Raw genomic sequence first — 144,179 nt, forward strand, 5'->3', positions numbered from 1 at the left:
TATTCCCTGTTGAATCATTGACTCGATCACAGGTTTTATTCCTGCAATCGTTTCCTGGGACAATTTGTATTGAGGCGTTCTTGGAAACTCAGCATTTGGCTTTACCATTATTTTTACTGGTTCTACCCCTTTAATCAATCCTATTTCTTCTCCTGTGAAATCCCATACCTCTGACGCTACTGCATCTCGTAAGTCTTGGGGAAGATCTTCTACTGTCAGAGTAGGATATAGTTCTACGCAGGATTTTGAATTGGCTACCTTGAAAGTAGCATCATCGTCTGTAGTCTGTACCTCCACTCCTTGCGGGGTGCAGTATATGGTGCAGTTCAATTTGCACAGCAAATCCCTTCCTAACAGACATACAGGACTCGAATCACAAACCACAAACTGATGTTCGTTCATATGGTTTCCTATCTTCACAGACACTGGTTCCGTCAAGGGACTAGTCAGCCTTTTGTTTGCGACTCCTACCACCTGAATAGTTTCCCCTGACATCGGCAAGTCTGGAACCACCGCTGACCTCAGAGTTGATCGAGTAGCTCCAGTATCCACCAAGAACGTTGTAGGACACCCTGCCACTTCTGCCTCAACAAACGCCCCTCTCTGATCCACCTCTAGGACTGCCCCGAGGGTACAGTCCTCTTCACTACTCACACGTTGTCCTGTCAATGGATCAATATAATAACACTTTTCTTCCTCGATAAAGAGAGGCATTTGTTTGAAGACCTTTCCCCCTGTCGATATTTTCGGTGGCTGTGGGAACTGGGCTCGTGGAGCCGAAGTCCCCCCTTTGGCCACCTTGCTTCCTGTGACTGTCACCTTTGGAGCTGGAACTTCTTGAACCTGCTCTTCTACTTCTAGCTCTCCATTTTCAGGGTTAAAGGGACACTCGCGTCGCCAATGTCCCACCTGGTGACACAAATGGCACTTTGTCGTTTTCTTTAAAGTGGCAAAGTCTACCCTAGGTCTCTGCCCTTCTTCATTATCTCTGTTCTGACCGTTTGGCTTTCGTCCCATCCCCTGTTTCTGCTGTCCACCCTTCCCTGCTGACTGCATCTGCACTACCATCAACTTCTCCTTTAGATTCTTTGCTTTAGAATCTATTTCGTCACTGCAGTATCTCGCATATCGCAAGATCTCATCTAGTGGTTTGTTCTGCCAACAGATTAAATGTTATTGAATCATCAAACAAATATCTGGTCTCAGACCCAAAACGAACTTTGACACAAACTGTCCTATGTCTTTGGGATCCATGACATCGAGTCCACTATACTGTTTAAATATTTTCAGTAATCTCTCATAAAACTCGTGAACTGTCTCTTTGGGTTCCTGCCTTGTTCGGTCTATTTTTACCCAATCTATATCTTGTGGAGGCACTTTATCCTTTAACCAGGCTATTACTCTTTCGTACTTCTCCATGACACTGTCTGATGGTCCATTAGTTCTAGCATTCCTCTCAGGCTCTTCATTTGGCCACTGGACACTAATCTTGCACGTTACCCACAAATCCCCTGGAACAACAATGTCGAACAAGGTGTTCAAATCAATCCACAACACTTTGGAGATCTTTACAAACCTTTCTACCTGTTTATACCACTCTACTGGATTTTCCCTCAACTTCGGAAATGAGTTGGTAAATGCAGCTAAGTCTCCTCTACTCCAGGGCACATGTACATAATTTCCGTTTGATATTTCTCGCAAAGGGAATGCCTCCATCTGCATTACCCTTCCCTCGGGGGTCATCACATTTGTACTTCGTCTAACTGTGCCCTTTTTCGACCACCTTTCCTCCCATTTGTCCAGTTCTCTCCACACTCTTATTCTGATACCAACTCTCTTATGTGTGTTTTTATTCCAGTAGTTCTCTTCTCATCTAGGTCTTGGTCTGAGTACTGTAATCTGTGGTTACTCTGCAATGCCCTTGTCCTAGATAAATCTACAGCATACCTGTCTGCCAAATTAGTCAGTTTCTCATGAATCGCTCTAGCTTTCCTAGTAGTATCCTTCGCTATGAACAGCAGCTCATCTTGTTCGTACAAATCGATCCTTTCTAAAGGCACTGTCCCTTCTATAATCTCGTCTAGATCGGATTTTAGACTGGAGACATCAAGCCTTTTAACCTTTATCGCAGCCTTTAATACTTCGGCTCCAGATGCTCCTTCCACATCCCTCCCGTCCCAGCTCCTAGTCCTGCGCCTAGGCACTGGTGAGTTATAGGGAGTCCTCCCCTGCTCCCATCTCTCTAGGTCCCATGCCTTTCCATCTTCTCGAGGTGGATGGTGAAACACTCCTTCGCGCCTCATAGCCCCGCGTTCCCCATCCTGTCTAGTTTCACGGGATGCATGGTAAGATATTCCGTTACTCCCTCTTTCTTCCTCATGCATCTGTGACCTCCGATCACTCGATGTATGACGTGACCTTTCACTGTTCCCTCTTTGCCAGTGCTGTACACTTTCCCCAGGTGCGTGATGAGTGCACCTAAACCTCTCCCTGTATTCTTGTGTTCTTTGGGCTCCCTCGGTTTGCATGAGGCGAGACATCTCCTCACACTCCATACTCCTACCATTCTGCTCTTGCTGTTCCCTCCCATTCATCGAACATGTAATTCCTCTGTTCTCCTGACTTTGACCTTCTCGGCCCTGACTGCTTTCGCTGGCCCCACAATGAGATACAGTCCCGTTACCTCTGCTTTCCCATTCTGGTTCTGTTCTTGACCTGTTACTCGGGGTTACTGCGGACCCATCCCATTCCCTCAAATCAGCTCTTAATTCTGTATAGGACTTTGGCCGCGGTCCCCTTAGGTCCATCGGTCCTCTCTGACCTCCCTGTCCTGTGTTGGGACCTACAGTTGTATCTAGTGGGGTGTTCCACGTTACCGAACCTGGCAATTGCTTCCATGCATTTGTCACGTTATTCCTCCTTTCCATCTCGATCCTTTCTCTATCCAATTGCCTCTGTTCTTCCTCTCTATCTCTCTCAGGGTTATAGATCGATACTATAGGTCCTATGGTAACAGGCACTTGAAGAGCGTCTGGCAATCCAAAGGACTCAACCCTTTCGGTGGTTGGTGTTTTCTGCACCACAAACCTTCCCACTACACTCTGTATTGTACTAGGTTGAGGTGTCTCCCCACCTTTGATAGGTGTCCATTCCGATATAGGGAGTGGTGTATACCCCTCTATGGCATTCCCATCTTCCCTTGCGAGCCCTCTATCTTCAATTTCCTCAACTCTCGGAGGTGGTCTGTCTATCAATAATCTATTTATCACATTGTCCTCCGACTCGCTCTCCTCATCCTCTTCCATGAGGTTCCTCCCACCTACCACCTCCCTCATTGGATACAACTTCTCTACCTCAATAGCCTGTACCCTCCATCTCTTTGCCTCTTCGTCCCATTTGGAATCTCGCACTGCTCTTACCGATCGCGTCAATCTTTGTTGACGCCTGTTCAAATTCCTATCGTGTGCCGCCCTAATCCATGCATTAAGGGCCTCAAACTGTGTTGGTCTAGGTGAGGGTTTCAATGAGGACATGGTTGCTTTTAGCCGATGTAACACCTCTAGCTTAAACGTTCCGTACTTTGGGAACTGCATTTCCTCGTTTCCTTCCATAAGCTTATTCCAAGCCCCAATCCATAATATCGTATGCAGCCCCACATTCGTTGCCATATAATGAGCTGGTGTACCCTCCGGCGGTGCCTCTTCCCCGTAATAATGTTCACTTCTTTTTCTTTTAAAAATCCCTTTCAAACACTTAAAACACTTCATGATTTCTTTTTTTTTTTCTCCGCGTTTGTTAACTTCCTAATGACAATCTACCAATCGCCGTGCTGTTCTCGCTAACTGGCCTATCTGAGCGCGGCTTTCCTCCTACGTCACTCTAGCCGCCCAACCAGAGCGCGGCTCTAACTAACGTCACACCAACCGCTCAATCACAGCGCGGCTCTATCCGACGTCACCCGTCCCCCTTCGCAGCAGTTCCCCTCCTTTTTCAGCTCGTCTCCTCGGTCACGCATGCATCTCATTCATACTCTGAAAAATGATTACTTCCGTCCAAGCGATCACCTTTCTTGACTGTACGTCCACAGTCTTTTCTGTAGTTGTCACCTTAACTTGACGAAATGTCTTTCCGTTTCCAGACAATCGCCTTCTCTGATAGGTTACTCACACACAGTAACTTTCGACCAGCGTCCGTTACTCATACGCTCACTCTTACACTCCCCCTATCTCGGTCCTACGTCGGTCAATGGTACCTCATGACTTCAGTACTATGGTCGACAACTACTCTGGATGTTCGATACACCCAAAACCACTTAAGCTCTGGCCTGAACTTAAGATTTGCCAGTTCACCCGTTTACCAGGTAACCGGTTCACCAGGTTGCGCGCGCTCACAACCTTCTCTCATTCACACTACTGGCATTCAACTCCACAAGACATTACAATACAAATACAACACAAAACACCGCAATCTGTTCACGCATGACCCTTGTTATACTCACTCTCCTCCGATACTGCTGCTTTTCTCGCACCGTCTGCACCTTCGGCGCACGATTCTTCCGCTGCTCGTCTCTCGATGTCTAGGGGCCTTGGGGTAAACTAACCTCTCTAGATTACCTTCCTCAAGAAGATAACCATCCTAACTGCTACCAACTGTTAACGCGGGATTACTGGTTACTAGTTACCTTACCAGATCCCAAACCAAGTCGACTGGATCGTTGGTACCTGTCATTGAGTAAAAGGCAATCTAACAATAAGTCAATCAATTAAGAACTTACACCACTCTGAATGACCACTGACCAGGATTAAGTTTTGAAAGTTTAATATAAAACCAAAGATAACTGAAGATACAAACTTCTTAAGATGAGATTCAAAAGGTAAACTGGTATCACTATGAACATAAATTCTTTGAATAATCTGAGTCTACAAAACAGAATAATGAGTACAAGTTCGAAAATCATGAGAGTTGCCAAAATGGATACAAGTTGCAACTTAAGTGTCATTACAGAAAAGAAAATTCAGGTTAGTCTGTCCCTACACTAAACCAAGTGACATCCCTACTTAACAAGATCTTTACCCCCAAAAAGGTGTCAGCCGTGGTGACTTCCTAAGAAGATCACGCACTTCTCTTTGTCTCTTCTCTGATAATGGGTCTTTCCTGATCAGCCTATCTGCCTACCCATCCGCTTCCTTAGGCTCCCAAAATCATCTGCTCTGCTCTCCTCCCGGGTCGCTTTCCCTAATACCAAATCACATTTCCGATAGGAACGCCCCTTGGGACGCCCCTCACGTGGTACATCTTTGCGCGGTAAACTCCATGATGGTACTCTTCAAGACCCTCGTTAAAGTTGACCTTGGTTCCCAGGCTTCTTCTCCAGTGCGCCGATACCCCCTGAAATTCCTGAAGACTCCTACAGGCCTGCGCCAAGCGCCACTGAACAAAGCTCCATTCATTTCGACTGATTAGGACCCCTCGCACCTGCATACAGGCCGTCCTACAGTGGGCCTCAAATTCCAGGCTCCACCATATCTATAGGTCGTAAAGCATATGGAAAGCTCTGTACTTGGCACCTCTCGACTTCTCCTCCAACGAGCACATTTCAGATCAAAGAAGCATCACTATCAGTTCGGGCCTACTTGATTTACATGAAGCGGGTCCCTGCACTCTGAAAACATTTGACTTGATTTAAACAGCATACTTAACTAACATACGTTTCTTAAAGTACACATCTATAAAGCATATATTTCAAACTAAATTCGATAATACATTTTGGAAGAACCACGTTAACCCCACCTCACACCATTTTAGCAGCACGTTTAGATTTTCTGTGAATTGCCATGAGGCCTACACAATATAACTGGTTTGCAAGGTTCCACTTAACTCTTACATGATTCCTTTAACATGAGAACGTGAGGTTTTCATATTCATTCCAACATTTCTACATTAGTCTCATACTGTTATGATTATTGTTACCCTACTTGAACACTCTATACATTTCACTACTAAATATAAGACACTCTGGTGCAAAGTATATTTAAACTAACTACGTGCTTGTAAATATGGTGCACTTATACATTTTTTCTCAGACTAGTGCTCTCTCAAGTGCATGATTATGTAATAATGTACTGCTTTTGTTAAGCGACTTCTTCGGAGGCCACAGATGTTTGGGGGGCTCCAATGTTGAAATGTGTGTCACCCCAAGGTTTGGGGTCTGACGGCCGCAGCTCATGATTGGGGGGCTCCAATATTGAAATGTGAGTCACTCGCATGTTTGGGGTCTGAAGAACCTCTGGGTAATGTTTTGGGGGCACCAGCTGGCCTCCAGTCTTTAGCATTAGTCTGTCCTGGGCTTGGAGGATACCGGGCTCCTAGAGATGGAAGGGTAAGTGGCCTCTGTTAACGCTGTGCATGGCCACTGGGAAATGCACGCAGAGTTGGTTTTTGGTTTGTCTGATGGAGGACGCTGGTTTGACTGGATGCTGCATTTCTTTCTCTGAGGTGAGATTGGGTCATCATGCAGGGCTTGAAATGGCCGATGGCATTGTGAGACAGCACTGGTATGTTGAATGTGTGAATGTCCCTCTCAGGGACGCCAATGTTGTGCTGAGAGTCCCCAGTGGACATTTTTGCACACCGGTGGCTTCGGATGGTGGGGACAGGTGTCGTCGAAGTCCCCACCAGTGAATCGGGAGTTCAGATGGGGATGGGTGTTTTTGGCCTGAGCTTATAATAATGGGTGTGTTTCACCCAATTGTTGTAGAATTCTTGTGCCGTGGTATGTTTGGTTATGCTGGGTGAGCGTCCAATAGCTGCGCCGCTATTGTGTCTCTCCTGGGATCCAGATATGCTGGTGGGTTGGCCTTGAGGCATGCCTACACGGATTTTCTAATATTAGCTGACCCGATGGAGGCTGTTTAAGCAGCAAGGTATCTAGAGTGTTGGGGAAGGACTGATGGGTGGTGCAATTGAGGTGATAATTGCAAAAAACACAGGTGATGGACAGAATGTAGAACAAGGTCATACATTCACCCCAGTACAAGGATCTGGGCCTAAATCCATCGGTTTTTTGCACTCCACTACACTCGTGTTGTGTAGTGTTCATGCAAATGTTGAACTATATTGTTGTCAGCTCTGATAAATGTTGTACTTCACAATTTAGTGTGTTGGGTTTTGGACGTTGCAATTCAACTGCTTCATTCTTGTCTGTAGAATTTGGTAGCCGAGTAAAAGGGAAGTCGTACTTTTACGCTTAATCTGAAGACTGCTTGGTTATGAATGCTGGTCTCAGAAAAACGATGTTAAGCATATTTCATTAAAGATGATTGAATATTCTAGTCTTTAAAACCTGATACATATAAGCCCATTTTACTCCAGTAAGCTCACAGTCACCACCGCTGCTCGGATTCATTTAACACATCTGTGCATTGTATGTTGCAATATATAAGGCTGCTTGCGCCAGGTGTACAGTGCTGCACACGGCGTCCTTCAGGCTGACACACTGCCCTTCTGTGACTTTTTAGCTTGACCCGTAATTTTCTGTGTTAGGGAGGGTCTCTGAATACAGAGGACGGGTGAGAGGACTGTGGGGAAGTGTTAGGCTGAGGTCGAATGCAGTGATTCTGAAATATACTTTACCGCCAACCGCATCTGAGCAATTAAACACATTGTACAGATACGGTTGAGGTGGGTGCTTTTTTTTTGTTTTTTAGCTAGAACTGTCAGCGAGGTGAAGTCTGCTAGAAGGGTGGTGTGTGTTTATTGGATGGATGAAAAGATCATAAAATTCATCTATGAAGACAGCCCAGTGTGCCTCCCAAAGTAACATAGATTATGTGAAACAATCATCTATATACACGTTTCTTGTAATAAAGGATGTACCGTACATATTTACAGCATGCTATTTACAATCTAAAGTATGTTCAGTTTTCCGTTTCCTATCTGTTCCCAGTACAGAGCCTAAGGAAGCACGTGAGTACACTAAAAAACAGACCTGCAGAGCAGCATTTTATGTTTGTCTCACTATTTTTGATTTGATTGTAATGTTTTCTTCACACTTGTGCTTCCAAATGCTATATTTGGATCCCCCTTTTTACAACAATTGCAGTAAATATGTGGTGTGAAACCCACCATTTGAATCCATTTTTTTCAAAAGTTTCTTGCGGGGAGAAAGCCCCCGCAACCTCCTTTTGCAGTTTGGCCGAGCTCGCTCGCCTATTACATTAGGGTACAACATTTTTTGCCACACCACTTTCAAACTTCACCAGCCACAACTGCTCCTAACAGGGTGGCCATCTTAGTGCCACAGGAAGGCACATGAGTCAGCATACCAGGCTCCCTGGTCTAGGGACCAGGGGGACAGTCGGCCGCGTCACTTCCGGCCGTGGGGGGAGGACAAGGGTACAAATACCTTCCCCCGCCCACTGTGCAGCCTCTTGCCTGCTGCCCGTCTCGCTATTTACCCCCTACCGCTTACCCTGCGGACGGCCAAAGTGTGTTAGGGGGAGGGGAAGAATCTAAATTATTGTTTTGTGTTGCAGAAGGAGTTACAGGGTGATCCAGAATCTGCAAGGTACAGAAGGGTACTACATGCAGCAGCACAACAAGGGTACTAAGCCAAGTATACCCAGGGATGTCTTAGCATTGTCCCATGGAAGAGCGACGGGCCCGTTAGTCCTATGGGCGGTTCTGGGTCTGAGCAACAAGAGGCTGCCTGGAACACTCCGCCCCACTTTTGTGGGGCATGAGTAAGTGCATGGATTGGCAATCCACTGATGGGAGGAGTGGCCCCTCCCAATATTGGTAACCACTGATTGGCGACGGCCACAGTGTAATTTTGCTCATCAGGCGGTCAGGGAGAATAGGGGCTGGCCTGCCCTTGGATCGCCCGTAAGATAACCCACCATGTTGGCATATTTGTTTTGCAAATAAACCTGCAGCAATTTTTTTCCCCTAACAAGGTGTCGTGTGGTTTATTTGTGTATTTTGCTGTACCAAAACTGAGAAGCTGTCTTGTGGTTTATTTAAGTGTGTTGCTGTATGAGAACTGAGAAGTGTTGCCGATATTGGCACTATCGCCAGTACTTGAAAGAGGGGAGAGAGAGCCCCCCAGAGGCATGTGCAGTGAGTGACTGCACACAGGTGCAGGGGGATTTCTGGGGGGCCCATGGTAGCCCTTTTTTTCCACAATCTCAGGGGTCACCCTCAGGGGGCCCACTGACAACTTTTCATCTTTTTGTAGCACAGTCATGGCCCCTTCTGACAGCCTCTTTCACTCTGCACCTGCATCCATAATTGGGTCCAGAGGCAGAGGCAAAGTGTTTCTTTCCCTCATAAGCATTGAGTCATGCCCCCATGCTAATGAAGGAATGCCCGCTAAAGACAGCACTGGTGCCCTTTGGGCACCAGCACTATTTGTACAACAGAAGAGGGCGCATTTGCTTCTCAACCTTCTCTGTAATACTTGGACAATAAAAGAGAAATCAAAATTCATTTCAATTGAATGGACATGAGACCTCGACTTTATTAAGCTAACTGCCACAGATTGTTGAATTGTGTTATTCGTTAATCGAACAATGCTCTTGACAGAGTAGGGCTCTCTTCATTTTTCTGCAACAAGAAAGCGCAATTACTTTGCCCAAAATTAAAAATGAAATAGAGGTGGAAGAGAACAACATTTGGAGGTTAACTTTAAACTTTCTTAACATGGTACTATTCAAACTTGGAGAAATAAAAACCCAGCAGGTGGCAGTAGGACTTCTCGAATGGTAAAGGTGGTTTTCTGTTTTCTCTTTGGCAGTTTATCCAAAGTGGGAGGCATAGCTTAGCCAGATTTAACACTGATTACATGTGGCAACTGTGAAGCTGTGTGGATAAAGACAAAGATGTGGCAGTTGTTATTGTGGAGAAGTTACACATTTTTGAAGCACTTAAGATCCACTATTTTTCTGTAAATCAAAAAGTTGTTGCCGTCATGAAGTTAGAAAGTTTTTTTTAAAAACACCAAGACACAACTTTACTATAGCTTAATGTAAGCGCTGAAGTATTGCTAGCCAATGACGGTAACACAAAGGGGCATATTCTCAAGGACTTATCGCCGAGTTAGCAGCACTTTATCGCAGCCAAAGTCGCGATACATTCATCGTCCTATTCACAAGCTGGTGCTAACATCCGATTTCACCTGTTTCCCTGCGATAGCAGCCGCAAAAAAACATCGCCACAGATGACACCGCCAACTATTTGCTAATGAGATGCAGAGTAGGCGTTCCCGTGCAAAAAGAAGCGACAACACCACTTCGCAACATTCCCAACAACCAGCAGATCGGCGATAAGTTCACAAAACTGTCGATAAGGCGCGTTAGCAGCAGGAATTTAACACCTGTCTTAACTGGTGTAAAGTCGGACGACAACCTGCACCAGAAAAGGAAGCCCAGGCCAGAGCCACACCTGAAGAACAACATATGCCATGGAGATACTGATCATAAAGCCTGGAGCCCCAAGAGGGCAACAACACCCACTGCCATCACCCCCAGGCCCGCCACCCCCCTAGGACTTCCCTTCCCCACCCCCCAGACTACCACAGAGGCAGCACAGACCAAGACAGCGGATCTTCAGGAAACGCACCATCCTCACAGACTTAACACCAGAGAATGTCATTGCCCACTACAGGCTCAAAAGGACAACTATCCTCCACATCCTGAACATCATTGCCCCTAGCCTGACGGTACCAACACAGCGGACAACCAACATCCCACCTCAGACAAAGCTGCTGGCCGTGCTGCACTTGTGGGCCTCTGGTACCTTCCAACCAACAACCGCCAGAGATAGAGGAGTCTCACAGCCAGCCCTATCAAAGTTCCTCACAACTGTCTTGGATGCCATCATCAGTCTGGTACCCAGGCACCTTCACTTCCCCCACACTGCGCAGAAACAGCTGGAGACCAAGCAAGGCTTCTACACCATAGCTGGCTTCCCGCACGTGTTAGGGGCAATTAACTGCACACATGTCTTACTTGTGCCCTCTGCCGACACAGCACACAATTACCGCAACAGAAAGCACACATATACCATCAATGTGCAGGCAATAGTGGACCACTGGGGACTCTTCACCTTGTGTCGTCGCCAACTATCCAGGCAGTATGCATGATTCCTACATCTTCCAACAGTTCATCATCACCCAGCGCTTCCAGGATGGCACCTATGGGAATGTACTGCTCGTTGGTAAGTACCAAATGAACACACCACACAACTCAACTCCACAATCATGCAACTCACAACTCTGGTAATGCATAAATTACAAACTTGCATACAACATGCCAAACAACATGCCCACCCACCAGACATGACAGCACAACTTACTGTGGTAACCAGGGCTAGCCATGTACATAAGCCATCAACAGCATGGCACCTCTGTCACACAATAGCAGATTGTGGTGAGAGGTGGGAACTAGGCATGTGCGAAGGAGGTAAGTGGCCCATGATTGAGAATGTACACAATGCCAAGTGTGGCTTGGATGTGCTGGCCAGACTGCAGTATGCAGACCACAGACATGTCCATGTCAACATATAACTGTTGGTGCTTGGAGTGCAGTGGACGCAACCATGTTACCTCAGCCAGTGGGGAAGATCGCGGAAAAGTAGCTTGTTACGTCCTCCCCTGTAAGCGTGAGCAGAGTGGGCTGGCCCAGCGTACGTCAGGCTAGTGTAGGGGTGTGTATAAAAAGCATGTAGCTCTGGGCGTGGTTCTCTTCTGGAATGGCCAACGTGTCTGGCAGGGTGGTGCCTCTCACCCCACCACGAGGTCGACACCGTGAGCGGTGTTGCCTGCGATCCTGTCCACCTGCTGCACCCCAGGCCGCTGGTCCCAAGACCCTGCGCACCCAGGTCTCACTGCTCACCTGCTGACAACGGCGTGTGTCAAAGAGGGCCCACCACATGCCGGTGCAAGCTCCAAGCCTGAGGCCGGTGACCTTGGAAGCCTCCTCCGACCATAACAGCCTCTGCGACACAGGCCCGCAGTACTCCTTTCTCGTTGACGTACTCCACCGCTGCCTCTGGCCTACACTGCGGTCTAGTAGGTCACACATTTGGAACTGAGTCTTGATTTCTCAGTGAAAGAGTACATATCATTGTAACAGCCTATTTGCCACCTTTGTAAATCCAACTCGGAATTTTTAAATCACCTTCATATAAAGAATTTTTACCATGAAACCAGCATACTGGAATTTTTCCTGAAACAAAACGAATACGTTGACTTGTCCAGACAGCTCATTCTGGAATTATTGTGTGATTAGGGGGTTAGAGGTTTCCCCCTGTCCAGGGCAAGTACCGAAAAAATAGACCTGCCCAATAATATGGGATTGGGACCCATCACCCCTTTTTCCTCACATTGCTACATATCATTGTACGCAAGGAGAGGAGAAAGAGGAAGACGCGGTTCAGTACAGAGGAAAAAAGGATCATCGTTACAGAGGAGATCAAACACTACCAACAACTGCTTTGGTGCCACTAACTCTGTGTTTCGCAAGCCAACGACGCGTGTCTGTGGTCCCTTGCTGAGCGCTGCCTCCGGCCTACTCTCCGGCAGAGTAGATCACACATTTGGAACTCTGTCTTGATTTATTTATGGTAGAGTTTATATCATTGTATAGGCCTCAACGCAGACTGCATCCCCTGTCAGCCCTGGTGCCACTGACTCTGTGCCCCGGAATTCATGGACACTCTCTGGTTGAACTTCGGTGGCCTCTAAGTCTATGGCCTGGGGGTTGTCTTCATCATCATGTAGCTGATACTGACTTGGTGGTAAAAATGAGGCTGTAGCATTCCTCTCCTCCATTTGCCTGTTTCGGCTTGCTTTTGCCCTCTGCATCATGCCCTGGAAGGACACCTTCCACTGTGCCTCAAAACACTCGGCGACATTCTCCTTGGACATCAACGAGGAGCCGCTCAGCTCGCGTGGCTCTACCTCAGTGCAGTGCAAGTCACCGTCCCGTGGCGTTGTGCCTGTGCCGGCAACAGTGCATCGGGGGCCACTAACTCTGTGCAGTTCAAGTCATGGACCTTTGCTGTTTGAACTTGGAACTTCTGATTGTCTGATCACTGTTGTAGTTGTTGCCAGTGCCAACCACCCCCTGAGTGGTGGCTTACACTACCCAACACCCATCCAGCACAGGCGTCACTGGACATATGACCCTGGCAATAAAAAGGGCCGGGCGCACGTGCCTATAGCCAGTCCCACAAACTATCTAAGTGTGTCTGTGTGGTCATTATGTATGCATGAGGGCCCCGGGCCCTACCACATTACATTGTGCTGTGTACAGCGGACACAACCTTGTCACCTCAGGCAGTGGGGTAGACCTGGGCCATGTAGCTGTGTCGTACCCCCCTGTAAGCGTAAGCGGAGTGGACTGGCGTACAACAGTCCTGTGTAGGGGTGTGGTTCATCAACCCGGGGCTCTGGGTGTGGTTAAGTTTTGGCTTTGTCAAGGAATTAACTAAGGCGTGTGTCTCTGTTTTAGAGTCGGCGCCACCTGTCCCACAATGTACAATGTTGCAATGTAGCATGCCCCCGGAGTGCGGGCTCAGCCAAAGGGGTTAATCAAGGACCACAAGCTCGCTCGGGGTCCAGGATGTCAACTGTTGTGTGTGTCGCTATTACCGCAGCATGAGCCAAAGGTCTACCCTCAACCGCATCGCGAGTTCAGCCAGCCATGAACTCTACATCTGTGTCTGCCCTATCCTTACCATAGGCCTACACACATGTGGCCGCCCACCTTCAACGCACAACATCACAATGCTGTTGTCAGGCTTGTGGACATGTGCAGACAGGCATGACAATGGTGTGTCGTAGGAGTGCAAGTGATGCAACTGCGCTGCGCACACTAGTAAATAGGCTCAGGGGAGGGAGGAGCAGCAGTGAGGCTAAGTAATACACATTGATGCCGCTCATTTGCTACCAGCAGTCCATGTCAAACAGGAATCACTCAGTCACACATATCACACAGCAATGAACCAGTGAGCCTGCCAACACATCATGCAGAGCCAACTATTGACTCATGTCTCTCTGCACTGTCACAGATGATCAAGGATATGTATTCTGTCCTTGGATGATGACACCCCTCCAGCCCCCAAACACACAGGCCCAGTGGCAGTACAATGCGGGCCACAAACGCATCAAGGGCATCGTGGAACGCACATTTGATGTGTTAAAGTCAAGTTTCAGGTGCCTGGACATCACAGGTGGAAGGCTCCTGTACAGCCCAGACATTGTGTGCAAGATGATTGTTGCATTTTGTGTGTTGCACAACATATGTGTATGCACCAATGCCCCATGGCTACAAGTGCCAGATGCACCGGACAATGATGAGGAAGATGAGGCAGGTAGACCACACCCCACTGCAGCCGCAGCAGGAATAGCCCGTAGGAACACCATCACTGATAATTTCTTCACATGAGCATGAAACATTGACACAGTCCTTTGCAATCATGGGGCAGTACAAAATGCCCACAGGCACAGCATGTGCAAATAAATTCATTACGACACACATTCCCTGAGTGCATGTCACTCCTCTGTTCTGATGGGGAAATACTGGCACCCTCAAAGGAGCAAATGAATGAAACTCACCAGACATAGCAGGTTTGCTCAGAAACAGAGTGAAATGTATTTATTGGTACCAAAAGCATGTATCATTGCTAATTAGCAAGGAAGAAGGAAGGTTTCCTGCCTTAGAGGCTCTCAGACCGCTTCTTCCCAGAGTGGCTGGTTTCTGGGTGCTATATAGTTTAGTAATGCCATGTCAGCGTAACTAGAATAAGGCACCAAGCCAAATATGGCTAACATGGATGTGCAATGTCTGCACCATGCAAAGTATAAACTGCCAGATATGGGCAGACCAGAAAGGCTGGCTTGGCACTGTGTAAGCAACTTGCACAACCAGATTAAGAAATATCATGTAGTCAGGACAGGCAAAGTGACCTCTAAGGGGGTACAGAATAGCTTGTTGAAGCTTCTCCAGTCAAGGTCAGATAGGAAGCACTTTGGAGCTCCCGGCCTCGTGTTAACGTGATATATCTAAGCATGATATCTTTTGAAGTGCATACACGTGAATTTAAATGGCTATTCATATAAATTTTGCAACATGTACAAGCACATCACTCTGACAAGTGTAAGTGCAACATGTAGTGCTAACAATCTCATATTTTGAGAATTGATATTGGGTGTGTCACCTCTGTACAGGGAGGTTGTTTAGAGTGTCACGTATTCAAATTGCCATTTCTGTGTGTCACAGGTAGTACGGAATGCTACTCATCAGTTCAGCCAGCTCCTTCTGGCGGTCTAAAACACGGCATTGGGGTGCCATGTGTTCTTCGGTGAGCTGCTGGGAGCCAAACGTGGTGGTGGGTGCTTCCTGCTGTGTGGTCTGTGCAAGGGGTGGGCTCCTCTCGATGGTGATAGGCTGCCCTGCTACTGGAGGTGGGGTGCGGAGGTTGTCCATGAACCGTTGTAGTTCGTCGTAGTCGTTGTCCTGGGTGTCATCTCCATAATCACTGACGTGATGTGGGTTCTGCTCTGCAGGAGGTGTTGATTGTCTCTCTACAATGTACAGGGGATATGCAGGTTCTCAGTGTGTTCCATGTGTGTTGATGCATTGGCGAAGTTTACGTACAGACTGCATGACAATGTACATTGTGACTGTTTGTGTGGAGATGCCTCTTTGATGCGGAACAGTGGACATTTGTAGTACATCACAGATGTGAGGTTGTACTCGTACATTGTCATCTCACAGTTTTTTTTCTCTGCTTTTATGGAGCATTTTCCCGCCTGACGCGTGGGAATTGCAGGCCTGTCGCTGGTTATTGCTGATTTTTGTATCGCGGTTTGGGACATCGCCGCTTATTTTGCATTCGTATTTCGCATTTTTTAGGCATCACGTTAATTTTAACGCTGTAATTTCACGCATTATTTTGTGACTATCGCATGGTACCACCGTGTTGAAAATTCCACGTGAACACATCGTTATTTTCCTGCGGGACTGCCATGTTGAAAGTTGGCTTAAGCTAATTTTGCGATAATTAGCACACATTCTTGAGAATATCCGCCAAAGTAGGCAAATGGCACCGCTAATCAACTTGCAAAAGTTCCTCTGTGCAAAAAGTTGGTGTCATCAAAGTGCAAACATTATGTCCAATTACAATTCAGGTGGAGTAAAATTGTTGCATGGCTTTATGCATACATTTTGCTTATTCAAGTATAATTGTTTCTGCAGGCAGTTTAATCACATGTAGAATTACTGATTAATAAAGTTGCATGCAATGTATTTGCATACAGTAACACACAGTGAAGTACCAAGAGGTAAATTAGCATAAGAAAAGAAAGTACATGTATAAGTTGTCTGGCAAGGATTTCACCTTTAGGAATTAGTACCAATTTCCTCCTACCCAGAGCAGTTGCAAATCATATCCAGATACATAAACAATTGTGAAATCATATTTATAGTACACGTTTAACTAAAAGTGGTGCATATCATGAGTGCACATTGCAAATGTGTATTGTTTTTTTAACACTCTCACAATAGTAAAACCATACACATAGATGAAACAAACTATCCACAGGCTCTACAAAAGGGGCTAACTAGCTACACTGTTCATTATTTGTAGACCGTGGAGTAAGTGCATAATTTACAGAACGTGGCTCTATATGAGATACAGCTCCTCATTGAGCAAGACCTCATCAAAATCCAGGAGGAGCTAAGGACACAGCACCAAAGGAGCAGGGCAAGAAGATGGTGCAGAGAGGCCCTAGAGTACCTTGCATGCCCTGAAACCCTTTAAACTTGAGCTAGTCACATATCTTAAAGGCATGCAGGCTGGGCATCAACCACCTTATCTCTTTCATAGGGGAGGCATTGAAACTAAATAGTGATACCATTACAGCAATACAGCCGTTCATGGCACTGATGGCTGCCATTGTTTATGTGCCAGAAGGAGCCCAGGGTCTAGTCAGCCATCTACATGGGATTTCTCAGCCAACATTTTGTAAGGTTCTCAGGCAGTTGATGGATGCACTGTTCACATCAGATGTCTCCACGGATGTATGGTGCTGGTCAGTGAGGGATATGCGTTGTAATGGCATGCGTTGTAATGGAACCTGTGTTGTATTGACTGCGTTGTAAAAGCATTGGGTTGCAATGCCTGCATTGTAATGGATGTTTCCCGTCTACACAGATTGGTTCGTGTATTGGCTCATTCACCTGAAAAGGTGTGCAACATTTGTATTCTATGTTGCATGCTCCACAAATTGTAAAACACACACTGTTTGCCCATTTTCATGAAGATGGTTATTCAGATGATGGACCAGGAGATGATGATGACGCTCCAAGACCACATGCAGGTGGAGGTAACCAGGGGCACAATGCCAATGCAAAAGGAAACAGAGTACCTTATAAATAATTACTTTTGATTTACTACTTAAACTACTATTTTGTTTTTTTAAGATCACTTCCACACAATGTTTGTGTTCAAGGATTGTTAGTGTTGGAAACTTGCATCCAAATAAAAGGGGCTTGTCCCTTCAAGTCTATGATGTTCAGTAAGCATAAACATTACAGTAACATAACATAATGACACAAAATGGGTGTCACACATTAGAAAAATAATCAAATAACCAAACTTGTGAAATGCTTTAGTGAAAACTATATATATGAATTATTAAAACGTGAGGTCTGCTTGTTTGGCAGGTGAAGCATACATTTCTGATAACTGAGCAGCACAGGCACACCTCTTACAAGCTCACATGGGAAACACTCGATGAGAAGAGGTAGTGGATGAATAATGGGGAAGAGAATGACTGCTTGAACTACCGGCTGGAACATGCATCTGCTGAGGTGGGTGTCTGCCTAAATGGTCCCTGTTATAGGTCACATGTTTGTTACCCCAGTGAGCGCAACATGGACACATGTCCTCTGTAACTAGGCTTTGAAATGATGCACATCATGCATCATGTGCTGTATGGCAAGTTTATTAGCCGTTTGTTCTGCATGATTAAGTAAATGTAGCCCATCTCAGAGGGAAACATCCTTTACAACGCAACTTTTACCACGCAGTGCCTTTACGACGCAACTTTTACAACGCAAACCATTACAACGCATTGCGCTGGGGGGCGCACAAGGATAGGGAATAGATTTAATATACTATCCAACACCTTCCCTACTATCCACGGGGACTGGAGTTGGAATAGTAAATTAAACTATTCACTATCCAGCACCCCAAAGCGCTATGCGTTGTAAAGGCATGCGTTGTAAATACCGCGTTGTAAAGGCATGCGTGGTAAAAGTATGCGTTGTAATGTCATACATCCCATCTCAGAACATCCAACTACTATTTAACTTCAGCCTTCGTCACAGCGTATCCTATTTTAACTCTAGCGTCATCTTGATATTTTTTAAAGGAATTATAACATCATTCATACCAGTTACATTATGCAAATGCAATGTAGGCCTATGTATCATATCAATTAATTGACATCTGTGGTACAAGGCACTCAGATGGTCGGTTCCTCTACACCTGCAACCTCAGCTCCTACTTCAGTGCCCTTAATGCTGGTCACTTTGATGACAGTCGAAACCCATACCTCCCATGGAATTAACATAAATTTTGGTGCCGGCCCTCCTCCAGTAAAAGACACACAGATGATGGACGGAATGCAGAGCAAATCAAATATTCACCCCCAGTCAAGAGATCCATTGGTCTTTTGCTCACAATGCCACCCCAGTTTGGACCCAGCCATATGCAAATCATTCTTGACCCTGTTCCTCATGGGAACCCTCCAGCCCAAACTGCCAAGCCAGGTCCTTCCTGGACCAGAAACAAGCATCCTGGAATGGTCTCATCACTGTAATTGAAAGCATGTGTGACTGGCAGTATTATGCGACAAATGAAATCCTGAAAGAGTTCTGCAGCTGATGACACTGCAAAACGTGGCCTTTTATATCTAAATAAACCAATGTGAGTTAAAAAGGTAGTAATCTACCCGCAATTCTCTTCCAGTTGGAGTTGGTGATGCCCTTTGTTCAAATCAAGGCGGGAAAAGACTAACTACATTCAGCTGCATAAACATAGCAGCAATGTGCATACCTGGATGTTGTTCTCTTTCAATCATCTTGTTCACTTGGCGCCTATCTCCACTATCCTTCTTCGGCACTACCACTATGGGTAATACCCATGGCTTAGGACCAGTGGATCACTCAATGATGTCACACTTTATTAGTGTCTCAAGTTCTTTGTGAACGGCCTCTTGCAAATGAAATGCAATTCGATTATGTCGTTGAGCAACAGGACGGATGCCCTCATTGATGTGAAGTTGCATTTTCATTATATTAAGTCTCCCTAGACCATTAAACAAGGATGGAAACAGATTCACCATTTCATGATAGGCACTGACGTTGTAGTTTACAAAAATCAGCCACATGTTAGCAGCAGTGCTGAAACCTAGAAAAAATGCATTTGATGAAGTGTCTTGCAGGACATCAATTGGTATTGTACTTTTGTATTTTTATCTTTCATAGCCTCTATGAATGAACCTTGACTTTACAGTGGTTTCGAAGCAGCTCACATATCTACCCTCAATTTGCGACAGGGTTAAACGTGGCACTGGAGACATTTCATTGTACTTTTCCGCTGGCATATTGTTTATCGATGTGCCACTGTCTATGATAAAAGGCATGGAGCACCCATTCACTTTCAGAGTGATTTTGGGACAGTGTCCAAATGCATTTTGCACTTTCACTTGTCGATGCAGCTTCGACTGCAATTCTTCCTTGCAAGAAGCTATTCCTACATATACACATCATCCAGTAGTCAACATTGACACCATATACCCATCTTCCTCACTGTTGCTTAACAAACTTTTAGACGAGAAGTTTGATGACAATTGACGTCGTTCAGTTTCTACTTGCCTCAACTGATGTTGCCGCTTGGCCTTGTGGGAGTGGTTGGAACGTTTCTGGAACTTTCTGCCATCCATTTTGTTTTCTCGATGTGACGCACTTGATCTTTCTTCGATTTTTTTTTTCCTTGACGAGACACACTTGATCTTTCCCTCGCTTTGCAAACCATTACAAAATTGTTCTCTTTCCTGCAGCCTTTGCATACCTATACAATGGCGGGACATTTTTTTAAAAAACCTTTATTTTTCAGTTTATACATTATAATCAATAACACACAACTGGCATCCAATTATTGTATGTATGCAAATCGACTACCTCATTAGCGGCACTTAGGACTACAGGCGGCATTAGGGAGGGAACGGACTCATGGGAAGGGGTACAAAAGCACACTGTAATAGTACCGTGAGAAAGGTACCTTAGACAGGCCTTCAAATAATGTTTATTCCTAAACCGGCTGTCTATTTTTCCTTTCTTTGTTATGTTCCCGTACCTCAGGGCCATGAAGCCCAAGGGCGTACGTGCGCTTTATAAATATTATTTAACATAACATGGCGCTGATACAGGTGAAGAATATCAATGGGGTCCCCCCCTGCTCCCCATCAGACCCAAACCCAATGGATGTGTCCAACCCTCTGCTCCCACTTTCAGTTGTGCCATGTGAGGAGAGCTCCTCTGCTGCCATTCCTGATGCACACCTTACGCGCCAGGCCATTAATCATCCTGCAGCTTCTCATCCCTCCGAGTGAGTTGCATGTGAGTTTCCTTGGCCAGGGACCACTCCCATACATCTCTGAGCCAAGTGGACACCTCCGGAGCCCTCTGCCCCATCCAAGTTAACGCCACCCTGCGCCTGGCTAGCACCAACATTAATTGCAGGCATTTATCCAAAATTTTCTTTTTCCTGGGCTTCCGGACCAGTGCAAGCAGACAATGTAGGTGTTCGAGTGCCATCCGAAGGCCTGTGGCTGCGACTATTCGCTCCACCACCCAGAATTGCCGAACTAGAGGGCAGTCCCAGGCTAAGTGCAGGAAGACCGCTTTCTCGGCATTACATCTAGGGCATCCGTCTCCCCTATCCTCCGAGATACGCTTCAGTGATACTGGGGTTAAGTAGGTGCGGTGTAAAAAATGGAAGTGCACCAGTTTAAACCTTGCATTACATGAGACCTTGCACATGAGGGATCCTATGGGCGTCCACTGTCCCTGGTCCAGCGGGGAGCCGAGATCCGCCTCCCAGGGTGCCCGGGACGGTGGCAGCAGGGGGGTGGAGTCCTGTTTAATGATCGTAAAGAAGAGTGAAATCAGCCTACGCCCCTTGCCGCAGGAGAGGAGGATGTCCAAGGTGTGTGTCAGCGGTGGCACGTCTGGGTACAAAGGTCTCCTACCTTTGCCACCTCCCGGAGTCCCCGGAAGTGTAGGTATTGTCCCCGTCCAAGGCCAAAGGCCTCTACTGCCTGCTCATAAGTAAGAAATGTCTGGTTAGGGTAAAAGTCAGCCAGGACCTCGCAGCCGCCCTACCTCCCGGAATGAAAGGACATGTGCTGCCCCATATCAATAAAGGGGGCCAGTATCCAAATCGGGAGCTCCCTGTGAAAGGGTGCCCTCCGTAGGACTCTCTCAACAAACCGCTGCCATGTAGCGGGCGTGTGCCGCACAACACAAGGAAGTGACGTATCCGCCCCCTACCTTGCATCAGGGCAACATCTGGGTATCTACCCTACCCAAGAAGAGGCGTGTCTCCCAATTGTCAGCATCTGTAAACCAACGGGCTGCATGTTGCAACTGGGCCGCATAATAATGGCTGGACATTTACCTTCTTGTGGAAAGGAAAATCCACATCAAAAACACAACTTCTTTTTCTTTGGAGACATTGCTTTATGGCCTTCTACCTTGTATTTCAACTTCCTTTTCACAGTCAGTGCTGGTTCACTTTGGGCTGTTCCAGCCTCCATGTTAGCTGCTTGTCTGTCAGCTCTTTCTTCCACTCTGGCAGCCATGAGTACTCGCTCCAAGCTGAGTGTCTCTTTCAGCATTTGTCATCTGAAGGAATCAGAGAGACAGCTGTCTATTACTCTGAGATGCATGGCCTCTTCATCATTGAACTCGTTGAACTTGCAATGCTTGATGAGCAAATCAAGTCTTTCTACAAACTCATCTATTGTTTCCCCAGCTTTCTGCCTTTCTTGGTGGAAAATGTATCTTTCAAAGTTGATATTTGGCATTGGATTGAACTTGGTGTCCAGCAATTCTTTGATTTAACACTGTGCTTAATTTGTGCTAGTGCTTTCCGGTGCTCAGCACCAGCACTTATTTCCCAGGGCCAGCGCTGTTGAATCAATTTACCCTCTCTGGGCATTGGGCAGCCCTACCAAGTACCACCCATCAGAGATTAGACTACTGCATTTTAGTGCTGGTATCCGCATCACCGCACTACAATGCATTAGTCACGCATTCACATCTACCCAATTGAATGAGAATGAAGCACTGCGGCCTGCACATAATTAAAAAAGAAAAGCGATGCTGCTGAGCTCCCCATACAATTCGTTTACCTGTCTCGGAGCTCACAGGGTGATGGCCTCTGGGGATTTGAACTGTGTCTTTTGACACATTGTTTTCAAAACGGCACTGGATATAAAATAAAAACACAAATCTGTCTCGTTGTGGGCCAACCTCAGCCTCTGGGACAAGTGGATCTGGTGCATTCTTCCCTGGAGGCGGCGACAGAATCTGCTCAGTGACAGTCAGTGACTGCCATTGAAAAGCTCTAGTGGTCGGTGCAGGCTGTGGCAGCAGGACGCTGTCCTGAGTGCCCTCTTGCTTTTGGAGGTTTGCTCACAGCTAGGCCAGTCACAGTGAGATCTGGTGCTGAGTGTCTAAAGACCGAGTCACGGCTCTGAAGACGGCATGCCACGCCATGCGCTCTCACAGTGACCTAAATCTATAGCTGTGTTTTAGATGCAAAGCAGTACAGAATAGGCCCGGACTGGCCCTTGCGGGCACCGGGCAATCCCCCGGTGCGCCGCAAGGGTGGGGTCCGGTTTTGGGCCCCTGGTGGGCGTTTTTGTTACAGGGCCATACGGACATGTAACAAAATCGGCTGGAAATCGGCCCTGGCAAAGAGCGCGGTCGCACCCCCCTGCCCAACCCCCCCCCCCCCGGGGAAGGGCGGCCGAGCACTTTTCCAGGGCCGGTTTTGGTTCCCAGTCTGGACCTGGTACAGAACTAACTGCAGAGAAGACATCCAGCATCATCTCTTTCACTGCGGCAGCCTGCCCTCTATGACCGGTAACTGACTCCTGTCTTCAGTACATCATCATGGCAGTCAGACCAGCTGTCTGCTGTGAGGGACTCCATAGACTACAGCTACATCGACCATCCGAGGCAGCAGGCATTATTTACCCACCACTGTCAGTGACTCCTCTTGGTAAGTCAAATCTAATGTGATGAATACTGTTCCTACTGGAGAGGGATTAGAGTTTTGTGTAGTGCAACTTTTAACTCACAAGTAGTAAAGAGGGTTAACATGCCTGCTGCGAAGTGTGTATTTTCCATGTCACAGAACTGTATTTTATGTGGATAGTTCAGTGGGTTACTGCTGTGTAACAGAGATCCTTTGGTTACTTATAATTCATAAATTACAATCCTATTGCACACAGTGGCCTAAAAACTGGCATTAGTTAGTTTGGGTAAAAGTGCATTCTTATTAGTAAAGACAACCCCAATTACTGTGGTACATTTTAAACCCTGAGTTTGTGCTTTTCCAGACCACTCTTAAAATATAATGCCTACCTAACTGTAGAAGACGTGAACCTACACCTTGTAATCCTCATTGTTTTTTAAATATTTCCTAGGATGATTCATTGTCTCTGTACAATGTGTCTATGGTATAACGTGCTCTGGCACCCTGCACTGGTATGAGCAGCGCTATAAAAACAAATGAAATATTTGTGAGGGAGGAACTGAACTATGGAGCAGTAGGGGGCACTAATGGAGTGTGGTAGTAAGGAAACTGTGGAGAAGGAGGTCATTGGAGAGGGGCACCAAAAAAGTTTGTTGCACTGGGCACCAACGGTGCTAATGCCAGCTCGTAAAGAGTGAGTCAGTGATGTCTGTCACTGTGCTGTTCGACATTGATAATTTTGTCTAATTGGGAAAGTGTTGTGCTTGGTCAGTCAGGGGAGGTAGTAGGTGGAGCCGGGAAGAGTGGGTGTGGCCTCCTAAAAAAAATTTGAGAACCTGCACATAATATTTTACAAACTAAGCACTGATTTGATGGTACTTCACTTCACCACTGGGTGGTATTCTCTTTATCTCTTCTTTTACTCCTTCACCTGCCAGATTCTTCAGATATTTAATAATCTTTTTGTTATTTACTTCTTCCAGCCCGTCAATGAAACCATCAAAGGTTTAAATTCAAGTAGTCCATCGGCCTCTAATATTTAGCTTTTAGGCACTATCGAATAAAGGTGTTGGTTTTAGTAATGCAGCAGCATCTTAATCTGTGGAACTTTCTGCTGTCGGTAGCAGAGCTCACTCCGGCAGCGTCTGCTGCCCACTTGGACAGGCACCTTTAGCAAGCACTAGCTGCGTGCAAATATTTGGGTCTTTGGGCCCCCTCTCTGGTTGTGTGGCTTTGTTTCTTGCACAGGTTGATCACCCTTCTCAACTCTTTGCGTTGTACCTGGTTTCTACTGCCTTTAGCATTTCTTTGCATCAGAATTATTTCTGCTTTTAGTACTTTCTTGCACTCAGCTATTACTTCCTTTAGCACTTGTCTGTGTCTAGTTGTTTCTGCCTTTAGCGTTGTCGTACTGCATGAATGACGGCTCTGTGTTAGGCTGTGGTGCAGTATCTTTTGTCTCGCCTTTACCAGAAAATTTCTAGCCGACGACAAACAACCTTTCTGTAAGGCCTTCACTTTTTTCACAGGCCTTACACTGGCTGCAGTGGCGCTTTGACTCCACATACGCTAACCGTTGATTTTCACTCCAACTGTGGCACATGTGGCACGATCAAGCAGTTTGCTGTACCACAGCAAACTCTCCGGGAGATCACTCTTGGTTCTTCCAGTTGCGGAGTTTACACAATCCCCTATCTCATCGCCTGTTGTAGCATCCTCCCCAGCCCATGTACAAACAATCAATAAATCAATCAAGGAGTTATAAAACACAGCAAATCACCCGTGGGGCTCTCTAGGCACTGGAGTTGCTAACTGTTTCATGGTGATCTTGTTCATTTGAACAGAGGGGTACGTGCAAATGATAACACCACACAGAGCTTGGTGTTACACGTCTTCATTCCTCAATGTGTAACTGTTAAATGAACATTTTTTACCATTAATTCTATCACCTAGGCACTTAAGTCACTGTTCTACAGAGTCCATCATGATCCACAACGGTTCCATCATCTCGAATTCACAGGACAGTACAATAATCATAGGATTAATGTGCAATTTAGCAAAATTGCACATTTTAAATGTCACTGTCTGTCAGGGTTGTAGTGTTGCTGGCAGTGTGGTGTACCACTGCAGCACACGCCCCCTCCCAGTCCTGTGATCTGTTATCCCCTCCAGCGTAGGAGGGTCTTGGTTCAGCCCAGCGTGAGCACTGGAGACGTAGGGGGAGTTAATAAAAAGCCCTGGACACGGGGCGTGGTTCAGTTATGTACTAGCCACCAACTACACAAGTGCGTGGTCTAGTCTACTTCATTATAGGCCCCAAGCCAGGACTCTACACTGGCGACGAGGTGGTCAAGTGTCCACCCTACCGCGTGCCCTGTCGCACAGCCGGTGCATCCCTGGTGCCCGGTGCCCGACGCCGTGCAAGCCTGCCTGTGGCGCATCGCCTGCGACCTGCTGTGGCCCGCCTCGCAAGGACCGAAGACCTGCCTGCACGCCTGCGGCCCGCGCTGCTCACCGGTGCTTCTGCGTGGTTACCGTCTGCCTCCCAAGCCGTCCGACGTCATCCCCGGCAGTGTGGACTGGAGCGCGGCCCACAGGTACCCCAGCGAGCCCTCCTGCTGTCCCCCGCCACCTCCGGCCCCAAGCGGTGTCTCGCTCCCCAGGCCCGGTCCCGTGTGGCTCCGCAGCTATCCCGCGCGTGCGCTGTGAGCGCCCTGCGCCACGCTTCTAGCGTGCAACGCGACCTCTCCGCTCTTCCTCACGCATCCCGCGTGTCATCGGACCCTGCCAAACCTCACGCTTCTCGCGGAGCGGGGCCTACGAGTCCCCCACAGTGCCCAACTCCATCTCGAGTGCCTGCAAGTGCCTACGCTGCCATCTAGAGCCCCACCTGTCACCCCCGCTGCCACGCTTCCGCCATAATGGCCAATGTACCGCCGCTGGAGCCCTTCGCTGTCTCTGGGACACCCCCATCACAGGCTGCCCGGTGGCAGAAGTGGGTGGAGCGTCGTCGCGCTATGCTCTTGCACCTAGGGGGAGAGGCAATCCACGACATCTCCAAGGACATCACGGAAGGAGACCCGCCCCACACGTACAACACTCTACGTGACGCCATCACGAGGTATTTCGAACCATTCGCCAGTGCGGACTACGAACGCTTTCTACTTCGTCAAGCCTGCCAACTCCCCGAGGAGTCCGTAGATATATTCTACGCCCGGCTCAAGAAGCTAGCCAGCACGTGCACCCTCCCGGATGCGGAGGACGAAATCCTCACCCAGTTCATACAGGGGTGTGCCTCCCTGAAGTTGCGGGAGAGGGTGCTAGAGACGGACGCCATGTCGATGCGCGACATCCTAGCCCTGGGGCGGTCCAAAGAACTTTCCAAAGCCCGCGCTGCCCACATGGAGCCGAAACCAGCGGTCGCAGTCAAAACGGAACCCGTGTGCGCCATCAGGTCGCATGCTCCAGACGACCGGTCGAAGCCACCCCGCAAAGGACGGCCGAAGCCGGCCCAAACTGCCCACGACCACGCATGCATGTGGTGTGGAGGCGCTACTCCCCACAAAGGTGCTTGCCCCGCCCAAGGCAAGATCTGCAGCGCTTGCGGCAAGGCCAACCATTTCGCGAGCGTTTGCCTGTCGTCGCAAAGGAAGAGACAGGGTGGCCACCCAGGAGAGTGCAACAGATGGCGCCGCTGCCGAACACATCCACCAGCAGCGAAATGGATGACGATGAGGAGGACGCCGCATCCGTACACGTGGTGCGCATGCTCAACACCTTGGCAGCCACGTCATCTACTGAACCAATGTGCACCATCCAAGTACACGGCCAAACCGTCACAGCCCTCATCGACACGGGCGCAACAATCAACCTCATGGCCGCCAGCGCATATCGGGATCTAGAGAATGCTCCTACACTGCACCCCACCAGAGTGCAAGTTTTCGCTTACGGGACACGTCGCCCGCTGCGTCTGTGCGGCGTATTCCGATCTACTGTGTCCCACGACTCGACGCAGCTGCAGACAAAAATCTACGTATCCCAAGAGGGGTCAGGATTCATTCTTGGTTGCAAAACAGCGCGAGAACTCGGGCTGATACACTTTGCCCTAACAGTACAAGCCCACGGTTTAGATCACCTGGTATCAGAACACTCCTCGCTGTTCGAGGGCATCGGATGTTTGAGAGGGCCCCCTGTCCGATTTCACATCGACCAGTCAGTGGCCCCAGTAGCCCTCCGGCACAGACGTATTGCTTTTCATCTCCGCCCGAAGGTCGAAGCCGAGCTGCAAATGCTCGAACAGGCTGGCATCATTGAACGAGTGACCGGGCCCACGCCATGGGTGTCCCCCATTGTGGTCGCCAAGAAGCCAAAGCAACCTGAGGCGGTAAGAATCTGTGTAGACATGCGCCTACCCAACCTAGCAATCAAAAGGGAACGTCACCTGACGCCGAGCATCGACGACATCATCGGGGAACACTCAGGATCCAAGTGGTTCTCCAAGATGGACTTAAGGTCAGGATATCATCAAGTCCCTCTTCACCCAGACTCACGCCCAATCATGACCTTCTCCACCCACGTTGGCCTCTGGAGATACATCAGGCTCAACTTCGGCATATCAAGCGCAGCTGAAGTCTTTCAGAACATCATCCAAAATGTCCTGCAGGGCCTCGATGGTGTGCTCAACGTGAGCGATGATATTTTGGTCCACGCCCCGACCTTAGAGGACCACATCCGACGCCTCCAAGCGGTGTTCACTCGGCTGCAAGAGAGAGGACTGAACCTCCACAAAGACAAATGCGAATTCTTACGCAAAGATATCAGTTTTTTTGGGTACAAGTTCTCCGATCATGGAGTAGGTTCAGACCCGGAGAAGGTCAAAGACATCCACGACGCGCCAGCCCCCACGTCTGTGACAGCCGTCCGCAGCTTCCTGGGCATGGTGACATACTGCGGGCGCTTCATTAAAGATCTGTCGGACCTGACAGCCCCCCTTCGTGACCTCACAAAATCAACAACCACCTGGACATGGGGCCCGGAACAGCAGGAGTCATTTGTAAAGACCAAAGCGGCTCTGTCAGCGGACACAACCCTGGCCTATTTCAACCCGCGACATGAATCGCAACTGGTGGTTGATGCCAGCCCGACAGGCCTCGGGGCTGTCCTGTCTCAACAGCAAGAGTGTGGAGAGTGGGCCCCAGTTGCATACGCCAGCCGCACCCTAACACCTACCGAACAACGGTATTCGCAGATCGAACGAGAAGCCATCGCCATTTTATGGGGGTGCCGCCATTTCCACATCTACCTCTATGGACATCCTTTCTCAGTAATCACCGATCATAAACCCCTCATTCCACTCTTCCAAGGCTCGTCGTCTCGCACACCCCCGAGAATCGAAAAGTGGGTGCTGGAGTTGCAGGAGTTCCAGTTTACGGTGGAATATCGACCTGGCACCCGGAATCCCGCAGACTACTTATCGAGACACGCCCGCCCAGTCACCGACGCAGAAGCGGCAGAAACAGCAGCCACGGAAGAGTATGTCCGGCTGATCGTTGAACGGTCAAGACCACGGCCGATGTCCCTGGAGGAAGTGGCGAGGGCCACTAAGGACGACGACTGCCTCCAGATTGCAATCCGAGCCGTAGAATCCGGTGATTGGAAGGCGCTCCAAAGCCCAGCGTCATTTCGCACCCCGGAAGCCCAGGCTATTCTAAGAGCTCTACACCAAGTCAGACACGAGTTGTCGATTTCAGCTGAAGGGTGCCTCCTGAGGGGTCCTCGCCTCGTATTGCCCAACAGCCTTGCCCAGCAGGCCGCTTTGTTGGCGCACGGATCACACCAAGGGATCGTGAAATCCAAGAACAGGCTCCGAAGCAAGCTGTGGTTCCCGGGGCTCGACAAGGCTGTCGAAGAGGTAGTCCAGAGATGCCCAGTGTGCCTAGCGACAAGCCTACCCAACCCCCCAGCACCCGTACTCACCGAAGAAGGACCAACCTCCCCGTGGGTGCGAGCCAGCGCGGATTTCGGCAGCCTCCCTAATGGCAAATACATGCTCGTTGTGGTTGATGACTTCTCTCGCTATCCTGAGGTGGAGATAGTAGCGTCCACAGCGGCGTCCGAAGTGATTCCAAAGTTCGAAAAAATCATTGCCACCCATGGACTCCTGGAAGAAGTCCGCACGGATAATGGACCTCCGTTTAACGTCTGTGAGTTCACCGAATACCTGCAGAGCCATGGCATCAAACACAAGCGAATAACACCAAGGTGGCCCCAAGCCAACGGGGAAGTCGAGAGACTGATGAGGACTCTAAACAAAACAATCCAAATCGCTATGGCTGATGGCCAAAATCTAGAACTGGCCCTGTATCAGTTCCTCCGTGAGTATCGTCTGACTCCGCATTGCACTACCGGGGTATCTCCAAGCCGACTCTCTTTCAATCGAGCTATCACAGACACCATCCCGCACCATCCTACGTGGGAGCTGTCCCCAGCTCCTCGGAATCGGTCCATGGAACAGCGCGCCAAGAACAACCAAGAGGCGTCCCAGAGACGGAGAGCAGCGGACAGCCCCATTCAAGTCGGAGACAGAGTCCTTGTCAAGGACCGTCACCCCGGAGGAAAATTCCGGCGACCATTTGAACTTGACCCCTGGAGAGTGACTGAGGTGAAAGGAACAATGGTCACTGCCAGCAGGAATGGTGAAGTAGTAACAAGAAATGTATCCTTCTTCAACAAAGTACCCGAGGGATGTGACGATCCTGAACTAGACGACTGGCATCCGAACCCCCTGCACAGACCGTCAGAACCAACTGGAGCAGAAGCCCTGGCAAGCCAGTCAGACACCGCCACCCCGAGTGTCCGTGAGCCCGAAGGACTAGCAGAGAGCCCCAGCGTCAGCAGCACCGGAGACTCCGCAGAGCCATCCCAGACCTCCGTGGAGGGGCGCAGCCAGGGGAGGTACAGTCTACGTCCGTGTCCCAGGCCATCCCAGAGATACCGGGACTTTGTGGCGCAGTGCTGGCGCTGAGCGGAACCGGAGAGTGACCCCGCCGAGAAGAAAGTAAGACTGTTCTGTTTGTGTATTTTGTACGTTTTGCAGTCACGCTGTGGTTCCAGAGACTCTACCAGCGAGATGTTTAACTGAGACTATCAGAGACATGTTTTGTGTTGTTAGCACCACAGCCAGAGACTATGCAAGTGAAATGTGTGCTATCCTGTTTCCAGATTTTCCTGTTTTTGTTCTATTCCCAGGTAAAGGAGGAATGTAGTGTTGCTGGCAGTGGGGTGTACCACTGCAGCACACGCCCCCTCCCAGTCCTGTGATCTGTTATCCCCTCCAGCGTAGGAGGGTCTTGGTTCAGCCCAGCGTGAGCACTGGAGACGTAGGGGGAGTTAATAAAAAGCCCTGGACACGGGGCGTGGTTCAGTTATGTACTAGCCACCAACTACACAAGTGCGTGGTCTAGTCTACTTCATTATAGGCCCCAAGCCAGGACTATTCAAGGGTATACCTCGACTGCAAGCTTCATGCAAGATTATGAATCCTCGCCTTTGTCCCACAACACTATGCTTAGCATCGCACTGATCCAGCATTTTTTTAATGAGCGCCACCATCGAAATCATCAGTGCGAGAATGTATGTATATTTTGTGCTGCTACTGCGCAATTCTTCCTCATTCCCACAGCGAAGGCCTGTAATGTCTGCCACGCTCCATTGCTTACGAAATATGTAAATCTGGGTAAAAAATTCGGAAAAACTATTTTGGCATATTTCATACACACTAAAATCGGCTGAGTTCCCCTCAGTCAAGCTGACTCTTACCTCCCCCTGTGCCTACCGCCTCATTGTGCATCGCTCATTAAACATTACTGTCCTGTGCAGGGAGGGGTGGCTGAGTGAGAAGGGGGGTGCTGCCTTGGTTACGGTTTCTATTTTCTGAGAAGTTAAGGCCAATAATGGCTGCAGCCTGTGGAAATATGGCTTTAATTTTCCATCTAAAATATGAAGCAAGACAGACATGCCAGACTTCTTCACAGGGCGCTGACCTTGTCTGATTTTGAATTCATTCTCTGCGTGAGCAGGATGCTTCCATTTGCTGGTGGCGTGTGCCTGGCAGCGCCAGGGCTGCTGGGAGAGAGCGTGGCAAGATGTAACGCTATTGGCTACACATGCAACACCATACAAGCAAAGCTCTTGGGGTCGGCCATTTTATCATTACTGTCGTAACACTGCACTGTTTACTCTATTTAGGGTTTCACTGCAACTAATTAATGAGAGACACAGAATTACGACTACCACCAGGACGGAAATTCCGATTTGAAGGTTTGCTGCAGGATAACTAATTATCCTATGAGGAATGGGAAAAATGCGTGAGTCAGGTTTTGTTTTCCAACTGATTCCAGTTATTCCATCAATCCAGCCTGAATTTCCACAAGCACATATGCCAGGTATTTCTTGCTGACATGCGCACAGGAGAAGACATTGTATTTCTGATTCAGGTGGAGCCTCCTGTTTCTGTCAGGTAAGGAATTAAGACCAAACTCGGAATCAGGGTCTTAGCTAGGTTGATCAACTGGCATGGGGGCAAATTCAGGACGGTAAGTCTAACAATTCAGGACAGAAGGTCAAAATTCACGACACATCTTCGGGACAAAAGGTAAGTTTTACAGACAGCCACTTAAGTACAAGTCAAAATAAGTTTTATATTAGGTTGAGACAATCGTGCACTACAGTGTTTCAGTATGTGTGCAGCTTTGAGCAACTGTGGAGGTCTTTTTGTGGTATTTCATATGATAATAATCTACTTAAATGGTTACTGCACTGGGTTGTCCACTCTTATATTTTGTGTACAACTCATGGTCCTGAGCAGGCATGTTTGGTGAGAAAAGAGGTCAGGAAGATCTGCTCGGTTAGACTTTGTTACTAGCATCTCATATCTGAATGCCATTGTGAGATGTAAAGCTTCACGTATAGGTGAATTAAAGGGAGGATTGCTGTGATGAACCCACTATAGGGAACACATTATGGATGTTTCAGCAATTGTAACTTAAAATATGGAATCTCACTTTGGTTATGGGGGCTTCGCAGAGAGTTGCACAAGCAGACGGAAGTCACAAAGGTGCTTTTCCCTGTAACTTTCTAAAAGAATGCATTGTTGATACACTATTACATAGTTTATTTTTGACGCCTTGCCTATTGCTACAAACACAATATACACCCAAAGCACAGTTCATGGCACTATGAGGCTATCCCCAAAACCTTACACCTAAAACAATACATGAAAACATTTACAATTACTAGTGTAACATTTAAGTATCAGTTGGGTGTCACTCAAAATGTCATATGCATGATGTATAGATCCCACACATAAGCACACAGCAAATACAGAATAGTAATACATAGACAAGGGAGTAGCCAGAACATTTAAATACCTCCCATTTTTAACTAAAGCTCTTATGGCACCAAGAAAGCAAAGTAAGTTAGCATAACCCTCCCCAGAAGAGCTCTCTTGTCCAAGGGTCTAGCCATTCATCCTTCCCTCTAAACCCTGATATCAACCATTTCAAAATTACATTCTGTCATCGAGTAATTCTTTCATCCATCATTCAGTCTTTCACCATTCATTCTGTCCTTCCATCTGTGTCCCATCCATATCCAAACCTTTTCAACCATTTGCAAACCTATCCCTCATCTATCTTTCCATCCATCATTTCACTCATCATCCCTTCATCCACCCTTTCACTCATCCATCCATCATCCATCCACCCTTTCACCCAAACCATCCTTTCACTCATACATCTACTCTTCCACCCATCCATCCATTCACTCATCCATCCAACCATTTACCCTTTCACCCATCCAGCCATTCTTTCACTTACTCATTTATCCACCCAGTCACTCATCCGTCCACCCATGCACCCTTTCGCTCATCCATCCATCCTTTCTTCCAGTGCTCTACCTTCCCTTTCACTCATGTATGTATTCTTTCACTCATCCATCTTTACATTCTTCTTTTCACTCATCCATGCACCCATTCATCCATCCATTCTGTCAATCGTTCATCCATGCTTTCACTCACTCATCCATCCATCCTTCCCTTCTCTCTCCACTTCCCTTTCACTTAGCCACCCATTCTTCCATCCGCCCACCCACCCACCCACCCACCCACCCATCCAGTTGCAGACAGAAGAGGCCCATCAAGAACTTCATCCTCAATGTAGTTCCTAAAGCAAGGAATGGGGTGGGGGAGGGTTCAATATGCCGCTGCACATGGGCAATCTGAAAACGTGGACGTCATGCATGATGCACAGGGCCAGGACATGAGGTGACTGTGACATGGTGGTGTTTCCAGGGCTTTAAGTGGGATGAAAAACCTGGGGGTCTCGCCAAGGGGCATGCTTGATGTAATTAAGGGCGTGGCTTAAAACACCTGGCTAAAAATATGTGCTTAGCATAATGCGCCGCCCGACTTGCATTTTGCTCTTTCTACCATAGCATCCACTAACATTAGACCTACAACAAGCTATGACCATTGGCTTTGTCAATGGATGTTAGTTGCATATAATAAATTAAAAAACAGCAACTATGGCTTCTTTTTATGTATTAATAAAAATGCTTCAGCTCTGAAATGATGAGACTGTGTAAGAACTATGACCACTTCTTTTTAACTTTGTACATTTGTTTTGTACATTTCTTCCATCAAACCCTAACAGAATGCCCTGCCCTAGACTGAGGCAGGAGGAGGCCACCATATACGGTAAGAGCCCAAACTAGCCCATTGTCATTCTGTATGTGGCAATCAGCCTGCATACAGAATGACAATGAGTGGGGTGGGGCTGCTCTTCGCTCCGAGGATGAGTGCAAGACGGCATCAGGGAGCTGAGGCCTCTCAAAGGGAAACAGCTCTGCTCTCTGCAAGGCCCAAAATTACAGACAAAAGGCATCCCTAGAAGGGATCTCACGGACAACGGATTCGAGGTCCAAATTACAGACTGTCTGTGAAATTTACAGACGAGTGGTCACCCTAGTCTTAGCGCCCTGTCTTTACTCCAGCATTAGCATTGCACCCATTTTAATGCCTCGGGCACTTATGAATGCTGTTTCAAAATGTTGCCTCTGGCCCTCCTGCTGGGGACCAAGAGGAACACCCACAAGCATTAACTACCCGTTTAATTAAAACCTTTATATGTTCCACCACAGTCTCATTCCTCTCAGAACATATTCTTAGTAGACCTAAACCACAAACTGTTCCATTCCTCTACATCATCAGCATTTGTCATAGTTTAAATGTCTTCATCATATCTCCCACACTGTAGTTATGAAAGTCCTTGCAATGCATTTCATAAGGTTTCTTGTTTTAGATCTTGTACCACATTAGAAGTTCGCATTCGGACTCCAGAATGGACTCAAGTCTGTAAAATTGGCCTGCGGAATATGGCACACATTTTCAGATGAGACATTATCAATCATCACATCACAGTAAGACAAAATACTTCATCTGAGTAGCATCCAGTACTTGCCACACTACTAAAGACGTGGCCTCCTAAACTGACCATTATATTCCGAGTGTGGCCTCTGTAACTGGCCACACTACCCCCACCATGGTCTTCAGAAGCGGCAACAATAATCCAGGTGTGGGCTTCAGAACTGACCACAATTCTTCAATTGCGGGCACCGGAAATGGACACACTACTCAAGATGTGTACAGTAAGTACCAAGATGCTGTTAGCCTATTTTGCATGGACCTTTATTCAACAAAATGCAATCGTTAATGGAAGTAAACCAGACACCATTTGACTCCGACGCGCAGCAGACGCATGCAGCGGGCGCGCCAATGACACGCCAAAGGCTAGCCTGTCTGCGCCCATCCGCTCCCTCCCGGGACCAGGGGCCAAAAAACCCAGGTCCACTAAAGACTCATACTCTTCTGACCAACTTGTAGAGTACCGAGATATGCCCCTGCCTAATTATATTTTATTGGATTTGAATAAGGAATCCACTAAATGTTTACACTGTAAATTTGCTCCTAACATAGCGTCTTTTAAGGATTCTAAGTGTAGAAAAAATCTTAAGCAGAAGGACTCGGAGATGATTACTCATACTGCTCTTCAGCAACAGATTTCACAAAATAATTTGCTTTCATCTCATAAGGATTTTAAATTTCATAATATTAATTGTAGATCTCTTCCTAAACATAAGGCTGATATCTTCGATCTTCTAATCAATGAGCAGCCGGATGCTGTCTTTCTTACAGAGACTTTGCTTCAGGAAAGTTCGGGCCCTGATGTATCCTCAGTATTTCCGTTAGATTGCTCTATTGTTAGGAAGGACAGGGAAGGAACGTTGTGGGGGGGGGGGAGGGCATTGCTATTATTTACAAAAAATCTTTTGATTGTAAATTTGAAGCTATATCCTCTGCTGCTTGTGGGGCCGCTTTGTTCAAAATTACTCTTACTCCCCAGTTTACCTTCTCAGGGATTCTGGTTTATCGTCCACCGGGACCTTCTGGACAATGGGTGGCATCTTTTCCCATTCTGATAACCCCATTTATTTTGAGTGCTGCTAACTTCCCAATTTTGGGTGATTTAAATCTCCACCTTGATGACCCAACATGTGGAAAAAGTACTGCACTTATCTCTGATCTTGAGGCAATGAACATGTTACTCAATTCAGGCCCCACTCACGCAGCTGGTCACTTATTGGACCATATGTTTTCTAATTTGTCAGATATTTGTTGTTCTCCTGCCCTCCCAATATGTTGGTCTGACCACTTTGCTGTCGCCTTTCGTCTTAAGGTTGTCTCAGGCCCCCGGTTGCCGAGGGGTAGTATATCCCAAACTAGAAACTGGGCTAAGCTTGATATATGAGCCTTAAATAACCTTTTAATTAATCGCACTCCGGCCATTGAACAAATGGGAATTGCTGACCTTGGGGCAATTCAAAGCTGGCTTTTACGCTCTATTGGCTCTATTGGCTCATGTCTTCCTTCCGCAATCTCTCAAAAACACTGTTTAACCCCTTAGTCGAAGCGCAAATTTTGCTGGGGTGTGGGGGTGTGAGTGCGGGGCTGCTGTACTTGTGATGGCGTGACGGAACCACGCCATCATGAGTCACAGGCGGCGTGTGCTCATGACGGCGTGGTTCCGTCACGGCCCCGCCCGCTCATTAATTTGCCCGCACAGGCGGGGAATTAATGCCGCGTGGGCGGAGCGGCAGCCGCATGACGGAACCATGCTGTCATGAGCACACGCCACCCGTGGCTCATGAGGGCGTGTTTTCGTCATGCGCACACCAGGAGTTAAGGTGTTCAAGGAACTATCTGGAGCTAAAAGTCATACCACCCCTCTTATTCTTAGTGAAACACAGTGTGAGGATCTGGCTCTGTTAATAAAGTGGAAAATATATATTCTGCTATGACAGGTTCTAACCTGACTAACATTCACATGGGAACACCTTTCGTGAGTAGCTTACTGCCAGGAGGTATGAAAGCTAAGAGTTGTTTACTGCAGTCAATTTGTGAGAACAGCATTAAAAGAATTTAGAGAGATTATAAAGAAATGTGTCAATACCTTGCCGAAAAGAGAAAGCTGCTAAAGCTCTTGTAGGGATTTTTCAATCTTCACTGCTATTATGACCTATTTATGTTTGAGCCTGAATTACTGGCATACTTCGGACATACTTTTGTTGGATGTGGAATGCCTTGAGTGGCATGTGGGTCTAACACTGCACTTCCTTACCCCAAGGATGGCAAGACCTTCATTGAACTAACATAGATGCACAGCAGCTAGGCGCTGCCTGTCTGGGCCTCTTCACGTCTGTTCTCTCAGTATTTTGGTGTATTGGTAATGTAGGGAAGCAGCTGTTCAAATAGAAATGAATTATTGTATTTTCTTTCGGGCTTTTGGGGTCCCTCTTCCCTTTGTCTTGGCCCCTACTTGACAGATCAACTAAAAAATGTCAACGAGAGAGCCAAAATGGATGAACGTTTGTTTTGGAAAGTTTCATACAGATTCCTCAAACTGTGCCAAAGTTCTTAAGAAAACCAAAAATGCCTTTCCTACGAAAAGTTTGATCGTAACAGCATGTTAAATGCTGGGACATGTAGTTGCAGTGTTCAAATTACAATAACGAAGAATACATTGGCAGCCATACATTTATCATTTTCTAGATCTGACACTGTAGTGTCTCAATTAAAAAGATTTAGTCCTTTTTAGCCTAATCTAACAGGATAGGCAGGGTCACGAGGGCGGGCCTGGAGTTCACAGCAGGGCCACCAAAGATAGGACTTTCAATCACTAAGTACGATTGTCCTCCCTGCTGCGTCACCGGGTGCCCCTTCCTCAGGCACAGAAAATGGGTCATGTGTGGTTGAGGCCATGATGGGTAAATGGTCATACTGAGTCTTTGTTCTGCTCTGGGTGATGTTTAGGATGATCATCCTTACATTATCACCTTGCAGGACACTGCACACCTGGTGTCACTTTGCATGTGCAGAGTCATCAGAATTCCCATCCTGTAAATCAGATCATCTATACATATATAACAAGGCCAGTAACTAGTTTCAGCGTTTGACCGAGAACAAGAGAGTGACAAGCAGGAAATGGGAAAAAGGGAGGAAGAGAATCACTTTAAAACAGTGTCAAAGGAAGAAAGCAGGGATGAAAATGAGCCTCTGACAGAGTGATATAGGGACAGGGATAGCATGTAGTGAAATAAAGACTAGGCAGTATTACAAGCTGAGAATCCAGTAGTTGGTTTAACCCTTTTGGTGCTCACGGCGGCCCTGGGCTGTCACTCGTCACGGTGGGTGTATCCTAACGACGGATGGTGGCCGTCCGAACTCCGCCCACTCTCCATTTCGCCCGCACAGTGCGAAAATTCGGCCAGCGCGCAAGGCGTTAAAGTGATTTATTCAGCAGCACAGCAACATGACTGGACAGCAGAATGGCCGAGTGCAACTGACCTCCTGGCTGACCAAACATCCAAGTTCTATGATAGAGTAGGAACACACATTAGAAAATGCCCAGCTGTGTGACATAACCAAGCAGGCTGAATGGTGGTCGCATGCAGGAGCATTCAAGGGTGTAACATACCTCACTTATATAAGAAAATAAGATAGAAAATAGAAAGGGGTACATGGGGAATGAAAACAAAAGGAAAGAACAATCTTATCTAACAAAATCTGACAACCTTCTCGGAAGTTGTCTAATGCAACATGAATCTTTGACTCTAGAAGCAAGGGTACCATTGTTTGCTTCTGAACATGCACTGGTGGCCATCTCATGGTCATAGCTGTGAACAGAAACTGACAACCTTACCAAAAAATATTCTGTGGTTCCATCATCAACATTAAAAGTGCAGGTTCCATTGGGACATCTTGCAACACGTGTAGCATTCCACAACTTGCCATCCTGGGTGATAACACTATTGGTGAACACTTTTGTAATCTTCATGGCCTTACTAAATCTTTCTGAACACTTACTAATCAAACCTGGTTTTCTGATTTTTACTCAGTCCCCCACTTTAAAATAATGAGTTTTAGTTTTCCACATATTGTCATACCAAATCTTGGTCTTAAACTGTTTAGTTCTCACCTTCTCTGCGGCACCATTCACCATACTCTCCATCTCTCTTCCACTTCTACACTTCTCCTTGAACCACCACAGACACAGTTTGGACACAGGATCTCCATATTTTAAAAGTCTGAAAGGACTAACCTCAGTGACAGAGTGTGGTGTGATTCTCTAGTAGATTTTTCTAACTTGATGACATCAGACACATATCTCTTCAACACACGGTTAAAGCGATCAACCTGACCATTCTCATCTGGTTCATACAATGAAGTGGTGACATGTTTAATGTCATAACATTTAAGAAATTTTTCCATCTCCACTGAAGTGAGCTGCACACCATTATCTGTAACCAAAATGGATGGACAACCCTCTCTGGCGAACACTTCTTTGAAGAATTCCAACACAATATTGGTTGTATTGTGTGCCACAAACTTCACCTCCTGACACTTTGAGTGGTAATCCACAAGGACTAATGCATACCGGGATTCATAAGGCAAACACATGAACATACCTGAAATGTCAAATGCCAATTTTTCCATGGTTCATCAGGCCATTCAGCACGTTTTAAAGGGGGGTATTAACATTCAACATCTTCTCACTTGACATGCATACATCACATTCTCTGACCGTGCGATCAAACATGCGGTCCATACCCGGATTGGATTTATGTGCCAACTTCAAGATCAACTCTTGTACCCCAGTGGTGGCACACACATTCTACTTTTGTACATAAGTTCTCCATCTAACTCCAACTCATCTGCAACCTTAAAGATAGGCACAACTTCAGCACTTAAATCCTCCTTCATGGCCATCCATACAGGTTTTATTGTTTATTAGTCTGCCATAACAAGTCTTCCTTATCACACAATCTTCACCTTTCCACTGAAATCTCTTCAAAATCACCAGAAACCACATCTTGGATACTAGTAACAACATCAGACTCATCCAAAAACTCACACTCATTTTGTTGACAAGGATCACGAGACATGAAATCAGCCATCACATTGTTCTTGCCAAGCACAAACTCAGTTTTGAAACAGTACTCTTGTAATTTGGAAGTAAGTCATGCAATATGCACAGTGGATTCCAGCCTCCACCTGGGGATAAAATATTTACTAGGGCTTTGTGGTCTGTTCTAAGAATAAATTTGCTCCCCCACACATAATTGTGATTGTGTTCAATCACCCAGACACAAGCTAACAGCTCTTTTTAAATTAGTGCATGCTTACGTTCAGAATCATTCAAAGGGCGTGAGTCTTCACCTACATTTCATTTCTCATTGCACATCTCTGCGACAACACCCCGCCAATGCCATACAAACTTGCATCCACTGTAATCATACATTCTTTGTTCATGCAGAACGGTTTCAAGGTGGGAGCCTTGACAATATCATCTTTGATGGACTCAAATGCATTCTGCTGCTCCTTATTCCACACAAACAATGCTTAATGTCCGAACAACTTCCTCAGCGGTTCCATTTTGGTTGCGAAATTGCTTATAAATTTACTATAGTATTTGCATATCCCAGCAAATGACAACAGTTGTTCCTTGTTGGTGGGCGCAGGTGCGTTGACAATATCTTCTACATTGGATTTTTTCGGAACCACACTATTACTTGATAACGTGTGCCCTAAATACTCCACAGTATCCTTGAGCATTTTGCATTTATGAGCTTTAAGGGTCAACCCATTTTTTTTAAACTGTCTCATACTTCCATCAAATGCTTCATGTGCTCCTCCTCATTTGGTGAAAAAATTCAAATATCATCCTGGAAACAATTTACAAACATGTCAACGTCTCTGAAAATATTAAACATTACATTTTGGAATACAGAGGCAGCAGAAGGTAACCCAAACAGCATTCTAGTGTACTGATACAGACCCTGCGGAGTAATAAACGTGGTTAACATCTAGGAGTCTTCAGACAACGGAATCTGGTGATAGGCTGATCTTAAATTGAGTCTGGAAAATATTTTGGCTCTTTGCAACATTGACACTACTTCATTTATGTTTGGAAAAGTGTGACAATAAACCACAACACCAGAATTCAACGCTCTAAGGTCCACACACACTCTCAATTTTTGGTCCGGTTTGCGAACCAAAACAATGGGTGAAACCCAATCCGCCAAATCAATTGGTTCTTTGATGCCTTTGCTAACCAACTCATTGAGCATATCTCTAAGTTTCTTTCTGACATTGATGGGTACCCCTCTTAGTTTCTACTTGACTGGTATGGTGTTGCTTTTAAGTTTTATCTTATGTGCGTAATTCTTCAATCTACCTAGTTTCTCTGTAAAAACTTCCTTAAACCTTTCCTGGATGAAATGCTCTTTGTCGCCATATCCAGTAACTGCCATATTTTTGAGCCAGACACCTTCATCTAACAGCTCTTGTTCTTTGAAACGGGGATTAAGAATGATTTCCCAATTTCCATTGGTCTCTCCACCCCAAGACATTCACACTGTAATATAAAGTTTGACTTGTGCAACTCTGCTTTTAAAATGTAGAGAGACCTTGAAGTACCCATCCATATCGATCTTCAAGCCATCAGAACTCTCGGCTACAAAGTCAGGTTGTAAAATCTCATCAAGTTTATATGTTCACTAAGTTCTTCCTTATAATATTGCCTAGAAATTATGGTCCATGGAGATCCTGAATCTGCCATCAGTTTCAACTCCACCGCTGCAACTTCCACTCTGCACATGGATGCTTTCTTGATTGACTTATCTTCTGTGTCACTTAAATTTGATACCTTCTCTATAATGGACACAACACAACCTTTGTTGTTGTCGCCTACAGGACAACATTCACACTTATGTGTATTGTCACATCTTTCCGATGAGCAAGATACTTTGATATGTGTTTGTAGCGTACCTCTCCTTTGATCTTTGTACACACTGGCAAAATGTCCCATTCTCCCACATTTCCTACACTTCTTATTTAATGCTGGACATCCCCCATAAGACGCCATATGTGTTCTAGTACCACATCAATAACATGCTCCACCCTTCTCACCCCTGTCAAATTTTCTCAAACCCCCATTGTTACTTATATGAGATGTATTGGATCCTGAATTTGAAAATTCAGTCTGCTGATCCTCTAAACGTTTAACTGCGCACACTCCTTCCCCTTTCTCTGTCTTATTGTTCATCTTCCTCACAGTGTGCATCAACCTCTTAGACCGTTCCAAGGCCTTTGCAGTAGAATTAGCCTCTGAAAGTTTTGGGTCTCCTATTAGCCATACTTGTTCCTGTTTTTGTTTTTGTTTTTACCGTGAACAATAATCTGGTCTGATCATCTCATCACACATATTTCCAAAATTGCACTGCATGCTTAGGGACCTTAACGCAGTTAAAAAGTCATCAAGTGATTCGTTTTCATTTTGTGCCCTGGTGTAGAATTTGAATCTGTTGAGTGCGATATTTGTGGTAGGTTTGAATCTTTGTTCCATCCTTAACAGAGCCTCCTTGTAAACATTATCATCCACATCACCCTCTGCAGTTGCGACCTGTTGTAAAGCTCTAAAGATAATTTGGCCTTCAGATCCCAAGCAATGCAAAAATACACTCTTTTTCCTTTCTGCCCCCATGCGTTCTCCATCAATAGCTCTCATGTAGTTGAGAAACTCTTCCTTCCACCTTGTCCAGGGAACTGGGGGTTCATCTTAGTTTTGTAAACATTTTGCAGGTGGCTCTAACTGCATCTTGTAAGGTAACTGTGTACCAGGCACTGGTAAGTTATATTGTATTTTCTATATCTTAATAAATGTGTGTACAATGCCTCAAACAGTGACACAAAAACATGTTCCCTGTGGAGTGAAACTTACTTGTGAGCCAAAGTATGAGCTTTAGCAGGCTCAGAAGCAGATTCCTTCTGGTAGCATGAATCCGGTATTTATGCGTGTTGATTCTGTATTGCCATGGAGCTAGCCAACATAATACTCTTTCCGATCCTGTTAGATCGGCGTTGCCATGATGCCAAATGTCATAGTAGCCAAGCCAAGATGGCTGCCACGTCGCGTCTGATGTCACTGCTTTGTGTGACGGACGCGTTAATGCCTTGCAAGCCTTCGTCAGCGCTAGGAATCCTGAAGAGGATGGTGTTCTCGGTTCTGCGAACAGGTATTTACTTTTGAAATCAATGTGCTCACTCTGCGCTCACTCTGCGCTTACCGTTATACAAAGCGCGATGTCCCTCAAAGTATTCAAGTCTTCCCGCAGTGGCAAAAACTGGTATAAGCAAGCACATTTTCACCCAGCTGCTCACCACAACTCCTTGTTTCGGCAGCTCCGCAATACTTCACAATAATTTTCCCTCATCACACGCCAATGTGTGGGAGGTATGTTCGATTTCTTTTATTGAATGAATGAATGCAACGTCCCTGATGAAAATTGATGGCTATAACATTTGTATAAATGTGAAAATTAATAAAAGTATGTTGCAAAAAAAAAAAATAAGCAGTGGGCACTCGTGTTAATAAAGGAATACCCCATTTAGATTGTACAGGCACACAATTTCCGCTGGTGTGCCATCGATGTTACAGAAAGAACGCCCTAGTGTCTTTGGCTCGTTCTGTTATACTAAAGTACACTGGGGACACAGAAAATGGTCACAGACACTTCTTGCATTTGACACAAACTTTGTGTAATATTGTTTGGTGTTGTATCTATGAGCCATCACAATATTGTATTGTGTTGAAATAAAATCTTCTCACAGAAACTCACAACACGACCGGAACATTTACAAAGACCTGTCCACAAGGAGGGTAACAACTAAACCATTTTATTATTATTATTATTTATTTATTGCATGATTAATTAAAAGCTTACAATTCGAGAATCACCAAAACTCAATCATTAAAACATATCTACACAAGAGAGTTCATAAAATACATTAAATACGCAAATTCAATTCATCATTATTATGATTCATTATTACTAATATTCAAATAACAATTCTTTACAGATATAAGTTCTTTACCTTTGTGCAATATCTCATGTATAAATGTAGCTCTAACTGTCAGCAACTTCTAATCCTAATATGCTTGATTCATTAACGTCCAATTTCTTTCTTACAAGGGTCATACATTTAGTAAAGTTTGCAATCATTAGACGATCATGTAGACAGAGCTTGTCTACATGATCGTATCCCTCTTTCATTAACTTGTTCGTGCTCAGGACGGCTTCCGACCGTCATGAGTCACGGTAGTCATGTGCTCATGACAGCCGGGAGCCATCCGAAGCTCCCGTCCTGAGCACCTCGCCCACAACCCCCCTCGCACCGCGGCAAAATTAACACCGCAGCAAAGGGGTTAAAACAGGTTTTTAAATACCTCTTTCTTTCAACCTTCAATGAAGTACAAATGCAAACCAAATGTTTAATGTTTTCTTACCATAGGTTACGTAGTCTACAGGGGGTTGGCTTGGTTGGTCTCAGCCAAGGCTTAGCATGCATTAGTCCCCGCAGACTGCCAAATTTTGCGGTCATAAATAAGTTTATTTGTGTTGTCCATGGTATTTCTAGATATGGTTGCACTTTAAGGATAGTGTATTCAGTCACTATCATCCAGGCATGTGATCTTTTAATAAATAACTCTTTATCCTTTAGAAGTGATAGATGTTTTGTTAATCTATTAATTCATTTTTTAAAGATAATGGTGTTATTGACATCTCCCAAATCTTGTGTGCAGACAGTTCTTTTATTGCTGTATGAAGGTATGTAAAAAAGCGGGAAGTTTTGTTCTGTTGCATTTCTTGCCAGAGTAGACCGCTCATTGGATTAAGAATGTTCGTTTAAATTTGTTTCCATACCTTTACATACTGACCCATCCTTGCAACTTGCTGATTACAAAAGCCAAATTCCAGTCGGATCTTATCTTTTTTTCCAGGCATTTGCATTTCAAAAATACTTTGGGAAAAAGCAAAACATTGGTGGACGGCCGTCAAAACTTATATCGGCCATCCATCAACATTTGGTACCATTATGACAGTTCCTCTGAAGTTACAGAGATCACAGATAGACCAGCAGGTATCTCTAAATACGGTGATCATCTGCCTGTCAGGGTGGCAGATTTTATCTCTTCTTTATAATGAAACTTCCAATCACAAGGGCTGTAAGGTGTCCATCTGGATGCCTGATTATCATGCTGTCAACAAAATATTTTATCCTAACAAGCCCAATTATAACTAAGTACAATTAATCTCTTGCATGTTATGGGAAGGGCTGTGTGGACAATAGTCATTATCTTTCATTGGTTCTAATCAATACATATGTAAATCTGAATTTCGAAAGATAGCCTGAAAAACAAGAACTTTCCTCCTAGAGCCAGCTTTCAACTGTCTCTATACAAATCCTCACATTCGAACATTACATTAAAGAACATACCAATGCAATAACAAGGGTAAATCAAAGTACTATACCAACATACATAAATGTATAAAAACAATACCACACAAATCGTGGTATGACAATAGTTGAGAATTAAACAAAATATAAAGGTCATTCATTGGTTAATAATTATTTAATGTCAAAGTAAAAATAGAACGTTTTAGGGAAAATTAAGAAATACAAATATTATGATTCCAAGTGTATTAAGCCACTATCATAAAAGAGCAGTTTTGGCAAGTAAATCTTGCATCTGAGTCACGTGTAGTGGAAAGTTCATATCTGACGGGGAGGTTCTTGGAATTCAAATCCATATGTTTTTTGGAGCTGTACTGGAACGTTATATCTGTCCCCCTTGATGGGAAGTTATATTTCAATTCAGGGTGGGATCCTTTCCCTCCCAATCAAATATTTTACTAAAAATTGGAATATTGATAGGGATGACGAATGTCCTCACTGTCCATCTAGTGAGGAAACTTTCTCTCATGTTTTGTTTGTGTGGCTAGCTTACCTAAACCCCCAAATGAAATAGCTTTACCATATATGTAGACTTTTGGGAAATAGAAGTCTTATAGTAGCAATGAGAATTTTAATGTCAGACCCTAGTCTTCCAATCGCATTCTTGTAGCCAGGATGTGGGCTATTAGACAGTGAACAAATATTAAGCGAATGTCATACGTTTATATTAATGCTTAAACATTTTAAGAATGCTTTGATTTGGACTCATTTTATGGGTTTTAATGTATGATGTGTTATTCTATTTTTGTATTTGGCCCTTATATTCCGTCCAGATGAATTTAATGCTTATGTCACAGAGTGCCAAACTGCCCAAATCTAATTCAATTGTATTGCATTTTTATGCTAATCTTGCTTATGTTTGGGGCGTGGCTATGCCGTGTACGGGATGGCCGCACGGAGCTGAAGCTCTCCCGGCCGTAGCCCCAATTTGTCCCTTTCCTGGTCATATATGTGGCCAAGAATGCTGGAATGCGGAGGAGAAATCCTTGAGGAAGTCTTGATGCTGGCGGCGGCGGGCTGGATGCCTTAAACAGCAGTGAGCGGATGACCGACAGCTCTACCTTTCTCTGAGGTGGCCTCGCAAAATGGCGGTGAAGCAGACCAGGCGGAGGCCAGAGTGCCGCAACGCAGCACTCCCTGATTGGCTCAGGGGGAGTGCGGTGAGTGCGGGACCTCCTGTGGCGCCCCTGGGGCCCAGCGATTACACCCAGAGCCATCCAGCTATGAAGGGGACCCCCCCAGACCTCCCGCGTGGCACACCCAGCTGCCCCGGGGCCTGTGGGTGCCTGCGACTGCGGAGGGGCCACTTCTGGTCCTTACTCTCGGGAATCGGATGCCGGCCCTGCTACACACCTGCGGCTCCCCCGGGGCAAAGACAATCGGAGCGGGAGCCAGGCACTGGGAGTAGACGGGCAGAACCTCCCCCCTTCCCAACATTACTATGACTGCCTAGGGCGGGAATACTCTTCATAATAGTCGGCCCGCGTTCAGGCCCATTTCCTGGGTGCACAGCCCGCTCCTTTTCTAGCGTGGGGCTCACTGTTGAAGGGGAGGATGCAAGAAAATGAGAGGATCTTCCTCATTCCCCCCGGGTAGCGTCCAGGTGTATGCCCCCTGCACAACCTGCGAGTGAGAGACTTACAACGCTGATGCCATTTGGGGTCCACCCAAGCAAACTCTGTGGCTGGGCGCGAGAAGAGCGTGCGAATAGCGATGGAAGGGCAGGCCCACGGTCTGCAATACCTGCTGTGTTCCCCCTGCGCCATACCAGTGATACCTTAGTCTATTGGACACCAGTTGGACACCGCCAGTGATCCTGCCTGATCAGTTGCGGCATGGGCTGCAAAGATCCGAAGCAACGTGTACTCCCATTCGAAAAGCTTGTAGACTATGTCAGGGACCAGTCAAACAACCTGGTGGACGGTGGGCAACCCCAGTCAACCTTGGCTGAGGACCCGCACCAACTACACCCACTATTGCTGGAAATGAGAGCCAGATTTAAGGCGTTAGAGGTTCGCTTCAACTCCCTGGACAGAAACATAGCAGAGCTGGGCGCCAAGCTCCAAGTGCACGATAGAAGGCTAGATGTTGTGGAGTCCCGCACATCAGACCTGGAGGATGGAACGGTGCAATCTGTGAAAATACTGGACCACATGGAAAGGATCCTGATGGAAGTCGCATCGAAGAACGAAGATTTGGAGGCGCGCAGTCAGTGCAGCAACATTCGCTTGATGGGCGTGCCGGAGTCACAGCTGCGAAACGCATGGACACGTTAGTAGAAACGATCCTCACAGACCTGTTTGGGAAGGAGGCTTTCACACCTGGCTTTGTGGTGGTACAAAAGGGGGTGGTGATGGACGGAGCATCTGAACCAATCAAACACTCACACCCAGTCAACAGATCTGGGTTTAATCCATCACTGTTCTTTAGCCCACTCTGCCACCCCAGTTCAGACATGGCCATATGCAAATCAGTCTGACCCTGTGCCTCATGGGAACAGTCCAGCCCGAACTGCCAAGCCATGCCTTCCCTGGACCGGAAACAAGCTTCCTAGGACCGGTTTCTGGCATTACAGCCGTCTTCAGCCAGGCTTGCTTGAATCCAGTGGCAAAGTGAGCACGGGATGGCCGCACGGAGCTGAAGCTCTCCCGGCCGTAGCCCCAATTTGTCCCTTTCCCGGTCATATATGTGGCCAAGAATGCTGGAATGCGGAGGAGAAATCCTTGAGGAAGTCTTGATGCTGGCGGCGGCGGGCTGGATGCCTTAAACAGCAGTGAGCGGATGACCGACAGCTCTACCTTTCTCTGAGGTGGCCTCGCAAAATGGCGGTGAAGCAGACCAGGCGGAGGCCAGAGTGCCGCAACGCAGCACTCCCTGATTGGCTCAGGGGGAGTGCGGTGAGTGCGGGACCTCCTGTGGCGCCCCTGGGGCCCAGCGATTACACCCAGAGCCATCCAGCTATGAAGGGGACCCCCCCAGACCTCCCGCGTGGCACACCCAGCTGCCCCGGGGCCTGTGGGTGCCTGCGACTGCGGAGGGGCCACTTCTGGTCCTTACTCTCGGGAATCGGATGCCGGCCCTGCTACACACCTGCGGCTCCCCCGGGGCAAAGACAATCGGAGCGGGAGCCAGGCACTGGGAGTAGACGGGCAGAACCTCCCCCCTTCCCAACATTACTATGACTGCCTAGGGCGGGAATACTCTTCATAATAGTCGGCCCGCGTTCAGGCCCATTTCCTGGGTGCACAGCCCGCTCCTTGTCTAGCGTGGGGCTCACTGTTGAAGGGGAGGATGCAAGAAAATGAGAGGATCTTCCTCATTCCCCCCGGGTAGCGCCCAGGTGTATGCCCCCTGCACAACCTGCGAGTGAGAGACTTACAACGCTGATGCCATTTGGGGTCCACCCAAGCAAACTCTGTGGCTGGGCGCGAGAAGAGCGTGCGAATAGCGATGGAAGGGCAGGCCCACGGTCTGCAATACCTGCTGTGTTCCCCCTGCGCCATACCAGTGATACCTTAGTCTATTGGACACCAGTTGGACACCGCCAGTGATCCTGCCTGATCAGTTGCGGCATGGGCTGCAAAGATCCGAAGCAACGTGTACTCCCATTCGAAAAGCTTGTAGACTATGTCAGGGACCAGTCAAACAACCTGGTGGACGGTGGGCAACCCCAGTCAACCTTGGCTGAGGACCCGCACCAACTACACCCACTATTGCTGGAAATGAGAGCCAGATTTAAGGCGTTAGAGGTTCGCTTCAACTCCCTGGACAGAAACATAGCAGAGCTGGGCGCCAAGCTCCAAGTGCACGATAGAAGGCTAGATGTTGTGGAGTCCCGCACATCAGACCTGGAGGATGGAACGGTGCAATCTGTGAAAATACTGGACCACATGGAAAGGATCCTGATGGAAGTCGCATCGAAGAACGAAGATTTGGAGGCGCGCAGTCAGTGCAGCAACATTCGCTTGATGGGCGTGCCGGAGTCACAGCTGCGAAACGCATGGACACGTTAGTAGAAACGATCCTCACAGACCTGTTTGGGAAGGAGGCTTTCACACCTGGCTTTGTGGTGGTACAAAAGGGGGTGGTGATGGACGGAGCATCTGAACCAATCAAACACTCACACCCAGTCAACAGATCTGGGTTTAATCCATCACTGTTCTTTAGCCCACTCTGCCACCCCAGTTCAGACATGGCCATATGCAAATCAGTCTGACCCTGTGCCTCATGGGAACAGTCCAGCCCGAACTGCCAAGCCATGCCTTCCCTGGACCGGAAACAAGCTTCCTAGGACCAGTTTCTGGCATTACAGCCGTCTTCAGCCAGGCTTGCTTGAATCCAGTGGCAAAGTGAGCAAGGGACTCACGTCTGAGCATACCCTGGCAACTTATGGCGAACAAAGACATATTAACTAAAAAAGTTAATTCTAATACAGATGACATGTACACTAAGCCTGTGACATGTGTGATGATGTTTGGTTATGAATCTAATCAGATTAGATCAATCATAAAAAACAACTGGCACTTAATCAAAAAAACAGAACCTATTTTGATGCAACCACGTTTTGCGTTTAAAAGAGGCAAAAACCTGAGAGATTATCTGGTTAAAGCTTACAAAGAACCGCAACCGATCACATTACAATCACAATGGGGTTTAGCTCCTATTATCGGGCATTACCCTTGCGGAAATTGTGTGGCATGTGAAACAACAAAGGAAATGAAGAACTGTAAATTGAACGGGAAGGAAATTAAAATGTTACATCAGTCAAATTGTAATACAAAAAATGTCATCTATTGTATTCAATGCCCTTGTTCGTTATTGTATATAGGTAAGACCACACAAGAAGTTAAGAAACATGTCTTACAACATCAATCACGTATTAGGTGTAATGTTATGACGGCTCCACTTGTAGAACATTACCATGAGAAGTCGCATCTGCCTAATGAAATGTTGTGGTTTGTTATTGACGTCATCAAATGCACAAAACGTTACCATAAGGCAAATCGTCTGCTCACCTTGAGGGATAACAGATGGATTTGGACGTGTAATACTGTGGAGAAGGGGCTTAATTCTGTTATTGAATGGCATACTGTAGCGACATTATAGCCTTCATTGTATGAGTATACAAATGGTTCATTTCATATACACAATTGTTGTAGGTGGAGTTTAGTTTTTGTATGTTATGTACTTCACTAGCTGTATTGTGATGGATCTGTTATGATCGGGAACCCATTCCAAGATGGCCACCACCCGATATACTTTCTTAGTTACATTATTTTAACTTAATATGATCATCGGCTTCTTGCTAGCATCACCAAAAAACATCTTAGAGAACTATCATTATTGAGTATTGGCTTTTGATTAGTCTTTTAAGTACACATAGCAAGTGTGATTGACGTTACACGTCATCACGCGATACAGGCCAAAGGTTAAATATACGGAAGAGCCGCAGCCGGCGTTCCCGAACCATAGAGGCATGAGGAAGTCTAACGCGATAGCTCCCGATTACAAGTAAATGCCAGCCGCACTATATAGACTGTGCGAATTTGAATTTTCCGTGGGCTTTGCATTTGGCTTCTTGATGCAACAAGCAGTAACGAGTCTGTTTTCGTTTTTAGGTGATTAAAATAACATCGTGTGTTTCGGTTGTAAGTATTTTGTCCATTACACGCTGTGGTGTGGTGGGGTTGATATGGTGATATAGTTGGTCGATTTGACTAAGATAGAACTGGTACTGATTGTGTATTTCTACAGGGAATATTAATCTTCCAACTAGTATGCAGGATTGATTTAAGCAATCTGTGAGTATGGTACCCAAATCAGCCGCCTTTAGACAGACTTGATGAATTTAGACGTTTTAGTCTAATAGCATGTTGGTTTTGGTTTTAGATCTTGGGAAGATATTTGCCCATTTAGGCCTTACGACCACCGGCTGGTGTTTATTGGTAAGACCTTTAAGTTGTTTGTATAAAGCACATTGAGCACTTTGGTGGAGGTTTTGGAACATTTTCAGTTACACAATGGTTCTTTTTGGTTTATCCCTTCGGGGGGATTAGACGATACCTGGTATACAAGGAGTGTTTTATATGTATTTATTCTTATTTATAGATATATTTGCGCAACTGGACCTGATGATGGTCCTATGGAATTAATTAACCGAAGAAGGACCGAAACGTCGACGCCCAACACCGCTTTGCTTACAATTATATCATTTTTTTTACAGCAAAGAATGTATTACATTGAGAAGTTCTTGTGTACATGGTATTTTGTTTTATCCAGGTAAAATAGCATAAGGTGTTAGATGCTACTGAAATTAATTAACTGTAGTAGTATTTATGTTGCCATGCCTGAATTTTGATAAAATATTCTAACAAAAAACTGTTGAAAAATAAAAAAAACAGTAATATACTGTATCTACCTTGCTTCTGGTGAATGATTGATCACTTATGGTGACAGTATTAACTAATGAAGAAGGTTTAAACAATTCCTTTGAGGACAATTGTAAATCTGTTAATACTTATACATAAGCGGCTCCATTTTAAATGTCACTCAGTTACTACTGACCCTGATGGAAGGTATGTGATAGTGGTGGGGACACTGCTTAACCAAAAGATAGAGCTAGTTTGCATAAATGGCCCAAACACTGACTCCCCCGTTTTTACTATGCGTTGTTATCCAAACTTCTACTGTTAGGCCCTATCCCACTTCTACTAGGAGGCGATTTCAATATCGCCTTGCACCCACCTACTGACAGTACTTCGACAGCCCCTGATGCTAAACCCCGAGCCGTAAAAATTTGCGATCTATCTGTGAGCATTTTCCGCTCCTAGACGTGGGCCGCTCACGGGACCCGGGTCACACCACTTACACCCACTACACCAGTCCCCATTACACCTGGACCAGGCTTGATTATTGGTTGGTTACTCCGGACATTTCCAAGTGGTTTCATGGACTTCAAACACTGTCCAGAACGTATTCTGATCACTCCCCTGTATTGCTGACCCTGCGGATTCCACGTCCTGAAGGTTTTGAAAGGCAATGGAGGTTCCCCCATCGAGCATTGGAGGCCGAGGTTTTTAGGCAAGAGATCCAGGATGCAATAGAGGAATATTTTGCAATCAACTCAGGTTAGGTGGATACAGAGACTGTTCTGTGGGAGGGCTTTAATGTCTATATTAGAGGAGTGTGCATGGCTAAATGTTCTGGGGTACTCCATGACATTCGCAGCACTCTGACTCGAGTGGAGAGGGAGATCGGGGCCTTGGATTCTGCACAAATGACATCTTTTGACCAGGAATGCGTGGCAGTGAGGGCAGCCTTGCTCCTAGAATACAGAGAGACTGCTGAGCGGGAAATTCTATACATGGGGAAGTACCACAATGCAAGGGTGTACGGGGAGGGACACCGCCCTGGTAGGAATCTGGCACAAATGGTTAGACCCTCCTACACTCAGGCCTACATCACTGAGCGACACTTGCAGGCAGGGCAACACATTACTGACCCTTTGGAAATACAGCAGGAATTTCTCTCTTATTTCTTGACACTATACTCCACTAGGATGGGCAAAGACCATACATCACAAGAAGCCTATTTATCAGAAATTGCACTTGTATACCTTGAAAAATTAATGCAGGATTTCCTAGCGATACCAACCACAGTGGAAAGCATAGACGAAGCAATTACATCCCTGAACTCCTCATCTGCCCCTGGACTGGATGGGTACACTGGGGAATTTTATAAGGCTTACAAGGAACTTTTGATTCCTCGTCTGTTAGATATGTATGCCGAAACTTTGGAAAAGCAGGTCCACCCGCCCACACTCCGCGAAGCAGTTATTATATTACTCCTGAAACCCGGGAAAGACCCCTTACTGTGTGGCTCCTATCGTCTCCTGTCCCTCCTAAACCTTGACTAGAAAATACTTGCTAAGGCGTTGGCATGCCGCCTTTCACTTCTTACGGCGTTTAACCTCCGCACATTATTCAACACCCTGCATAGTAAAGGCCCCGACACCCCAGCAGCGGCTGTCCTGTTGGACACCGAAAAAGCCTTTGACTCCCTGGAATGGCCCTTTTTCCTCTCTATAATTTAACAAATGGGCATGCCGCAGGGCTTCATAGCCACCACAGCCCTCTTATACACTTCGCCCACTGCCAGGCTCCGACTATGTCTTCGTCCTTCTCGCTATCTCGGGGTACTAGGCAGGGATGCCCTCTGTCCCCCCTGTTGTTCATTCTGGCAATGGACCAACTAGTGAGGCATTTCCAGAAAAAACATCTTCACAGGGGCCTGGTGTTCCATACGGGCCCGTTATTGGTCTCGCTGTATGCGAACTATACGATTCTTTATGTCCATGATCCCCAGATTAACTTAGACCCACTCATACGAGAAATTTTACGCTTCGGCACTTACTCCGGACTGGAGATAAACTGGCATAATTCCGTAATCTTCCCACTTACGAAGAGTACAACCCCGTGGGCACTGGAATTTCTGTTGGAGTTGTGTTCCGACTCGGGGAAATACCTGGGGGTGCATATTCACCTCAATCTGGACCAAATTATTCGCCTCAATTACGGAGTAGCAATCTCCAGACTTGAGTCACAAATAGATCATTGGTTGAAACTGCCTCTATCTATGGCAGGGTGCGTGGCGCTCAGCAAAATGATAGTCCTTCCAAAATATCTATATTTATTCCATAATATCCCGATTCCCCTTTCTAAGAAGTTTTTCAGCACACTTCGCACCCAGTTGATTAGAATGGTCTGGTGAGATGGCAGGTCATGACACTCTCATACGCCAAGGAGGGATATGGCATCCCAGATATGCAGCTATACTACCTGGCGGCTCAGTGCAGCTTTGCGCAGGCATGGTATCACCCGGACACCAGAATAACAGAGTCGGACTTTGTCCTACCAGACACTTTGGCCGCAGTCCTGCCCTTCGGTGTCCCACGAGGTCGCACAGATGTTCAACCGGTCTCCACTACCAGCTGGGCGTGGGCCACACTGGGGCATCTCACAAACACGCAAATGGTTTATTCGTCAGCCATACCACTTCCAAATCCCAAACTGCTGCCCATTACCGGGGAAAAGATTGTACAAAATACCTGCACGAAGTTTGACATCGCCAAAATGGGATTTTTTTTCCTGCTGGCCACATATTAGACCCAGAGGATGAGTCCATTGTTCCAGAAGCATTGTTTATGGACAGATTTGTGCTTGCCAGACTCAGGTCTGCACTTCGAGCCCGGCTCCCTGACTTCTCTCTACAACCCCCGTCCTTCTCTGCACTGACAATGATTATAGGCAGTAGCAGAGGGGCACATTTCATTTCACAACTTTATAAGGCAGGTGCGGATTTGATCGCACTAGACAATACCAAAGTGTGGGGTGCATGGTAGGCGGACTTAGGCAATCCGATATCCGATGAGCAATGGGCTGCTTGGTGTCTGGAGACAAAACAAGTGTCCGTTAACAGCAGGCAAAGATTGATCCATTTTAAGTTCTTACGCCGAATGTATGTTACCCCAGTCAGGGCACACAAGATTGACCCCAATAGGCCTCATCAATGTCAACTGTGCCAATCCCCCCAGGCGGACTTTGCTCGCCTATCCTGGACCTGCCAACGAAAAAAAAAAAAAAAATATTATTTAAAAAAAATCTTGCTTGTGAAAATGTTTCAAATTATCCTGTGTGTTTAACATTCTGACTTCGGAAAGTTTATTCCTGAAGGTGACTGATTCTTATGTTTAAATCCTCATAAACATCTCTGGTAGTCATGGACAAGCTTTTGCTTGGAAAGGTACTCAGGTGATGACAATTTAATATCATTAATATCATTAATATCACCTGCAACTATAATAGTAGTATAATAGTAGTATTAAAAGATATTACAAATTCATGGCAGGGCTCAATATTAAAACCACTTTCACGAAAACTGATCATAAGCCATATGCTGGTTAGATGATGATTACCTTACTAGATGCAATTACCAAATATTTTACTAAAATAATTCATTTAAAATTGTCACAGTGGTTGAAGGCAAATTATTTAATACATTATGAACAGGGCACTTTTAGAGAAGAATATTTAACTATAAATCATTGTTTTGCACCAGGGTTTTGGCCTTGAACACTATTTATACCCAAAGTGGCAGTTTAAAAGAATCTGTTAATGCAAGACCAGTGTTTTACCAGATTGATAGGGACATACTCTGGGATAAGTGAAAACATGTAAATGTCCCACGAGTAATATGTCAGCATTACTGAAGCTGTAAACAGACTGTATACTGTGGTCCAGTCAATTGAATAATTAAGGTTGGATGGTCACTCCCAACACAAGACACAAGTTCACCCATGCATGACTGAAGTCACTACCTGTATTAAAGCCAACTGTTATAAGCCAAACACAGACAAGACAGAAGTGGTGATCTTCAGCAGGAACACCTTGCCATGGGACTCCAGCCTAAGTTGTACCCACACCCACATCCAACATCCCTTCTAGGAACCTCGGAATTATCATCAAAAGCAAACTGGACATAATCACACATGTGATTGCTGTCACAGCATCCTGCTTCCACAGACGGAAGATGCAGAGGAGGCTCTTCAAATGGTTCTCAAGCAACATCAGAAAAAACGTCACTCAGGGCCTAGTCACAATCAAGCTGGACAATGGAAAGACCCTTTACTCCAGGATCACCAAGCAACTCACCAGAAGACTACAAACCATCAAGAACTCAGCAGCCAGACTCATCCATATCCTCCCATGCTGAACTCACATCACACCATAGCTCAGGGAGCGCCACTGGCTCCCGATGCACAATTACACTCATTTCAAAGTCCTCACACACACATTGAAGGGACTACACAACTTAGGACAGTCACATTTCCTTCCATCAACCACCCAGACACAGCCGCAGCCCATGCAGGTAAGATCGGTGGGGCCGGGTGGGGGGATTTTGACAGACGATGAAGAGGGAAAATTAAATAAATATGATGATAGTGTGCTTTACAAATACACATATTATAGCATAACCTATGTCTATGAATAAAGGTAAAAAATGGGCTAAAACAAGGTAGTGTTTAGATCCTAAGTGATCATCCCTCAAGGCTGCAGGATATCCATTCACTTTCACCTAAAGTAGGTAAATCCTCATATCTAAAACATGTGGTACACTGATGACGTAGTGATAATAGATCTTACTGCCATAGTAAATTCACTGTTTTTAACCAATATTGCACTACTAATAAAGTGACAATGAACAAAGAGGGCTTGATTCACAAAGGTAAATTTCACTTTTGGGTAAGTGTACACCTTTGAATGTGTTTACTACTTTTGAGGATTCACAAACCACTTTTTTAGTAGCTACCACTTTTCCAATAACTTACACTTTTGAACAAAGTCCAGCAATCCACATGACCAACCATTGGTATGTACTATCCTCCCATAGAAAATAATGGAGGTAGGGGCTTACTACAAAAGTGTAAGTTACTACAAAAGGGCCATGTGTGAATAACACTTTGTAGTACTACTGTAGTACTGAAAAATGTACTTCAAAGTGCAGTTAGTTAATTGGGCCCAGAGAAAACAAAAGAATTGGTATTTGGCACTGAAACGCCAGACAAAAGTGTCTGTTTTTTGGAAGGTGTCAAACTAGAAGGTGTTAACAGCTACACATTTTTAGGCCTTATTTTTACTTCCAGCTTAACCTGAAATGCATATATGGGGATAGTTAAATCAAGAAAATCCACAATAGTAGGCACATTTAGACCTGCCAGCCTTATGGTGGTCTTCCCCAAACTTTCTGCCTTCATCCTTGCTACTTTTGCAGAATTAGTTTTTGCTGGCCTTAGGACCCTGCGCTTTATTGCTGGTGACCAGTGCTATAGGGCTTGTGATATCTCCCCTAAATATGATAGGTTTGGCTTATACCCCATTGGCACATTTAATTTACTTGTAAGTCATCCCTAGTAAAGTGGTACCTCAGGTACCCAGGGCCTGTAAATGTTATACTGCTAGTGGGCCAGCAGCACTGATTGAACCACCCACATAAGCAGTCCTATAAAACATGTCTCAGGACTGCCACTGCAGCCTGTGTTTGCAGTTCTAAACTGCCATTTTGACCTGGCAAAATACTCCTTTTGGCATTCCCAAACCTTCCTTTTTAATACATACAAGTCAACCCTAGGGTAGGCCTGAACAGCCCAGAGGTTAGGGTGAAGTGTATCGAAAAAGTTTGATGTGTTTCTAAGTTTTACATGTCCTGGTAGTAAAAAACGCTTACGTTCATTTTTCACTACTGCCAGGCCTACCTTTCCCATAGGATAACATTGGGTTTCCTTATTATATTTAATAAGTGATAACTTTCAATAGAGAGCAGGTAGACAGCTTGAGTTTGGTGTGTTAAGAATTGCAATTCCAAGCTTTCTTTAATAGTAAAATCAGATTTTTTTGTCAGAAATCTGAAAATGCCTCTTTTAGAAAGTTGGTGTTTCCTTGAGCTGCTCATATGGTGCTGGTATCTTGTCGCTGGGTCACATGACTAGGTGTAGCTTCCAGTTGGTCCTTGGGTATTGCTCAGAGATAGTGAGACAAAGGGAAGATAAGCGTTGGCTGGATGGGCTGCTCTGACTTAACAAGAGGGCAGAACAGGCACCTTCCACACTTGTACATCACAAAGGCCTTGCCTCAACACACTCAAAAAGGGTTTGTGACTAGATTTTTTGTGTCCCCAGACAAGCTGGGGCCAGGGCAGGGAGGAAGGGGGTGCCTGATACTCAGTGAGGAGAAAACCTCCAGAACCGTCTCCTACTGTGGGCACTAGGTATAAATAATGGTCCCTCAGACCCAACTCTTCAGTGTACATCATGGCCTGTAGAATAATGCCGTGCTGCTTTGTTGCAAGAAGAACTGGCACTCGGCTACCTTGCTGTGCTGGCCTGCTGCACTCCTGCCTGAGTAAGAAGGACTAAACCTGTATCTTGGACCCAGGACCACCAGAGTGATTCCAAGAGCTAGTTGGATGACCTCCTGATCAGTGCATCAAGTACAGGACACGTTCCAACAACCTTGAGGCCAGCACCTGGACTCTGCCAACTGTGAGTCTTAACCTCCAAAGTGGTGCCACTCCAGTCCTGGCCCCTTGGAAGTGGAGTAGTCACTGCCATAGCCAAACCTATGGTCTGTCCGCTTAAAATCAGACCATTATGTTGACAGGCGGAAATGTCACCTCCATCAACAATTAAATCAACCTCTCTATGCAAAAACAGCTTCCAAGTAATAACAAGCACACTCTGAAGTACAGAGTGGGATGAGTGTGAAAGCTCTTCCCCACTGTAAACAAACATCAGCTTTCATATTCATGTCAAGGACAGCCCTCTAATACTTCCCACCCCCTATTTTTCATGGTTTCACGTTAATAAGTACTTACCTATTTCCCCAGCATAAACCTCAACTATATTAGGAAATACCCTAATTTGGCAAAGTCTACAATTGTTTATTGCAAGATGTCCATAATTTAATCAGCTTTGTGCTTCATTGTCCAAGGGCAGTATCGATTTGCAATCCGTGTCAAAGGAGTTTGTGTCTGAGTCAGACTTTCTTTTATTGGCTGGTTTATTGCTCCAGTTTAAGGGAGATGTTGTGGTTAAACAACTCTGGTACTGTTCAGGGGTAACTAACACTTAGCATGGTGCTCTTTGTAGTATCTGGCAAAACAATAATATATTTGTCTTAGCTGGTGCTTACGCAGACTTACATCATTTGATTTTGCTATCATAGCAGTAGACACTAGTAGCATTGAATTTGAAATTTGATGAAAATAGAAATAGCAAAACACATTACAGGGAATGTGAGCCACCTATTTGTGGGGCAAATACTTTAATAGTCTTTCACATGCTGGAGAACATTTTAAAGATGTATCCACAGCTTATTGTGATTGAACCGTTCAGTTTAAGGTAACTAAGCTTGCTCTATATGGGTGCTGAGCTTTTGGCATCGGATAATTCGGTAACTGGTAAAGAACACAACCAGTGGTGGCTACAGACTATCATATATGGTGAGGCGCGATGGTGCCAAACTCATAAATGCCGCACTTCTCCTTGTCCCCGGCAAGGCACCTCTCTCCCACACATCCACAAGCAGGAATGGAAGGACTTCCCTCCTGCTCAGTGGAACGCAAATGCAACCAATGCTGGAGCTGCTCTCATCAGCGTGAGAGGAGCTTCATGATTGGTGGGAGCATGCTAACCCAACACTCATTTTGAGGCTGGGGGCCTATGCCGACAATCCTCCGTATGTTTCATAGCCCAGGGATTGCTGGGTGTACAGTGCGCTTGTCAGGCTTGGCATAGTCAGCCAGCCGACTAACCCGACAATCTCAATGAAAGGGGCAGCAGTAATCCTGCAATAGCAGGATTCAGCCACGCCCCCTGCCTCACGCTTACGCTATACTGAGTGCAAGCTGGTGGCAAAATAAAATGGCAATATTATGCCATTTTATTTATGTTTTTTTGCCTGCTGTACTCACAGCAGGCGTAGTGACGCTCCTTCGCTCTTGTGGAGGAGCCGCCGCTGATCAAGACTTTTAGCTTAAAATTCATTTGACATCTTCCCTCCAATGTAATAGTGCAGGTGATACATCTGGAACTTAAATGGATCTCCTGGCACCTATTAGCTCAGTTAAAAGCCTTAGAATTCCAGATTTCCTTTGTTAAGCCTGACAGTTGCAAGGCTCTGTGAACGGGGAATGCACGGGAACTTTGGAATTTATTTGGTTGTTTTGAGACATCTGTGATCAAAGCATGCACACATTCTGACTTCAGGTAGTTGGGGTTGAACTAATCACAAGTATAAATGGGGACTTTGCTCAACACAAGTGTAAGGTCTAGCTCTATCTTTTGTCATGTCCCACATCTTCTGTCGCAATCCCTTCATACAGACAAGTAAAGAATTAGAACTGATATTAGCCCTGTTGGATGGTAACGGCATTGAATTTTGCATTATAGTAATTGATGTACATGCGGAGATAATATTTTCGGCGATGTTACAATTTCTTTTCTTGGTTGTAATTGGTTCAGGAATCAATGTAAAAAATGGTTAAGGCCTAAGGTTACATTTTTTTACTAGCACAATTGATCTAGCGATTACACTGAATAAATTATTGGTAATAATTGATAAATTATTGGTATCAATTAGGAATGTCTACAGTTGTGCATGTTTGTAACTTTATATGTCTAATACTGAATGGATTTATGTTTAAAATGTTATTAAATGATTATCTGAATAAATATATTTATTTAAATTAAAAAATATGCACGGTTATGACATACCATAAACCAGCAACATTACACTTCAGGCTGCCCTCAGGAACGACCAGATGAGTGTAATGTGATAAAACTGTCTGGAACTACACTTGAGTCTGGTGCAGCTTACATAACTATCTTGATAGGAAGAAAAAAGGACTTTTTGGAACACAATAAATCCATCTAAAGCCTGCTCTGGGAGGTTCCTCAGCACAAGGAAATGATCACTGACGAATTTATCGGACACTTGAGCATGCGATCTTAAAGTAAGAGTTGATTCATGAAAGGAGTTGGCTTAAACATTGTGGGTCCAGGTTCTGACTTCCAAGGTAAGTTCTACAAGACAAAAATGGAGAGGAAAGAAAGGTGAAATAATAACCTCTGTGAGAACAGCAGGAACTCAGGGGGCAATGGTCATGAGAGTTGACATTGGACGATATGAAAGAGGAGAAACCTTGCCATGCCACGAGTGAATAAAATGGCCATCCTGTCTCCCAAATGGACAGGCAAGTTAGTTTTATGTGACTGCATACTGCACAAGTCTGCAGCATATCAATATATGTTTTACTTTAGCCTTTTAAAACACATTGCAACATTTTTCTCATATACTCTGACTTTTTTGCCACTTCAAATGGCTTTCCACAGCAACCTCATAGATTTAAACTGACAAACTTTTTTAGTCTGGTATGCTTCCAATAACCCACAATCATTTTGTATCTTTATATAGCAACATCCAGGACTTTTGTTTATGAAACAATATGTGGATCAATCCATTAAAGTATTAGAAACCGGTAATTCTCTTCTACTGACTGGCACATCAAGTAAAATTACTTAATCTATAAACGTGTTTATTTCTCAGATAATCTGTGTACCTTTGGGACTGAAATTGGTGGATATCTCTTTTGACCACCTATTGGTTCCCATACATCATTACATTTACAAGAGCAACCTACATTATTATTTAACATAAAAAGACATTTACTATTTTAAGTGTTTTCAATTGTCCTTAAATTTTGCCTTAGGGAGATTGCCACCCTGAGTGTGAAATTTCCCTATGGTGAAATATAGTGAAAAGTAACAAAGTTTATTAACTAAAAAAATTGTTTATGTTAAATTGTAATGCAATTTAATCTTGGATATTTTTTAAATGTAGGAAAAGAATGCTGCAGCACTGTTAACCTAGTTATGAATTAGATCTTTAATATTAAATAAAATAAAAAGTGTTTTTCTGTGGTTTAAATAAAAAACAAATTCCAACCTAAAAGTAAAAACATGATTTTGTTTATTATCCTTTTATAATTAAAAGTGATTCATAGAACTAATTAATAGTAATGTATTTCCATTTCAACAAAAAGTTGATACATTAATTTATAAATGTCAAAAAGGTTGTTAAAATATTTTATAATTAAATAATAGATATGTTATATTTTTTGATTTTTTAAACATATAATTATATATATTTATAATTTAGAGTACAATATGAACTTTATGCTAGAGTCATCTTTTTTTAGATTACTGTACTAGAGTGATATTGTTTGTTTGTGGGGGATTTTAATTGTGCAACTTGTAAGTTTAGTTCTCAGGGTGTATGTGAGTTAGAAGACATGGAGGGGCAGCTCCTGACTCATTTTACTCATTATCCCCAGGGCGATGCACTAAATTCTATTCTCATGGCCAATGATCTAAGTTTTTTAAATAACCATGGTTGCAAGCCTACTTTGGATCACCCAACTTTCCTTGGTGGTATTAGAGCTAACTCAATTGACTTCATGTTGATGTCAAGGCACTTCACCGCTTGGATTTTAAGGTTGAGCCAAATGATTTGTGGCTAAATAGAGGATGTAGCGATAATCGCCCAATATATTTTCACCCTAACAAAGGATGTAGGCTAAACTGGGGAAAATTTGAGGGAGATACCATCAGGACTAATCTTAATTTAATAGATAGATGTCTACAATTTGATTCTTCCCCAGCAGAAGTGGTTAGGGTGTATGAGATATTTTGTTGCAATGTAGCTCGGAGGTTGACTGGGAGTGTTACCCAAAAGCAACCGCTGGAGGTGCGTTGGTTTAATACAGAATGCTCCAAAGCTCACAAGGAAATAAAAAGCGCTTTACGCAATACCCCCAGTGACAGGGAGCAAATCAAAGCCACAAGGAACACATACAAAAGGGTGATTGAAGATAGGAAAAGAGAATTAAGGAAGATGTCGTGGGAGGACCTTTAAAATGCTGGCTCACTTAAAGATTCAAAAGAAATCTGGGAAATCAATAACCACCCATTGTTTCATCAAGAGGTGAAGCAGATGGACTCATTGATCCTAGGAGAAACATGAGAAACCCATTTTGTAGGTTTTTTTAATCCATTACAAAAGGGGTTATAGGATAAAATAGAGGAAACAGCTATTGATCTAACTTTAGCCACCGAATTATGTCTATCCATTACTGTGGACGAAGTGGAGGTTGCTTTATCACAGGGCATTGGTTTTAAGGCCCCTGGTCCCACTGGGATGCCCCTTGATCTCTTTAAAAATAATCCTAGGCTCTGGGCACCTCTGCTTACGAACATCTTCAAAGCAGCCATTACTGGCCCCTTGTCCGCATTATGGAAGGAAGCAATAGTGGTCCCAGTCTTTCAGAAAAGTGCAAGAAGTGACCCGGTGTGTTTTAGGCCCATTTCATTTATAGATACCGCAGCTAAAGTTTTATGCAGGGTTCCACTCGCACGCTTGGAAGATTGGGCATCAGAAAATAAGATTATTTCCAAAACCCAATATGGTTTTAGGAGAGGGGGCGCAAAACTGAACAATACCTTAATTTATCTCTAATTATCAATAAGCACGTAAGTCCATATCGAGCTCTATCCATCTAGCCTTCATGGACATATCTAGTGCTTTTGACAATGTCAATCGAGATACATTATGGGCTATGTTGGAAGGCATGGGTGTGGAACAAGCATTAGTCACCCTACTATGCAGGCTTCGTTCCGGTACCACAGTCACAATAAGATTTGGAGGTAAAGTGGAAAAAACACACCCCATTATTTTGACGCAAGAAGTTAGGCAAGGATGCATCCTGGCCCTTTTCTTGTTTTTAATGTTTACAAACAGGTTGGAGGCTTTCTTATTAAATAAGGTACTTGATTTCCCTAAAATTGGCAATAAACCTGTCCCGCTTTTATCCTACGCAGATGACACAGTTTTATTAACACAAACAGCCATGAGTCTGCAGAAATCTCTTGATGCTTTTACCAATTTTATGACTTTGCTTGATTTGCAAGTTAATTTTATTAAAATCATATACACTGAAATGAAATGAAACTTCTCATATTTGAGCAATTTTTTTGACAGCCAGTTGAGATGGAAACCGCATCTAACTCTCAGAGCACAGCAGATAAGTAGGGCGATGGATGCATTATTCTGCTTTGCTTGTAAATTGGGTCACAAGCCGGTGAAGGAACTAATTACCCTTTATAGAGCCAAATGCCTCTTTATTGCCATGTATGGAGCTGGGGTATGGGGCTGTGCCAAAAGCCAAAAGCTTGTATTAATTGAAAATAAATTCATGAAAGGATTACTGATGCTTCCAATAAGTGCTTCTACTCTTTTCTACCACATGAAACTTGGTCTAGAATTTATAGAGGACCATATAGACAGTGCTCTTTTGCTCTTATGGGTTACGATATGGACCTCTGAGGATTTAATGTTCTAATGTGAAGTGATTAAAGGCTGTCTAAAATTAGAAAATGTTTTGAAGATTCCATGGTTTCAATATGTAAGGCAGAAGTATAATGAGATTGGCCTGGAACACTTTTTTGAACACCCTCAAGGAATTCCTCTGAATGCCAAAAGTATAATCAAGGTGGTGTGGCAAGGGGGAAATGGCTTACTATGTACAAACAAAAAGATATAGGAGAACCCCTTTTGCTTCCAGCCCCTGATCAATGTTATCTTTCTTTTTCTGTTAAGTCACAGTTTCAGTTTTATCTAACTAAGTTCTGTTTCTGCACTGTGCACTTTTTGCTGGCATTTCCCAGTCACGGTGGGTGGTCAAACATGCTTTCGCCATGTCCATGTGAAAATTCCTCTGTTGAAAGCACTATGCACTTTACACTATTTTGCACACTGTATAAATCGGAGAGTAGATTTCTGCTTCCATTATTAAAGATACTCGCCTCTGTTCATATATTGATGGTTTTTACAGTCTTTAGCTACTGCTAAAATCTGTATAGCAGAAGCTAACTACATAAGCGGCTCTATTGCGATTAGAAAATTATATGAGTAAAATCTGTATAGAGTTTAACCTTTAATGTGAATCCTGTATGTATTGTACTTTAAATTTTTTAACCTGTAAATTTTTGTATCGCTCTTTGAGCCAAAATAAAGTTATTCTTGACTTGATATTGTTTAGAATACAAAATCTACACTAGAGTCAACTTGTTCGGAACTATGAACTCTTAATAGAATCATCTTACTTCGATTTTTTTAGCTTGGTTCTACGATTCATCTTGTTTGGAAACACAAACTCTATATAAAAGTAATCTTTTTTGAGAATTCAAAATCTTTCCAGAGTTACAACCTCAATTGTACAGACATTGTGTATGTCTCTTGGTGTCCAGGTATTACCAGTGGGGGAAAGTGAATACATATTGCCCGAAATAAAAGCAAAATATTTGTTTTCCTTTTGTTTCAGATGGCTAACTAGGTGTTAGGAATTTTTCAAGTCACAAATTTCTTATCTGCTACTGGTTGTTGTATAGACTAGAACACGTACTACAGTTAGATTAACTCAATGCAGTTTTTCTAAAGGCTATCCATATCTTTTGGCCCTGGGAAGCCATGAAGTTATCAGCAACCTCAGAGAGGGGATCATGCAGAGATTACTGTGAGATATTTTATTAGGGTGGGTGTAACTCATGTAATTTCCTTTGGGGTTATTAAGCAAAAGTACTACAAAATTATACAAAATTATACAGAATTACATTAGAAACATAAGTAAACATTTCGCGCTATTTTCTCAGCACAAATGTTCCCTTGAGTCCAAAATGAACCTGAGGATGCATTTTGCACTAACTGCAACAGAACATGAACCGATACAGCCATCAGAAACTCGCTAATTTTGTTGTACCAGTGCTCCTGAGGTAGGATTTTTATGCCAAATGACTCATAAATACAGGCATAATAATATTTTTTTATAACTTATGTCAAAAGAGTAACGAGAAATTGCTCCCAACATTACGATGTAATTAAAATGTTATTCATATGAAATGAAATGAAATGAAATGAAAAATTACATTTGTATAGCGCATAACTGCCCTGAGGCCTCGCAGCGCTTGAAGATTAAATGGCTTAGCGCAGGCCCAGGGCAGATCAGCAGGATTTTGCAAACAAATGCGTTTTCAAGGCCTTTCTAAAAAACAGGAGGTTGCTATTTCCTCGGATGGCGAAGGGAAGGGCGTTCCAGAGTCTGGCCGCCGAGTGGGAAAAAGAGCGGCCACCCCAGCGGGCTCTCTTGATTTTAACAGCGGTAGCCAGCTGCAGGGTGCCAGAACGAAGGGAGCTGGCTGGAACATAGGGCGTAACCAGAGGGTGCAGAATCGCTGGGCCTACACGATGGAAGGATTTGTGCAGAATGCACAGAGCCTTGAACTGCACTCTGGCAGCCATTGGGAGCCAATGAAGGTCTTTCAGAGCCTTCCTCGCCGACTGCCGACGGGGCAGATTAAACAGTAGGCGGGCCGCACTATTTTGTGTGACCTGAAGCTTCTGAAGTACCGAGGCCGGTGCTCCCAGATAGAGAACATTCCCGTAGTCCAGGCGGGAGAGAATCAGGGCCTGGACCATGATCCTCCTCGCCTGGAAAGGGAGCAAAGGGAGCACCCGCCGGAGCATCCTCATTAGTCCAAAGCAAGTGGCGGCGGTCTTGGTAGCCTGGACCGAGAAATCAAGGGCGGTGTCAAGCCAGATCCCGAGGCTCTTTATCTGGGACCTAGGGGCGGGGGGGACGCCTAGACATGGTGGCCAGAGGGATGCAAGAACAGACGGGGAGGAATTACCGAGGAGAATGATGTCTGTCTTCTCCCCGTTAAGTTTCAGACAAGAGGTTTGCATCCATCTGGCAACAGCCTCTAGACAGGGGCCTAAGGTGTTGGATGATCCATCTGCGAGGTCTAAAGAGACCACCAGCTGCGTATCATCCGCGTAGGTGACAATACGCACACCAAAGGGATGGACTATCCTGTCTAGAGGTTCCATGTAGGCGTTAAAAAGGGTCGGGCTCAGGGAGGAGCCCTGGGGGACCCCGCACCTGAGAGGATGTTTGGGAGACACTATCTCGCCCTCGAAGACCTGGAAAAAACGCTCGCTCAGAAAGGAGGCAAGCCAATCTAGAGCCGCGCCCGACACGCCCATGCCAGCCAGTCGATGTAGTAGCGTGGCATGGTTTACCGTGTCGAACGCGGCGCTAAGATCTAACAGGATAATGGCCACCTTTCCTCCCTGATCAAGCACGGCTCTTGCTTCTTCTGTAACCGCTAACATAGCGGTTTCGGTACCATGTTGAGGACGAAAACCTGTCTGGGAGGCACGCAACAGACAGTTGGACTCCAAATAGTCTGTTAAGATGTTATTAACGTGCCTCTCCAGCAGTTTACTCAGCCAGGGAAGCAACGAAATGGGGCGGTAGTTGGACAAGTTGCTCTGATCCAGGGTGGGCTTTTTGAGTAGTGCCCTCACCATGGCACATTTCCAGGCAAGTGGGACCCATTTGGACACTATGGAAGTGTTTAAGGTTTCCAAAATAACAGGACGAATAACGTCCAAGGCCTTGACAAGGATCCGGGGGGGTGCCGGGTCATTGGGTGACCCGGAAGTGACTTTGGAGATTAGTCTGTCCAGACCACAGGCATCAAGAAGCGGAATTGTGTCCAGCTTGCAGAGAACCAGAGAGTCAACTAATTTGTGTGAGACAGAGCAGGCGTTGACCATAGGATTGCTAAAAGAGGAGTATATGGTCAGAATTTTCTTTGAAAAGAAGGCGGCCAGCTCATTGCAGCGGTCTTGTGCACCTTCGGCAGTAGGACGCTCAGCCGGGGGTGAGATAAGGGACTTAGCTATCCTAAAGATTTCCCTGGGTGCATTGGCTGCAGCGTTAATTTTCCCTTCATAGAAGAAGGCTTGCGCCTTTTTGATCTCTAGTTTGTAAAGCTTCATTACAGCCCTATAATCATCTTTCCTAGACAGGGAATGGTCCTTCCTCCATGCTCTCTCAAGTTTACGACAGTCAAGTTTTAATAACCTTAGAGCAGGAGTATACCACGGTGCAACTTTGGGTCTTCTAATAAGTTTACAAGGGCGTTTGGGAAGAACCTGGTTGAGGGTGCTGGAAATCCATTGATCAAATTCGTTAGAGGCGGAGGCAGGAGTCATAGCCTTCCTCGGGGGATCTTGGACGAGAGCAGCTGTCCAGTCAGTGAGGGAGAGTGAGGACCATTTCCTACCCAAATGCTTGGTAGGAACATCACAAGGGGAAGAGGAGTTGGAAAGCCAGGTGAAAGGTATCAACAAGTGATCAGTCCAGGGTAGTGGAACAGGGGACTCTACATTAAGGTTGGTGTTACTGTATATGTGATCAAGAAGATGTCCCTTCTTGTGGGTCGCCTGATGGCCTCTCTGGCAGAGGTCTAACGCTTGCATGTTGACCCGTAGGTTATTGGCTGACGTATCATGGGGGTCATCCAAATGGATGTTAAAATCCCCAAGCAAAGTGAAATTAGATGAGGTCAATACTGCGTTGGCAGTGAGGTCCGTGATTTGCGTAATAAAATTATTAAGGGAACCTGGTGGACGATAGAGTAAGATACCGGAGAAGGTGGTGGTGGGGGAAAAATCAAGCGCAAAGTGTAAACTCTCGCAGGTCGGCGAGGGATTAGGAGTGACACGACACTTAAAACTATCCCTGTATATGATGGCCAGGCCCCCGCCTCTCCCCGACTGGCGGTCGAGGCGCTTAAGGGTGTAGCCTTGAGGTGTGGCCCAAGTTGTAGTCGGGTCATTGTCCATCTGGAGCCAAGTTTCCGTTAAAAATAGAGCATCAGGATTGAGCTCTTCAATCAACAGATACAGCTCAGTAAAGTGTTTAGGTAACGACCGACAATTGAGGAGAGGGAGAGAACAGCTATATGGGCGGGAGGTGCTCCACGTACAGTTCTTGCAATGATGTTCAGGATTAGTAGGGGTAAAAGAATGACGACAGGAGAGACTGATGGGGGGTCGTAAGGAGTGTAACAACAGAGAATTGTAAGAAATACGATTCCCTGCCATAGTGCTAGTCGGATCCCAGGCCAGGGCCAGCGAGAAGCGTCTGAACGCGGACTGGCGCAGACTGGCTTCTCTTTGGCGCCTCTTCGGCGCGTATACGGCGCTACCGCTGCGCGTCACCGCTGCGCGAGATAAGGAGAGGCTATATAGATTAGGCGAGGGGGGAGACTAGCCCGTCAACCTCCCCAAGATGGCTGCCCTGGATAGAGCAACCAGGAAGTGGTGTCGCTTGAACCTCCCTCCACAACAATCAGCACAGAAGCTGTGGTGGACCGGGGAGTAGGCGACCAGAATGCAAGTAAGAGCTCAGCAGTATATTTAAAAACACATATTATCACAATCAATAAGGTTTTTAAAAGTCTTTAAAACGAAAAAAATGCTTGCAGTAATCCTAGTCACAGTCAAGCGCTAGCGCAACGATCTTCAGTAGTTAATGATCGTGCGCGAATGACTCCCGCCCTAAAATAGTGAGGGCGAGGGGGGAGACTAGCCCGTCAACCTCCCCAAGATGGCTGCCCTGGATAGAGCAACCAGGAAGTGGTGTCGCTTGAACCTCCCTCCACAACAATCAGCACAGAAGCTGTGGTGGGCCGGGGAGTAGGCGACCAGAATGCAAGTAAGAGCTCAGCAGTATATTTAAAAACAAAATATTATCACAATCAATAAGGTTTTTAAAAGTCTTTAAAACGAAACAAATGCTTGCAGTAATCCTAGTCACAGTCAAGCGCTAGCGCAACGATCTTCAGTAGTTAATGATCGTGCGCGAATGACTCCCGCCCTAAAATAGTGAGGGCGAGGGGGGAGACTAGCCCGTCAACCTCCCCAAGATGGCTGCCCTGGATAGAGCAACCAGGAAGTGGTGTCGCTTGAACCTCCCTCCACAACAATCAGCACAGAAGCTGTGGTGGACCGGGGAGTAGGCGACCAGAATGCAAGTAAGAGCTCAGCAGTATATTTAAAAACACATATTATCACAATCAATAAGGTTTTTAAAAGTCTTTAAAACGAAAAAAATGCTTGCAGTAATCCTAGTCACAGTCAAGCGCTAGTGCAACGATCTTCAGTAGTTAATGATCGTGCGCGAATGACTCCCGCCCTAAAATAGTGAGGGCGAGGGGGGAGACTAGCCCGTCAACCTCCCCAAGATGGCTGCCCTGGATAGAGCAACCAGGAAGTGGTGTCGCTTGAACCTATGATATATGAACCTATTATATGACATTGTAGAATCAGTGAATTATAACATTGATGACCAAAACCTAAAATCCCAAACCTAAAAGAGTATTCTCTCGATGATTTCTATGTCTGCACAGTGTAGGGTGAGACTGCAGGACCAACAAGCAAGTTGAAGATATCCTGTCTCTCTGCTTTTTTCCCTCTTGTCCCATTACCTTTTCACCAATTGAATGCTGTCCTGCATCAAACCATTTCATGGCCATCAGTGGGTCTAGGGAAGTGAGGGTATCAGTATTGCTCCTTTTGGATCCACATTGCCAGTTTAGTGCAACCTTGGTTTTGTTGTGATTTCCCCCTTCTCCAGTAAATAACAATTATCGATGCAGCATGTTAGTGCTTCCTGGGTTTGGAGACTCTTTTATTATGCCACTATGGGACTCTTCTTGCAATTTGATCTGCATCTGTTTGTGTCACCTTGGGTGTGTGTGTGTGTATTTGTGTGTGTGTGTGTGTGTGTGTGTGCATGTGTGTTGCTCATGACTTTTGCCCGATGCATCCACCAATAAGGCGGGGAAGGCCATCTATCACTGTTGGATTCAAGGGCATTACTATAGATGGGCTTTTGATATTGGCTTATTATATGAATGAGACTCTGCCAGTGCCCCAGTTTCATTATTGGTGTCAGATGCATATAGTAGATGTGGTAGTAAATCCTTTGAAACAGAGACTGAAGCTGGGTGTTTGAGATGACTTTTAGGGGAGAATTCAGGAGGAGTGGTTATACTGGGCCATTGATCTGACTGACCAGAAAGCTCTATATTAATAGTTAATAAAGAGGTAAATAAGGTGGGTGAGATATCTAGAATTGCTACTGGTTCCTTCCCCTGTCGTAAGGTTTTCATTACAGATGGTTTTCAGTACTTATTCCTCCTTCTGCTTGATTACGAAAGCTTGAAACTTTGATGACGTTCCTAAGCACCCCAGGGTTGCTCTTTATATGGGCTGCCACCATTTTACGAAACCCTTCAAATCTTTTCCAAGAGACAGACTACTGTTTTAGTAAGATTTCCTACGATATAGTTCAGGACAATGAGAAAGAGGGGACATAGAAGATCGTTCGCTCTTGGAAGAAAAATCAATGATAGGTATTTAGGTCCTCTCCTACAACAACAAGCAGTGGAGGTGAACACGAATATTTATTCAATAGTGCCCGGATAGCAGGACTCACTGATGGAGGTATATGAAATTATTAGAAAACATAAACAGCAAGTGCCTTGGTACAAAGAGGAACTTAGAATTGTGAACAGTAGATGTAAGAATGCGGAAAGAGATTGGTGTAGGTCCAAACTTCCCCAGGACAAAGAGGCGCATAAAGAGGTTCTACATATCTAACATAAACAGCTAGGTAGCACATAGAAACTATCCAGTTAGCAAGATTCAGTAGTCTGGTAATTCCAAAAAATACATTTGAATGCAGTAAAAGTATTTACTAAATCTAAGGCATGTCAGACTTTAGTTCCAGCCTCGCAATATTTATTTAACTCCTTTTATTTCCAGGACAAAAGGAGGAAGATCTATGAAAGTTTTGAGCAACTACCAAAGCCTAGGGGCAATTAGTTAGTCATGATTGTCCACCCACTAATACGCCTAGCAAATGAAGTAGTTTTAACCCCATTGATGTAACAGAAGTTCAAAAGCTGTTTTTGCAGGTTAAATCAGGGTCACTGGATGACCCCTCTCCAGCTCATATTTTCGATTCTTTGTCTCCTCTTTTGGTGCCAAATTGTACGGCTCTATTGAACGTTTCCTTAGAAACAGTGACATTTTGAAAAGTTTGGAAACGTGTTCATGTTTCACCAGTTCTCAAAAAGCCTTTAGCTAACTCTACCCGTTTTTCCAACTATTGGCTAATTTCTATTTTGTAGTTTCTTATTCCAAAGCTAGAAAAGGCAATTAATAGACAACTTTGTAAATTTCATGAGGATGTTCAGGTATTGAATCATTCATTATCATGCTTTAGGGCAGTGCATAGTACAGAGACAGCTCTTGTAGCAGGCATGGATTCAATGCAGCAGTATTGATACTGCTTGATCTGTCTCCCGCATTTGAAATGGTATCACACGCTTTACTGATTAATTGCCTTTATGACATTTGAGTACATGGCCGGCCCTGGAGTGGTTGAAAGACTTTCTGGGTGTGTGTGCCCTGGTAATCTCCATCCCCCATTTCAAATCAAAGCTGGTTGCTAACATCTGCAGTGCACCTCAGAAATATACCCTGAGTCCAATGCTTTTTAACATCTATATGGCCCTCTTGGTGAAGGTTGTAGGATCATTTGGAATTGAGATTCTGTCATATGTTGACGTACCCAGTTGGTTCTGTTGTTCAGCCAGGAAACAGAGCTCACTAAAGTCAGATTTGGACACTGTAGAGTGCCATGGCTCTGTGGATGAGACAGAGTTTTCTCCAATTGAATGAAGTTAGAGGAATTCGATGCTTTTGCAGAATTGATCCAGGTCAGGTCAGAAGATTGATAGCCCCAGGAATTGGGAGTTTCCCCTGCCCTAAAAAGGCAATGAGATATCTGGGCTTCCAGTACAAAACTTATGCTTGCTCACAGAGACACCCTTGCACTACGGCACAATATTTCATTAAATTTTTCGCTAGCCTGCTCTCTCTTTCTCACGCAGTGCAGCATTTGCGGCTGCTGCACTACTCTGCGTAAGAACTTGGCAAATCTGACCCTTAGTAAGGTTCTCGGCTCCAATGCGCTAACATAAACTTTTCCTTAGGTGCATGATTCAATGTATTAGACATTTAAATAACTTCTAAGTTTGATGCCCATTGGAGAATGACAAAACCGTCAATCTCGCCCTTTTGTTTGCCTGGTCCAGTGCTGTTTCTGAGCACTGCTGGACTTGACCAATAGCGGTGGCATGTTTGTTGCCCACCCCATGGGCTCTCTGGCAATGCATGTGGGACGGGTCATGTGCATCAGTTATTTCTCAAGTACACTTAGGTAGAGCTTAGCCTTTACGCGTCATGTTGAAATGGAACTCATGCCCTCCTGGAGGCAGCTCACCTGGCAGCAAAGTAAGAGAGAGGTGTCTCACTAACGCATTGAATGAGATCAAGGCTTGGCTAACAGCTGCTTCATCAGGGTTAACTGCTCTAGCCAACTCTAGCCATCGATTGTCAGCAGTCACTACAATCTCAAGTGAAAACAACCTGAAAATACTTCATTGGTAAAAAAAACAACCTATCCTAGGCTTCATCTCTAAGACAGTTCTACATTTTCAGGAGGAGATCATGGCTCTGCATTCACCTCTATGATGATTCTATGTTGTATGTAAGTGCATGTATAGTGGAATTTGTAAAGCACAAACGTAAATGGAAATTAAATGCGCACTAACTGGAGAAGACAGCAACTCCAGCTCTCGCTTATAGAAAGATGCCACTCTGTCACGCCTACTCACCGAAGCCTTCACCCGCAGCAGGATACTTCACTCACTGGAGAAGATAACTCCACATTGTGGAAGACAGCCACTGCTCTGGAGACCAGTACTCAAGTCCGCTTGTTAGCGGGTGGTCTACCCACTGTGTGGTCCAAACAATGACACATTAAACATGGCGGGCCTCTCTGCCCTGTAATGTGGGATTGCACGCGGTCTAAGCTAGTGTTTGTTCTTTTCTCAGCAAAACCTTTGAGAAATTCTGTTCCCAGGGCAGTCTAAACAGCCTCGTGCAAAGTAAACACAAGTACATGAAACTAAACAGGCCTGCTTGTCTCCCTCTACACAAGTGGGGCGATTGTGGAGCGGCTCTGCAGTGGCACAGTGTGTGTGTAGGAATAGGTGAGTCTAAAGGCCGCCTGTGATATCACCTTTTAGTTTTAGGGAAGACGGAAGCTGCTCCCCAGCGATTGAGTCACGGAGCGTGGAAACATGCCGCACCTTCAGAAATGACTCAGAGAATTAAAAAAGCAAACGAGGTTTGTGAATATTTTGTAATGCTCCATCCTGCGCGCGCTGCCTCTTCTCATGCACGAATAAATGAATTAGAATTCGGGCAATCGAAGTCCCCTCTAGGCACGTTGGTACCCCACCTGTTGTCAAGCCGCACACATTCAGCATCACAGCAGAGAATTACTACACAGCAGGATTGTGTTTCTTCTAACATTTCACCCGAGAACTAAGGCCCAAAAGGTCCTGCCTGTATCTTCCATTTGTGATTCGGCAATGTAAAAAAAAAACAGATAATAACCACGCTAATCATGGTAAAGATAACAACAATAATAATGATTATCATTGGAACAGGCAAAAGATCTTGTTTTGGGTGTCAGCCTTTTGGCTTTGCCAATTATTATCTTGTCTTTGTTTTTGTGAAGCTTTATTGTTGGAATAGCTGTCAGGGCCTCGTTAATAAAAAAAAAGCATTTGCAATGCAATAGGTGTCGCATTTAAGCGAGTTTAAGTTACTGGCATTGTACATCACAATGCCTTTTATTTATGTTTTACAAAGGAAAACAAAAATAAAGGGCATAGAATTTGCAATGTCAATAGCTCTAACTCGCGTAAATGCGAGACCTATTGCATTGCAAGTGCAACTGGTCTCACGTTGGTGAAAGTTAGAGCTATTAGCATTGGAATTGAGAACGTTTTTGACTTTTGTTGTGTGGTTTCTAGTCATTTAACATTACTGGGCAAGCTAAACAAGAGACACTCCAAAAATTGCACAGAGCAAGAGAAACTGCATCAAATTTGTCACAGACCTGAATGAGACAATATACATTATATATACAGAGATGGACAGATGCCGATGTTAGATGTAGGATAGGCTTCACCAGGGGGAACGAGGAGGAGATGATAAGAGATGCCAACATGTCTCCCAGTGCTAACATCCAACAGGAAACATGTTCAGTTCAGCTACAAGAAAACGTGAATGAGATTACCACCAGGTTACCAAACGCCATCTTGCCAGCGGCCGCTGGATATGTTAAAGCGGATAGAACTCTCACTCTGTGTCATATATACTATGTTTGATATAATGCAAAGTTTGCAGATGATCGAATTAGAGCCTAGAAATACTGGGAGCAAATATGATAATGGACGGAATCAGAACCCAATGAACTCAGAGATACTGATGCCTACATACACCCAAAGGGACACGAGAGGAACGAGCTGCAATAAATAGAGACAGAAAAGGGAGACCGGCTCACCAGAAAAGCCTTAAATATAAATATAACTTCGGGTGGCTGCAAAACCCCACTTTAAAATCAATAATCAGGAGCAAAACCAAAGAACAGGAAATGGCTCACAGTGGAACCTACAATAAACAATCACTGTACAGGTATAAAAAACAACAAGCATTTGCAATCCTCCGAGTGGAAGGTCTATGGCTCTTCGTCGCTCTCCACCTCAATGTCATCATTAATCGATCATGGTCTCATGCGCCCGGGACAGATACGGGTGCAGGGCTGGAGGAGGACAGATGGGGCCTCCGACCGCACAGGAGACCGGAGGCAGAGCAGCAGAGCAAAGCAGCAAGCCACAGACACCGCAAGAGCCGCTAAAAAGAAAGATAAAGGGGCGTGGCCAAGATGGCGGCATGGTAGGATGCAAGTCTGTGTCCCTCCGGCGCCGCTTAATAAAAGCTTTGTAATAGCGCCGATCCTGGGAGCCATCCACCCTTGACGAGTGCAGCGGAGCCCCCCGCGGGTGTACAGTTTGCCTGTGAGAGACTTGGGTCCGGCGCAGGGGCTGTGCCGCTGCCACCATGCCTTGCTGCCTGGGACTGAACCGGACCTGGTGGTGCAGCGGCCTTCCCGAGTCGGAGGGTTGCGGTCGAGAGATTACCCCGCCTGTGAGAGTCAAGTCCGGAGGTGCATGAGCGTCGGCTGGTGAGACGCCGCGGCGGGGAGCAGAGGAGGTGCACGCCGAGAGCCGCTGCCTTCTGCTGAAGGAGGCCGTGTGGTGGATGCTGAAGTGCGCGGCATTCGTTGCTTGCTGCAGAGCGGGGCCTGGACCTCTGGGCGGCTCCTGGGCTCGGCCCTGCTCTTCTTGGGTGGCCGCGTGAGCCGCAGCGGACCCTTCTTGACCATCATTGTCGCCTGGTACCAGCGGGGGCCGCGCGGGTGGGCCTGATACGCCCGGCCCTCTGGGAGGAGTCCTGGTCGGGCCTGGACCTTGGGCTGCTGTCGGGCCAGGCCATGCTCCCGATGAAAGATGGCGCGAGCCTCATGTGAAGCTGTGCAGCTGTAGGTGGGGAGAGAGGCGGCAGAGCTGCGCTGGTGATGGGTCTCCTCGGTCGGCAGACTGGCAACAGTGCACGCAAAGGCTGCCCCCTGGGCGGCTGCTGGAGCTTGGAGACATTCCTGGGGGCGGTGAGGCCTCGGAGCACGCTGCCCTCTGCAAAGCTTACGACGGAGGCTGTTGGGCATAGAGAGAGCCGTCAAGAGCGGGAGAAGCTGTGCCTGGGTTACGACCGGGAGGCCTAGCAGGTGTATGCCCATCCCTTGGAGTGGAGAGTGGTCTGTGACTGGGGTCACGTCGGTCCGCATTTCGGTGGACAGTGGCTGAACAACGTTGCTGAGGAGGAGGCGGTGGCACCGGGATGCAGAACGGCGATTCTTGGACGAGTGGTGGAGCCGCCATTTTAGGAGCAGCTGCCGGCTCACGGTCGGCAGGGACACAACGCAGCCGAGAATCAGATCGTACAAAGATAGGCGTTGACTTTGCTGTTCGTTGTGGTCGAGGACGCCTGCACTAGCTGAAGTAAGAGTGAGGCTCACGAGGGTAGACCTTTGGCCCGTGGAGCATCTTGGAGTAAGTGACACTTAGGGGAGTGGAATCAGGGGACCCTTGTATGAAGCATGGGAGATAACAAGACAGTGTCTGGCCGACTGGGTGTTACACGTTCCAACCTAATACGTAGAGCTTGACTGACGGGCCGGTTGGTGTGCCCGGTGGCGCCTCCTTCCACCCTATTGTCTGGGTGGCTGCACGGGACGGAAGGTACGAAATGGCGACAGCAAAGGCACATAAAGAGAAGTCATTAAAAGAGATGCTCCTCAAACAGTCCCGTCAGTCCTCCACTCAGGGAGAGAAGGGTGCCGGCCAGCTGGAGGGCAATGACTCCCCCGCAACTAAAGCCTTTATGATTGAACTCTTTGCGGCAATAAAGGAGGACATCCAAGAGTTGAAGTCCCAGCTTATTGGGGACCTCGGAGAGGTACGGCGAGATTTGGATGAAATAGGCGAGAGGGTGGCGACCCTGGAGGAGCACAATGTCAGTAGGGATGGAGAACTGCACCTCCTGCAACAGGATGTGCTGCGCCTTCGCAAACAGAACATTGATCTCCAGTCACATGCAGAAGATCTGGAGAACCGCTCCAGATGGAACAACGTGCGGATTAGGGCCGTTCCCTGGAAACATGGAGGGCGATGATCTCCGTGCTTATGTCAACGCTTTATTCCATCAGATTCTCGGGGACGAAGAGGGAACGGATATCCAGATGGACCGGGTTCATTGTGTAGGCCTCTCTCGCAGTAATAAAACGCCTCCCCCAAACATACTCGTATGTGTCCACGGCTTTCAGTTGAAGCAACGCATCATCCGGAGGGCCCGAGAGTCGCTTCCGGTGCATTTTTGCGGCCATCAGCCTGCTATATTTCAAGACCAAGCGGCCTCCACCCTGATAAAACGCCAAGCGTTTAAGCCTGTGACCAGCTATCTCCATGAAAAGAACATCCCTTACTCCTGGGGCCACCCATTTTGAATCATATTTAAATATCAAGGTGAACTCCTACAACTTAGATCCCTAGAGGAGGCGCTGGAGACCCTGGGCATCGAGGGCTCCTGTCGGCTTGGTCCTCGGCGTGCCCGTCGCACCTCTGGCCGGCAGCAAGTGGGGAAGGCGTCGCCGATTCAGAAACCCGACCAGGCCGTGCGAGAGAAAGAGAGAGAAGCGGTCCTTTCCTCCCTATCGCAACCTGAAGTGAGCCATGTTTTCCCGTGACATTGCCAATGGATGGCCTGGTGAGGTGTGCTACGAGGGGCGCCGGAGGGTCCGATGAGTCTACTCAGCTTGGTGAGCAGGCCGTCCCCTGGCATTAACATGGATTCAAGACGACCTTTACGAATTGGTCATTGGTCGCAGCCACGATCCCCTGGACTTTCATGTTTATGACGAACGTTGGTCATGTTTTTCTTGTTGACTTTTTATTTTCAGCTCTGTGTCGTTTGCTATTCTTTTCGGGCTGGGGTTTGTTTGGGATTCATTTTGGGGTCTCCGCATCAGTTCTTAGGTCAGAAATGCACGCAACAAGGTGACGGAGGGTCTCCTGTGCAGTTCTTTGGTAGATCAAATGGTGTCTGCCGATGTGCATAGTGTCCTTCTGTTGGTTCAATGGGTGGAGATTTGAAGATAGTAAGTTTGAATGTTCGGGGGCTGAATAACCCTGTGAAGCGCGCTGCAGTGCTCTCCCTTCTGGAAAATTCTGATAGTGACATCTGCCTCCTCCAGGACACTCATCTGTTGTCCAAAGATACCGCATGCATGCATGATAGGCGCTTCCCGAAGCAATTCTGGTCCCCTGGATCGTCCAAAAAGAATGGAGTGGCTATTTTACTGAGTGCGTGTTGCCCGTGCAAAGTGTTGTCGACTGCGGCAGATATAAAGGGCAGGCTGTTGGCAATTAGGGTGCAATGGGGGTGAATCACACTTTACGTTGGGCTCTCAATACACCACTAACGAGAAGCAAGAAACCTTCCTGCTCTCTGCCTTATCAGAAGTCCTCACTTCCCCAGACGCAGCGGTTCTAGTGGGGGGCGATTTCAATCTTGTTATGAATGCAGAGCATGACAGGTCGGGGCAGCGATCACACGAGGCTGAGGCTCTATCCTTGGGTCCAAAAGGATGGTTGGAAGACAGTGGATTGCATGATGTGTGGCGGACGCAGCAGCCAGGTGAACGAGACGACACACATTTCTCTGCGGCACACAAATCTTATGCGTGCCTTGATCATTTCCTAGCATCTACCACTCTCATGACTACCCTACATTCCTCGGAGATTGTTCCGCACTCTCTCTCTGACCATGCCCTTATTTCTGTCCTTCTCCTCGCGCTTCGATCGTGAAACCTCCCCCATGGTTGGAGATTGCGCGACGGCTTGCTTCACTCTGAGGCAACGATTCAACGGGTGCGCTATACGATAGTGCAGTATTTTCAGGCAAATGATGATGGGTCCACTCCTCTTTCGGCAGTGTGGGAGGCTCTGAAATTGGTGGCAAATGTGGCGAGAGATGGAAAAACACAGACGCATGCTAGAACACCTGGACATAGAAAGAGCAGAGCATGCTCTTCTCCGCTTGCGTCATACATTTTTTTTGAGCAGCGATAATTGCGGGAAGATGTTGGCCCACAGGTTACGAGTCCAGATGCAGGCATCCTTAATCCAGTCATTGAGGGACCAATCTGGCATAGACTTGTGTGTTTTACTGTTCGCCCTATGTGGGAAGGGTATGCTCAAACGTGGATCCCGTGCTCACTACTCCAGTGGAGTCAAGCTATCCTGGCTGATGACGGCTGATAGCCAGAAACCGGTCCTAGGATGCTTGAGTCCGGTCCAGGGAAGACATGGCTTGGCAGTTTGGGCTGGACTGTTCCCATGAGGCACAGGGTCAAGACTGATTTGCATATGGCCATGTCTGAACTGGGGTGGTGTGGTGAGCAAAATAACAATGGATTAAACCCAGATCTGTGACGGGAAGTGAATGTTTTGCCAATGTGCAACATTCCATCCATCATCTTGTGTGTTTTGACGATCGGATTGTTGACACATTTCGTAGCATTTTTCACCGTCTTTACATGGGGCAAGTTCTACCCCTGCATGACCCAAAACTGTATCTGGCCGCTTGCGATATAACCCTTCTCCCTAAATCCATCTCAGAAGACCTAGACTTGGGAATCCGTATAGAAGAGTTGATCCCTGCCATCTCTAGGTTGAAAGTAGCCAAATCGCTGGGCCCGGCGGCTTCTCAGCCATATTTTACAAAACGTTTTGTGTGGAGCTGGCTCCCTTCCTGACCCAATTGTTTAACTCTTTCCTCGACTCGGGAGAGGTGATGCCCTCGATGTCAGAGGTGGCAATTTCTGTTATTTTGAAGCCGGGGAAAGATGCGAGCTCATGTGGTTCTTACCGCCCCATTTCACTTCTTAACGTTGATGCAAAATTGTTTGCAGGATTTTGGCTTCGCGCCTTGGCCCCCTCAAGGCGGATATGGTGGACCTCGATCAGTCGGATTTCATTCCCTCTAGACAAGGGGGAGATAATTCCAAAAGATTGCTGCACCTCAGCGATAGTACACACCGCTCTCAGAAGCTGGCCTTTCTTTTGTCTATAGACGCCGAAAAGGCCTTCGATTGTGTCAACTGGGAGTATCTGTTTGCGGTTCTGCCCGCGTACGGGTTTGGTGCCAACTTCCTATGTTGGATACGGAGCCTATATTCCTCATCCAAGGCCTTTGTTCGAGTTAATGGCTGCAGATCGGCCTCCTTTTCTATTGCCCGGGGAACACAGCAGGGTTGCCCCCTGTCCCCACTTTTATTTGCGCTCTACATGGAGCCTTTGGCTTAGCGGATGCGGGCAAATCTGAGTGTGGTAGGCCTCAAATTCGGGGCGGATGTGCATAAACTAAGCTTGTATGCAGATGATGTGATCCGCTCGCTTACTCAGCCACGGAGGTCCCTGCATGCTTACTTGGACGAACTCACGGCCTTTGGGAACATATCATGTTTTAAGATAAATGTTGCAAAATCGCAGATCCTGAATTTTTCTGTTCCCTCAGAGGAGGTGGAGGCGTTGCAGTGGGACTTTACATTCCAATAGGCGCAAACGGATATAGTATACCTAGAGTTCAAGATTACCCCGACTATTGCCAAGCCGGTGTCACTGAATTATTCCTTGCTGCTGGAACACATGACCAAGGCGCTGGATGCCTGGTCACGTCTCAAGCTGGCATGGTTTGGGAGGGTAGCAGAGGTGAAAATGACGGTGCTTCCTCGCATCTTATACATTTTTCAGATGCTCCTGATGACGCCGCCCCCAGGGGCACTTAAGAAATTGCAATCACTTATTACCAAGTTTGTATGAGAGGGAAGGAAGCCTCGCCTCTCACTAGCGCAAATGACGACCCCGAAAGCACAGGGCGGTCTGGGTCTCCCGCTCGTTTGGGGCTATTATCAAGCGTCCTGTTTGCGCTATTTGGTGGAATGGAATAGACCACTGTCCAGCAACCACTGGAATTTCATAGATCAGTCTGTTGCGGGGTGAATATCTGGCGGGAGCTGTGGTTACCCTGTAAACACAGAGCATGGTGATTATACTCCTCCCCGGTTACCTCGCCTACTCTCAAGGTATGGGATTGTGTAGCCTTAAAGAATGGGTGGACGACGTTTCCCTCACCGATGACCCCCATCATCGACAACCTGGATTTCCCCCCGGTCAAGCGTTGGTCGTATTTCAGAGATGGCGGGAGGAGGGGTGTAAGAGGGTTAGATCCCTTTTCGATAGTGAGGGCCTGATTCCTTTTGCACAGCTGCAAAAAGACTATGATTCATTACCCTCGGATGCATTTCCCTAGTCAGATCTCGCACTGGGTTACTAGGCCCAGCAATTACTCCCTTATGTCCCGTCCCCTCATGGCGTTCGAAAAATGGCTAGTGTGTGCAAAACGGACGACCGCAGACTTATATCGGAACTGTACGCCATGTTCATAGCACGCTCCGCGCGTAATCATACCAAAGCTCTGGTGCGCTGGGAGACTGAACTGGGCAGGCCCCTGACCCCTAAGGAATGAGAGCATGTACTATACAGGGCACAATCTGCTTTTAAGGTGGTTACATATTGGTATTACACGCCTGCTCAGGTCCACTGCTAGGACAAATGCAAATCTGATCTCTGCTGACCGGTATGCGGGGCGACGGGAACTCTGGTTCAACTGCTATGGCACTGACCGAAATCGGTACGCTATTGGACGGCGGTCCTTGATGATATTGTTGAAGTGTTCCAGATTGCGCTGCGTCGCTCTCCCGAATATACGCTGCTAGGTCTTTCTCACCCTAAAACCTTCCCATTGAAATCTATCAGAGGCAGACTGATTGCATTGGCGCTGCTCGCCTCACGACCGGTCATATTGACGCAGCGGGGAACATCAACTGTTCCTGAGATTCTGGATTTGATGCACCGTTTGTGGCAGCCTCTGGCCATGGAGCGTATGTCACTCAGTGTGGAGGGAAGGGTCAAAGAACTTACGAACCTGTGGGCCCGTTACCTGCAAATACTCATGAAAGATTTGAGAGAGGTGACCTGCCTGAAATACCTGCAGATTCTTAGACTTCTACCACTAGAACCCCTTCGCAACATTTAGATTTCTATATGCTGCGCTTGACACATAGACGATTCAGCCTCTGGCAGAAGGTTTTAGAGCGTAAAGTGGAACTGGTGTGGAGAGGGGTGGGGAGGGATGTTTGTTCTGATTTTACTTTAGCTTATGTTGTTGTATTGTAGTTATCCTTAAAAGGGATAGGGTATGGCTGTCAACTACGATTGCCTCTTCCGCGGCCGGCCTCCGGGTTGTTGGCCAGAAAGCTGTGTAACTTTGGGTGCGACCCGCTCTGCTGGCCTTGTGATGTTGGCAGGAAGCTGTGTTCACTTAACCTGAATCCCGCACACTAAAAATGATTGATTCTAAAAAGAAAGATAAGGAGTTGGGCGAGCTGTGCACAAGACGAACGGCCACCATTATTTAATGTTTTAAAGTAAAGAGGTTTTGGACGAGCTGCAGAGACCGTCCCGCTAGTGGTGGATGTGGCCCCATTGTTAAAGTAAAAACGCACATAGTGCGCTGCAAATACAAAACAAGCTGTCGCCATTTTAAACGCAGCCTGCTTGTTTATATTTGCATCACGTGTTCAGATTAACAATAGCTGCTGCCCCACACAGCACTCGCAGGGGGAGGCGGCAGCTATTGTTAAAGTGAAAGAGCTATGCAAACATAAAAGTGCCTACCGACAGTAATTAAAGGAGACAGTGTAATGCCGCAAGCAAACAATCCAGTCCAGAGGGGCCGTCCTAGAAGGAGACAGGGCAGTAACAAGGAGAGACTAAGAAGCCTCATTAACAATGAAAAGCCAGCGTTTAGCATAGATGATGACGCCAGCTAATAGAAAGAAGGGGAGGGGCTTCCACCCCACTTCTAAAACTTTCCCTACTACACATGCTGCAACACAGGTCTGCGAGACCTGAAAATGGCTAGAAGTAAAACAATTTTTTGGGTCTCAAAAGGGACACACTGTCAAAGCAGTCCCTGACACTGAATGGAACTAATTTGTGTGTGGATTTGCTCCTTGTAAATGAGCATAATGCTGCCACTCTCGGTGAAGTTAGCCAGTGGGGGAAGTGGGCAGATCCACTCCCCCATGCAGTTTGTCGTAATGGGAGGAATGACAGGCCAATTAATTAAGAGGGCTGGCTCCCTGGCCCTTGTTCACAGGCTCCTGAAGAAAAACAAGCACTGGCATAATAATGTTTATTTTGGAAGAAAATGGAGCACACTCACCAGAGGGTGTTAATTTGCACCAACAGACTACATGTTCCAGCATGCTAAGAGTGAATGACCTCACTTGGGAGGCCCTAATAGAGGACGGTGAAATCATCAACATGCAGGGAAGTAGTGTTTTGAAATGCTGGTGCTTGTGTTTCTTCAGGAGTCTGTGAACAAGGGCCGTTAGGCCCGAAACGCGTTAGGCTGTGTAACTGTCCACTTGTGAACGCCAGTTTACGTGTTGTGAATAAAGAACTCATGAAGGAGTAAACTGTTGTGGAGTGCATCCTCGTCTGTTGGGCACACAAGGCTTCTAAGCCCGAAACGCGTAGCTGCTCTCTGTTGTGTGAATAAAACATTATACCTGAGCCTGGCGGTCCGTCTCCTTCTTCGCCGGTGTTGCTTCATTGCTTGCTGGAGGATGCGTGGAGTTCTCTTTGTATATATATATATATATATATATATATATATATATGTATATATATATATATATATATATATATTCACTGAAAAAACCATAGGTTATAGACCATATATAGTTAGGAATTAGCATTTACAAAACCTTGAAAATTCACTGAAAAAACCATAGGTTATAGACCATATATAGTTAGGAATTAGCATTTACAAAACCTTATTTTACTCACACAAAACCATTGAAATTTGCATATATAGTTAGTTGCACTAACTATATATCTCGCACCCGCAATCCACTGCTGATCATGTCACATATTACATCATTCATGACATGGTCAGTGACATCACTGATGACATCACTGATGACATCTCAAATAACATCACTGATGACATCACTGATGACATCTCAAATGACATCACTGATGACATCACTGATGACATCTCAAATGACATTACTGATCACATCACTGATGACATCATTCATGTGATAATACGATGAACCTCTTCAGACTCTAATATAACCTTAGATACACTCAGTGTAAACAGACACTCACAGACTGTCACTCATCCATGGAGTTACTCACACACCTAGTCAGTCATGCAAAGAATCAATCACACCTCCATTTCCTCAACTATACAGTTATACACACCTTACTTATTCAAACATATACTAACACATATTTACTCTCTTATACAATCCCTGATACAAGTTCACAATGATCCATACAGCCACTCACACATTCACTGGCTCTTATGCACAGTTATTTATATATGTCAACTCTCACATGTACTGTGTTTTACATATGTACTTACTTTGACATGTAGCACTGAGATATCCATTCACTCACCAATACACTCATGCACACAGTCAACCGCCCATACAGCTGTTTCCACATGCACTTTTGAACCCATACATCTAGTGAATCAACTGCTCACACATCTATGCACAGAGTCATACACCTCCCAGCCACCCACACACACACTCAGTCTCCCATACAAATACTTGGGCAACCAATCAATAACCCATATAGTTACTCATATAGCTACTGATCAACACATGCAGCAGTTTACAGAACAACAGACATAATGATGCACAAATTAAGACAGTTTAGTCACTAACCCATGCACTCAGTGAGACACATTTAATCACTAACTCATACAGTCAGTCATGCACCTACTAAATCCTTCATCCAGACACTTATACATCCACTCATTCTTCAATATGTAAGACATATTTTAACTTTACAGAAACATACAGTCACTGGATGTTGTCATCAGTGATGTCATCAGTGATGTCATTTGAGATGTCATCAGTGATGTCATCAGTGATGTCACTGACCATGTCATGAATGATGTAATATGTGACATGATCAGCAGTGGATTGCGGGTGCGCGATATATAGTTAGTGCAACTAACTATATACGCGAATTTCAATGGTTTTGTGTGAGTAAAATAAGGTTTTGTAAATGCTAATTCCTAACTATATATGGTCTATAACCTATGGTTTTTTCAGTGAATTTTCAAGGTTTTGTAAATGCTAATTCCTAACTATATATGGTCTATAACCTATGGTTTTTTCAGTGAATTTCAATGGTTTTTTAATAGCAAATATCAAAAGCTGTAAAATGTATTCTTCTTTTAAAGGAAAAATATATTTTATATGTATTTAATATAATTTTTTTATGTATATAAATTTTTTGAGGGAACGAATTTATCAACTATCATGCTGAAGAAGAGTGTGGGGAAAAAAACCCAAAGAGGAGGACTAAGAGGAAAGAACAATCAGTTCAAAAATACAATTGCTTTAAAGCATGAAGTGCTTTCCACACATTTACATTTAAATAACCCATATTAGAACATACAAAATATCTACAGAGGAGACGGTGTACATTGAATTTTAGACTCTTCATTGGTACCTACATGTTGGTACTTACATCACCCACACAACACAACAGCTCTATTCAGAGCTACCCTACCTCAAAGCACTCTAAAATATTATTTTACTATTTCCCTTGGTTTTCCCCTTGTTACGCTTTCCGGAACGCTACCCGGTGCGCGGACCGGGCGCTAACCGTGCGAAAATTTGAAAAAAAAAGGTGTTTTTTTTTTACATATATGGGCCTCCTCAGCCACCCTCAGAAAACCTAGGGGGTCAGGATATGTCTCCCGTGCCCCCTTATACCCATTACTAACATTGTTTATCCTCCATCTTGTGACTAAATTCGTCCGAAACACAAGATGGCGGACTCCCGTTACGCTACCGGTGAGCTACCAAGTTCGCGTACCGGGTAGCGCTTCCACCGCGAAAAATCGGAAAAAAATGTATTTTATTTTTTTGCCCCGCGGGGCCCTTTAATAGCCCCCACATTAATCCTAGGGGGTCAGGAGGGGTCTACCTTGCCCCTTTCATTCATTTCCCCCTTCGTTTATTTCCACCTCTTGTCTCTCGATCCTACCGAGAGACAAGATGGCGGCCTGTCCGGACTGTTTAGAATGTTGAGAGTCACCGGAGAGCCAATCCGCTTCTCCTCGCGAAGTTCCGTTACGCGTCTGGTACGCGAACCGGGGCGCTAACCGGGACGCTGTCACAGATATATATTTTTTTTTTAACGTTAATTTCTCAAAATCCACTGAAGCACATATCTTGAGACCTAGCAAAGGCACATTGGGCAAACAGTCTCTACAATTTTGCCAAGTTTCATAGAAATCCATTCAGCCGTTCGAGCTAAAAGTAAGTCCAACCGCCCTATGGAAAACTCAATGTTAAAAACACGTTTTGGGACCCCCCTTTTTTCTCGGCCCCTGCTTGACGAAACCCCCCCCAAACTTTTAGGGGACGCTCAGAAACAAAATGTGCCATTTTCCTGAAAATTTCAGCCAATTCCGTCCATCAACGCCAAAGTTATTCAACATAGAATTTTCAGAAATCCCTATTCAAAAAACATCCTAACTATATATACCTACTGGCGACCGCCAGTAGGTAATATATATATATATATATATATATATATATATATATATATATATATATGTCTCACAAAGTGATCCAGCAGAACTTGAGAGCGCTCAACAGCGTGTGCTACGCTCAGGGGTCGGATCCAGACCCATGTATTAATTTTTACGCAAAAGGAGCGGCACATCCAAGATATTTTTCAAAAGCTTTTTATTAGAGCTTCACCCCACCAACGCGTTTCAGCCTCAACAGGCTTTGCTCACGGTCAGTTAGTCCTTCCACTCTTTCTCTTATTTATACTGGCCCATTTTAGCCATTAGGAGGCATTATGGGATATGTAGTTTTTACACAGTTTTAGAAGTATATCAAAAAATTATATGAAAAGAAAGACTGGTGTATTAACCAATTTGTGTTTTGATAATCAATTGCATCATATTCAGTTCATAAGGGCAAGGGTAATTTACATAATTCATACGGGATTAGTTCCCAAATTATTTCTCAGAGTTCATCGGGTATAGTACCCTATTGCATTGAAGAGACTAAGCCAGTCCTGGTAACAGTCACTCCAAGTGTATGTGAAGGTCTTCCCCAAAGTTCATTCCTCTCGGCATTTTGGTGCGGAAGCGGATGATTAGGCGTGACTCCATTTGTCTCAGTTTACGAACTGTGTCACCACCTCTTTCCGTTCTCATCAACATTTTAAGTCCATAGAATCTCATTGATTTCCACTCCCCATTTCGGCAAGCGTTGATGTGTTTTGCTGTGGCATAGAGCATATTTTTGTTTTTGACCGCTCTAATATGTTCCAAAATTCTTTTTTTCAACATACAGGTTGTGCTCCCTATATATTTGCTACCACATTTGCATTCGATCACGTACACCACATTTTTTGAAGTGCATGAGATCTGTTGGTCGATCTGCATCATCTTGCCATTTGGTTCTTCAATGGATTGTTTGCTCATGCCAATTTTACACGCCTTGCAACTCAAGCAGGGTTTGAATCCTTTTCGTTGGTTTGTCAACCAGTCTGTTTGAGTCTTGACTTGAAAGTAGCTGTTCACCAAGCAATCTTGCAGGGATTTGTTCTTCCTGTAAGTTATTTGTGGTTGTTTACCTACCAGCTGTCCTATGTCCGGGTCCCCGGATATAAGATGCCAGTACTTTTTCATTTTGTTGGCGATCATTCCACTTTCCTTGTTGTATGTGGTTATGAATCTCGGCGGGTCTTTTTCCATTGCTTTTTTTGGTTTTTCAACCAATAATTCTGTTCTTGTTTTTTGGTCAACCTTCTTTTTACAGTTCTTTAGGACTCGATCATGATATCCTCGTGATTTAAATCTCATCTTGCTTTCATTTATTTTAGTTTCTGCATCATCAGGTTTGGAACAGTTCCTTTTTAGTCTGATGTATTCTCCGTATGGGATACTCTTCATCAGTGCTTGTGGGTGGAAACTTGTGCCATGCAGCACACTGTTGGTTGCTGTCTTCTTGCGGAACAGGGTAGACTCCAGTTTGCCGTCTGAGATATAAATTTCAGTATCCAAGAACGCAATTCTTTTGGTACTTGTGGCACATGTAAATTGGAGGCCTACTGTATTTGCATTCAGTTTGGAAAAATAGTCACGAAAATCAGAGTCAGATCCACCTTCAAGTGCAAGCGAGTCAGACGTAAGTGAAGATGGAACAGCACATCAGACACCCCAGACAAAAAACTTGTCTGTTTTAGAAGAAGTCACGCTAGTCAACTTGGAAAAAAGTATCTCACGTGGCGGAGGAAGGGGAAGGGGAAGAAGACCATTCCAAGGGAGAGGCCGGGGGAGACCGGCACAAGCACAACAACCTCCCGCACCAGCACCAGAAAAACCCGCAGATCAAAACAACACAAGAAGACAATATCCCCTCCGCAACCGGAAACAGTAAATCTAATCGTCAATCTGTCCAACTACCAACTATCTGAGGATGAGAAAAGAGTATTAAACAAAGGCTTATCATTCTGCCCTGAATCTCATTTCGACTATACGCAGACCAAAATCGACATCTACAAATTTGTTCGGAAATTAAAGTTGGCTAAAATACATGCAAATAAACCTCCGACTTCAGTTGGCGAAAACTTAAGTAGCATTAATGAGGAAATAGAATCCCCTACTACAATAGAACAACTACCTGATATTAGAGAAACCTTTATAAGGATGTTTGATCAAGAGAACAGAGATATATCGGATATCCAAATGTTAGAGCAAATGGACATAAGAACTAACGAAAGACCAGAAACAGGATTAAAAAGGAAATCCCGATTCTATCCTATATTGTCACCTGGGAATAAAATTGATCTATTTTCGGATGCTGTCAACGAGGAGCTGGACAAATTACAGAAAACAAGAAACAATAGCAGGGAAAACCTAACAACTGGGGAAAGGAAAGCACTTAGTTCACTCATGGACAATGGCAAAATTATAATCAAGCCCGCCGACAAAGGGGGCAATATTGTAATAATGGATACTATGGATTACAAAAAAGAAGCTATGAGACAATTAAACCAACAGCAAAATTACTCTAAAATCTTGAACAATCCAAGTACCAGAATGTTGAAAGAACTGAAGGACCATCTGAATGAATGGCACCACAAAGGATTACTGAATGATGAAGAGAGGAAATTCCTAGACATAGACTTTCCAACAATGCCCTGCATATATTTTCTGCCAAAAATACATAAGACTCTAGTAGACCCCCCAGGCAGACCAATCGTTTCTTCATGCAATTCCATATATGAAAATCTATCGAGATATGTGGACACTTTCTTGGCGCCAATTGCCCAAAGCATGCCATCCTACATCAAGGATACCGGCCAGTTCCTTCGAATAATTCAGGATATAAGATGGAATGAACAATATATTTTAGCGACTATAGATGTCGTTTCCTTGTATACCTCGATAAGACATGATATAGGTATTGAAGCATGCCAGTATTTTTTGAAACAGTGGAGCATTTCAACCTTTGAACACACAAACATGCTCTTAAAAATGAGTAACATCTGCTTAACGAACAATGTGTTCTTATTCAATCAGGAGTTATACAAACAAGAGTGTGGGACTGCCATGGGCATTTCGTTTTCTCCCAACTACGCCAATATCACCATGGGATGGTGGGAGAAAACAATCGCCTGGAACACAAATAACCAAATGGAACTGGATCGGATCATATTGTGGGTCCGATACATAGATGACCTGTTCATAATTTGGCATGGATCTGACTCTGATTTTCGTGACTATTTTTCCAAACTGAATGCAAATACAGTAGGCCTCCAATTTACATGTGCCACAAGTACCAAAAGAATTGCGTTCTTGGATACTGAAATTTATATCTCAGACGGGAAACTGGAGTCTACCCTGTTCCGCAAGAAGACAGCAACCAACAGTGTGCTGCATGGCACAAGTTTCCACCCACAAGCACTGATGAAGAGTATCCCATACGGAGAATACATCAGACTAAAAAGGAACTGTTCCAAACCTGATGATGCAGAAACTAAAATAAATGAAAGCAAGATGAGATTTAAATCACGAGGATATCATGATCGAGTCCTAAAGAACTGTAAAAAGAAGGTTGACCAAAAAACAAGAACAGAATTATTGGTTGAAAAACCAAAAAAAGCAATGGAAAAAGACCCGCCAAGATTCATAACCACATACAACAAGGAAAGTGGAATGATCGCCAACAAAATGAAAAAGTACTGGCATCTTATATCCGGGGACCCGGACATAGGACAGCTGGTAGGTAAACAACCACAAATAACTTACAGGAAGAACAAATCCCTGCAAGATTGCTTGGTGAACAGCTACTTTCAAGTCAAGACTCAAACAGACTGGTTGACAAACCAACGAAAAGGATTCAAACCCTGCTTGAGTTGCAAGGCGTGTAAAATTGGCATGAGCAAACAATCCATTGAAGAACCAAATGGCAAGATGATGCAGATCGACCAACAGATCTCATGCACTTCAAAAAATGTGGTGTACGTGATCGAATGCAAATGTGGTAGCAAATATATAGGGAGCACAACCTGTATGTTGAAAAAAAGAATTTTGGAACATATTAGAGCGGTCAAAAACAAAAATATGCTCTATGCCACAGCAAAACACATCAACGCTTGCCAAAATGGGGAGTGGAAATCAATGAGATTCTATGGACTTAAAATGTTGATGAGAACGGAAAGAGGTGGTGACACAGTTCGTAAACTGAGACAAATGGAGTCACGCCTAATCATCCGCTTCCGCACCAAAATGCCGAGAGGAATGAACTTTGGGGAAGACCTTCACATACACTTGGAGTGACTGTTACCAGGACTGGCTTAGTCTCTTCAATGCAATAGGGTACTATACCCGATGAACTCTGAGAAATAATTTGGGAACTAATCCCGTATGAATTATGTAAATTACCCTTGCCCCTATGAACTGAATATGATGCAATTGATTATCAAAACACAAATTGGTTAATACACCAGTCTTTCTTTTCATATAATTTTTTGATATACTTCTAAAACTGTGTAAAAACTACATATCCCATAATGCCTCCTAATGGCTAAAATGGGCCAGTATAAATAAGAGAAAGAGTGGAAGGACTAACTGACCGTGAGCAAAGCCTGTTGAGGCTGAAACGCGTTGGTGGGGTGAAGCTCTAATAAAAAGCTTTTGAAAAATATCTTGGATGTGCTGCTCCTTTTGCGGAAAAAAAAAAAAAAAAATAAAAAAAATATATATATATATATATATATATAAATCTAAAGGATTCTTCAGTAGGAAGAAAACGTGCAATGACACACCAGGAGTTGCTGTACTGCAAAGGTTTATTCGGCAGCAAAAAAACAACAAACAACGCGTTTCACCTCTCGGCTTGTTCACGTTTGCTGTGGACCCAAAACACTAGTCCTTTTACATTCTCAATGATTACTTGTAAACATAAACAAAGGACTATTCTGTACACACCCTTCAGTGACATAAGTGCAGCGGACATATTGGAAAGGAGATTTTAAGCATATACCATGCAGTCCATTACCAAATCCATATATAATCAAAAAAGTTGGACTGTGGCAACAATTATCTGGAGTATTTACATGCTATATCTGATAAATAGTTTATTAGTAACAAATCATTATTTACATATATTCACATAGATTGTATAGAAAATATATGAGACAACCAAACACATTAAATTAAATTATATTCGGTGCTACCTTATTTCTGTACCTCTATTTGATTCATAGAGCATCTTAAAGCTTGTGCCCCAGTGGGCAGAATATTGGTGAGCAAAAAGAGACTGAATAGTCTAGGAGGTATCAAATTCCAACGGTAGACAGTTTCTATTGGATAATTCAGGCCCAAGTGGGCATATAAACAACAGTGGAATATATATACATAGATTCATAATCATCTACATGTGATCAAGTCTCTGAAATCTCAGTTTAGCCTCATTTCGTCCCAATGTCCATATTGACTGTAGCATAGCCATAATGGTTGGTTGTATTTTAGACTGTAAAGTTCATACCAAATGATAAGTGTCTTCTGTGCCACTTCAAATTAATATTCTAATGGACTTTCTTGTTCTCTTTCTCCAGTGTCCGAAAATTACAAAATCAGTTTCTGTGAATTAAAACATAAATGTACATTTTTAAAAAAGACGACTTTAAGTTATGACAGCTAACAATTTACATACAAATTCTCGATAGTCCCACTCTGAACATTTATTCATTATTTGTTAAGATGAGCTGACAATTCTTCATGGTTATTCAAACCCTGAGGGAACGTACATTCAAAGTCAATGATGAATCTAGATTCTAATTTGCGGAGGCATGATGTTCTATCACCTCCACGTATTCCCATGTCTACTTTGTCTAGCACCACCATTCTATATATATATATAACATTTCTATGGCAAAATGAAACCCCTCATTTTGTTCCTTTGCAAATTAAATGTTTTAAGTGTTAACACTTTATTCCAATCAAGATGACTTCAGGTGTGCCATACTTTTGTCATAAGTAAGACTGTTAGCGCTCTAGTTGTTCTTTAGAACACTCTGGGACATTCTGTCACTGGGCTATAGTTGGGCTACATCTGGCTGATATTTGGGCTACATTTGTTTTTTTTTGTCTCTGGTGGCCATCTTTGGGCTACACTGGGCTACATTGGGCTACATTGGGCTACATTTGGGCTCTAACATATATATAGCCCAATGTAGCCCAATATATATTTTTCAAAGTTAATTTTCGTAAAAATCACTGGAGCATATATCTTGAGACATAGCAAAGGCACATCGGGCTACCTGTCCCTACAATTTTGCCAAGTTTTGTGGAAATCCATTCAGCCGTTCGAGCTAAAAGTGAGTCCAACCGCCCTATGGAAAACTCAATGTTAAAAACACGTTTTGGGACCCCCCTTTTTTCTCAGCCCCCGCTTGACGAAACCCCTCCAAACTTTCAGGGGACGCTCAGAAACAAAATGTGCCATTTTCCTGAAGATTTCAGCCAATTCCGTCCATCAACGCCAAAGTTATTCAACATAGAATTTTCAGAAATCCCTATTCAAAAAAATCCTAACTATATATACCTACTGGCGACTGCCAGTAGGTAATATATATATATATATATATATATATATATATATATATATATATATATATATATATATATATATATATATATATATATATATCCAAGGAACTCACTTCAAAGACAAAGAAACGAGCAGAGGACACAGCGGGGAATCTTTCAGCGGTCATTCATTCACCATAGTAAGTCAGGGCATAATGCATTTCGGCGTGGGCCTTCATCAGATGCCTGGTTACACTGGGATGTACTCGCTCCCTCATTTAAATGTCAAAAAGCACTCCCATTGGCTGGAGTGAAGCAGGCTCCGTTCTTGATTGCTTCCAGCTGAAGTCCAGCTCATCAAGGACTCCAATTCCCAGCTTGCATCATTCAGGTAAGTCTCAATAGCGGAGCTGTATTGTGCTCATGTGAGCGCTGCTGTGCATGACTAAGGGGGGGAGATGGCTAATGGTAGCCGAGTGAATCCCGCATTACAGGTGTTGGTTGCCGCCTCAAGTCCCCAACGCCTCAACCATAAGTCCAGCACCAAACCGGGCCGTGACACGGAGATACCGTGATCCCGCGTCCCCGTCAGAGATGTCATTTGAGATGTCATCAGTGATGTCACTGACCATGTCATGAGTGATGTAATATGTGACATCATCAGCCGTTCAATGCGGGGGCGCGAGTTATAGTTAGCTCTATTAACTATAACAGCCACATTTCTCTGGTTTTGTACAAGTGGAATGTCCAACTAACTATAACGTCGCTGAAACCTGTGTTTTTTTTCCGTGAATTGCAAAGGTTTTTTTAATGCTAATTTCCTAATTATCATGTCCCTGAAACCTATGGTTTTTTCAGTGAATTTCTAAGGTTTTTTAAATGCTAATTTCTAACTATAACTTCCCTGAAACCTTTGGCTTTTTCAGTGAATTTCTAAGGTTTTTTAAATGCTAATTTCTAACTATAACGTCCCTAAAACCTATGGGTTTTTAAGTGAATTTCTAAGGTTTTTAAATGCTCATTTCTAACTATAACGTCCCTATTACGTCCCCTTGAATCCTGAGGGTCCCTGGGGACCAACCAGCCTACCAGGTACCTCCAGTAAGTGCCACAGAGCTGCGTTGCAGAGAGGTGTTCTGAGGCCATGCCCCTTTTTACACCACGTGTGCAAACGTGGCTTGTGGCACACTGCTGCTCAGAGGATGAAGTCTACTTGTGTCCTGAGGTCCTCCGGACACAAGAGGACCTCATCGCCCCACCAGCAATGCACCAGAAGCGGCGTTTGCATAGTAGTGTAAAAAGGGGCATGGCCTTGGACCACCTCTCTGCAACACAGCTCTGTGGCGCTTACTGGAGGTACTTGGTGGGCTAGTTGGCCCCAGGGACCCTCAGGATTGAAGTGGACTTAATCCCCCAATATACAACGCGCAAGGGGGTGGTTTGCACACTTGTTATATCAGACCCTGCCCCATCCCTGCATCACTGTGCAAACGCCCCCCCGGGACGTTGTAACTTGGGGGATTGAGTTGCAGAGAGGTGTTCCGTGGCCACACCTCTTTTTACACCACGCTGCAAACGCGACTTCTGGCGCACTGCTTCTCGGAGGATGAAGTCCATTGTGTCCTGAGGTCCTCAGGACACAAAAGGATCTCATCGCTCCACCCGCAGTGCACCAGAAGTTGCTGCAGCAATTTTTTTTATGATTATGGGCAGGCTCCCAAAAACCCCTATGTGTTTCACAGAAAGGCTGTGAGCATTCCATTTCTGTAGTGTGAGATTCATGGGGGAATCTATCAAAATAACTTCTTTCAGAAAACTGCCACCAACCAGGTTTTGGAGGACAAGTACAATTAAATCCTTGAGAAATTGTGGGCAAGGATATGTGTAGCCGGATCAGCTTTACCTTCTGGACCATAAACTTTCCAGTTAAACAGAAAATGGAGGGGACTGTCAATCCATCAGCAGCCAGTTCCCTGGCCACTTTAAATTAATTCTCAGCACCAGGAGAAATGTCAACTGAGTCATTCATTAAGTGCTGATGTTTGTTTATAGGTGCGACTAGACGCTGATCAAACTCATGGAAAATTGATGCAATAGGAGCCATAACTGAACAGCCACAGGCTTGATAATGCATTGAACAAGATGTGGGCAGATGGAACACTTACTGAGCTTTGGAGATCTGCCTTTGATTTTGTATCCAGTGCTAACAGACATACAGCAGAGTCAATCATCTACTGTGAAAGACCTCTGGGAGGTGGTTTCACTCCTCTATTGGAAATGTATAGGTTCTCAATAAATATCAGTAGGTATATATGGGGCCGAAGTGTGGGGAATCTCAAACTGTGCAGCCATCCATAGAGAGGAAAGCAGATTTCTCTGAAAAATCCTATCTGTTCCTCTCCCTGCCTTTTCTTTTATTTGTCACAAGGTGCTTGGATTTTCTTTCATTGAAGACCAGATTAATGTCCGGCCCGCCTTATAATCGCTCTCAATCTGAAATAAGCATTGGCAGAGCCAATATTGGCATAGCCAATATTGGCATATGCAATATATGCATTGGCATAGTCTCGCTTTTGGGACCTTATAAATGTTTAGCCAGAGCTATTGTCTTTGCGTCAGTCGTCCAGAGAGTGCATTGGCATTTTATCCAGAATTAGCAGTATGTAAATGTATTTGTATTTATATAGCGCACTTCTACCCAGAGGTCTCGTAGCGCTGTATTCATACCGCTGTGGAACCCATCCTGGCTCACCTGTGAAATGTCCACTCCTGGGTACCCCCAAGGTGAAGCCAGGCATCCAAGCGCTGCTGGGGCCGTTGTGGAGATTAAGGAAGCTATTGCCCATAGTCACAGAGTGGGACCCATGATTAGACTAGGCACCGAGGTGAGAATTATCAGGTCTGGGGAAATTGAGTCCAAGAGCCGCCGAGGCGGGAATTGAACCCTGGTCCAGGGCCAGATCACTGCATCAGGGTCTGCCGGTCTAACCATTGAGCCACTTGTAGTATGTAACTACATTGACATTTGACAGGATGTACAAATGCAGCAAACACAATCTGAAGGACAGCTTCACTGCTGCTCACCTGTCCAAAGCAAAAGGCCTAACAGGGAAGAAAAACTACCAGGGCAGATACACTAATGTTGCGCCACATGCTTCTACAGAAAAAGAAATACGCCAAGAAATGTCGTATTACAGACATGATTAACAGCAGAACATATGCCGACTAAAAGCCTTAGTTTTGTCCGTCAACCCACATGAAAATCTGCATCTTTTAAAATGCCATGTTTACAGAGTTCAAACAAAGTTTCGGCATATAGCCATAAGACAAATATGACTTAGGGCATGTATGTATGCCACATGGCATAGGTGTACATGCACAGATGTGCATGTACACAGGAATTCGTTATTTACCATGACATAGTATGTCATGGTAAATAACAAATTCTTAATGGCCTGTGGCACTGTTTTCAGTGCCACCTACAACACAAATTTGTAATTCGGTAAATTTACCGATTCGGTAATTTACAGAATCGGTAAATTTACCGAATCTATAAATATACCGAATCTGTAAATTTAAGGCCCCCTACATCTGAAACTCCAAATACCGGTCGGTAACGTCCGAAATCGGCCGTTACCGACCGGTATTTGGCCTCCTACATCTGGCCCTAGGCCCCTTACTTCAATAACAAAAAGTTTTGTAAACATGCAGAAAGACGCATATTCAAAATAAGTATATATAAAGACAAGGAAAGGATTTCAGTTTGCATTATGGAAAAAAATATTTGTGTTAGTTCAAAACAAGCAATGTCAACTTTATATTACCTCTGCCCCTGATCATGCGATAAAGTTGCATGTAGCCCTCACACTGTCCCTAAGGTCCGAGAGTCTCTGGGGTTGATCTCAGGCAGGTTTAATAAATAATGAGGCAAACGTTCCAGTGTGTTTGGAGCCTTCCAGGGCCACGTGGACCGCTGTTAAAAAATGCCCATGAGGAAGGAGCCGGAATGGCTTCGAGCATGCAGGTTGCCTTCCAAACAAGCTGCACCACAGACACGAGCAGCCTGAAGAATGCTGGGAGGGGCAGGAGGTGTAGTTGAAAGAAATCATGGGCAAATTAAGTGAACTGCAAGTTGTGACGCTGTGTGCCAGTGAGGAGAAGATGGAGAGAAAAAGATAGAACATTTAAAAAGAACATAAGGCCCATAGTTAAAGAATCCACGTAGCGTGGGCAGTCTCCAGGGTGGGAACAAAACATCCACAAGGCGGGACAAATTTACACTATTCAGCAATGAAAACTATGGCTTTGCAAAGGCAGGCCAAGCAACCATTGAATAGCGGTGGGCGTGTTGAAACATTACAGATCTAATACAGCATGCCTCGCAGAGCAAGCATAAGAGCTGTCTCTGAGCTCGACCTTATAAGGATGAGGCTGTATTAACGAAAAATAGAGAAAGCGTGAGAGCTGTATATAGCAAAATTGGAATGGAATTGTTTTTATGGACCCATCAACCTGTAATAAAACTAACAGAAAGAGTGTTGCCAGAGCCTTTTATAATCTTGAGGCAACTTGGCGGCTAAAGCTTTTGGCGGAACAGATAACTATTGTTAAGTACCTAAATCTGTGTGAATCTGAGAGTACTACCAACTATGAATGGCATGTTCAAAGTCGTTGGGAGCGCTATTTATTGTTTCGATTTAGGTCTCATACTGTAAAGTATCTGCTTTGTTTCCCTCTGGGATAGATACATAATCTTGATGCTAAGCCCTGCCCGTGTAACTATTCATCAGGACCGAGCATGCAGAATTTCATGTTCTTTTGTAAATTACATGCATTTTGCATGAAATTTTGTTTAATACCCCTTTAAAAAAAGTACTGCTGCAATATTGGCCAATACAGACCTGCATTCAGATTTTTATAATTTTTATCTGAAATGGACGTTATTTTGTATACAGGGGCCTTTTGTAAATTTTCTGTGCGTGCATGCAAGTCCATGCTGCTATAATCTCCCTGATTAGTACTGTCTGCATGTTTTCGAATTATATTATTATGTACTGTATTCACATTTTCTTATCACATTTTATGAACTGTCATTTTAATTTCACTTGTATTTTGTTTCTACTTTTATGAGAGCTTTTCATGCTTCCAAATAAAGATTTTATTGATTGATTGATTGACTTCTTAAACCAATCAGCAAACATCGTCCAACTTGCTTTGGCACTTAAGCAATAGGGTGTGTATGGTTTTTCACAAAAGAAGCTGCAGCCAGAACAGATTAAAAGAAAGAATGGTAACTGCCAAAACTTTAAGATTGTGCCATAGTCACCGAAGAATGAAAGTACATCAGGGGCCTAATGGCAAACATTTTTATAAAACAATTCAGCAACATGAAAGTAAGTCTATGGAAATAAACATAATCAGAATTATTCTGTAACATGAACTCTAATTCATTGAGAAATGTATAGCTAGAATATTTGTTCCTCTTTTTTCCTTCATTACTGTTAATTATTTAATTATTTTCTATTATAGGGGTTAAAGTCCAATGTTCTGAATTATGATTGGCAACATCAAACACAGAAACTTAAAGGACAGTATTTTTTTGTAACACAGTATAAGTAAATTATAAATATTTTCACTGAAATAAATAAAGGTTAAAATGACGTTAGAGTTAGGCCTCATGATAATACAAACACTATGGTTTTAAAACAAAAATAACACACTGAAATTCACCAGTTATAGTTTACTGGGCCAAATATAACTTGAGTCCCTGTCATGGCCTGCTTATGTTTGTAAGAAAAGGGAGCGACCCCACTACCCAAGAGACAGGCCTGCTTATGGCCTGACATATTACTACACTCATAACATGGTAAATGACATCATTGATGACATTTCAGAAGGCTCTATTGTTTTAATATGCAGTACGCCGGGAGTACTTCAGGTCCAACCATCCAGATATCACAACATTTTGAAACTTAATTTCTTAAAAACTGTTGAACAGCTGTGCACCAAATGCAGATTTTCCACAGTTTTAATGTAAAGAAAATCATGATTTTATTAAAAAAGGCACGGAGGCTAATATTATGCATATCCCTTTTATTCCTGCCCAAACACAGCAGCAACAACACTATAGAACTTAGAATATTATCAAAACATTCCAGAACTTAGAACATGTATAAGACACCATGTCAAGCAGCCATCTTCCTCTTTTGTGACTGCGAAAAACAATAAATAACAAGTCCCCAAAAAAATTCCACCGAATCCAAACTTCCTTTAACTCCATTTCTGACTCCTCCTCTTCAAACTGGAACATCCTCTCCATTCACTTCTTCAGCTTCATCCTTCAGAATAAACCAAACAAAATGAATTACAGGGCGGGCACAGCGGAGGGATAATATTAGCCTCCGTGCCTTTTTTAATAAAATCATGATTTTCTTTACATTAAAACTGTGGAAAATCTGCATTTTATGTCAAAGGCCCGGAGGCCAACATTATGCATGTTCAAAGTTCTTCCAAAACCTTACTCAAAATATTTTCCACAGGCTTAAAGTAACATTTTCGAAAAGTGGAATCATTTGACCAATCCGCAGCCTTTAAAATTCCACCCAAACGGAATCCTTTCACAAAGGCTTTACTAGCCATAGCCCCTCTCACTGAATGGGACCCGAAAACAATAATATCCACCCCTGCCTTGACCATCACATTTCTTACCCATCTCGCCAAAGTAGGAGTAGACACAGCCTTATACGGATTAACATAGGAAATCAACAATTGCTTACAATCCGCTCTCCTCAAAGCAGAAGTCCTTCTCTCATATTCCTTCAGGCATTTAACCACACACAAAACACTCTCACCCTCTAAAAAACGATAAAAAATTGTTCTTGACATAGTCTTTGTCCTCCTTTTAAATTCAAAACATACTCCCTCAGGTTAATAAAATCTAGAATTAACATCCAAAGCCCTAATATCTGATACTCTCCTAAAAGAAACCAGACATAACAGCATCGTCATCTTCCATGTCAAGAATTTCAAATCCAACTCTGAATTCGACCCCCAACTTTCAGGCTCTCTCAACACCAAAGTAACGTCCCAAAGTGAATCATACTTTGCCTTTGGCGGAATAACCACTCTTACACTTTTAACCAACCTCCTGACTAGAACATGCTGCCCAACCGGAACTCCATCCACCAAACTATGCCCTGCTGAAATAGCAGACCTACTTAGATTAACTGAATTATACGCCAAACCACTACAAAAGAGACCTGACAAATAATTTGCCACCTCTACCACAGGTGCTGAAATGGGATCCAAACCCCTCTCAACACACCAACCATTCCATTTTCTCCACGCTGACTCATACACCCTAGATGTCCCTTTAGACCATGACTTTGAGACAAGCTCCTCAGCCTCCTTTGATAATCCCTGCATTTGCCAAATTCTCCTGAAATCAACCATGCCATCAACTTCAGCTGCCCTGAGACCACAAGATCTTGAAAGTTTCCCTGAACATCCATCAATATTTCCCTGCAATCTGGCAGAATTACCAGATTCTCCACCAACAAATTCATCGGATCCGGGAACCATACCTGAGCTTTCCAAAAAGGAGTTATCAGGACCAACTCCAACTCCTCCCTTCTGACCTTGTTCAGAACCATCTGAATCATAGAAAACGGGGGAAACGCATAACTCATTCCCCCCTTCCAATTCTGCAGAAAAGCATCCACTCCCTTCGCCTCTGGATCCGGCCTCCAACTGTAAAACTCCTTCAACTGAGTGTTCAACCTGTCTGCAAACAGATCGACACTCAAAGGCCCCCACATTCTCTCCAGATTCAAAAACACCTCTCTCTTCAACCTCCAACTGCTCGCATCCCTCAGGTATCTTGAATACCAATCCGCTTCTACGTTGCTCAACCCTGGTATGTACTGTGCCTGGACTACAATCTCCCTTTCCAGACAAAATTTCCAAAATTCCTTTCCAAGCTCTGCTAACCCTTTTGACCGTGGACCACCCATCTTGTTTACATATTGAACCGCTGACAAATTGTCCATCTTCAGAAGTACACAACATTGCACTCTGTCCTTCACAAAACTCTTTATTGCGAAGGAGCCCGCCAGCAACTCCAAACAATTTATGTGCATTAGTCCTTCCTCTTTCGACCATTGCCCCCCTGTTGAAGTCTCTCCACATCTCGCTCCCCATCCGTATAAACTCGCATCCGATTCTATCTCCACTTCTGGCATTGACCCAAATATCGCTCGTCCGTTCCAAGCTTCCAGACTCATCAACCACCACTCCAATTCCTCCTGTGATTCCTGATTTATCACAACCTTCTGAGAATACCTCACATCTCTTCTCAAATACTTTGCCTTTAAACTCTGTAACGCACGATAATGCAGGGGAGCAGGGAATATCGCCTGAATTGAAGAAGAAAGTAGACCCAACAGACGAGCTAACTGCTTCAAAGTAATCCAATCTGCCGACTTCACTCTCTTCACTTCTTTCCTGATCTTTCTCACCTTCTCCATAGGCAACCTCAACACACAATCCAATGTCCGTATCTGAAAACCTAAAAATGTCATCTCCTGTTTTGGGTCCACACAAGACTTCTCCTTGTTCACTACAAACCCCAAATCCTCTATTACTCTCACTGCAAACTCCATATGATCCTTTGCCAACTTCCTCTCTTCTGCCATTATCAAAATATCGTCTAAATAGACTATCAGACGAATTCCTCTGGACATCAACCAAGCCGCAATTGGTCTCATCACTTTGGTGAAGCACCACGGAGCTGGTGTCAAACCGAAAGGGAGACTCTTGAACCTCCAGCGCCTTCCCAACCATCTGAAGGAAATCTCTTTGTTCTTGACACATCGGAATTGTTAAATAAGCATCCTTTAAATCCAGTCTCGTTAACCAATCCCCCTTTCTCAATAAATCTCTTAGCATATGTATCCCTTCCATTTTGAAATGGTTGTAAACAACCCAATCGTTCAATTCCTTCAAATTGATTACCGGTCTCATCTTTTTGTCTTTCTTCTCTACAAGAAATAAGTTGCTTATGAAGCAACCCGGTACTTCCTCTGCAAGCTCTATTGCACCCTTTTTCTCCAACTCTAACACTTCCTTTGTTACCAAACTTTCCATCTCTTCTGAAAACCTTAATACCTTTGGAATCCTCACCTGATCCGGAGTACTGATAAAGTCTATCCTGTATCCAACCACAGTTTCCAAATACCATGGATCCTGTGTTATTTCCTGCCACCTGGAAACAAACTGGGCTAGTCTGCCGCCCAATTTTACTTCCATAAATAAAGGGTCTTGTAAGAAACTTATCTGAAACTCCTCTTGGCCTCCTATCCGACCTTGCACTTCTTCCTCTCCCCCTCTGTCTTTGCGGGAAGAAACTTCCTTGATTGGACCTCGTAAAACCATATCCTCCTCCACTTCCATAATCAAATCCATATCCATAACCTGTTCCATAGGGCCTGTTACCTCTTCCATAAAATCCTCTGGTAACTCCAAATCCTCGGCCGGGGAACCGACCCCTTGTTCTCCCGGCCGAACCAAAAACACGTCTCATATCCTTCTGCGCCTTCTGTAAAGAATTAAAAGTACCCACGTACTTTGCCAAATCCTTTACAAAGTTGTCTCCGAACAGCAGCCCATCGCTCTGTTCACCCAACTCCTTGCCAGCCAAATCTGCAAGTTTTGGATCGATCTTAAACAAGATACTCTTTCTCCTCTCCTGACAGAGTGCTGCATTTGCATTCCCCAGCAAACAAATTGCACGTTGCACCCACTGGCGCATCTCACTTACGTCAACACCTGTATTATTGCTATGTTCTTCTTCGCACAAATCAAAAATCTTTGACAAAGGACCCAGAATATCCAGCATTCGATCCTGGCACCCTTCTAAGCCTTTGTGCAAACCCCTTCTTGGGTCTCTTCCCCCTTTGTTATTAATAAATGTCAGCATCTTTTGATCCAATTCTGGAGTGAATGCCACTTTACTATTTAGGGTTGGCCTCGGGCACTCTGATCTCAACCGAGTTCTTATCTCTTTTGGCATCTCCTTTCTGATCCAATATCGAATGTATTTGGCAACATGCTCTACTGGGGACCACTGTGGTGACAAAGGATGTTGTATAAGTAATGGATCAAACATTTGATCCCCTTGAGGATCAACAAAATCCTCATATTCCAATTTTATTTCCTCATCCAATTTCTTCCTCTTAACCTTAACCTCTTCCACATCCGAATCCTCCAACTCGAGCTGCATGTAAGCTCCACATCTCCACTAGTTGAACTACTATCGCACGCCACAGTGCTATGTCCTTTTCTTTGTGCCTTTATAGCACTCACTTTGGCCTTTATAGCCTTCTCCTTTTGTTCTATATTCTCCTTTTCCTTTGATGCCTTTCCTTTTACCACATTCTTCCTTTTCTCCTTCCTTTTAGATGCCCCACAAGAAGTACCTGCCACTACCTGCACTTCTTCAGTGGTATAAAAACCATCCTCTTATCCAGACCTTTGGCTTTTTTCTCCTTCTTTATTTCTCTTCCCCATAGTGCTTTCTATCCTTTTCTCTAAGGAAGCACTAAATTCGCCAAACATCTTCTCCATGTATCCTTTCATTCTTTCCTCGAAACCTAACTCCTCATTCTCCATCTTGAATTATATCTTTTTCAAGTATTTTAATTTTCCAAATCTAATTCTAATCAATACTCCTAAATTCAAAACACAATTTATCTCTCCTCATAAACTCTTAAAACACCTCTACCTTAAAGCGACACACTCTACCTGAACTGACGAACTTCGTCTGACTGAAACTGACACCGATCAGTCAGACGATGTTAATCATCCCAAAATATGGTTGATCACGTCCTCAATGTGAAAACCCGACGTTTCCCAATGATTCAAAATGGCCGCCACATGTTACGCACGTACGGCGGCCCACTCAGTACACACTTCCTATCTTTCAGTGCGCGTCTGACTTCGCGTCCGAACTCTCCTCAGCTGCCATTCTACGCAGTCACTGCCTTCTCTTCCTGAAGCACTCGCGACTTCTGTCACGCGATGCATACATCATACGCCATGCGCTCGTGGACTCATGCGTTTTCCAACCGTCAACCCTATTAACCAGTAACGGTAACTTTATATTCTTATTTATTGTAAAATAAAACACTCCTCAAATCGTTAAATAAACCACGCCATAAATCCAAATCTCCTTACAATAAACACCCATTTTTCCAATCTCTAATAAGCATTATTTCACATATCAAAACCCATTTAAAAATTATTTTTCCTTTAAATCCTTACTGTAAATAAGATCCCAATATATATTTTTTATTATCCTTGGCTAAATTAATTAATCAATTTCTTTTAAAATAGAATTCATACAGAGTACTTATCTCATGTTCGAGCAGCAACAAAAGAGGAAGATGGCTGCTTGACATGGTGTCTGATACATGTTCTAAGTTCTGGAATATTTTGATAATATTCTAAGTTCTATAGTGTTGTTTCTGCTGTGTTTGGGCAGGAATAAAAGGGATATGCATAATGTTGGCCTCCGGGCCTTTGACATAAAATCACAAAAACACACTGTCTGGCTAAAATTCTAGCTTTCTGACAAATCTGGTGTAATAATGTTCAGCTGTTTTTTCTTAATTGCTTCTTGAAAATCCCATGGGGCTTTGCATTAGAAAAATACATTCTGGGACCCCCACCCCTTTTTTCTCAGCCCTCGCTTGATGGACCACCCCAAATCTTCCCAGGAAGGAGCTGAAGTGGATGAACTGCTTTTGTGGACAATTTTGCGAAGAGTCACCAAAATGCCAGAGTTAAGAGCAACACAAAAAACGCTCTTCCTATGGAAACACTGACCTAACTATCACTACACAAATGCTACTGTAAAAAGGCAAACATCCCTTCTCTTTCATATAAAATACAAACACTCAAAAGAGTTAACTGGCTCATAAAGGGTGATATTATGGCAATGTATTACAAGAAATAAAATACTTAATGTTATACACAGAAGGATATTGCAAGTCACATTGGAGTTCCATTTCCTTATAAATGAACTCAACAGTCAGCCTAATTTTGCTATATGCTCAGGGAACTCCTCAATGACTTTTAATATCCATATATTGTTAATTTCTTTTGTAGTAAATAATGAATATAACAAAAAAAATGTAAACAATATTTTCCCCCTAAGTACCAAAGTCCAAAAATTACTAACTTATACTTGAATGTTTTTTGAGTTAGTATCCTTTGTGCTTAACAACAATTACTTCTTATATGAAAATATTTTGGACAAAGTGCATAATTGCTATGGGGGTAATGTTTGCCTCTTGTTAGACCAACCTCTTCATAAGTTGACATGCGAGGGAGCCAATCCTTAAGGGGGATATTATTAAGTATTCATACTCTTGGCACCAAAAGGGTTATTAAAGAAGAAACAATTTTCCGTGTTGCCAAAAAGGGAGCAAAAAGGAAAGCAAAATACAATGAATAGACACTAAGGCAACTCCTAAAGTTCCAAGTGAGAGCCCTAGCAGTCCAGACTGTAAGGAAAATAAAATGAAACTACAGCAGAGACATAGAGGAAGTAAGGAAATCACAAGAAGAGAAGGAATGGATGACAATTCACATAACGTGTCAAAATTGAGACTTGAAGAACATTTTGAATTGTGTCAATCAAAGAAATGCAAGCATTGTCCTGAGAGCAGAGAGTGACTTGACTTAGTCCTAAGAGAAAAGAAATACTATATCTTAGAGTTATAGGAGGACCTATTTGAGGGGGACTTTGTTACTATGAGCATGAGTGATGACCCATGCAATAATTAATTAGAATTAACATCATGTAGTGTAAGGCAGCTAATCTCAGAAACTCGGGTCTCTTTATATCCAGGGTGAGGTTATGGGCATATGTATACCCTAATTCAAAGACTCCCAAGTATCAGTCACATGTTCAAGGTGCTGCATTTTTGCAACTTTAGAGGGAAATACGGCCCAGTTTTAGAATCCATAAACCCTCAGGTAAAGTATCGACTGAGCCAGCTAACAGACCTGAACTATGGAATCTGGTGGACTATAACCCCAAACCTCCTTTGCATTAGTTGAGTATGATGAATACAGGGCAACAATCGGTCCTGTGAGACAACAGAATTAGTTGTTTTGTTAGTGATTTCCAACACTCTTCTCCCCATATATGAACATATACTAGAATTCCACACTAGACTTAAAAGGCTTTCTTAAAAACTAGTGCAGAGTACATCAATAGATGTAGCTATAACAAATAAACAAAAAAAATGTCAATGAAAGCAATAAATAATGAAGTAAACTAATAAAGATGAAAAATTATTGCAACTTTGTAATATTCAATTAATCATTGCATCAAATGATGAAATCAGTTTTTGGTAACCAACCCCTCACTAATGCTTAATAGCACTAAAGAGCCTATCTGAGCTTCCTAGGTTGTCTCTAGACTACATGTCTTAAGTGAACAACAGAACTGTTATCAGCTTCGGTATTTAGAGAAAGTCACTCCACTCTCTGTCTCAGTTACGGTATTTTTGAGCTGATAAGGCCCTGACTCTGAGGAACCGATTTCCTTTATTAAGGTTGTTTGCTGCACAGATTGCACAAAGAGCTCAGGAAGAGCTGAAGAGCCCTCTCTGCCGAATATGTCTATACTAGGCTTATACAAACCTTTCTGATTACTATGAATAGACCTGACTTCGAGATGAATAACGTAAAATGCATATTAATGTCACGAAATGGGCACTATGTATTTGTTTAATTGATTTTTCCAATTCTCACATGATTATGAAAGCTTAAAAAGAACTGCCAGGACTAGTTAAAACGATACAGAAAAGGGGGTGGTGATGAACAGAGTGTCTGAATTAAGCAGACCACTCTTACCCAGTCCAAAGATCAGGGCTTGATCCATCACCGTTATTTATCTCACTGCCCCATCCCTGCTCAGAACCTGGCTATATGCAAATTAGTCTGTCCCTGGCCCAGTGCATCATGGGAACAGGGCAGACCAAACTACCAAGCCAATTCTTCACCAGAAAGGAGACAAGCTACCGGGGACCGGTTTCTGGCATTTCAGCCTCTTCGGCCCGGCTTGCTTGAATCCTGATGGAGCAGTGAGAAAGGGACTCATGTCTGAGTATACCCTGCCACACCTATAGTGGCCAAAAACGATACAGAAAAGGGGGTGGTGATGAACAGAGTGTCTGAATTAAGCAGACCACTCTTACCCAGTCCAAAGATCAGGGCTTGATCCATCACCGTTATTTATCTCACTGCCCCATCCCTGCTCAGAACCTGGCTATATGCAAATTAGTCTGTCCCTGGCCCAGTGCATCATGGGAACAGGGCAGACCAAACTACCAAGCCAATTCTTCACCAGAAAGGAGACAAGCTACCGGGGACCGGTTTCTGGCATTTCAGCCTCTTCGGCCCGGCTTGCTTGAATCCTGATGGAGCAGTGAGAAAGGGACTCATGTCTGAGTATACCCTGCCACACCTATAGTGGCCAAAAACGATACAGAAAAGGGGGTGGTGAGCTAAAAAACGGTGATGGATCAAGCCGGAGAAACCGATGGAGAAACCGGTCCCCGGAAGCTTGTTTCCTTCCCAGTACAAGAATTGGCTTGGTAGTTTGGTTTGCCCTGTTCCCATCATGCACTGGGACAGGAACAGACTAATTTGCATATAGCCAAGTTCTGAGCTGGGATGGTGCAGTGAGCTAAAAAACGGCGATGGATCAAGCCCTGATCTTTGGACTGGGTAAGAGTGGTCTGCTTAATTCAGGCACTCTGTTCATCACCACCCCCTTTTCTGAATCATTTTGTCCACCATAAGCGTGGAAGGGTATACTCAGATGTGAGTCCCTTGCTCATTGCACCATCAGGATTCAAGCAAGCCGGGCCGACGATGCCTGAAATGGCAGAAACCGGTCCCCGGAAGCTTGTTTCCTTCCCAGTACAAGAATTGGCTTGGTAGTTTGGTTTGCCCTGTTCCCATCATGCACTGGGACAGGAACAGACTAATTTGCATATAGCCAAGTTCTGAGCTGGGATGGTGCAGTGAGCTAAAAAACGGTGATGGATCAAGCCCTGATCTTTGGACTGGGTAAGAGTGGTCTGCTTAATTCAGGCACTCTGTTCATCACCACCCCCTTTTCTGAATCATTTTGTCCACCATAAGCGTGGAAGGGTATACTCAGATGTGAGTCCCTTGCTCATTGCACCATCAGGATTCAAGCAAGCCGGGCCGACGATGCCTGAAATGGCAGAAACCGGTCCCCGGAAGCTTGTTTCCTTCCCAGTACAAGAATTGGCTTGGTAGTTTGGTTTGCCCTGTTCCCATCATGCACTGGGACAGGAACAGACTAATTTGCATATAGCCAAGTTCTGAGCTGGGATGGTGCAGTGAGCTAAAAAACGGTGATGGATCAAGCCCTGATCTTTGGACTGGGTAAGAGTGGTCTGCTTAATTCAGGCACTCTGTTCATCACCACCCCCTTTTCTGAATCATTTTGTCCACCATAAGCGTGGAAGGGTATACTCAGATGTGAGTCCCTTGCTCATTGCACCATCAGGATTCAAGCAAGCCGGGCCGACGATGCCTGAAATGGCAGAAACCGGTCCCCGGAAGCTTGTTTCCTTCCCAGTACAAGAATTGGCTTGGTAGTTTGGTTTGCCCTGTTCCCATCATGCTCTGGGACAGGAACAGACTAATTTGCATATAGCCAAGTTCTGAGCTGGGATGGTGCAGTGAGCTAAAAAACGGTGATGGATCAAGCCCTGATCTTTGGACTGGGTAAGAGTGGTCTGCTTAATTCAGGCACTCTGTTCATCACCACCCCCTTTTCTGAATCATTTTGTCCACCATAAGCGTGGAAGGGTATACTCAGATGTGAGTCCCTTGCTCATTGCACCATCAGGATTCAAGCAAGCCGGGCCGACGATGCCTGAAATGGCAGAAACCGGTCCCCGGAAGCTTGTTTCCTTCCCAGTACAAGAATTGGCTTGGTAGTTTGGTTTGCCCTGTTCCCATCATGCACTGGGACAGGAACAGACTAATTTGCATATAGCCAAGTTCTGAGCTGGGATGGTGCAGTGAGCTAAAAAACGGTGATGGATCAAGCCCTGATCTTTGGACTGGGTAAGAGTGGTCTGCTTAATTCAGGCACTCTGTTCATCACCACCCCCTTTTCTGAATCATTTTGTCCACCATAAGCGTGGAAGGGTATACTCAGATGTGAGTCCCTTGCTCATTGCACCATCAGGATTCAAGCAAGCCGGGCCGACGATGCCTGAAATGGCAGAAACCGGTCCCCGGAAGCTTGTTTCCTTCCCAGTACAAGAATTGGCTTGGTAGTTTGGTTTGCCCTGTTCCCATCATGCACTGGGACAGGAACAGACTAATTTGCATATAGCCAAGTTCTGAGCTGGGATGGTGCAGTGAGCTAAAAAACGGTGATGGATCAAGCCCTGATCTTTGGACTGGGTAAGAGTGGTCTGCTTAATTCAGGCACTCTGTTCATCACCACCCCCTTTTCTGAATCATTTTGTCCACCATAAGCGTGGAAGGGTATACTCAAATGTGAGTCCCTTGCTCATTGCATCATCAGGATTCAAGCAAGCCGGGCCGACGATGCCTGAAATGGCAGAAACCGGTCCCCGGAAGCTTGTTTCCTTCCCAGTACAAGAATTGGCTTGGTAGTTTGGTTTGCCCTGTTCCCATCATGCACTGGGACAGGAACAGACTAATTTGCATATAGCCAAGTTCTGAGCTGGGATGGTGCAGTGAGCTAAAAAACGGTGATGGGTCAAGCCCTGATCTTTGGACTGGGTAAGAGTGGTCTGCTTAATTCAGGCACTCTGTTCATCACCACCCCCTTTTCTGAATCATTTTGTCCACCATAAGCGTGGAAGGGTATACTCAGATGTGAGTCCCTTGCTCATTGCACCATCAGGATTCAAGCAAGCCGGGCCGACGATGCCTGAAATGGCAGAAACCGGTCCCCGGAAGCTTGTTTCCTTCCCAGTACAAGAATTGGCTTGGTAGTTTGGTTTGCCCTGTTCCCATCATGCACTGGGACAGGAACAGACTAATTTGCATATAGCCAAGTTCTGAGCTGGGATGGTGCAGTGAGCTAAAAAACGTGATGGATCAAGCCCTGATCTTTGGACTGGGTAAGAGTGGTCTGCTTAATTCAGGCACTCTGTTCATCACCACCCCCTTTTCTGAATCAGGACTAGTTAAAAGGCATAATGTGCACGAACTATGCAACTAGTGATTTTTCACAAACAGGCACACAAATCATTGAAGACATCTACCAAGTGGCCAACATGTTTGAACAGTTGTTGTGTTTCCCTAAAGGAGGATTTGTAGGTAGCTGTGATCTCCACTTAGAGATTATTGGGGTTTAATATCTTAGAGAGGTGTGCTTCAAGGATCTTCCACCAGTCGGCTGTTTGATTTCTGCACTAGTCAGCTGTTTGATTTCCGCAATTGAAGCTCCTGGTTTTAGTGATGGATGGCAAAAAACACTTCAGACCTATGGATTAATTTATAAATCCTCCATTTGAAGTTCCTCTATCGATTTTATGGAAATACCTTCTCCAAACTATATCTTTCGCAGAGTTAATACTGACAGAATTTTTTTCCTGGCAGATAATACTTCAATGAAGGATTTACCTCTTCCTCCACAAATCATGGAATTTGGATTTTCCATTACCATCCAACCTTTAAAAATGAAACTCCAAATCTTTATAGTTTGGCTTACCACATAATTATACATAAAAAAAGAAGTGGGGAACCCTGGGCAATTCCCAAGTTTTAGTTGGAGAGCAGCTCCTTTCTATGGAACACTCTACACCACCACCGACTCTCTGAAACTGCTCACCTCAAATGTCTTTTTGAGCGTAGCATTAGCATAGTGTGATCCATGCCAAGCTAGAAGTGACAAAGTCTGTTGCCATTTCCACAGCAAATTCTTTAAACATAAGATTAGCACAGTGCCATCCACGCTGAGCTGAAAAATGACAAAAGCCTTTTACTACTCCAGGCACAGTATTACATCTTTTGATGGGTAAATTACCATCCAAGCCAACTTGGAAAGAATAAGAGCAACCTGTGTCACATGTTTTTCACTCTTACTAGAGCTCAGCAGAGATAGATAGATAGATACTCCAGCTGGAGGCTGTTTGACTCATACAACCAGAGTTAAGCAACTCCATGTTACATTATGAACTTGAACGTTCCCTTCTCTAAGTTGCTAAGAATTTATTTTTTTCCGTAACTGAATCTATCATTCCAAATAGACTTAGAAGGGTTGGGATTGACTTCAGGGTCAATCATTGAAATGATAGTCTGAAACTTCATAACCGCAACTCTAGAACATGGGGGAACGGGGATTGGAGTGGCAAATACCTACAACTTTGGCTCTTTGCACGAAGCCCTGTGAAGTGTTAGATCTAATGAACATGCAAGAAGGAAGAAAAACTGACAAACTGGAACAGTAAGTGTTTGGATACTGCTCTGAGCTCTGAGAATCACCTCATCCCAGCTGCTTTGCAAACAGTAAATAATGGCTGATGGATCCTCTGACTGCCATATGAAGAGGTCCAAGTGCAGTGTCACTAGTGTGACTCTTGTAAGTTGTTCCACATTCCACATTCAATGTTTTCTACCCCAGAGCATCTCTTACCGTGTCTCTGCATGTAGAGTCACAGTTCAGTAGAGAAGTTTTTGATTTGACTTCTAAGGTCATTGAAACCTGAGAAATGCAGAAGAATGTCCTATTTCACGGTCTATAACTTTAGAAAGTATTGCATATCAGGAGTTCAGCTTGGTGCTGGTTCAAATCATTCTTAGAAGGAAGAGAGCAGGAGATATGATTGCTCTCCATTCATCCTCCAGCATGAAGGTAACTTTTGGGGTGCCACAGTTCCCGCCTCTCAGCCCCACTTTGTTTAACATCTATATGCCCCACCCCCCTCTAGTTAAAATATATTGGGTGGATGGATTGATGCCTGTCTCATTTGCTGATGACAATCAGCTGCCCCTCACTTTTGGCCACTATTCTATAGATATGGTTTGTTGCAGGTTTGAAAGATGTTTCGCAATGGATGCATGAGAGTCCTCTGCAATGTAAAGCAGAAAAATCAGAGAGCTTTTTGTTTGGAAAGGTCAAAGCTCATTGGCTAAATAACAATTGACTAGGGGCTCTCCCGTATTACCTACTCCTGCTGCTTAGACCATAGGTGTTAGGATAAATGACAAGCTGTCTCTGCACTCCCAGATTATTTTGGTGGTGAGAGACTGTTTTGGCCTACTCCAGTCAATTAGGAAAGTTGTCGATATGCTACCTATAGAGGCACATTGTACACATGCTGATAACATCCAGACTGGATCAAGTGGCTCAACGACCTCCACAAGGATGTCTAGCATGCTGAACAAAGACAAGATAACAATGTTTATGCTGTGCCCTAAAATATGGTGTTGTGGTACTTCCTCCAGGAATCTGGCAACAGATTATGCGATCAAACATTTGTGTTGCTTACAACTCCTACTAAAATTTTCAAGTGAATAAAATAAATTGCCCTGAATCTTGTAAAAGCCAATAACAACCACTCAAAGTGGGGCAAAACACCATAATCTCCCTTCCAGACTTGAACAACAAGGCCATGGTGGACACAATAGGCTGAAAGTCCTCCAAGAACTTGGATTATTTAATTTTGCTTCACGTATGAGAGGTAATTGTGAGAGTGCATCTTCTGGTTCACTTGTATCAAATTAGGTTTCCATCATTATAACACAGGCAATCTCTAAAATCTGACACCCTGGTTCATCTGGTAAGGTATGGTAGTTTCAAGTGACTATGTTAGGCCCAAGAAGAAACACTGCCATTTTACATGTACACATTTCTACCATTGCCTTCTTTTTCCACACACTGACTTTTGACACACATTTGCTTACGTGACAGTGAAGGATTAGTTTCTCTGAATCCACATTGCTCACAATTGCTCTTTGTAAGTACACTATCACCACACCTTGAACATTTGGTACAAGGCCTGAACATACATTGTGCAAATGTTGTTGTTTATTATTTGTCCATGAGGTGACAGTGTATTATTTGTCCATGAAGTGACAGTAACAATAGAAAATGTCAGCTTGGATAAATCTTTGACACTGAAGCATAAATGCTGCTGCTATAAATACACGTGCATTTCCGTTCTCCAATTAGAGGCACACTCTACTGCCATTGCGAGGTCATCACTCTTGTTGGCGTTGCATCACAGCAGATTCCTACATACCTTGCCTTCAGGTAATGGGGATTTAGATCATCCAGTAGGGGGTTCTTGGCAAAGCACCCATCCTAGGAGTGATACGTAGGAGTAAACTATACACAGTACTTATATGCCATCATAAATACACTGTTTTAGCATGATGGTGGAATCGTTCATTCTTTTCACTGTCCTCATATTGCTAATCACTTTTGTCTGCTTCTGTCTATTAATCATTGCAGCGTATATGCTTTATGATAATATTGTGATGGTTCAATAAATATTGAAAACGTCCCTTTGTGTATTTCTTGTGTATCTCTCTGAGTAAGCACCAGTGACAGAGAAAAAAGGTTCTAGATCTGTTACCACGATCCCTTGGGGGGTCAGGGTTGTCTTGTCCTGAGGTTACCTAAACCATTCATTACCATGCCAGATTTAAGGGTACTTATGGTGGCACTGTGAGCTTGCAACATTGTAGGCCAACATATAACGAGGGGGTGCACAGGATCAGTATGGCACCATCCGATGTTTTTGTTAACCAACAATGAATAGTTCCTACTGAAAAGTGGAAACAGTGCGACAGGAGCCTTTTTTAGTAATAAAAACCTCATTGATGTGTTACTGTGCTCTAACAGGGTTTCTGAAGTTGAATCTTCCTGCAGTACCTCCAGGACAGATAAGTCAAATTCAGAGTAGATAAGGATCCAAACTTGGAACACCAGTCTTGATCGTATTCAAAAGATTGCCTTTGACTAATATCAAAATATTATACGTGCTCTCCGTCTCTGAGGTTTAACTTATTAGTGAGATGTATTGTAATATTTGACCTTCCATGGGCCCGTGAGGACGGTTTGTGGTCCTGGAGCTATCTCTTTCAGCAGAGACAGAGGGTAAGGTCAGAAGGGATTTATTTACTCTTGTCCCTTTGACCAGGATCCAATTCTTGACAGCTAGGTTTATCAGCCATCATGTGATGCATATGACCAATGAAGATTCGTTCACCAGGGAGACACAATGAGCAATCCTGTTCAGCCCTCTGCCATCATCAGCATGCAGAACTACCTGAGGAATTTGGCTAATATGTTCATAAAGCATGGCACGAGCTAGTTCTGCAGGCCTAGGACCTACTAACTCCCTTCAGTGTCTGTATAAAGATTTTTCATAATATCTTAGCTTGTATTCCCATTTGAGAAAAATTCACAAGCCCCTGGCGATAAGTACACCATTGGCTTTATTGTTCTTGTACACATGCTTTCTGCTGATGTTCCAGTCATGTTTTAAATACCGTGTAACAGGGGAAACATCATTTACTACGAAGTCATTACCACGCGTTACGTTTACTACGGGTAACTTACCACGCAAACGTCTTTTCAACGAGGGTGCATTCCACGACCGTCTTTACCACGCAACGATCAATCCTTCCAGTCTTCCTTCGTCCTGCGTGTTCATCATTTAGTAAAAGGAAAAATAAAAAAGGAGGCTTGGGGGTCCTGGGGGGGTCTCCCCCCCAAAAATTAACAAGCGGAATGTAAAAAAAAAAAAAGAAAACTTAGAAAAAAAACGATAATAAGTGTCTCTGATATCAAGGAAAGAGCCGACCCAGCGACGTGGCGTGTACGTCATTATAGAAGTCCTATCTCTATTTTTAAAGACGTGTTACTTTTGATGCTCGTTTCCGTGAAGGGCTGCTGATGAAAGACGTGGAGAGGTGAGATAAGGATCAAAAGTTAAAACGTAAACAATTATTTAAGCGCATTGTAAATTAAAATACATTTAAAATGTAAGGTAATATGTAGTATTGGTTTGATATAAACAACAATATTTTACTTTGTTCAGCAGTTTTGAAAATGTTTTTGTAGCCTATCAGCATCATTATGTAAATTTAGAAGGGACGTAAGAGGTTAGTTAAAGTAAAATTTGCAGAGTAGAATCCTGCGTTATCAATTGCTGCATGGTAAAGACACATAAGAAGTAAAATCCGCGTGGTAAAGCCATGTGTGGTACAGGTAAGCGTTGTATAATCATATATTCGTGTAACAGCAGTTCTGACTGCTAGTCTGGTTTAGTGATGGAGGAATCTTACATGAGCAGTTTTATAACCTCAGTACAGTTTCCATCCTTACAGAGTCCAAGCAAAATTGATTGGGATGGGTCTCCTCGGATTTCAGGCGAGTGAGATTGAAAACATGGCTGCCACATCAAAACCGAGAAGATATTTTTGTGGTGAATACAGTGGGTTGAGTCTTGGTCGGTAAATTGTTAGGTTGAGAAGGGATTGGTTTTGGGTAAAGTGGAGAAATTATCATAGAAGAATTGTAAAAAGCGGATGCTGTAGAACTTGGAGTGTATGGTGGCTGGTGGAGGGTAATACATTACTACAGGAAGTGCTGGAAAAGTAGTAGGTGACAGGGAAATAGTGCTAATGGAGGGAGTATGCAGTCTTCATGATATGGTAGCATAGGGAAGTGTTAGGACAGAACTGTCAATGCTGGTAGATAGAGCAGCACACAAAGTTACAGATGGTGCTTGTGGAGAAGTGGTAGGGTTGAGCCACAGTCTGTGGTGGAATTGAGTACAGTCTCAGAAGTAGTGTAGGCTATGAAAGTAGCACGCGTGAGATGGGGATGGTGGGAGGTGGAGAGGAGTGCAGTGTCAAAAGTAATAGAAGGTGATAAAGTTGTACTTGCATGAATAATGTGGTGAGGGATGTGGGTGGGTACTGTACAGAAGGTTTAAGGATGAGGGCGCTATTTTTATATAAAAATTTCAGACCAAAGTAGCCCCTCCCTGCTTCCTCAGTTCACACGTTTTTATACATTATTTGAGGTGAACGTGTACATAAGGTACCCTTGGGAGTAGAGACGGTGTGATGTAAAATGTTGCTTCAATATTGCCTAGAGCTTAGGGGGAAACTTGCTGTTTTACAGGGACTGCAGAAAGTAAACATTTTCAGTGAGCTACTGCCTTTTGAATTAATCCCTATTTTGTGTTTTGAGGGTTGAATGTAGTTCTACAGCTGTTTCAAATGTACCGAGAGAGGGATCTCAGATGTAGTTCGGTGAAAATCGGCCAGAAAATAAATAGGTTTTCAATAAAATCCGAGAAAACAAATAAAATGACTTTTTGAAATGGTGAACCACGCAGAACTGCTTCAAATATTTCCTGGATCGTTTTCCAGTCAGGAAATGCTTTTTTATAACTTTTTTGGGACAGAATGAAGTAGTGATCATGTGGAATTAATCAAAACCATGCTCTGAAGAGTTTTAGCTCTCCATATAAATGGTGTTTTATCTTTATAGGAGTTCTTGTGTTTCTCTGTGTTTGGATGACACATACTCCGGTTTTGCTTAACTTCCTCTACAGAGTAAGGGTTGCATATTGTTGAATCAGAGATATTTTCCAATTGGCTGATGCCTCTAAAAGATTTCTTGTTTCACGATGGAGTCGACACATGTCAGATGAGCCTGGCCAGGTACTAGTCCGACTACCTGCTTTTTCAGATGTATAATCCTATCTGGAAGTCGGCTCATCTTTGCATCTTACTTTTATTCACAATGCTGCAATCAGTCAGCAATATTCACTTTTTGTTTGAGTATAATACTATACTCTAGTCCAATATTATTGGATAATCTCTGAGAAAACACAACAGCAAGAAAACAAACATTGAGTGGTGATATATTTATTTTAACCACTCTTCAACGATGTACATAATTACCAAATATTTACATCTAGGTCATGTAGGTTGCCCCAAGTGGAGCGTGCAAAAATAGAAAGGGTGATTAAGTTCAGTGATGCAAGAAGAAAAGGAATTACAAAGATTAGTGACATAAAAACAATTATTATAATTGAGTGCAAGGGTACAATCGTCATCCCTAAACTAAAGCCTGGCCTTCCAAAAATAAAGCATCATTTTGAAATAATCAAAAACCAATATTGGTAGTTTTGAATGCACAAGGAAGTGTATAGGTCCAGGTCAATATAAAATAGGCGTCGACGTTTCGACTCGTCTTATGGCCTCCCGGCAATTTAAACCTGGGCCTTGCGAGTCTTCATCAGGACTGTTAAGAGCAACCCTACATCAATGGATGACCCCTTGTGGTGCAGGAAATACTGATATAATCAATCAATAAAACGGCATCTTTTTTAATTCTGTGACCAATTGGAGGATCCGTCCGGGTTCTGTCTTTCTTCAATGATGGGCGAAGTTCCAATCAAAAAATAGGGCTAAAGTCCCCTTCAGCTGAAGCCGATATAAATGTAGCTAGTTTCCTCAAGGGAAAGCATATGTAGAGACGAGTGTGATTAATTGCCTTTCCGTGCACTTCTGTATCCACAAAGTCACTCCGTGAACTTAATCCAAACCGCGGTACCGTGTCCCAAACCACAACGCGAGCAGGTTGTGGTTTGGGACTTGATTGGAACTTCGCCCATCATTGAAGAAAGACAGAACCCGGACGGATCCTCCAATTGGTCACAGAATTGAAAAAGAGGCCGTTTTATTGATTGATTATATCAGTATTTCCTGCACCACAAGGGGTCATCCATTGATGTAGGGTTGCTCTTAACAGTCCTGATGAAGGCTCGCAAGGTCCAGGTTTAAATTGCCGGGAGGCCATAAGACGAGTCGAAACGTCGACGCCTATTTTATATTGACCTGGACCTATACACTTCCTTGTGCATTCAAAACTACCAATATTGGTTTTTGATTATTTCAAAATGATGCTTTATTTTTGGAAGGCCAGGCTTTAGTTTAGGGATGACGATTGTACCCTTGCACTCAATTATAATAATTGTTTTTATGTCACTAATCTTTGTAATTCCTTTTCTTCTTGCATCACTGAACTTAATCACCCTTTCTATTTTTGCACGCTCCACTTGGGGCAACCTACATGACCTAGATGTAAATATTTGGTAATTATGTACATCGTTGAAGAGTGGTTAAAATAAATATATCACCACTCAATGTTTGTTTTCTTGCTGTTGTGTTTTCTCAGAGATTATCCAATAATATTGGACTAGAGTATAATATTATACTCAAACAAAAAGTGAATATTGCTGACTGATTGCAGCATTGCGAATAAAAGTCTTTGGGCCATTGTTTGTTAATATCGTCATTCACCCAGGTCCTAGACCCATTGGGTTACCCCATTTCCTTAATGGTCAACTTTGCATCTTGTTACTATTAAATTTAACCAATTAGCCTTGCTGGGCCAACAACATGCCCAGGGGGAGAACAGCAAGCCCAGGCTTACTTGTCCATGAAGTCGACTGCATCCACACTCTAAGCAGTAATGATCTGCAAAGGTTTACTTGGATGACCACAGCTGACCTTGCAGCGAAGAGGAACCAGGAGCAATGGACAATCCGCCTAGAACCTTAACATTCCACATGCACATACATTCCATAGTGGAATGTCGCTTGGCCACGCTGGTCAGTCACCCAGTCAGTGGCGTAACAAAACTTGAGGGGGCCTCCTCCGAACTTAATCAGGAGTCCTCAGGCCAGGGTACTGGGCTGAGGGCCCCCCTGGAGTTTGGCATCCTCCCCTGCACCGCGGGGGCGGCAGGGCCTATGTTACGTGACTGCACACAGTAGCACTCCACATTATCTTTTCATAGTTGACACTGACAGACAGCACCAGTCCAACTCACCTATAAGAGTAACCTTAGGACTTACAGGTTCATGATGGTTGTGGCCCAGAGAACTATTGCTCTTGGTGTCAATCAGACAGTTTAGGACTACAGTCTGCTGAGGCCTTTCCAATGGCAGCTTTCATGGGCAGGGGCCGCTGGGTACAATGATGTGCACAAGATGCCAATAGGCAGCAGCCACAGCCAGTGGTTCAATGAGTGACCTGGCCCTAAAAGATGATCTGTCACAGATTAATAAGCTGACTACATTAGTAGTTTCTTGCTATGGACACTCCGAGCCAGAGCTATTGCTCCAGTACTGAGAGCACATGGCTTACTCATTATAATCACACCGAGTAAGTAAATAAAACCGGGAAGAGGTCCTTGCTGCACACCCTACTCCTGTCGAAAGCTTTTCCCAAGTGAGGAGGAGGTGAATCCGTGCCAGGGCTGTAAGTGGGGGGGTCTGTGGGGGCAGTTTCTTTGGAGGGCCTCGAAAGGGGGCTCTAGGAGGCTCTATTTTCGGGCCTCAAAGGTCAAAGGTAGGGTGAGCAGACATCCCGGTTTTTGTTTGGTGTTACTAGTGTTGGTAACATGTCTTGATAGTGAAATACTGCCAATTTCTTAGCCCCCCCGAAATTTGGCTCTGGTTGCGCCTCTGCCTGAACTCAGAATTTAATAACACATCCTTTAGTGAAGATAGTTTTTAAATTCTAAGTTTGGAAATAGCAAATGTTTTTTTTAAGTGTTTGGTATTCTATGGCTTATACTTAATAAATATACTTTTTTGTCTATTTTATTATGCTTAGCTGGATGCGACGTCATGATTTTCTTAAGCACACAATGCTAGTTATCTTGATTTAGACCACGCCCCTACTCGGATAGGCCACACCCCTTTAAGAAGTTAGCCACGCCCGTTTTAGAGCACCCCCAGTTTATTTTCCCACTTAAAGCCCTGGTCCGTGCCCTACAGGGCTCAATAAAGAGAAGCACCTATCTTGGCAGGAAACAAATGAAAAGAATGAAGAGGTGCGGTTGTGGGCATCTCATATATGGCGCCTCCCCGGAAGGTGGCCGGTGGGGTGGGGGGAGGAGAAGAGATTAGAAATCGATATGAAACATTGAATAAGAGATGCCTGGGAGGGAGGTACATTCCACTCAAAGTGTAGGAGAGTGGAAAAGAAAGTGGCACAGGAGGTATTGGAAGGGATACAGGATCTCCAGCTGTTGATTCTGCTTATGATATATTAACTTAATAGCTGATACTCTAAAACTTCCAAGGGAAACATTAGGTTCAGGTGCAAGACAGTACAGGGAGGGAGTTTCTTAGTTAAGTTAAGACATGGCTTAGTTGTGACTAACGCAACTTTTGAGTTCTTACGGGATTTCTTGTTCTTTAGGTAAATACAGAAATCTTCAAATTTTTACCCACTGTCCTGTTCAGCCAATGCCATTCAACATGTTATTTGCCAACAATTAATGTTTTTTTCTTACAAGGTAGAACAGGAACACAAGGGCATATTATCAAGAACGGGCGTTACATTATCGCCGCTTTTATCGGCAGGAAACTGCCGATAAAGCGGCGATAATGTGCTTGATAATATGCTCTATGAATTCCAATCGAAGCCCATGTTAGATGTCTTCTCATAGAGCATATTATCAAGCACATTATCGCCGCTTTATCGGCAGTTTCCTGCCGATAAAAGCGGCGATAATGTAATGCCCGTTCTTGATAATATGCCCCACAGTATTATTACGACTCTCCTTTCTACTTCACAAAGAAAAATAGACTGTGTAGGCATACACAATGTTGCACTCTGCAGAAAACAAACCTACATGTACCCTCTTATTGTGATAAAAGGTGGGTTTCAATTATTCATTTCTTTCATATCTTACCTTGTCCTCACATAAGAGTAAACTTGAGCTGGTGGTTAGTATTACATATCTTTTAACCAGCCCCAAGAAGCATAACCACAGGTCAAAAATGACAATCCGAACGATGCCATCCATGCAGCCTCCATGTGGCACTGGCGTGTATGGTCTTCTTCACCAAGATCTATTAGACCCCATTATACCTTTGCCAAGATGGGAAACATTGACAGAGTGGGGAACAGGATATCTCTGATGATAAGCACACTCATGTGGGAAACAAGGACATTAATAATATTAGAGAAAGATTCACACCTATTGGTAGGGATTGTTTTTGATGCATCCCTCGTCTAGAGAATGGGTTTATCTGATGTGTTGCAGGATGTTGATGCTCATAGAAGAAAAGAAGAGCATTTACAGACCACGTGCTATTTCGCCCTGTGTAAAACATTTGACTGTTTGTATTGCATAAGAGATTTAAAGAAGTCTCCTGAGGAGGAGCTCTGGGGTTTCTTAACCTCTGGTACAAGAATGGTGTGATGTTGTTAGCCTCTCCCACGGCATTGCAGAAGCCAATCTAGATACACATTAATTTGTTGCATCACATCTGCACTATTTACATGCTTCTTCTGATAGTCAATAGCCTTGAGGTCCACGTTAGGCCTTCACCAGTTGTATATTTGTGTCAGATGGCAAGTTATACTAAGGTTCATCTTAGGTGCGTTAATTTCTTACTCATCATTAATGAACTATGGACCCTTGTGGCACGTCTGTAGGTCCATTACATCAGCAGTGCCAATATGGAGGACCTCTTGCCCCAGTTTTCATTCAGACTATTGCAGGGCAGTGGACACCTTTAAGCTGCTATGACCACATGCCAATCTCATTGCCATTAGTCATTTAGGATCATTGTGTTTTGCAGTAAAAATAAAATATGATTTTGGGCTCTCCTGGTCCAATACCACAAACGGAAAAAAGTGGACAAAACTCTCTCAGTGTGCCATGTATAACTTTTCTTTCCAAGTTTCTAATTGAGTTGTTTTTCTCCCCACTTTCAGTCAAGCGAAGAACAGCGAATCTAGTATACAATATCGGTTGTGAGAGACTTCAGGTCTCAGTGGCGAGTTTGCCATCTGGCAGGGTAAGGCAAGGTTGGATATTCTGTAGGGAATAAAAAGTTGATGGAGAACCAGTTGAAAGCCCTAAATGTGAGTGCTCTGGTTACCGAACCACATACTTCAGAATGACTCAGGTAGAGAAGCCATGAACTTAGCTCTGAGGTTGAAATCTTGCTGCAGAATGATGGTCCATGAGTGAGTGAAATGCGGATCTAATATTTTGTTCTTGGATTACATGGACGGTGATGGGACTCAGGACTGTTCATATTTGCGAATTGAGGCGACTCACATCATCACCATTTTTTCTACTTCTTGAGCTTCACAAATAATGAAGCTTGCATAGTGTTTGTAAAACATTTTGGCAGCTCCAGCAGCCCTTTGCTGAATTGGAAACCGCTCCAGCTGCAGCAAAGTGCAGTGCTGGGCTCTGGGTGTACTGTGGACAAGCAATGCCACCTTTTTAAGGACCCCGATGAACTTATGAACACCGCCATGTTGCTAATTGCACTATCAGCTGTTACAACCAGCTCAGCAGTCGCCCACCACTCTGTCCAATCTCCTCACTATGCATTGCACACCTGCACGTGGCAGCGTCTCAGGGGCTGCCTTCCACGTTTCTTGGAGAAGGATGTGAAGTTAATAAAATGGCGTGCTTTAGAAGGGAGACATGCTTTTTTTAATTCCTCGGGTGAAGCTGAGTGAAGTTGGAAAGCCTCAGTGCTTTGGTGAAACAAAGGTTTGTACTTATGTCAGAACTTTCAGATACCCCTACTGGCTACAAAGGTTTGCTGTGATGGTTACTTACAGATATTTTTGTTCCCAGGTGGGAATGTGTGCATGGTTTCAAAGACTGGTTATGGGTGTGTATGGTCCAGACATACTGCATACTAAAGCATCAGTGAGACTACTGCACTTCTACATATAGTAGAAATAGTAGTTCCCAGTGTGTTTAGTGCCATGAGAATGTCGGCCAGTAGTCAGAGAACATGCCACCTTGTGTGGATACTTGTATATGCAGGTGCACTTGTATAAATGTGTGTAGTGCTCAAAGGAACTGGACCAAGTCAGTGAGGTGTAAATGTAGAGGTTCCCAGCCACAGAAACAATGAACAGGAGAGTTCTGTGTCTAGGTCACAGCGATGAAAGAAGCTGTTAGAGGGGTGATTGTAGGCTCCCCTTGGAAACCTTAGATGGCATTCCCTAGTCGGGCGGCAAAAATGAAGGTTTCTCCTAGTAACAGAAGGGCAAATTGATGAACAGAGTAAGCAGGGCCTAGCATCCATGTATGTACAGAGGAAATTTATGAGTGGGAAAGTGGATGGATTGACATGCCTCAAGTCTGTCTGGGACTGAATGTCCTGGATGAATTAGCGAGTCAATGAGAGTTGGCTCATGGAGCGGCAGCAGGAGGAAACCTCGCAGTATACTGGTACTCCTCACCCTGCGGGTGCACTCCTGTGCAAACAGAAAGTGTCCTATCAAGGTTTGGACAGGCCATAGACAGAGCCTAAGAGTCAGAAGGTTGGACTGTATTATCAGTCCGAGAATCTGGTAGGTTTTATTCTGGTGACCTTGGCCTCTGGGTCACTCAGAATGATAGAGTGGTCCTGGGTCCACATAAGCAACAATGCACTCTGGAATCCAGGAGAAGGAAGATAAGTAGGCAGTCATGATTGGTTAAAGGGCTGCCAAGCGTTTGTATCTGTATGAGCACTGGGAAGTCTTCCACCCAAGTCGTGGCAAAGTTCTCCTTATGCCTATCAAACACCCTGGTAAATATGTAGGAGCCTATAGGTTGCTATGAGTAGTGGAAGCACCATGTGAATTTGTGTGTAATGTGGCTATAGAACACTTCCGCAAAGTCTGGGTGGGACTCGTTCCCCCTTAAGGGACCACCAATAAATCTTTCCCCGAGGTAGTGCAACCCACACCCACTGGCATAATGTTAAAAAAGGTTTGGCACACTGAGATAAGTATCTGCGCCGTTTGAGAGGGATAAAAAGTTGTGGATGGATTTCCTGAAATGCAATAAAAAGGTTGAAGGCATTATATTAAATGTTTTGTTACTAGGGCACATCACATATGAGGCACCCTGCGCGGTAGTGTGTGCGGGTGTGCACACACACACTCACACACACACCTGCATGCACGCAAGCACACGCACACACACCCACCCACACAACCCCCTAAAAGATTAATTATTGTCATGCCACTTTCAGTTGTTCATAAGGAGATTCTCTCCCCAAAAACCCACTGATTGTGTTCAAGGACATCAAGAGATAATGAGGGGATCAAATAGTGTTTATAACTTCAATTGACAAAAGGCTGCAATGCTTGAAATGGTGTTCAGGTTCCATTGCTTTTCAGCCTGAAATATGGGGTGGGTGCAGATTAGCAAATGTGGTCAGGGTTCATGTTTGTACTGCCAGTATAGTGTTATGGACTATTTGTTAGTAATATAAGGTTCTAATAATAAGTGACAAAATAATGTTTTTTACTGTGAGAAGTTGGGTTAGTAGTTGAGAGGAGTGAGTACCCACCTCAGGTAATAATCCCAGCAGTAATAAAGTTGAAATGCAAAACAATAAACATTCCAAAATGGATTAGGAAACAGAATAAAATGTAATGCACAAAATGACAGCACAATGATAAAAATCCAATAAGAAGAACCACATATATGAATTTCAAAGTTTTAAGTAGAAGTAAAGTCAATAAGCACAAAGTGTCAATGTTAGTCAATGGTTGCAGTAGAACAGGGCCTAGGTGCAATTATACACTAACCGCGATGGAGCGTAGGTCGGCTACACTAACCAAGTTCGTGCTGGCCAAAGATTTTATCTTTTGACTTTAGTTCTTTAAGTGCCAATCCACCACTGAAGTACACTTCTAAAGTCCCCCAGGCCCTCGGGGGAGGCACGTAGAGACTCACAGGGTGTCAGGCAGAGGCAAACAGGAGTGTCCAGCCCAGGTCCAGTTAACAGTGGTCAGCTGGGCAGTTGCAGGGTAAGGTCTCTTGTAGCCCATTTGCTTGAACAGGGTGTCAGCCTTATTACTCTTTGAGTTCCCTTCTTTGTCCTGGGTACAAGAGGGAGAGCAGATCCAGTCATCTAAGTTTTATGCAGGCTTCAGACAGCAGGTTCAGTCTGTCTTTTTACTATCTTCCACATGTCCAAGAGTGTTCTGAAGTAGTGGGTGCATGGAGATGTCACATTTAAGCCTGGCAGGAGCTAGTGTGTGGACATGGACCCTGAGAACACCATAGCCAATGGGGAAGTGGTGGCTGGTGTGTACAAGGTTTGTGGGGCGGGGACAATCCTGGTGTCCTCCTACATCTAGCACTAAACTAAAATACAGTTTTAGGCAGTCATTGCACTCCCCAACAAACTCGGAGACATACGTTTCAAAGTACAAAGCTGAGTTTTCATCAACCATACAGTAATACACACAAATTGCTCATTATTTTTGTTTCCCTCCTTTGAAGTGCACCTCAAATGGTATATATGTAAACCCAGCAGAAATGCCAAAGAGGTTTTGACACTGTAATGTGAAAAAGAGGCCGTGATTGTGGCCCGCCTTACTGGGAAACAAAAAATGGCTCTTCCCAAGAGTCCGTTAACATTTGCCTGCAACAGGTGAGCTATCTTTGAAGTGCACTCCAAGTGTCACATGAAAAGCTCCAGTAGACCTATCAAGCAGGTCATGACACTCCAGGAGGATCTGACACTGTGACGTCAACAAGAAGTCCATAGTGATAGAGACCGGTTTGGATGGGGAAACCAAAGAAGGGTCAAGGCTTTGCTTGTGACAGGGTAGATCTCTTTGAAGTTAATCAAGTCCTTGAGCCCTGCCCACAGCCCCACAACCAAAGCTGTTTGTCCCTGTCCTGGGAGCAAGTTTACACTGCACTCATGCCTACTGAAAGGCTATTTACAAGCTGGCAAAAGAGGGAGAGCAAAATGCTGATTTATCTTTAAGAACGTCAAAGAGGGCAAAGGTACTTTTCAAAAGGCATATTTTCAAAATATGTAATACGAATACGACTTCACCTGTGAATTTTATTTCACTGTCTCCTATTCCTAATGCATAGTATTTGGGCTCCTTTTTCCTTGCTCCCTGTAATGCAAATTTCTAGGTGCCTGAGGAATAAAAGGAGTTAGGATCAACTACAATATAATAATGACAGTGTAAAACATTTTGCGACACAGTAAAACTATGAGTCAGAAGATGGGAATAAGTATGGATTTCTTACAAATTCAAAGCTAGACTGATATATACAAGTCTCAAGAATATGTTGTAAAAGTATAAAATAACTATTGGAGGATCGAATCATCTGACAAAATTTCGTCCCATTAACATGAAGCATCCAAGAAATTAGGTGATAGCAATGCAAAATATGAGGAAAAACATTAGAGGATCTCTATATGATTTGCAGTCTACTTGCCTGTAATGCATGAGGAAAATCAAAATCGTCTAACCTAAATCTACTCTAAATAATACTGGATGAAGAAACCCTGATTAAATAAATTAAATGGAAAGGTGTCAGCATAACATAACCTCTGTAGAAGTTCTCAAAAGCAAAGGAATATTGCATAGCATAAAGCCACCCAACAGAGATGTTGCAAACAGGTCTGTACCTCTCAAAGTCAAAAGGGAATCTGAATCTAGCTGAAGTGTGATGGTCAACTAAACCCACCAAACAACAACCTTGTGGTCTTGAGTATCATTCTTGTAGATTCTTCAAGGCATTTCATATCATCATAATATTAACTCTGACATTCCTCTAACTCTACATCTGCTCACTTCCTTCCTGGCCAAACATGCTCCACTGTGGAACAACCAATACTGCTACAGTGAAAATAGCTTATTGGGCCTTTTCACTGTAAGGGCATGTTTAACAGTTCACTTTCACGTGCCCTCCTTTTCAATACCATACACCCTGCTATGGGCAATAAGGCTTAATCAGGGGTGACTTATTAATAATTAAAGAGAAGGTTTAAGCCTGTCATAAGGGGTTATTTTGACAGATCAAATTAGCAGTTTTAAAACTGAACAGTCAGGCTAAAGTAATAGGCATGGAGACAGTTTTACAGTGCTACTTCGGTGGGTGGCACAATGAGTGCTGCAGCCCTCTGGTTGCATTTAAGTTACAAGCCCTGTGCACACTTGGTCCCACATACTAGGGGCGGATTGGTGTCACTACAACGCATGCTTTTACCACGCATGCCTTTACAACGCGGTTTTTACCACGCAGTCCATTACAACGCATAATGCTTTTAGGCGCTGGATAGTGAATTATTTAATTTACTATTCCAACTCCAGTCCCCGTGGATAGCAGGGAAGGTGTTGGATAGTATATTAAATACATTCCCTATCCTAGAGCGCCCCCCAGCGCATTGCGTTGTAATGGTTTGCGTGGTAAAAGTTGCGATGTAATGGTAGTGCGTTGTAAAAAAATCGTTGTAACCGTGCTACACCACTAGGGGCTAATGAGTAAATTAAATTTGCCAATCAGGGGGATATCAATATTACCTGGTTGAAAGGAGGAGCACACACACTTAACCACTGGTTAGTTGGGTAAAAGTGCACAGAGGTCTATAGCCAGCAAATGAAGAGTTCAGCAAAAAGAAAAAGAAATCTGGGGTGACCCGGCAGAAAGTGCACATTTCCAACAGGTACACTCCATTCAGTTACCATAACTATTGTTTGATGGAGGCGCTGGACTTAAAGCATTTGTGTATCTTTTCTGTATGTGAGCATTTATGTGGCATTTGTAATGTGTGCACCTAGCCAGAGAGGAATGAAGCACTATATAGGATACAACCAGAGAGTGCATCTAGAAAGGATTTGTTAGATTATGAGGGGCAGAAGGACTATTTACTGTGTTGATATGTGATGTTCTCTATAAAGAGGTCTGTCTTAACCTTTTTGTAAATTGAAAAAAAGGTGGGCTCACTCCTGATGGAAATGGGGTGGTCGTTCCAGATACTCTCAACCAATTTGACTTAGTACTTTCATGTGTCTTTGTGTTTGGAAACATACAGTACTTCTCTTTTAAGACCGATTTTGTTCCACTGACATCGAATTAAAAATACGCCACTGGTTGCAATGGAAATATACAGCACAACATATTTGAGCCTGCACTGCGACATTGTTTGATTGAATGTTTCATTAGTAAAGTTTACTAAGTCTGAACAGCTTCGTTGAATGGAAGCTTCTTGAGGCTACTGGGGATCTGTCCAAACAGCACGGAACTGCACTCCTGCTAAGGGCAGACAATCCAGGTAAACTTGTGATCCAGTAAAAAAAATCCCTCAGAACTGAGGAATGTGGCTTGTCAAAAAAGAATAATAGTCGTGAATTCAAGGGGACTTGCATGGACCAGGCGAACATGGACTTAAAATCCCAAAATGTAATTTCTGAAGGAAACAGCAGATGCCAGATCACAGCTGCATCGTGAGTGGTGGCCTTTCTTGAACAGATATATTCCATGAGTCTTTCAAACCCATTAACCTAACAAACACTCTTATGAAATGCTAACACAGTTTATGTGGGCTGAAGTTTGTGCAGCACGCCGAGATTACATTATTTAGCAGCTGTGCAGACCATCACTCTCCTCTGGGGTGCATTCCTTGTTTACTGAAATTCCCAAGCAAGTCCTATTTTTCTTGTATATGTCATGAGAAGGCCTTGGCAACAAGCATACTCAGGAAACATGCTGTGAATATCTGCAGATTAGTCTCCAATGATATGTCATCAAAAGTTCACGTCTCTCCTCTATTTTCCCAGACATCACACAAACAAATTACATTCCTCTGGAAAGGTCTTGAGGTTGCAAAAAAAGAACACATATTCAAAACTTTATGGGGCAGATGTACGACCATTTTTTGCGGTCGCAATGGGGAATTTGGCCCTTTTGTGACCGCAAAAAACGTCTGCCCAATGTCCTATCCCTATTTTGTGAGTCGACAACCTATTGTCCATAACCTATTGGCAGTGGTCCCAGGGACCAATGACTGCCCTTAAAAAATGAAACTGAAAAGTTTCATTTTTATTTTTTAAATGCATCCCGTTTTCCTTTAAGGAAAACGGGTGCATTTAAAAAAAAAAACTGCTTTATTAAAAAAGCAATCACAGACATGGTGGTCTGCTGACCCCAGCAGGCCGCCATCCCTGGGAGTGCTAGCCATTCCTGATTGAGTGGAGTGGAGGGAGGATTAATAGTCAACTATACTCACTTCCGCAAGTTTGCGAACCGGAAGCCACCTTGGGAGGGAGGCGGTCTAATCTCCTTCAAGTAGCGTCAGCCAAATAGTATTTAGTTGGGATATGGCGCCGACGCGCAGCAGACGTGCGCAGCTGGTGCGTCACCGGTGTGCCAAAGTCACGCCAAAGGCAATCCTGTCTACACCTGTCCGTGTCTGGCAAGTGTTCAGCGCCAGAAATGCTGCCCACTTTCTGACAGGTCATCGCCTTACAAGGGATTCTATCTTAGCCCTAAGCAGCAACCCTACAAAATGTACAAACTCCCTGGATGTCACACAATGGAAGGGGTCAATTTGCTGTAAGAACTGTAAAAACACTTTCACGACTACAAAGGATTGAGCACCAGAAAACGGCGCCAAATTGACATGCCTGCAAGGCGGCCTTATAAATGCCCGCTCACTGTGCAAGCATGCCCAACATATCTATGACCTTATTACAAATGACAAATTGGACTGCCTTTTTGTAACGGAAACCGGGCTGAAAGTCTAGTGCAACCCTGACTTAAACAGTGCCCTTCTCCCTGGCTACCTTATTGATAGATTTTATAGACCGGAACAACGTGGGGAGGCCTGGCAATTATCTATCGAAGTTGACTGAAATGTTCAGTATCTCAACGGAGCAGAGGGCATTAGCTTTTGCTTCCAATTAGAAGACTCCTTTGCTTTTTCAGGACTCCTACTTCATCTTCCAATAGGCCCCTATAAAGCCTTTTTGGACAGTATTGGAGACATAGCGAGCCCACTTACCCTCAGATTCTCCAACTCTACTCTGTTAGGTGATATTACCATTCATCTTGACATAGACAATGACCCGGGGGCAATACACTCTAAAGAAACTATGGATACACTCGCCTAGAGCAGCAGATCTTTTCAGCCACTCATAACGCCGACCACACACTTGATAGTGTTTGCTCCAATCTTAAATCCCTCCTAGTCAAGCCCCAACAAGATTTTATCCCACCTTCCCGTCCCTCCACCAAGAGCAAGGTCGTTGCAGGCAAAGAAAGACCGAACCTACATATGTTTGAATCTACTAGTCTGGACCAATTTCGCCAGGCAATTATCGCCATCAAATCGGGTTCCCCCTTTGACCCCTGCCCTCCCTTGATCCTACACACCCTAATCAATATTGTAAACCGGATAATAAACAAAAGAATTAATGCCTCCTTGTCATCGGTGAAAATGCGGCATCTCTCATACAGCCCTGACTTGGCTTAAAGCGTTCTTGCAGAATCGCAGACAAGTGATCACCCTCGGTCACTATAAGTCAAAAGAAAAGCCCCTGTAGTCCGGTGTCCCTCAAGGGTCCATTCTGAGCCCAGTGCTCTTTAATGCCTACATGGCTCCATTGATCAGCCTGATATCATCCTTTAATATAGACACCATCTCATATGCGAACGATACACAGTTAATGTTGGTCCTAGACAGAAACACCCACACAGGCGGAAGAAAATATCCGCCTATGTCTTACGGACACTTTCCAGTAGATGAAGACCAACAACCTGAAATGCAACTCTGAATAGACAGAAATCCTAAATCAAAGAGATGCCTATGCACACACCAGAAGTACAGTTAGCATTAATGAACAAATAATATAAGTAATAATGCAGTGTACAAGACAGCTTGAGTGCTCAGATATAAAAAACAGTTGTTGTGGTGATTTCTGAATGTTTAATCATTCCATAGCCAGCCGAAACGTGTTTCATCGCGTTGGTACAGTTTTCACGCGACTCATCAGGGCTGCTACGTGTGTGTAGACAAATTTGGGGTCGCTCCACCGGTGATATTTCCGCCCCGGCGGGGCTCTTGACCGGAAAGTATCGAATCACGGGAAGTGGAGAATCATTAAAAAAGGTAAGATGGTAGGAATGAGGTAATGGGTGGTTCTCCAGAAGCTCTCGGCGACTTGGGTAATTGTCGCAGTCGTGTGGCGAATACAAGTGTAGTAAAGCCCAGGAGTAGTTGACCAGTTACTGGAGGGGATCACTTCCAGTAAGGTATTAGTAGACTGAGGACGTGAGCTGCGATCTTGTCTCCCGGGTTGCCGTGTTCCAAAAATCCTGGCATTCGCCACACGAGTGCAACAATTACCCAAGTCGCCGAGAGCTTTTGGAGAACCACCCATTACCTCATTCTTACCATCTTACCTTTTTTAATGATTCTCCACTTCCCGTGATTCGATACTTTCCGGTCAAGAGCCCTGCCGGGGCTGAAATATCACCGGTGGAGCGACCCCAAATTCGTCTACACACACGTAGCAGCCCTGATGAGTCGCGTGAAAACTGTACCAACGCGATGAAACACCTGTCGGCTGGCTATGGAATTATTAAACATTCAGAAATCACCACAACAACTGTTTTTATATCTGAGCACTCAAGCTGTCTTGTACACTGCATTATTACTTATATAATGTGTTCATTAATGTTAACTGTACTTCTGGTGTGTGCATAGGCATCTCTTTGATTTATGTTTTTGCATGTCAGATGTTCCTGTCATACAATTTACTGAGTGGTTAAGGGGTTTTTCCACTCGCCAGTTGCACCACATCTGAGATTTTGACCACTAGACCTTTTGCGTATACTTTTGGCAGAGCACCAGTCATTTACTCTGTGCTTCCTAAACCCTTCTCAGTCATTGCATAGACAGAAATCCTACCACTGGGACATGGGAACACGTTCTCTCCCATCATATGGTGGCCAGTTGACATCCCCCCTCCTCCAAATACATTAAAAGTAGCCAGATATTTGGGAATCAAATTTGATGCCACACTCTCCTTCAACCAACAATCATTATCAGTTCCTGGAACCTGCTTTCCCATCATTAAATCATTATAAAAGTTATTTGATCTGCTCCTCATAGCAGCTCAACAGGCTGCTGTGGTGGCCCTAATCACGTCTAGATTGGACTACTGCAAACAAGTCAGTTTTACACAAACAGCAAATAGTCCAACATGCAGCAGCACGTCTAGTGCTAAAATGGCCCAGGAGATCATTGGCTTCAGCGGCCTTAGAAACACTACACTGGCTACCCATCTATAAAAGAGTTCTGTTTAAGATTCTGATAATCACTTTCAGAATATTCCACTCATCAGGACCACAATATCTCCAGCCCAGATTCATGCGCTATGCACCTACCCGGAACCTCAGATCTCAGATCATCTAACGTCAATCTTCTACCGCAAACATTTTGGAAAAAGAAAACCTACCCTCACACCTTCTCCTGCCTAGCACCTAGGATCTGGAATGCACTGCCCCCGGCAATCAAAATGAACCCCTCTATCACCTCCTTCAAAAAAGAAGTCAAACTACTTCAAATGAACAAATCTCTCCCCTGATCCCATTTCTGGTGTGAGTTTGGTACCAACCAGACGCAGCTCACCTACCAGGATCCACAATTGAATTCTAAGAGAGAATAACTAACGCACTCCTGAATTCCTCTGGACCTACAACGAGTACGGACAACATTTACAATCTCCTGTTAGCTACTCATATCCATGTGCCTAGCTCTCACTTTATTTCTTTTGATGTAACAATTGTGAACCACTCTGATACCCTCACCGGGTCTAGTTTGCGCTATATAAAACTTTAAAAATAAATAAATAAATACATTTAGCTATGCCACTCTAAACCTTCTCCTCCACTTACCTCCTTTTCCCCATAACTGAATATATCTACCCACCTCCCCAGTCTGCAGCGTCCCTGTCACTGCCACGGCTCCTGGAAAGCTCTTCATGTTGCTGGTTACTCTCCACTGATAGTGTCTGTGTCCGTGCAGGCTGTGAAAACCTCACCACCTGCTGCCTCATCACTGGCACTGCCGGGACCTTCAATTCCTTTTCCATGCCTCTCCCCCACCACTCACCCTCCTGACTCCTGTTTGTTCTGCACAAGAGGAGTGGCTCAACTGCCTCGCCGTGCCTAGCCCTGCCTCCCCCACCTCCGAGCAAGCAGGCGGCTCAGCTGACGCCACCTGCTTCTGCCCGCTTCAATTCTTGGCGACCCCATACACACACCACGTGTGTGACGGGGCCGCTGTACCATATTCATGGACCCCGGGTGACATTGTGGCCTACTGACATCCACAAGCCATTCCCCAATTTTGAATTTACAATGTGGCATTTCCTCCGATGGTGGCTCATTGCAAATACAAATACTGAAATTAGGTCATCTGTCCCAAACAGGCCTTCCTCCGGGCATACAGTACTTTTCTCAACAATTCACAATTCAGTCCCTGCCTCATTTACATTCATGAAGTTGGCAGATTGTGACTTTTTGCAAAGGCTCTTTTTGGTGAGAGTTTTGAGCAAAAGAGATGGCTGATCACAGAACATTGCAAGCAACGTTTCTGCCACCAGACACTTTTGTGCATGAGGCCACTGCCTGCAGGACATGGACTTCACATTTCAATCAGGGTGGAAGTTCTCTGATATCACAAGAAACAAACAAGTTTTATGCAATCATTTTTCAAAGTTGGGGAACACAAATTGATAGAAAAAGACATCAGTGTATCAGTTTGTCAGTGAAACATATACAATTGAGACTGGGTAAGTATCAACAACATGAGTGCTGTTCACCAAGAGGATACAACAACCTTTTTTTATAAAAAAAGACTCTGCACTGCACCAAGGCAAGACAACAGATATCTCCCCATAAACTCATCCCAGAGCCTACGAATGTTTTTTATGTTATGCATTTATATATTCTTCTACATGCCCAGTTTAACCTGTGTGCTCTTGCGCCCCTCTGGAGCCAGAGATGTGCCTAGTTTCATGAAATCCACTTTGACATTCTTGCAACGCATGCACAGGGACCTTTCTCACATCACTTACACCTATGCTGAACCAAATGCTAGCATTCCTCATACACTACACAGCGCACTCCTACACAACACCACAATATATGACCACCTTGGGCACTCAACCATGAACAGGTCATGTTATAGGGGCTCACTGATACCCCATGCCACAAGCAAAGACAGGCTTTACTTATCTCAAGTGATAGCCCCCGAAAAAGCAAAATGCCTCATCCACCTGTACCTATGTAGGATCAGGGCCAAGATTCTGCCTAATAGAGTAAAACCCTGTGGAGCAACAGTAAACATCACCTGGTACAAGACCAAACCCACAGCACTAGTGACATCCAAATTGAGGTTGACAGGATGCGCTTAAGGGGCTGTTTGGCCCTGGGACTGCATAGAAAATATGTTCTTGGAGGTAGCAAGACCAAACGCCAGTATAGACACCCCATGCCAGGTGATTTGGTATACTGAGATTAATAGGTGCACATGGTTGGAGGGGAAGGGGCAACCCCTAATTGTACGAAAACGTACTGTATTCCTTGTGTTTCAGAGGCAAGGGAACCATATTGCTTGGACCTGCAGTGGGGCACCTCCATGGTGATGGATTTCTACTGGCAGTGTGGTGAGCTTGCCAACACCAAGCTCGTCCACTGATGGCGAGACCTCTGTACCCTTATTACCATACACACCCCAACGCTGGTCATCCCTGGTGAAGAACTGTCTGAGTTACCTCAACATCCACTACAGAAGAAAGTAACTCTGTTGCATCCGGTTCAAAGAAGAAGAACTGCTGATTATTTTGGCTCAGCAGAACTCTTGCTCTTGCCATCCAAGCACTGCATCATCTTCAAGCTGACATGAAGAAGGAGGGAGGTGCCCCTGAGCAGGATTGGTTTCATGGTGTTTTGTACATTGCTGTCGGATTCCTCCCGGGTGACCTCCCCATCTACCCTGAGTCAGAGATATGAGGTCAGACAAGCCCTACGACCCAAACCCGAGCCTACTGATTGACAGGTAACAGGTGGGATTACTTTTAGCCCATAGACAAACACGCAAAAACCTGATCGGACCCACAGATATGGAGTTACACCACAAACTGGTCCAAGGTAATTGGCCCCAATAAAACACATTTGGCCAAAGGCGCACATTCCCAATCTACTACAATGATAAATGTCACATAAAGTTAGGAACACTCAGCCAATCAAGACACAGCATACACACCACACTTAGTGATCATTCGCTCCCTACGCCGGCCATCTGGACACATACGAACTGGCCCATACTAGCTTTCCACGAGGTCGAGAGCCAGCTATATCCCGCTTATCAGATGGCTGTACGTGTGTTTATAACTAGGCCAAGAATACCAAACGGTTTGTTGTACCTCAAGAACAGTATAAATGGTGAGCCAAAACCTGTGTACAATGAGAGACTTTCTTCAGATGCTACTCTGCCGGTACTCTCCCGGCTATTGAGTTTAATTAAACCACCTTGTTCCAGTTTTTCCAAACGCCTCTTCTCTTTTCATTTTTCAAGGTAAATTCATATCCGAGCAACAGTGACTCAGTGTAACATGTGTTTTCTTTCCTGCATTCATGAAACCAGTTGTGGCAAACAGGTCTGAACATTGCGTCCCACGCCCTGGCTAAATGTGTGTGTCCATGATATTATCATGTCATTGGGAACAATAAGCTATCTGGCAACACAGGTATTCAATCAGCTGACACCCATATGTAATTAGGATTTTTCTCACAACCTGCTTTAATCCAGTTGTTCTAATATGCTTCTGAAACATGGTCCTGCACCCTCTTTAATTCATCCCAAGTATCAATCACTTTCATCACCAAGGTGAATGAAGTTTGCTCCTCAGACTCATATGTGGAAATTCCATTAAATGTACAGGCCGACAAAGCACAATACTGTGTAACTAAATCAACATATCTGTTTCACATGACAATACAGCCATTACCACTTTGATAAACTGCACATTCAACTACTGCAATCTCTTCAGGTACTTGTAAGGCGTCCAACAAATTTTTAACACAAATTCCGTTTCAAATTGGTGTACCCGAGGAAGTTAAAAAATCTCTTTTTGACCATAATTGCTCAAAATCTTGAGAATACCAAATCCCTACTGACTATCCGTAAATATAGTCACTCTCATGTGAGCAGTTAAACGCAGCGCTTGGATGCCTGGCTTCACCTTGGGGGTACCCAGGAGTGGACATTTCACAGGAAAGCCAGGATGGGTTCCACAGCGGTATGAATACAGCGCTACGAGGCCTCCGGGTAGAAGTGCGCTATATAAATACAATACATTTACATTAAGGGCCTCATTAGGATGACGGGCGGACAAAGTCTCGTAGCGCTGTATTCATACCGCTGTGGAACCCATCCTGGCTTTCCTGTGAAATGTCCACTCCTGGGTACCCCCCAAGGTGAAGCCAGGCTGCTGGGGCCGTTGTGGAGATTAAGCAAGCTATTGCCCAGAGTCACAGAGTGGGACCCATGATTAGACTAGGCACCGAGGCGAGAATTATCAGGTCCGGGGAAATTGAGTCCAAGAGCAGCCGAGCCGGGAATTGAACCCTGGTCCCAGGCTAGACCTCTGCATCAGGGTCTGCCGCTCTAACCATTGAGCCACGCTTCTCCACTGTCCGCATGTCCGTTCTCAGCCAGGTGATTCAAACTTCTGGATTTACAGTGTCTCACAAATCAGCAGGTAATTATTCTGCTGTCAGTAAGGCTAATGTTCCTGTAGCTGTCCATTGTCAAATCATTTAATTCCACATCCTTATCTTCAGTTTGAAAAGCTACACCATCAGGTATGCAGTAAATGGTGCAATTTAACTCAGACAGCAAATCTCTCCCTAACAAGTTTACAACACACTAGTGTTTTCCTCTAATGAACCTATTTTGACTGAAACGTTTTCTGAAATTGGATTTGTATTATGTTTATTTGAAATTCATGCAACTTGGAAATTTTTCTCCCGAGAGAGTTAGGCTGGAACTGTTCTATCAGTAGAACGGGTAGCACCTGTATCAATAAGAAATTATACAGGGTGGCCATACACTTCCGAATCTACATATGGGCCACTCTGGTCTACTTTGCCAAGTAAGCAACCTCCTCCGCTCTCAGGCACCTTCATTGTGAAACACCAGGACTTGAACCATCTTTCTCAAAAAAGGGGTATTGCTGCAAAGCGTTTTCATTTCAGTTATTAAATTGTTGCATTGAATTCTGAAGCGGGTTAGCTTTGAGTTATGTGAGAACTGTTCTCTAGTTTCAGTCCTAAGACAAACTATGACACAAAAAATTTCATATGCTTTTCTTCAAGATATTCTGGTCCACTATTTTGTTGAAACACCTGTAACAGTCTTTCATAAAACTAATAAACTGCTTATTTTGGTTCTTGGGTCGTTCGGTTAATTTAGACCAAATCCAAATCCAAAACTTTTGGTGGCACCCGGCCCTTCAGGAAAGTAATCCCTGCTTCATATTCTCCATAACTACAGGAAATAGTGTATTAGTACTAGCATTCTTCCCTGGTTCCTCACATGGCCATTGTACAGCAGTCTTACACTCAACGAATCAGTAGGTACAGCAATATCAAAGAAAGTATCCCAATCAGCCCAAAATACTTTCAAAATCTTTTAGAAATGCTCTACTCCACTACACAGGTTTGTCTCTCAATTTTGGGAAATTATTTGTGAATGCGGCAAGATCATCTCTGCTCCAAGGTACATATACATACATCCCTCCTGCTATTTCTCTTACAAGGTGTGCTGTGGTTTTGCCCTCATTTTTCTTATCTTTCTTTCCTGTCGCTTCAGCTTCTCTCTTTTTCTTTTCATGTTTCTTTGTCCATTTAATTTCAACTTTTTCTGTTTCACCCTATTTGCAAATGCATTTTATAAGCTCCACAATATGTAAATGCATTCCTGTATCACACATATATTCAATTGCTACATCATCTAATTGAACCCTGTAACTTCTCTGCAAATGGAAATTCTTGGAAAGATCAGTTTCATATTTCTGGGCTAATTCTGTCAAGTCATTATGAATGACAGCTGCTTGTCTGGTAATTTCCTTGCACAGGTAAATGCATTATTTATTTTGATATTGTTCTAAATGTTCTAATTCCAAACATCCTCTTATTATTTCCTCTAATTCCACTTTTTGTTTGGTAATGTTTAATGGTATTTCTTTTTCGGTATTCAAATTAACTGACAAATCTGAGCTTTTGGTCTTTCCTATCCCTGTCGCTTCCGCAAATCAGGGTGGAAAAATTCCATCCTCAGCCGAATGTATTCACAGGTGCTGTAAAAACAAGTGTGCCTCCATCAATGAGTGCTTGTGCTGTCTGTGGGGTTCTCCACACAATGAATTGTACTTAGTCTGAGCACTGCTTGAATTAAAAAGAACGTTTTGAATGTGTTTTACTGTGCTCCACGGCTTTCTCCCCACTCTGGAGAAACGGTAAAATGAAAAAATAGGCAAGTCGTTATTTGGCTTGACTCCTTGGGCACAAGTTCAGGCTGGGTCCCCAGCTAATAAATCTCTTCAGTTCGATTATTTCGTTTCAAAAATATTTTATTTTTTGTTATAATTCTTATTTTCCATAACAATCTTACACTCGAGTTTGTGTCACTCGTGTAGTTATGTTTGCAATAACTCCATCCTTCTATGCATTCTTTATAGTTTATATGTTAAAGTGGCCTCCCAATGCATTTCGGCGCAATAGCGCCTTTGTCAAGGGGTCTGTAAATCAAAAATGGAGTTCATTAGTACCACTGTACTATCGCCCACAATATTCTGCTAATACATAGCATTTAACATAAACATTTGTTCAAACATCATTGTTCACCTTTTGTACAAAACATTATTGTACCGGGAGATATTGTACTATCCCAACTTAGAAACAAAGGCCACGCTATTCACGTTATGATAATCTTGTCACTAGCGAGTTGATATATGCTACAATGGATCGTGTGATGCTCAATGGGTAATGAGATTTATAGAACCTGTTTTATTTGAGAACGGGCATGTAGTTGAAACAGGAATCACAACGTATAATGTTTTGTACAAAAGGTGAACAATGATGTTTGAACAAATGTTTATGTTAAATGCTATGTATTAGCAGAATATTGTGGACGATAGTACAGTGGTACTAATGAACTCCATTTTTGATTTACAGACCCCTTGACAAAGGCGCTATTGCGCAGAAATGCATTGGGAGGCCACTTTAACATATAAACTATAAAGAATGCATAGAAGGATGGAGTTATTGCAAACATAACTACACGAGTGACACAAACTCGAGTGTAAGATTGTTATGGAAAATAAGAATTATAACAAAAAATAAAATATTTTTGAAACAAAATAATCGAACTGAAGAGATTTATTAGCTGGGGACCCAGCCTGAACTTGTGCCCAAGGAGTCAAGCCAAATAACGACTTGCCTATTTTTTCATTTTACCGGTTCTCCACACAATACAATCTGTGAATTCTGTGAAGTTGGACTAAACCCAGTCACATGTGCACTTCGTGCAGCTCTTTGAGCTTCTGGCATCAGATTAACATTTTGTGGGGCCTTTGCAACTGGTCTAGGTAGGGTCTGTAAATTTACTGGTGGTGTTTGTGCATTGCTCTACACAACAGCAATTCTAGTCATAGTAGGAACTGTAACTTGTGGTTGAGCTACGGCTGATGGAACAATTTGAAGTATCTGCATGAGATTTCAATCTGTATTGCAATGGGTTCTACATGGGTAGTAGCCACTGTACTACCAGTACTAGTACTTGGTTCACTTTAATCAGTACATGTTGGAAAAGGTGGAGGTCCAGCGCTAGCTATCTCCTAAAATCCCACCCCCTGAATCACTGTCTGTCTCCTCATCCACCTCTTTCTTCTCTTCACTCTTCTCTGTTGATTTTCTCCTATTTCCCTTTGCTGGTGTTTCTGCTGTAATATCTGGATCCAATTTAGTTCCCTCAATCACACCTTTTCTCTGTCTACGCCGGCTATCATCCCATTGATCATCTGCATAGTTATGTACTGCTCTCTTTGTTCTTCCTAGATATTTTTCTTTCTCTTTTTCTCGTGCAACCTTTTCCCATAAATTCAGAGCTTTCTATTGAGCATGTCTAGATGGTGGTCTCATTTCATACAATTTTCCTTTTACATTTTCAAGATTTCTAGTTTCAAAAGTTCCATATTTAGGGAAACTCAATGGACCCTCTTTTTCTGTGATCTTGCACCATTGACGAAGCAAAAAGCATGGATGTAATCCATATTCTGTTGTCATAATCTATGCAGGCATCTCAGTAGGTGCCTTTTCACCTTCCTGTACAGGAATTGTAACATCTCACTTCACCAAATTCTTAATTTCTTTTAAACATTTCATGATCGCAATAAATCGAAAGGCAAAAGCAACTTCAATTCAATATTCTGATCCTGTTCCGAAAAACATCAAGGTCAGATCTAGGTAGCTAAATACCGGTCGGTAACGGCCGAAAATCGTTGATTTTCCCATTACCGACCGGGATTTAGGCCTAGATGTAGGTAATTTAATTTTACCACTTCTTAAATACAGAATTTTACCGATTCGGTATTTTAGGAGTGGTAAAATAGAGGGGGTGGGGGGTGTAGGTATTACAGAATCGGTAAATACCGAATCGTTATGATTCGGTATTTACCGATTCTGTAAATTCCGATTCGGTAATGCCCATTGATTCCTATGGGCATTGAAGCCCATAGGAATCAATGGGCATTACCGAATCGGTATTTACCGATTCGGTAAATACCGATTCCAGCAAGGGTGCAGGGGGTGTCACTTTGACACCCTGTAGCACCCCAAATACAGGCATGTGTGCCATGTGGCACACAGACATGCCCTAAGGGCATGTTTGTCTATCACATGGCATAGGTGTGCATGCACACATGTGCATGCACACCTGTATACGGTATTTTACCACCCAATTGTATTGGATCTAGAAGTTACCGAATCGGTAAAAATACTGAATCGGTATTTTACCGATTCTGTAAATTTACCGATTTGTTAAAATTGGCCCCCTACATCGCAATAACCCATTTACCGGTCGGTAACGGCCGAAATCGGCCGTTACCGGCCGGTAAATGGCCACCTACATCTGACCCTTAGTCCTTTCTAATGTAGGAGGCAGGAAATAAGGATTCGGTAATTTACCAATTCTTTATTTTAAGGAATCGGTAAAATACCGATTCCTTATTTTAAAGAATCTATTAATTACCGAATCCTTATTACCTCGGTATTACCGCATCAGTAATAAGAAATATTACTCTGTAAATTTTACCGAATTATTACCTACATCATATTTACCGATTCCTAAATACTGAATCGGTAAAATTCAGTATTTAGGAATCGGTAAAATGAGATTAACTACATCTAGCCCCAAATCTCTATAAACCAATCCTGTGACAGCTATTTTTCCAGAATTTTGTCAACATACCTCAATGCAGTATTCATATAATCACTGACAAATCCCAACGTGGCACAGTGACGTCACCAACCAATCCTAGCGTGAAAGCACACCAACCAACCATTGTCAGCGAGAACCCTTTGACATATAACTTCATTCCTCGCAGCTGTTCACCCTCCTTTAAAATTTCTTCATACTTGCACAAACTTCAACTAAACTTTCAAATGACACAACAAACATATATCAATCTTGTTTGCTCTACTAAAAGAAATAACAATATTACAATCATCCAAGAAAACCCACAATTGCAAGTTAAATCTCGACCAGTGTGAAATCACGCTGATCACTCTCACGTCACCCTTTTGCAACAATTAGGTTCTGATAACAATCAATATTAAGTAATCACAACAATTGTTTACTATTTTTATCTTAAGAGCAGTGGTGATGGTACTTCACACTCTACACCAGAAACCAGCAAACAAGAAATCAGATGGCTCTTCCAAGTGTCCTCTACCCTTGTATCAATCTGTCCCGGGATATTGGACTACAGTGAGTCTGAAACTCTTCAACCTCTTTACATCAAACAAATACCTTATCCATCAATCTATTCATTCAAATCCAGATCACAATTCATCATCATATGGATGACCAAAAACACAATAACAATAGACAACGCAACACCCTATTAATACTCACACCTCCAAAACAGCAACAGCCTTTGAATACCACCATGTCAGATCGTCAGGGTCTGGGTATTGGATTTCGGGATTCAGGTAATTTATTCTAGCTTCGGAAATTATTTTATAGCACCATTCAAGACGTGAACCGTATTCTGCTACCAGAAAACCGATAGCATGGAAAGAGTCCAAATTTACTTTCCAGGACCAGTTGAACCTGCAACGTACAAGAATGGGCTCCTTGCCAAATTCTTCTTTCTAGCCAACAGATCTTCGCCACTGTTTTTGAGAGAAAGCTAATTGAAATCATATTAATAAACATCAATATCAGTCAGTTCTTGAATTCAATCAATAATGAGTTTTAGATTGGTTTCAAAACATTTATTCTCATAAAGAAATTAGTAAAATTAATTTTCTTTTTATTCAATTATTAAGTCAGATAAATCAATTTACAGAAATATTTAAAAAATATGGTTTGAGTCATTAATAATGCAAAGAAAGGGCTATCCCTATTCTAGCTAAAAGTTCAGAATTTAAAAGCCAACAGACCCTAAGAAGAAGAAAAAAAAAAGAGATCAAAGGAGCATAAAGTTCAATATCAAATTCAGTAGTCAAACATCCCATAAAGAGTAGTTCGTGAGACTCAGCCAAGGCTCAATAACTAAAGAGCATCAACATACAGTTGCAGTGGCAATCTGTCCAAATAAAAACTCAACAGGGATCTATGGGACAACAGATGCAGCAGTAGCTTCAACTGTCAAGAATAGGAAAAAGGAAAGTTGAAAGTTTCCAAGACAGAGTCTTGGAGCATCTCTTTCAAAGTGGCAGGCCACAAAGTGTATGCCCCACTTTAACTAGAAACATGCATTAATATAAAAGACAAGAACATAGGTAGACAGCATTGTTGCCAGTCAGGTCACTTCTGTCCAAAAGAAAGCCATCTTTCGATGGTGAGCAAGTTTCATTCTTCCGTTTTCCACGAAAACGCACATGAATTAGACAGTCTACTACTAAATATCTAACAGACATCACAAAACATTTGTGTTTCTGGAAGCATTAACCTTGGTTCGCAGGGAAGCTTAATGCAGACTCTGTTCTATCATTCATTCAATGTTTCACCTTGTGACAATGAACTATACTAAAGTCAGAAACATTTACTTGCAAATTTCTAGTTAGGTAATGCTTTTCATATTTCATGTAAGACAGAAATATTGTTAAAATATGTGATTCTCTATTCAACATTATATCAACCCAAGATAGATTTCAAGCTTGGTGCAAACGAGAACATGTAGCTTAAGGAATATAACACATTTATAAATCCTCTAAAGACTCTAAGCAAGTAACATTCAGTTCAAGCTATCAAATATATTTGTGCATTGTTCAGCAATTTCCAAAGCTTCTATATGTTGAG

This window comes from Lissotriton helveticus, chromosome 3_1 (genome assembly GCF_964261635.1).
Source record: "Lissotriton helveticus chromosome 3_1, aLisHel1.1, whole genome shotgun sequence".
NCBI classification, from domain to species: domain Eukaryota; kingdom Metazoa; phylum Chordata; class Amphibia; order Caudata; family Salamandridae; genus Lissotriton; species Lissotriton helveticus.